Genomic DNA, 144,179 nt, shown 5'->3' on the forward strand with positions numbered 1-144,179 from the left:
AGTGTTTTGCACACAGTAAGCGCTCAATAAATAAGATTGAATGAATGAATGAATGAATGAAAGAGCCTGGAAAAAGTCATGAAATGTACTGATGCAACAACTGCCCCCAAAATACAAATTGTCAATTCTATGGTGTTTCCAGTAACAATGTATGGATCTGAAAGCTGGACAGTGAAAAAACAGGATAGAAAGAACATCAATCCTTCTGAAATCTGTGAGCCCGTTGTTGGGTAGGGACCATCTCTATATGTTGCCAACTTGTACTTCCCAAGCTCTTAGTACAGTGCTCTGCACACAGTAAGCACTCAATAAATACGATTGAATGAATGAATGCAATATGGTGATGGAGAAGGTTTTTGCGAATATCGTGAACTTCCCAAAAAACAAACAAATGGATTTTGGAGCAAATTAAGCCAAAGTGGTCTTTGGAAGGCCAAATGACTCAACTTAGATTAGTATATTTTGGATACATAATCAGAAGGACTAATTCTCTGGAGAAGTATAGTTTCCTAGACCCAATCTGAACACTCCGTCCCGCTTCCTCCAGATCTCCTACTACTGTAGTTTGCTTATCTCAGCCTCCACACATTAAGGTAAAGAAGTTTATTGATGTAGGGAACAAAAATAATAATAATCAGTGTAATTCCAAATTGACAGCTTGTAAAAGAAATGTTCAAACATTTACTTTAGTCGCTACACATCAAAAACAAGTAAAACATAGGAGTACACTGCATATCAACATAGCGTAACTGGAAAGACCATGTAAAAATGATATTTTTCCAAATGTTATTTCATTTTATTAGTAACAATTAATATCCATGGCACATAATTGACACTGAGCGTGGTCACTTCTGGTATAAGGTTGTCTTGCTGTAAAGGCCATGGTATGTTTACAAGCTAATGAATATGGAGATATTTTTTCACAGGAAAGAGAAAAACAGCATGCAAAGATGAATGCACAAGGAGGTGGGATCTCTGGAGAGCCTTGTATAGCTGTTAAGAGTAAAGAAGATGCAAACCTAGAAATCAAACTGTACCTAAGGCAAATCATGAATGATAATTCTGGCACTCATTCAGCATTTACTGTTTGCCAAGGACAGTACTAAGCCCTGGGATAAATACAAGATCATCAGGTCAGACCCAATAACCCTATACCACACACGACTCACAGCTTAAGGTAATGCCGGGAACACATATTCAATTCCCATTTTACAGCTGAGGAAACGGTGACACTGAATAATGAAGAGATTTGACCAAGATTACAGTACAGCAAGCAAATGGCTGGGATTAGAACTCAGATCTTCTGATTCCTAGATCCGGGCTCTTTAGAGGTGTGAGTCTCCCCTGCTTCTCCAATGATAATAATACTAATAATAGTGCTTGTTAAGCATTTATTATGTACCACATACTGTTCTGAGCACTGGGAGAGATACAAGTTAAGCAGGTTGGGCATAATTGCTGTCCCACATGGGGATCACATTCTTAATCCCCATTTTCCAGATGAGGTACCTGAAGCCAAGATAAGTTAACTGACTTGCCCACGGTCACACAGCAGACAAGTGGCAGAGCCGGGACTAGAACCCAGGTCCCTCCGACTTCTGGGCCCGTGCTCTTTCCACTAAACTCAGCTGCTTCTCTAAGAAGTGAATCTTTGGTTTTATGATAAGAGAAAGAGATACAAGAGATAGAGATAGTAATGATGGTATTTTTTATTTTGTGCCAAGCACTGTTCTAAGTGCTGGGGGAGATACAAGGTAATCAGGTTGTCCTACGTGAGGTTCACAGTCTTAATCCCCACTTTTACAGATGAGGAAACTGAGGGACAGTAAAGTTAAGTGACTTGCCCAAAGTCACACATCTGATAAGTGGCAGAGCCGGGATTAGAACCCACAACCTCTGACTCCCGAGCCCAGGCTCTTTCCACTGAGCCATGCCGCTTCTTGGCACTAACCTCTAGGAACCATTTGACAGAAGAAGCTGGGATGACTGCATAGTTTTAGACAAACACATACACGCAAACACATAGGAGGACTTGTTGATTCTTTAGAAGCCTAATCAGGAAAGTTGATTTATGGCTCACATCAGACTGTAAAGTGTCATTTGGTGGGCTCCCCCCTACCCAGTCTCAGGTGACTCAGGAAGATGTAGATTGTAGAGGTCGATTTGATAACACCCAAGATTAGATTAATTCCATATCAAGACAGGAACAGCTTGGAACACAGGCTATTCATTAAAGAGAGGGCTGATAAATCACATATTTCTAAGACTTTGGCCTGGTGGATCAGAAAAATAATTTGAGCTAAATTCAGTAAATGAAAGCACTGGCATCTATCTCTCTGTCTCAGACGGAATGGATATTGACAGAAACATAAGCAGAAACAAAATTGTAGAACAATTCATAATTCATGCCATAAACCATTCACAGATGAGAAAATTTCATAATATTAATTAATTACGGGCCCCCAAATCTCTCTGGTTAAATTTATGGAGAAATGATATTTTGCTAATGAACATGGCGAGTACTTCCAAACGATCAAATATGCTACTTTCCTCCTTGGTATGCTTCCAACTCATTCCATTTTCAAGTAAACAACTGTTTCTTTTGGGACAAGAGGTCTAAAATAGGGTTAAATCGATATAAGTACTTCAGATCCAACTCTGGATACCAATACCTTTTTTAAAGATAAATCATTAATCATTTCTCATATTCACTTGATTCCTCTTCTGTGCAGGAGACATCAGATCGATCAATACCAAAACATCTTGGTGAAAAATTTAATGGAGCTTAGAAAAACGAGAGGCTTTGAAAAATATTTTTAATCCACCATTTTTTCTCTTTAAGGCTTTGTGCCTAATTTTGTAACCGTCACTTGACAAGGTAGTCATAATATTTTTTGATAATAATGATTGTGGTGGTTTTTAAGTGCTTACTATGTGTCAAGCACTGTACTAAATGCTAGAGTACAATACGAGAGAACAAGGGCTCATGGTCTAAGTAGGGGGAAGGACAGAAATTGAATCCCCATTTTACAGACAAGGGAACTGAGGCTCAGAGAAGTTAGGTGACTTGCCCAAGGTCATACAGAAGACAAGTGGTGGAGATAGGATTAGAACCCAGGTCCTCTTACTCCCAGGTTCATGCTCTTTCTAATAGGCCACACTGCTTCTTGTTATCCTGAAGTGGTAATGATTCTCCTCTTCAAGTACCATTAAAATGGTACTTGAGTGAAACATTCTCTCATTCATTCAATCATATTTATGGAGCGCTTACTGTGTGCAGAACACTGTACTAAGTGCTTGGGAAGTACAAGTACAGTGCTTAGAAAGTACAATTTGGCAACAGGTAGAGACAATCCCTACCCAATATGTCAAGTAGTTCATTTCTGGACTTCTCCCTCTATAACGGAAAATTTACAAATATTAGTCCCACAGATTGAGTTCTTCTAAAATAGAAGCAACACTTCTGTGGGTATTCTCAGAACTAGAATATCACATTTTCTCCCTCTTAGACAGCAAGCTCTGTGTTGGACAAGGTCTATATCAATCTGATTATCTTTCACTAACCCCAGTGCTTAGCACATCTGCTTTTATTTTAGACAGACGAAAAATGATGATGGTGGAGGAGCAATAAATACCATCATCATTTTCAGCCTGTCCAAAATAAAAATGTATTTCATGGTGTCACGCCTTCCTTGTTCTTAGCCTAACATTCTATTCCCAGTCCAATCCGCTGTAACTCACTTTTATCAAATTGCATTGTGAATTTTTACTGTAACCTCTGTTTTTTCCGTTAGCCTTCCCTGTCGGCCCTCGACTGTATTATTGCATTTTACAAGCACAGGTTCAATGAGTAGACTGTTCAATCAAACTTGATAAAAAAAAGATTGAATTCTAATGAGGTGGTGGAAAACCAGGAGAAAGATGTTGATTCGGAAGAGTAACAGATGTCTTTTGCCTCCAAGAGAACCAGGCATGGATGGCGTATTTATTCTCAGGGATAATGGCATCGTGGTGATATTAGCAAATTAAAGACATACCTAAAGTGACACTTTTATATTGCTGACCTGTCCGATGCAGAAAATAGAAGTTTGACGCAGCCGCAAGAGAAAAGCTGGTTGAATGGACCCTATTGAAAATTCAGAAACTGTCAATTCCTATTTATTAATTTGGGGTGGCTTAGAAGAATCGCCCTATTCAGGGAACTCACGTGGTGTAATAGAGGAGCAGCATGGTGTATTGGATAGAGCATGTGCCTGAGAGTCAGAAGGTCATGGGTTCTAATTCTGCCACTCATCTAGTGTGGAGAAGCAGCGTGGCTCAGTGGAAAGAGCATGGGCTTTGGAGTCAGAGGTCATGGGTTCAAATCCTGGCTCTGCCAATTGTCAGCTATGTGACTTTGGGCAAATCACTTAACTTCTCTGTGCCTCAGTTCCCTCATCTGTAAAATGGGGATGAAGACTGTGAGCCCCCCGTGGGACAACCTGATCACCTTGTAACCTCCCCAGTGCTTAGAACAGTGCTTTTAGACTGTAAGCCCACTGTTGGGTAGGGACTGTCTCTATATGTTGCCAACTTGTACTTCCCAAGCGCTTAGTACAGTGCTCTGCACACAGTAAGTGCTCAATAAATACGATTAATGATGATGATGATGCTTTGCACATAGTAAGAGCTTAATAAATGTCATTATTATTATTATTATTGTGACCTTGGGTAAATCATTTCATTTCTCTGGGCCTCAGTTACCTCATCTGTAAAATGGGGATTGAGACTTTGAGCGCCACGTGGGACAGGGACTGTGTCCAACCCAATTTACTTGTGCCCACACCAGAGCTTAGTACAGTGTCTGGCACACGGTAAGCATTTAACCAAACCTGTTTTTGGGTTGGGATTGTCTCTACATGTTGCCGATTTGTACTTCCCAAGCGCTTTGTACAGTGTGCAGCACACAGTAAGCACTCAATAAATACGATTGAATGAATGAATATCCAAATTATCATCATCATCTTCATTATTATTATTATTATTATGGAACAAAGGGGTGGAGGAGTCAGAGATTTCCCCTAGAGTATGTATCTGTAATTATGTATTAATGAGAAGCAGCATGGCTCAGTGGAAAGAGCCCCAGCTTTGGAGTCAGAGTTCATGGGTTCAAATCCCGGCTCTGCCAGTTGTCAGCTGTGTGACTTTGGGCAAGTCACTTAACTTCTCTGGGCCTCAGTTCCCTCATCTGTAAAAGGGGGATTTAGACTGTGAGCCCCCTGTGGGACAATCTGATCACTTTGTAACCTCCCCAGTGCTTAGAACAGTGCTTTGCACATAGTAAGTGCTTAATAAATGCCATTATTATTATTATCATGTACATATCCCTCATTTTATTTATTTGCATTAATATCTCCCTCCCTCTCTAGGCTGTAAACTCATTGTGGGCAGGGAAATGTGTATACCAACCCTGTTACATTTCACTCTCCCAAGTGCTTAGAACAATGCTCTTCACCCTGTAAGCACTCAGTAGATATAATTGATTGAATAATGGCACCATTGATTGACTGATTAATTGAGTAATGGCATAGGTTCTGGTGACCTTAGGAAGACTTCCACCAAAAGGACACATAATATAGTTGTGTTCCATTGCATTCACAAGGTAGCATAGGGGATTTCACGTGCATGTGTCTTGTAGCATAATAATAATAATAATAATTATTATTATGGTATTTGTTAAGCCTTACTATGTGCCAAGCACTGTTCTAAGGGCTGAGCACTGTTCTAAGCACTGAGCCTAGAAGCATGAGATCATCAGGTGGCTCCCTAGACAGGGTCATAGTGAATAGTTGATGATCATAATCCCATAGGAAGCAGTGAGTCTTAGTGGAAAGAGCAAAGGTTTGGGAATCAGAAGGACCTGGGTTCTAATCCTGGCTCTACCGGTTGCCTGCTGGGTGACCTTGGTCAAGTCACTTAATTTATCTCTGCCTCCATTACCTCATCTGTAAAATGGGGACTCAGTACCTGTTATCCTTCCTATTAAGATTGTGAGCCCCAGGTAGGACAGAAATGTACCTGGCCTGATTATCTTGTATCTTCCCCAGGGCTTAGAACAGTGTTTGACACATAAAAAGAAGTGCTTAACAAATATCATAAAAAGTAGTACATTTAGTGACTAACTTTTTAATAGTATTTATTAAGTACTTCTTATGTGCCAAACATTATTCTAAGCACTGGGAAGATACAAGTTAATCAGATCAGACACAGTCTCTATCCCACGTGGCTCTCACAGTCTAATATGTGACTCTTTGTTGAAAAAATACCAAAAATCTACTTTTCCATGAAATATCCAGGTGAAAGAAAATCCACACTACCATATTTTTGTAGTATTTGTTAAGGATTTACTATGGGTCAAGCACTGTTCTAAACCCTGGGGTAGATACAAGTAAATCAGGTCAGATACAGACCCTGTTCCACATGGGACTCAAAGTCTAAGTTTCACAGTTATTGAATCCCCATTTTGCCACAGAGGAAACTGAAGCACAACGAAGTTGTGATTTGCCCAAGGTCACACAGCAGACAAGTGGTGGATCTGGGATTAGATTATTTTAGATTAGGATTAGATTTCTGAACATCCTCAATAAAGGATCTTTTGTGCGTGATGTGGACCCAAAGATTTAATGGTACTGACTTGAGAAGCTCTTTCAAAAAAAAGTATTTCCATCTACCTTTTTCAGACAGCTAGGCTATTAGCTGAAATGTTCTGTTCATCATGGATTTCTACTCATCAGTGTACTGAACGCAGAAATAGAGGGTAAAGAAGCTGCGTGGCTCAGTGGAAAAAACTCGGGCTTGGGAGTCAGAGGTCATGGGATCTAATCCTGGCTCTGCCACTTGTCAGCTGTGTGACTTTGGGCAAGTCACTTAACTTCTCCATGCCTCAGTTGCCTCATCTGTAAAATGGGAATTAAGACTGTGAGCCCCATGTGGGACAACCTGATTATCTTGTATCCCCCCAGTGCTTAGAACAGTGCTTGGCACATAGTAAGCACTTAACAAATGCTATTATTATTATTATTATTATTATTATTATTATTATTATTATTAAAGAATGAAATAAATAAGCAAGGTAGAAGAAATGTCTTAGTGATTTGTACGGTGAAGTTAAACAAGTTGCAATTAGGGTTAAAATGGTCCCATCAGCATGCCAGGTCTTAGTTTATTCAACTCATCATGAATTTCTCATTTTTAACTCAGCTTGCTACTCCATCAAGAAAAGCCTGGCAGATTTCCCTGTTCTATAGAATATCCATTTGTTATTTCAGAAAAAAACCCTCTGCTTTCATATCTCAGCTTTGCCTTTGTCCTACATACACCCTCCATCGCACCATGACCAACAGTATTTATTGACTTCTCTGTGCAGATAGCATCACACAATTATCAGTGTGCATCTAAAAAATGGCAAGGAAATGGAAGTATTCAAAAACCTCTTGCTTCCTCAGAGGTCCGGTGTCTCCCGAGCTGGTACCCCAAATTAAAACTTTCAGGGCTGCTGAACCTACAGGAAAGGTACTCTAGGAACCCTCCAAAATACCGGTCAATCAATCAGTCATACTTATTCATTCATTCAGTCAGTCAATTGCATTTATTGAGCACTTACTGTGTGCAGAGCACTGTACTAAGCGCTTGGGAAGTACAAGTTGGCAACATATAGAGATGGTACCTACCCAACAGTGGGCTCACAGTCTAGAAGGGGGGACAATGGCCACCTTATCTGCTTCACAGTTGGCCACCCTAAAATATTCCATTCCCTCATAAATCCCCCAACTTCTGCACCCCTGTGCAAACATCTACCTATTAGTTATGAGTCTATTCATCCCTTCGGACTTAATAGAGCTGCTTGTGTTCTTCAGCAGAGACACACACTGCTTTACAGTTCTCCATCCTCATCATTAGACAAGATGGGGAAAAAAAAAATCACCTTTGAAAAAAAACAATGAGTTCAGTCAATCAATCAATCATTTATTCAGCGCTTACTGGGTGCAGAGCACTGTACTAAGTGCTTGGGAAATACAAGTTGGCAACATATAGAGACGGTCCCTACCCAACAGTGGGCTCACAGTCTAGAAGGGGGAGACAGAGAACAAAACCAAACATATTATCAAAATAAAATAAATAGAATAGATATGTACAAGTAAAATAGAGTAATAAATATGTACAAACATACATACATATATACAGGTGCGGTGGGGAAGGGAAGGAGGTAAGGTGCGGGGGATGGAGAAGGGGAGGAGGGGGAGAGGAAGGAGGGGGCTCAGTCTGCGAAGGCCTCCTGGAGGAGGTGAGCTCTCATTAGGGCCTTGAAATCAAAATACTTGTCTCGTTTAGGATTCCATACTACTAGTCAATCAGTCAGCATTTTTGAATCGGTCATTTGCTGTGCACAGAGCACTGTAGTAAGCATTCATTCATCATTCTTTCAATCGTATTTATCGAGCACTCACTGTGTGCAGAGCACTGCACTAAGCACTTGGGAGAGTACAATATACCAATGAATAGACATGTTCCCTGCCCACAACAAGCTTACAGTCTAGAGGGGGAGACAGACACTAATATAAATCAAAATATTACAGATATGTACATAAGTCCTATGGGTCTAATGCAGGGGAATGAATAAATGAGCAAGTCAGGGTAACCGAAGAGGAAGGGAGGACTTATTATCATTATTAATCATATTTATTGAGCACTTACTGTGTGCAAAGCACTGTGCTAAGCACTTGGGAGAGGCTTAGTTAGGGAAGGCCTCTTGGAGAAGTAATAGCAACAATCATTATGGTGTTGGTTCATTCACGCAATCGTATTTATTGAGTGCTTACCGTGTGCAGAGCACTGTACTAAGCGTTTGAAAAATACAATTCGGCAACAAATAGAGACAATCCCTATCCAACACCTGGCTTAAGACCTTACCATGTGCAGAGCACTGTACTAAGCGCTTGGAAAGTACAATTTGGCAACAAATAGAGACAATCTCTATCCAACAACTGGCTTAAGACCTTACTATGCTAAGCAGCATTCTAAGTGCTGAGGTACGTACAAGGTAATCAGGTTGTGCCACATTGGGCTCACAGTCTCAATCCCCATTTTGCAGATGAGGTAACTGAGGCCCAGAAAAGTGAAGTGACTTGCCCAAAGTCATACAGCTGATAAGAGACAGAGCTGGGATTAGAACCCACAACCTCTGACTCCCAAGCCTGGGCTTAAGGGGTACAAGACCCAAGAGCAGGGGTGGTCTAGAGGATTAGGGAGATAGGTGTAGCAGGGAAACAGCTCTAACCACTCTTTCATAGTGTAGTCTCCCAAATGCTTAGTACAGTGTTCTGCATGCAGTAAGCACTCCAGAAATACAATTGATTGAGAATAGAGTGGGGAAATGAGATTGATTAGGGAAGGCCTCTTGGAGGAGAGTTGATATCAGGAGGGTTTGGATGATGGAAAGTGTGGAGGTCTGTCAGATATCAGGGAGGAAGGATTGAGGATGAGAAAGAGGAGACCAAGGTGTTGTGATACATTGGTGATCAAAGAGTGATGTATGTCAGCTGATCCAAGGCTGGTTTATAATTCACACAGAAACACAAAGACAGGAGAAAGCACACAGCTGCAGATAAAGTAGACAGTGTTCCGGGAATCACATCTAAACATCACTTCTTCGTAATCGTCTAGAATAAATGCAAAGGTGAAATTCCTGATAATTCCAAATGCTGAGCTTAAAGTGAAAAGAGGACTGCCTCTGCATCCCTGACTATCTGAAAGCGAATCAGGTTTCTTCTTTAGAACTCGAAGACTTGCTGCGGAAATGATTTTTTTCAGTTTTCATATTCTAGGCAATCATTTCCCCACAGTATACTATTTGCCTGAATTTCCAACATTAACCCTGGTGTGGATAAAGCTGCATTGGGGAAATCAGAATAATAATAATAATAGTAATAATAATAATAGCATTTATTAAGCACTTACTATGTGCAAAACAGTGTTCTAAGCACTGGGGAGGTTACAAGGTGATCAGGTTGTCCCATGGGGGGCTCACACTCTTAATCCCCATTTTACAGATGAGGGAACTGAGGCACAAATAAATGAAGTGACTTGCCCATAGTCACACAGCTGACAATTGGCAGAGCTGGGATTTGAACCCATGACCTCTGACTCCCAAACCCAGGCTCTTTCCACTGAGCCACGCTGCTTCTCTAAAATACCACAAACACCTTACAAGGTGTCTCATTTAGACTCATTTTAAATCATTTTCATAGCCTCTCAGATTGCCTTTCTTGAAGCTTGTTTAGTGAGTGTGACGAAGTCTCAGTCATTTAAGACTTCACTCCACCACGACTTCCATTATCAGATTTATGGATTAGTGAAGTGAAAATTAACAGGTATCTACTATATTCGCCTTGCCCAGTGTCTTTTTTTAACCCAGGTTCCCTTGGCAACGGTTGATGTCCTCTTCGAAATCATAATTTGAGGATTATTTAAAGCTCAGCAGAGCATTGTCCTAAGCACTGGGGGGGAGCATTATACAATCTAATAGAGTTGTCAGACATGATTCCTACCTTCAAGGAGCTTATACTCTAGAAGAGAAAATGGATAGAAAAATAAATCACAGGTAAAGGAAATGGCAGAGTGGAAAGATATGTACATAAATGTGTAAAACTGAGACTGGGGTATGTATCAAGTGCTGAAAGGGGGGTAGAGATCCAAGTGTATAAATAATAATAATGATGGCATTTGCTAAGTGCTTACTATGTGCAAAGCACTGTTCTAAGCACTGGGGGACACAAGGTGATCAGGTTGTCCCACATAGGGCTCACAATCTTAATCCTCATTTTACAGATGAGGTAACTGAGGCACAGAGAAGTTAAGTGACTTGCCCAAAGTCACACAGCCAGTAAGTGGCAGAGCAGGGATTACAACCCATGACCTCTGACTCCCAAGCCTGTGCTCTTTCCACTGAACCACGCTGCTTCTGACACAGATGCACAGACACGCTGCTGCTGACACAGAAGGGAGGGAGGAGGTGGGGAAATGAGGGGATTGTGAGAAAAGGTCTTTTGGAAGAGAAGCCATTTTAATAGGGCTTTGAAGGTGGGGAGAGTTGTGGTCTGTCAGATAGGAAAGGGGAGGAAATTCCAGACCAGAGGGAGGACGTGGGCAAAGGATCTGCCATGGGACAGATGAGATTGAAGTACAGTAAGTAGATAGGTGTTAGAGGAAGAAAGCGTGAAGGCTGGCTTGGAGTAGGAGATAATCGAGATAAGTTAGGAGCCAGAGAGATGGTTGAGTGCATTAAGCCGGTGGTAAGAAGCTTGTCTGATACACAAGGGTTGTTCCCATGTGGCACTCTTTTGCTCTCTGAGGAATAAGAAAAATGTGAATGGTGTAAAGAGAACCTGATTTTCAGTAGTTCTTAGACTATGAGCCCCTAGTGTGACGTGCTTATCTTGTGGTCACCCATTCTTTGTATGCATTCATTCAATCAGATTTATTGAGCACATACTGTGTGCACAGCACTGTGCTAAGCGCTTGGAAAGTACGAATCGGCAACAGAGACATTCCCTATCAACCAACAGGTTTGTACATAGTAAGCACTTCAAAAAATACCGCAAGTACTGCTACTGTTAGTATTTTCCCCTCTCAAGTAATAATATGAAACCGTATCTATTTCATGCATTACATAACACACACACACACACACACACACAAAACAAAAAACTTTCTTCCTTTGTATTAGCCCATCATGGGCAGAGAAGCTGAACTGCCTTCACAGTAGGGGTGAGGAATCCTCCTAGAAGAAGCTGAGAAGATGCAGCCAACCTGAAAATGCTACCACTAGATTGAATGCGTGTAGAGTTTTGTTTTCTCAGTCGGCTCTGCAATCCCTTTCTCTTTCATATCACCAGTCCATCAGTGGTACGTACTGAGTGCTTACTGTGTACAGAGCACTGTACTAAGTGCTTGGGAGGGGTGTGGCTCAGTGGAAAGAGCTCGGGCTTGGGAGCCCTTTTAGACTGTGAGCCCACTGTTGGGTAGGGACTGTCTCTATGTGTTGCAAATTTGTACTTCCCAAGCGCTTAGTACAGTGCTCTGCATATAGTAAGCGCTCAATAAATACGATTGATGATGATGATGATGAGTTGGAGGTAATAGGTTCAAATCCCAGCTCTACCACTTGTCAACTGGGTGACTTTGGCCAAGTCACTTAACTTCTCTGTACCTCAGTTCCCTCATCTGTAAAATAGGGATGAAGACTGTGAGCCCTATGTGGGACAACTTGATCACCTTGTATCCTCCCCAGCGCTTAGAACAGTGCTTTGCCCATAGTAAGCACTTAACAAATGTCATTATTATTATTATTATTATTATTACAATACAACATAATTAGCTGGCAGATTCCCTGCCCACAACAATCATAAAGTTGTGAATCAGTGGTATTCATTGAACAGTGAATTATAATAATAATGGTATTTGTTAAGTGCTTACTATGTGCCAGGCATTGTATTAAGTGCTGGGGTGGATACAAGCATATCAGATTGGACCCAGTCCCTTGTGGGGCTCACAATCTCACTTGCCACTTTACAGAAGAGGTAACAGGCACAGAGAAGAGAAGTGTCTTGCCCAAGGTCACACAGCAAACAATTGGCAGAGATGGGATTAGAATCCATGACCTTCAGAGTCCCAGGCCCAGGCTCTTTCCACTAAAGTGCTCAATAAATACCACAGATTGATTAATTCCTATATTTATTTTTCCCTAACATTACATAGTATATATGTGTTCTCCCTCCTCTATTCTTTCATTCAATTGTATTTATTGAGCACTTACTGTGTCCAGAGCACTGTACTAAGCGCTTGGGAAGTACAAGTTGGCAACATATAGAGACGGTCCCTACCCAACAGTGGGCTTCTCTACTAACTAAATAGCAACTACCTAATTGGAGTAGCACCGTGGCTCAGTGGAAAGAGCCCGGGCTTGGGAATCAGAGGTCGTGGGTTCTAATCCCGACTCCGCCACTTGTCTGCTGTGTGACCTTGGGCGAGCTACTTCACTTCTCTGTACCTCAGTTCCCTCATCTGTAAAATGGGGATGAAGACTGTGAGCCCCATGTGGGACAACCGCTTTACCTTTGTATCTACACCAGGCCTTAGTATAGTGCTTGGCACATAGTAAGCTCTTAATAAACACCATCATTGTCATCATAGCTCTTTTTTGCCTTTCTCTCCTGTCACGGCTCAACTGCACCTCCCATGCATTCCGTCCAAAACAATACGCACAATAGTTGCTCAATAAATACTATCAATTGACAAGACTCAAAGGAGAGCCAAGATATCTGTAATCTCCCACTTGCTTAGTACAGTTCCTCGAGCACAAGAAGGGCTCAATATCAGTCAGTCATTGGTATTTATTGAATGCTTACTACGCGTGGTCCCTCTCAGGGTGTCACCTGAAGAGTTTCCAATATTCTACCAGTCTTCATTATGAGAGGGAGAATCAAGCTGAGGCCTGTCCATTCCATTCTTAGCTTGGCCAGTGGCTAGCGAGTGGAAGACCATCTGCTGCAAGTCAAAACTCACCCATGCTGGGCAGCACAGCATGGGAGAGAGTAGAGGGAGGAGATTCAAATTGGCTGTGCGAAAGGCGGCAATGATAAACCACTTCTGGATTTTTAATCAAGAAAACTCTCTGAATCCACTACCAGAATAATTGCAGGGGGAGAGTGGGGCGTTCTGGGAAAGATGTGTCCATGGCATCGCTATGGGTTGGCGATGACTCAATGGCATAAGATAAGACTATGTGCGGAGCACTGGAATAAGCACTTGGGATTTTACAGCACAACAGAGTTAGCAGATACCTTCCCTGCTCATAACCAGATTACAGTGCTTTGCACATAGTAAGGGCTTAATAAATGCCATCATTATTATTACAGTCTAGTGGGGGAGACAGACATTAATAATAATAATGATAACATATGATATATAATTAATATATATGCAATTTTGCATTTACAATTCAAACATATGTACATTAGTGGCCTTCCCAGACTTCCCATAAGTCATCAGGAGGCCTTCCCAGACTGAGCCCCCTTTTTCCTCTCATCCTCCCCATCCCCCCTGCCCTACCTCCTTCCCCTCCCCACAGCACCTGTATATATGTTTGTACAGATTTATTACTCTATTTATTTTATTCATTCATTTATTCAATCGTCTTTATTGAGCACTTACTGTGTGCAGAGCACTGTGCTAAGTACTTGGGAAGTACAAGTTGGCAACATATAGAGACAGTCCCTACCCAACAGCGGGCTCACTGTCTAGAAGGGGAATGAATAAGTGCTGTGGAAATTGAGGGTGGAACTAATAGCAAATGCCCAAAGTTCACAATCCAAGTGAACAGATGATGCAGAAGGGAGATTGAAATAGCATCAGTTGATTGGGACCCCAATTTCACCACCACGTATTGCATTGCAGTTCATTCATTCAATCAATCGTATTTATTGAGCGCTTACTGTGTGCAGAAAACTGTGCTAAGCGCTTGGGAAGTACAAGTTGGCAACATATAGAGACAGTCCCTACCCAACAGTGGGGTCACAGTTTAGATTTAACATTCTTAGCTCACAAAATGTGGAGTTTGTATCTCATTCATTCAATCGTATTTATTGAGCACTTACTGTGTGCAGAGCACTGTATTAAGTGCTTGGGAAGTACAAGTTGGCAACATATAGAGATGGTCCCTACCCAACAACGGGCTCACAGTCTAGAAGGGGGAGATAGACCACAAAAAAAAAACAAAAACCATGTACACAGGTGTCCTCAGATTCAGGGTGACAGGGGAATGGAGTAAGGGAAAACAAGGTGAGAATGAGGCCAGTCTCAGAGTACCAAACTTTGGGAATGTTGATCTGACAGATACTACTCCTATTTATTTTTCAATCTAACCTCTCTAACCAAACAATGCCTCCATCCAAAAACCGTGGTCATTCTAGTCAGGCATGAGCGGTGACAAGAACAAAATGTCCTACCGGCTTTAGCATCTTAAACAAATCGAGTCTTTGGAAATTGAAGATTGTCCTGGTCTTTAATGGGTTTTTCAGCTCCTAAATCTAACCCTCTGAAAGACCATGGGCTTGGGAGTCAGAGGTAGTGGATTCTAATCCCAACTCCACCACTTATCAGCTGTGTGACTTCAGGCAGATCACTGAACATCTCTGTGCCTCGGTTACTTCCTCTGGAAAATGGAGATTAAGACTGTGAGCCCCTCGTGGGATAAATTGATTTCCTTGTATCTACCCCCAGCACTTAGAGCAGTGCTTGGAACATAGTAAATGCTTAATACCATAATTATCATTATTATTAATCTATAAAATGCTTACTATGCATCCAACAGTCCACTGCTTGTCCGCTCTGTGACCTTGGAAAGTCACGTCACTTCTCTGTCCCTCTGTTACCTCATCTGTAAAATGGGGATTAAGATTGTGACCTCATATGGGATGGGGATTGTGTTCAACTGATTACCTTATATCTACCCCAGTGCTTAGAACAGTGCCTGGCACAGAGTAAGTGCTTAACAAATACCTTAAACAAAAAACGAAAAGACAGAAGCCACCGTACTAAGTCCTGGGGTATAGACAGGATCATCAGGGCAAACACATTCCCTGCTCCACACAGGACTCATAGTCTAAGTGGGAGGGAGAACAGGCACTGAAAACCCTTGCAGATACTTGACTAGACGTACAGCAATAAACTATAAATTGCTGGAAGACTGGTAGTCATTTACTCATGATTATTCCGGTAATTTGAACCACTGGGGTCAGGGGACTTGGCATTGGTAGCTGAAACAATAGTCATGACAGGAAAATTCCATTATCTTGTTAAAATAATAATAATAATTTTAAAAAATTCCTTTTTGGGATGAAAGTTTAAAGTCTTGTTGGTACTATGTAACGTTTCAATAAGAATAACCCGATTTCCTGAGTTTTATATTCTAGGCATCACTATTGGTTGTAGGGAGAACAGAGTAATACTGAAATTTTTAGCATGTTCAGATAAGACCAAACAGATGGTAGAAATGAAAAATTGCAGTGTCCTCATTTGGAAAGCACATAGAACAGCAAAAGTGCATATATCATGTCAGTATGGCCACGATAATTGAAAGATTTGAAAAAGGTGTACATTCACAATGGAAAGTCTCTGAGAAGAGCCAATAATATCAGATTCAGAACCACGATTAGACTCTTTCCAAACCAGACTGCAGATGGTAAGAAACAGTGCGGTTTAGTGGAAAGAGCCCGGGCTTGGTAGTTAGAGGATGTGGATTCTAATCTCAGCTCCACCATTTGTCTGCTGTGTGACCTTAACCAAGCCACTTAACTTCTCTGGGCCTCAGTTCCCTCATCTGTAAAATGGGGATGAAGTCTGTGAGCCCTTTGTGGGACACCCTGATTACCTTCTATCTATCCCAGTACTTAGAACAGTGCTTTGCACATAGTCAGTGCTTAACTTACTAGACTGTGAGCCTGCTGTTGGGTAGGAACCATCTCTATATGTTGCTAACTTGTACTTCCCAAGCGCTTAGTCCAGTGCTCTGCACTCAGTAAGTGCTCAATAAATACGATTGAATGAATTGAATGAATGAACAAATGCCATCATTATTATTAAAAAAAACAAGGATCCAGTTTGTTGCACATTCCCAAAGCACTTATTAATTGCTTTAAATACTACTTTTCCATTCATTGGAGAAAATGGAAAAAAGTCACAAACACACTGTAGATCTGAGGTGTCAGTTATCTGCTCTTCCTTCAACAATCTAAGCTCCTCTCCCTAAATGGGCAGGGAACATTTCTACCAACTCTGTTGAACTCTCTTAAGTGCTTAGTACAATGTTCTGCACATAATAAGCACTCAATCAACCACTGATTGAGTCTCAATCTGTGTTTTGTTTTTTCTTTTTTTCATTTGGGAGATGGTGGGGAGGGTCACTAAGACAAAAGCAAGCTCCCCAAAATAGTTCATTTTTCAATTTCTCGGCATCAAGGTCTACTGGCACGATTGTGCATTGTATTATTAAAAAGAAATGTCACTAATAAGGTATTACCTTAATGCCAACCAAGCACAGTGAGTGTGTGTGCGTATGTGTATGTATTTTCGGTATTTGGGAGGAAGAAATGATCAGACTTGAAAACACGACCTGTTCTTAGCAGTTTATAGTCATTCAAGTTGTTGGAAACGTTTGATTTTCAAGAATCTTGACCTTGTTGATAATGGATACTGAGAAGATTTGGGGATCGTGTAGTTAGTTTTGCATCTATTAAACACCCATCTGTTTCACCATCTGGAAGAAGACATAGAAGTGCTTTATAAACTCTTCTTACCAACACACCGGTTGTTAGCTTCCTGCTGATAGCCCTAGTGTAGGCTTCACTGAGTAATTATTTCGGGCAGGAAACAACCAACCCACATGTTCAAGAGTAATTACTAGTTCAATTAACTAACCAAAAGCAGGTGATATTTTAGGATCCACAAGCAGAAAGTATTTCAATTTCTGCACATCTTCAATAGAAGTGGCTAGATAGCAGATGTGCTATTTTATACCTTGACGGATTTGAGAAATGAAACAAGAAGCACGCAATAGTTAACAGAAACGAAGAGTGAGAGGGTAAAGCTTATATATCTGCCAAAAAAGCTACCTCTTGAATACCTCTAGTCACCCTTGAGATATTATTTGACCAACCACCATTCAGATTCCTGAAGTATTTACTATTCTTCCATTTTTGTCTTTTCCTCAAGTCTCATTCCCCCAATTCCAGGCAAAACTGAAAATGCCCTAGGCTGCTAACTTGGATTTCCAGATGTAATAATGATAGTAATATATATTTTTTTTGGTATTTGTGAAGCACTTCCTATGTGCCAAACGCTGTCCAATACGATGGGATATCAAGTCAGACAGTCAGATAATCAAGTCAGACACAGGAAGAACAAATAATAATAATAATAATAATAGTATTTATTAAGCATATGTTTCAAACACTGAGAAGCAGAATGGCTCAGTGGAAAGAGCCCGGGCTTTGGAGTCAGAGGTCATGGGTTCAAATCCCAGCTCAGTCAATTGTCAGCTATATGACATTGGGCAACTTTCTGGGCCTCAGTGACCTCATCTGTAAAATGAGGATTAGGACTGTGAGCCCCCCGTGGGACAACCTGATCACCTTGTAACCTCCCCAGCACTTAGAACAGTGCTTTGCACATAGTAAGCACTTAATAAATGCCATTATTATTATTAAACACTGATCTCAGCAGTGGAGAAGCTCCCAGTTAATTAGGGTGGACACAGTCCCTGTCCCACTTGGGGCTCACGGTCTAAGTAGGAGGGAGAACAGGTACTGAATCCCCATTTTACAGATGAAGTAATAGCAGCACAGTGAAGGTAAATGACTTGCCCAGGGTCACGCAGCAGGAGCATGGCAGAGGCGGGATTAGGATGCAAGTCCTCTGACTCCTAGGCCAGGGCTCTTTCAACCAAGGACACTCTCTTCAACAGAAGAAGTATGAAATCCCTATTTCACAGATAAGGAAACTGAGGCCAAGATAAATGACTTGCCCAAGGTCACACAGCAAAGAAGAGTTGGAATTGGGATTAGAAACCAGGTCCTGACTTCAAGCTCTGTGTCTTCCATTAAGCAATAATAATAATGATAATAATAATGGCATTTGTTTAGCGCTTACTATGTGCAAAGCCCTGTTCTAAGCGCTGGGGAGGTTACAAGGTGATCAGGTTGTCCCACGGGGGGCTTACAGTTTGAATCCCCATTTTACAGATGAGGTAACTGAGGCACAGAGAAGTTAAGTGACTTTGGGCAAGTTGGCAGAGGCAGGATTTGAACCCATGACCTCTGACTCCAGAGCGCATGCTCTTTCCACTGAGCCACGCTGCTTCTCCGTAATGTTTTTCATTATCTACCCTGGTGTTTCAGGTGTATATAGTTTACCTACCTCAGTGATTTTCACATTTAGGTATTCAACCTGTGTGCACACATCCTTTAAGATGTGTGAGATTCAAATGGACTTGAGTGATGCCTAATCTTTAAGGGATATTGAGAAAACCATCTGAGAAATTTGTAAACACTTCCCAACTTTTCCAAACTGAGGCCCAGAAATGTAATTCAGTGTTTAAGAAGAGAAAGAGGGGAAGCCAGATTCAAATATGGTCACACTCCTAGTTTATCCGTTCTCTAAAAATACACAAACTGGGCAGTACGTGGATGAACTAAAGGTCCTCAGATGTCAAACATCAAGTTCTGAATGTGAGTCATAGGTAGAGCACAGGCCTGGGAATCAAAACGACTTGGGTCCACTGCAGGACCTTGGGAAATCATTCAGTTTTTCTGTGCCTCATCTCCCTCATCTGTAAAATGGGGATTAAGACTGTGAGCCTCATGTGGAACATGGCTTGTGTCCAGCCTATTTACTGGGTGTCTACCCCAGTGTTTAGAATAGTGCCTCACACATAGTAAGTGCTTAACAAATACCATGAAAAACAAAATACCACAAACAGACAACAAAAACTCATGGATCGGTCCTGTTGACAGGTTACTACTACTAATAATAGTGATGATGGCATTTGTTAAGTGCTTACTATATGCAAGGCACTGTTCATTCATTCAATTCTATTTATTGAGCGCTTACTGTATGCAGAGCACTGTACTAAGCGATTGGGAAGTACAAGTTGGCAACATATAGAGACGGTCCCTACCCAACAGCGGGCTCACACTATTCTAAGCGTTGGGGAGGAGACAAGGTGATCAGGTTGTCCCATGTGACACTCACAGTCTTAATCCCCATTTTACAGATGAGGTCACTGAGGCACAGAGAAGTTAAGTGACTTGCCCAAAGTCACACAGCTGACAAGTGGCAGAGCCGGGATAAGAACCCATGATCTCTGACTCCCAAGCCCGGGCTCTTTCCACTGAGCCACACTGGCAGTCAGTGAGATGGGAATGATACGCCTCTTCAGTCCATCTCCTGAATTTAAATGGTTCCATCCAGCTTGATTAGCTCTTTTTCCCAGATGACTCTGGGAAATGTAAGCCTTTGCCTTCTGGGAAATATAGTTTCCAAGTATCAAGTTCTGGCGGGGGCTGGGGGGGGACAACAAAATAAAAACTTCAATCTCACTTCTCCTCAAACCCTTAATAATAATAATAATAATAATAATAATAATAATAATAATAATAATAATAGAAGGGGGAGACAGACAACAAAACAAAACATGTGGACAGGTGTCACGTCATCAGAATAAATAGAATAAATAGAAGTAAAGCTAGATGCACATCATTGACAAAATAGAAAAGTAAATATGTACAGTAAAATAGAGTAATAGAGTAATAAATCTGTCCAAACATATATACAACCAAGCTAGCTCTCTTCCTCCCTTCAAGGCCCTACTGAGAGCTCACCTCCTCCAGGAGGCCTTCCCAGACTGAGCCCCCTTCCTTCCTCTCCCCCTCGGCCCCCTCTCTATCCCCCCATCTTACCTCCTTCCCTTCCCCACAGCACCTGTATATATGTATATATGTTTGTACATATTTATTACTCTATTTATTTTACTTGTACATATCTATTCTATTTATTTTATTTTGTTAGTATGTTTGGTTTTGTTCTCTGTCTCCCCCTTTTAGACTGTGAGCCCACTGTTGGGTAGGGACTGTCTCTATGTGTTGCCAACTTGTACTTCCCAAGCGCTTAGTACAGTGCTCTGCACACAGTAAGCACTCAATAAATACGATTGATACAGATGAGGTAACGGAGGCCCAGAGAAGTGAAGTGACTTGCCCAAAGTCACACAGCTGCCAATTGACAGAGCTGGGATTTGAACACATGACCTCTGACTCCAAAGCCGGGGCTCTTTCCACTGAGCCACGCTGCTTCTCAACATCAGAAAGTAACATCAGATTGTGAAAGAGGCCTATAGAAAGATTTAAATCTGATAGAGAGGATTGGATTTACCTCCTCTGGATAACAGACCAATGCTACAATCCTAAAGGGTCATAAAACATCACACATTTTCCAGAAAATGTGCTTCCGTCGAGTCTTTTGAAAGATTGGCCAAATGAACACTCTCCCTATTGTTTTCTAGCAGCGGGCAGTCCAAACCGGACTCAGTATTCTGTCCATAGCCTAGCCACGGTTGTCTATCATCTAGGTTGTTCTCAGAGGCTCTATTTGGTTGCCTAACAAGACAAATTGAGGTGTAATGGTTTATCTTCAAAAAAACATGTGTTTCAAATGGCCCTAAACAAATACATTTCCACTAGAACAATTGACCAGAGTGATGGAGAAGAGAAATGTGTACTATTACTATCACTAACAGATGTTTAGTTTAGTACCCTGGCCCTGTCTCTCTCCTTTCTTCCAGACAGTTTTAATTACTGCAGTCTTTAATCCTCCCGCCCCGACACATAGAAATGAAAATCCTGCAGAATTGTTGTCAATACTCTAGAGTCTTTTTGCACTTAGTTACTAGCCATTTTTCTCCCCACAGCTCTTAAATTTATATCCTTACACTTGATCGCTTTCTCCAACCTGTGATCGTTTCAGGATGTCTCCCTTGCTATTACTGCACTTTCTGAAGATTTTAGCACAATGCTCTGAATTCAGTTCCTCAATCGTATTTGAGTGCTTACTGTGTTCAGTTAAGTGCTGTTTTAAGTGCTTGAAGAGTACAATATAACAGGATAGCAGAGACATTCCCTGCCCACGATGAGCTTACAGTCTGCGCAAAGCAAAACTGAATAAACAGCATTGATTGGTTTGATTGACTGGCTGACCTAAACAGATCGGCACAAAGGGTACTTTGAAATATTTAGGTCTAGATATCATAAGCCATTTAATCGGTGGTATTTACTGAGTGCTTACTCTCAAAGCGACTCACGGACACATCTCTCCCAGAATGCCCTATCTCCGTTTACAATCGTCTGGTAGTGGATCCAGAGAGTTTCCTTGTAAAAATATGGAAGCGGTTTACCATTGCCTCCTTCCGCTCAGTAAACTTGAATACCCACCACTGACTCTCTCCCATGTGCTGCTACCCAGTACAGGTGAGTTTTGACTTGTAGAAGATTACCTACAAAGCACTATATTAGGACCTTGGAACAGTACCATATCATGAGTAGACACAACCCCTACTCTCAAAATCTATGATATCCTGATTCCACCCTCTTCCCACTGCTGAAATCCATCAGACAGGCAATTAAGTAATCAATGGCTTTATTAAGCATGTACAGTTTTCCAAACACTGTATCTGGGCGAGTACAGTGGAGTTGGCATGCACATTTGTAATCTTTCTCAGTTTGTAGCCCCATACATTTCTAAATTCCTTGAGGGCAGGCAATCCGTGTTTGACTCTTACTGGACTGTCCAAAGCACTTAGTACAGTGTCTTTCACAAAGTAGGCTCCCAATTGCATTAATGGTTAGGGTTGTAATAGGGTGTGGTTTTGTAGAAAGAGGAAGAGGCTGGAATTCCAGAGATTTGGGTTCTTGTCCTCTGCCACTGAGTTGCTGTGTGACTTTGAGCAAATCACTTAATGTCTCTGGACCTCAGTTTCCTGATCATCATCATCACCTCTTCATTCCACTACCCAGGCTGGAAGGAGAATGACACTCACAGAACGATAATAATGATGACATTTAAGCGCTTACTACGTGCCAAGCGCTGTTCTAAGCACTGGGGTAGATCCAAGGTAATCAGGTTTTTCCCCACGTGTGGCTCACAGGCTCAATCCCCATTTTAAGGATGAGGTAGCTGAGGCACAGAGAAGTCAAGTGGCTTGCCCAAGGTTCCACAGCAGACAAGTGGCGGAGATGGGATTAGAACTCACGTCCTCTGAGTCCAAAGTCCGTGCTCTTGCCATCAAGCCACGCTGCTTCTCTAGGTATCTGTCTCCAGTTCCTGCTCCCCAAATTATGTTCTTCGACAGTGAGCCCTCCACGGGACAGAGACCACATCTAATTTCCATCTGTAGAGTCTTCCCCAGTGCTTACTATTGTGTTCTGCACACAGTAGGGGATTAATAAATACTATTACTACTATTACCACTACTACTAATCATCTGTAAAATTTGGATTATATCTGCCTCTCCGTACCTCAAAGGGATGATGTTCTAAGCACTGGGATAGATACAAATCAAACCGATCAGACACAATCCCTGCCCTGTGTGAAACTCACAGTCTAAGTAAAAGGGAAAACAGGTATTCAATCCTCACTTTAGAATAGAGGAAACTCAGGCACAGAGAAGTCAAGTGACTTGCCCTAGGTAACAGAGCAGGCAGGTGGCTGATATGAGTTCAGAAACCAGGTCCTTTAGCTCCCAGGCATTTCCTCTATCCACCCCCAATCCTTCCAAATGTGTTTCTACTATCACCGGGATCAGGTCTAATGTCGGATTTTTTGGCAACATTTTGACCGTAGAGTTAGCCAAATCCAAATTCTAGTTATGAAACAAATACCTTGGCATCCGAAATGGGCATGGATGAGGTGCTTGAATAAAATGATCTATTTGGCGCAGACCTCAAGAAAGAACTAATCTGACAGGAATATTTGGCCTAAGCAAACAGTATTAGAAATTCATCAGTCAATCCATAAACAGAATTTATTTAATGATATCTCACATAAAAATATATCCTCTGCCACATGTTCTCCCTGCCAGGCAGTCTGGGGCATTTGAAATGTTGATGGTTCTGGCTCCTCTAGTCTTAAACTCCTTGTGAGCAGGGAAATGTCTACCAATTCCTCTATATTGCACTTTCCCAATCGCTTAGTACAGTGTTTGACACATAGTAAGCGCTCAATGAACATGATTGATATTGTTTGGATCATCTAAATTTAAACAATCCCAAATATTTACAAGATGGAAAAAAAGAAAACACCTCCATTTTATTGGAAAGTCAGTATTCAGTTTAAAAAATAGAGGTGCCACCCTCATTTTAAGTTCATAAATTTCTCAGAAATGGCTAATTGCTATTGTGGGTAACGCTTTCATTGAATATCCTGTTGGATCAACCTCCTCCATAATTCATTCAATCGTATTTATTGAGCACTTACTGTGTGCAGAGCACTGTACTAAGTGCTTGGGAAGTACAATGCCCAATGTGAGTTATACTGAGTAACTGCGAGGAGTTTCAGTTTCATCTTTTGATCAAATTCACCACTTTTCACACATGCTCTAATCATAAGCACTTAGTACAATGCTCTGCACACAGTAAGCGCTCAATAAATACGATTGAATGAATAATCAATACATTGTTAATACTTCATTGCTCATGGGTGGCCTTTTTTCTTTTAGTTTGGTTTGGTTTGTTGTTGCTTTTTTTTATTGAGTTTTAGGAAATTTGGCTACTGACCAGAATAAAGGGCGTAAATTACAATCACTAATTTACTTGTACGGCAGTCCAAGAGTCATGGAAGCAAACAGGTATGATTAAAAAATAATAGTCATAATGATGGTATTTGTTAAATGCTTAACTATGTGCCAGGCACTGTACTAAGCGCTGGGGTATATACAAGGTCATCAGCTTGTCCCACATGGGACTCACAGTCTTAATCCCCATTTTACAGATGAGGTAACTGAGGCACAGAGAAGTTAAGTGACTTGCCCAAAGTCACACAGCTGACAAGTGGCAGAGCCAGGATTAGAACCCATGACCTCTGACTCCCAAACCCAGGTTCTTTCCGCTAAGCCCCGCTGGCTGATTACAAAGTCAAATGGTACTTGGTTTCTGCTAGTGATAAAATGGTTGTTGGTTGTAGTAGTAATAATGATAACTGTAGCATTTGTTAAGTGCTTACTATGTTCCAAGCAGTGAACTATGCAATGGGGTAGATATGCAGAGAAGCAGCGTGGCTTAGTGGAAAGAGCACGGGCTCGGGAGTCAGAGGTCATGGGTTCTAATCCCGACTCCGCCACCGACCAGCTGTGTGACTCTGGGCAAGTCACTTGACTTCTCTATGCCTCAGTTACCTCATCTGTAAAATGGGGATTAAAACAGTGAGCCCCACGTGAGCCAACCTGATTACCTTGTATCTACCCCAGTGCTTAGAACAGTGCTTGGCACATAGTAAGCGCTTAACTATTATTATTATTATTATTATACACGGTAATCAGGTAGGACGCTGTCTGTGTCCCACACAGGGCTCACGGTCTAATAAAGAAGGAGAACAGTTATTAAATCCCCATTTTACAAATGAGGAAAGTGAAGCACAAAGAAGTTGACCCCCTCTCATCTTTATTCTTCCTCCTTTATTTTTAATGACTGAGCCCTCTTTTTCCTCTCCTCCTCCCCCTCCCCTACCTCCTTCCCCTCCCCACTGCACCCATATATATGTTTGTACAGATTTATTAGTCTACTTATTTCACTTGTACTTATTTACCATTCGATTTATTTTGTTAATGATGTGCATCTAGCTTCACTAATATTTATTCTGATGACTTGACACCTGTCCACATGTTTTGCTTTGTCGTCTGTCTCCCCCTTCTAGACTGTGAGTCAGCTGTTGGGTTGGGACCCTCTCTATATGTTGCCGACTTGTACTCCTCAAGCGCTTAGTCCAGTGCTCTGCACACAGTAAGCGCTCAATAAATATGATTGAATGAATGCATGAATGCATTTCTGTTTCTCCCATTAGACTGTGAACGCCTCATGAATGAGATGTGTTTTGCTTCTGTTGTCTATTCTATACACTCAGCCATATGTTCTCACTCGAGATTTTTTGAGCGCTTTCTGTGCCCCGAGCACCGTTTTGCATTCAGTAGGTGCTCAATAAATACCGTAACTACTGCCATTCCTACCACCACCACCGCATGACCACTAACACCACCGGCAATAGCAGAATAGTAATAATAATAATGATGGCATTTATTAAGCACTTACTATGTGCAAAGCACCGTTCTAAGTGCTGGGAAGGTTACAAGGTGATCGGGTTGTCCCATGTGGGGCTCACAGTCTTAATCCCCATTTTACAGATGAGGTAACTGAGGCACAGAGAAGCTAAGTGACTTGCCTAAAGTCACATAGCTGACAATTGGCGGAGCCAGGATTTGAACCCATGACCTTTGACTCCAGAGCCCGGGCTCTTTCCACTGAACCACGCTGCTTCTCCTAAGTGTTTGCAGCGGGGCCTAATAGACAGAGCCTGGAAATCAGAAGGACCAGGGTTCTAATCCCATCTCTGGCTCTCATCTGCTGTGTGACCTTGGGCATGTCACATGAGAAGCAGCATGGCTCAGTGGAAAGAGCATGGGCTTTGGAGTCAGTGGTTATGGGTTCAAATCCCGGCTGTGCCAATTGTCAGCTGTGTGACTTTGGACAAGTCACTTCACTTCTCTGTGCCTCAGTTACCTCATCTGTAAATTGGGGATTGACTGTGAGCCCTCCGTGGGACAACCTGATCACTCTGTAGCCTCCCCAGCGCTTAGAATAGTGTTTTGCACATAGTAAGCACTTAATAAATGTCATTATTATTGTTATTATTATGTCACCATGTCACCTTGGGCATGAACTCAGGGAAGCAGCATGGCGTAGTAATAATAATAATGATGATAGCATTTGTTAAGCGCTTCCTATGTGCAAAGCACATAGGAGGATACAAGGTGATCAGGTTTCCCCACGTGGGGCTCACTGTCTTAATCCCCATTTTCCGGATGAGGTAACTGAGGCACAGAGCAATTAATGACTTGCCCAAAGCCACACAGCTGACAAGCAGCAGAGTCGGGATTTGAACCCATGACCTCAGACTCCCAAGCCTTGGCTCTTTCCACTGAGCCATGCTGCTTAGTAGAGCACAGGCCTGGGAGTCAGAAGGTCATGGGTTCTAATCCCAGCTCTGCCACTTGTCTGCTGTGTGACCTTGAGCAAGTCACTTCACCTCTCTGGGCCTCAGTTCCCTCATCTGGAAAATGGGGATTGAGACAGGGAGCCCCACGTGGGACAGGGACTGTGTCCAATCCGATTTGCTTGTATCCACCCCAGTGCTTAGTACAGTGTCTGGCACATAGTAGCTCTTAACAAATACCATAATTATGATAATTATTACTTAAAACCTCTCTGTGCCTCAGTTCCCTCATCTGTAAAATGGGGATTAAGACTGTGAGCCCTATGTGGGACAGGGATTGTGTCCAACCCGATTTGCCTGTATCCACCCCAGTGCTTAGTACAGTGCCTGGCACATAGTAGCTCTTAACAAATACCATAATTACGATAATTACTACTTAACCTCTCTGTGCCTCAGTTCCCTCATCTGTAAAATGAGGATTAAGACTGTGAGCCCTTTGTGGGACAGGGATTGTGTCCAACCCGATTTGCTTGTATCCACCCCAGTGCTTAGTACAGTGCCTGGCATATAGTAGCTCTTAACAAATACCATAATTATGATAATTATTACTTAACCTCTCTGTGCCTCAGTTCCCTCATCTGTAAAATGGGGATTAAGACTGTGAGCCCTATGTGGGACAGGGACTGTGTCCAATCCGATTATCTTGTATCTACCCCAGTGCCTGGCACGCAGTAAGCGCTTGACAAATATCGTTATTATGATTGCTAGTACTACTACCAGGAGGAAGATTCTGTCCAGCAGAGGATATATATCTGGGAATATATACTACTATATATATATACTATTCTACTATATATCTATCTACTATTCAGCTCCTCCAATCCTCGCTCTGGACATCCATTCATTAGGTGGAAATCCTGCCCCTGACAACCTGCCTTTCTTCCAAAATGATGGTCCGGCTGATAAACGGCCTGAGCAATTTCAGCTTGTTATCTCAATACAACCCCTCCGCATCCAAAGCAAACAGAGAGAGTACAGTGCGTGTCACTAACCCTCAGAGACCAGTCTAAAATAGAGCCCTGGTCACTTCTGAGAGTTAATAGAAGCATCTCTCTCGCCTCAGAGAAGATCCAGGGGTTGATGAATGGGTTATTTTGGAGAGTAAAGTACATGATTACATCTCCAAGGCCACATATATGTATTTATGGAGCATCAGGACGCTGAAGTTTTAGTATGCAGGGCACAGATTTGTGAGCACAGCTGCTGCAAATCTCACTAGAAATTCATCATAGTCATTTCCATCACAAAGGTTCTTGTTGCAAACTACTGGGTAGATAAATGCTTGTGTAAACATAGCACGCTACACATTCAGGACCGCTTCGCCTTAGCCAGCCCGGGCACGAGCGATACAGGAGGTGTCTGTGTTATCTAGCATGGCGTTACCGTGTCAGACTTGACAAGAGGAAATCTCGGGCCTGTAAAACAAAGTCATACCCGAGGGGGAGGAGAAAACATTGAAGTAAAATCAATGAAGTACTGATTTTTGCCATAGAAACATAACCAAGATTTTCTGTTCTAATTTGTATTTGGCTCAAGGAAATGGTTCCTTCTCTGAAGAATTATCCAGTCTCGCTCCCTGGGTGAAGGATGCTGTTATCTCGACTTTGGTCAACCCAAGGAGAATTCTCCATGGAGAAGAGAATTCTGGTGCCTGGGTTTTGGTGGTGTGCGGTGTGAAGATATGATGGCTGGATTTTCTAATCCAGAGACTATATGTGGAGGCTAAGTGAAGGAGTGGGAAGTTCCATGGCCTGGAGAAAAGGCCACAGACCTAGAAGTGAAGGAGTGGGAAGGTCCATGGCCTGGGGAACAGGCCACAGACCTAGAAATCAGCGGACCTGGGTTGTAATCCTTGCTCCGCTCCTTACCCATTGCGTGACATCGAGCAATCACTTAACTTCTCTGTGCCTCGGTTTTCCCATCTATCAAATGGGAATTAAGAACTGTCATTATCATTATGATATCTGTTCAGCGCTCATCATGTGTCAAGCACCGTTCTAAGCACCGGAGTCAGGTCGGACAGAGTCGGAGTAGGAAGGAAAACAGGCATCGAATCCCCAATTTCCACAGATGAGGAAACTGAGGCACAGAGAAGTTAAGTGACTTGCCCAGGGTGACACAGCAGGGAAGTGGTGATTTTGGGATTAGATCTCCGGTCCTCTGACTCCCAAACCTGGGCATTGTCTATTAGATCATGTTGTTTAGGCTCATCAGAGTGGTGCTGAAGGATTAAACAATTAAAAGCTGTGCACTGTCTGTTGGAGGTGGGACTTCATTGATGAAGATTTCCGAATGAAGATACACCCAGGACTTTTCACAGAGACCTCCTCTCTGATCCTCATTCTTCCCCACCCGCCCCCCACATCATTTTTAATAATCTCACACGTCTGCTTCTCCCATTAAACTGTGAACTCCTCACGAACGAGCCACATGGTTTTAAAATAGGGGTCGCAAGACTCTGGTTTACTTGGATTCTTGGATTCTGAAGCAGTATAAACAAGCCTTTGACAATTCATTCATTCAGTTGTATTTATTACAATCCAACTTGTACTTCCCAAGAGCTTAGTACAGTGCTCTGCACACAGTAAGCGCTCAAATACGATTGAATGAATGAATTTATTGAGCGCTTACTGTGTGCAGAGTACTGTATTATAATATTACTGCTATAGGGTTCCAAGAGGAATTTGTTGGGATAATTTCAGTTAATCCATCTACACATAGGAGAATAGGTCTCAAAGAGTTAATGGAAAGAGCACAGGCTTTGGAGCAGAGGACGTGGGTTCTAATCTCGGCTCTGCCAGTTGTCTGCTGTGTGACCTTGGGTAAGCCACTTTACTTCTCTGTGCCTCAGTTCCTTCATCTGTAAAAGGGGACATAAGACTGTGAGCCCAAAGTGGGACAACCTGGTTACCTTGTATCTACCACAGCACTTAGAACAGTGCTTGGCACATAGTAAGTGCTTAATAAAAATCATTATTATTATTATTATTATTATTATTAATACCATAGCAGTGTCTTCTGACTTGAGGGGAACTTCTGCTCTTACACTGTTTTAGATTTCCTCTAGACTGTGAGCCCGTTGTGGGCAGGGATTGTTTCTCTTTATTGCTGTACTGTACTTTCCAAGCACTTAGAACAGTGCTCTGCGTGCAGAAAGCGCTCAATAAATATGATCCAACGAATGAATATCCTGGTTTCAGCTGCAGCATTGCTAGTCCAAGGCTGAGACTCAAATTCATGGATCGTCCCAAGGTCTTATATACCATTTGGATGTCAAGAGTCCGTGTGCATCTGAGCCTCAGAGAGTTATCAACCTGTTACCTCCCTCTGCCTCTTATCAGTTGATAAACATTTCTTCCTGTCCCGTGTCCATTTATAACTGTCTGGAGAATGGTTGCTTGCCTTTGTGTAAATCCACAAATCAAAGTGTTAGGTAGAGAGAGAGAGAGAATGTGTGTGTATGTGTGTGTGTGTATGTGTGTGTGTGTTAGATAAACTGTGCAGTACACAACACTCCTCATTCCTCTGATTAACCCTATATTTTCCTCCTCAAGTACAATGCTCTCTCATGAGACCGACGCCTACGTGTGCGTTGCTTCTGCTGTATATTCCATGTACTGAGCATGGAAATACCTGGATAATAACAATAAGGATAGTAATAATAATGATGTTATGCATTAAGTCAGTCATCGATCCCAATAAGCTCTCGGAGAAGTAAAACACAAGAGAGTTGGTTGACACAATTTCTGTCATTCAATCATTCATTCAATTGTATTTATTGAGCACTTGCTGTGTGCAGAGTGCTGTACTAAGCACTTGGGAGATTACAATGTAACAATAACCAACACATTCCCTGCTCACAAAGTGCTTACAGTCCCTTCCATCCATTCATTCATTCGATCATATTTACTGAACACTTACTGTGTTCAGAGCACTGTACTAAGCACCTGGGAGGGTCCACTGCAACAATAAACAGATACTTTCCCTGCTAAATTAGAGCTTGAGCAATGGGGTCGCTCAAGATAATCAGATCATACGCTGTCTCCGTCTCACATGGGGATGACCCTTTAAGAAGGAAGATGAGACAGTTCTTATCTCCATTTTATAGATGAATGAATTGAGGTCCAGAGAGGCAGAATCACTTGCCCAAGATCACACAGCAAATCCACAGCAGAGGTGGGGTGAGAACTTGGTTCTCAACTCCTGTCACCTCCAGGCTGCTCCATGGTGCTAGATTCCCCTCTAGACTGTAAACACACAATGGGAAGGGAACATGTCCAATAATAATAATAACGATGATGGCATTTATTAAGCACTTACTATGTGCAAAGCACTGTTCTTCATGTTGGGGAGGTTACAATCAATCATATTTATTGAGCTCTTACTGTGTGCAGAGCACTGTACCAAGCGCTTGGGAAGTACAAGTTGGCAACATGTAGAGACAGTCCCTACCCAACAGTGGGTTACAAGGTGATCAGGTTGTCCCACGGGGGGCTCACAGTCTTAATCCCCAATTTACAGATGAGGTAACCGAGGCACAGAGAAGCGAAGTGACTTGCCCAAAGTCACACAGACCCATGAACTCTGACTCCAAAGCCCGTGTTCTTTCCACTGAGCCACACTGCTTCTCCAGTGTCTGTTAATTTGGCTGTATTGTACTCTCCCAAGCTCTTAGTATAGTGCTCTGCGCATGGCAAATAATAATATTAATAGTAATAATGGCACTTATTCAGCACTTACTATGTGCAAAGCACTGTTCTAAGTGCTGGGGGTGTACAAGGTAGTCAGGTTGTCCCATGGAGGGCTCACAGGCTTCATCCCCATTTAAAAATAATAATAATAATAATAATGGCATTTGTTAAGCACTTACTATGTGCAAAGCACTGTTCTAATCACTGGGGGGGATACAATGGGATCAAGTTGTCCCACGTGGGGCTCACAGTCTTAATCCCCATTTTACAGATAAGGTAACTGAGGCTCAGAGAAGTTAAGTGACTTGCCCAAGGTCACACAGCAGACGTGTGTTGGAGCCAGGATTCGAACCCATGACCTCTGACTCCAAAGTCCATGCTCTTTCCACTGAGCCACACTGGTAAATGCTCAGTAGATACCATTGATGGATTGATAGGTTGGTTCTAAATCACAGCATTTACCCTGTTATAAATCACTTTTGCCTGCATTTCTCAACCAGTGGCATCCCTCTCCGCTTACCTAATGGCCGAGAAAGTCCAGGCAGATTTTCCAAAACCACTAGCACCTAGATTCTAATCCTGCCTCCGCCACTTGTCGGCTGTGTGACCTCGGGCAAGTCACTTCACTTCTCTGAGCCTCAGTTACCTCATTTATAAAATAGGAATTGAGAAGGGGAGCCCTACGTGGGACAGGGACTGTGTCCAACCTGATTATCTTGTATCTACCCCAGCGCTCAGTAAAGTGCCTAGTGCATAATTAGTGCTGAACAAATGCCACAATTATTTCCAGCAAGATCAATTCCTTGGTGCCTATTCTCCCAATGCCAAAGCTACTTTCCCACTCAGTCTATTCATATCACCCAAACGTTTTTGTCTTTCCACCAATAGTCTTGATGACAAATGGAAGGTCAAGGGTGGCAGTTTTATTCCTAAAGGAGGAATTTTGACACTTTTGTATCCAAATTGTTCAGGCGACCTGCTCGTCATCCAGCAGTGAAGTGTGAGGACCTCAGTTGTGAGTCCGAGGAACAATTTGACCTGCTGACGAGAAACTCTTTTAATAACGTGGCCTCAGAGCAGACCTTTCCCATTGTGTCCTTAATTGAAACGTTCGTTAGCGTCTGTCTCAACCGTTCCTGCCTTTGACTTTTTGAACTCATTCCCTAACAAATCGTAAGCGTTTTGTTCCATTTTGGCAGGCAGGCTTTCCAAGAAGGAAGCCAAACTCTATTCTTTCTTATGGGTGGGAAGTCACTTCTTCACAAGGACGCATTTTGGAGACATTAGACGAGTCTGGGTAGACAGGTTATTCTGTTCTCTTTCATGGATGGTGTCAGAAGCTTCTTTGAATTGCAAAAAAAAAAAGTCTCCTTCCCTTCACATCTTTATTTGTGCTTCCCTTTCAGAAAAGATCTTGTATTCCATTTGTGTCTTATTAGTTCCATAAGAGATAATTCATATTCTACAGGTGCAACACTATTAGCTGATGATAATACCAACTCTAGATCTATTAAGACTCTTTTCTGTGGCCTTTACCTCTTCCCATTTTTTTTCCCTGCTATTTGCAATGCAGCTGGATACTTAATTGTCTCCACAGAAGCATAGACATTTTGTATTGTATCTGTCCTTTCCTTAATTTCTTTTCCATTTCTGTGAACATCCAGGATCTATCCAGAGGAATCATGTCAGTTTCAGCCAAATGGAAAGAAGATTAATTTACATCTGAAGAAGTACATTGCTTGTAACAATGGTCCCCGAAGTGTGAATCAATTACTCGCTTATTTGTGGTATTTAAGTGTTTACTGTGTGTCAAGCACTGTTCGAAGTGCAGGGAAAGATGCAAGTTAATCAGTTGTATACAGTCCCTGTCCCACATAGGGCTTACAGAGAACAAGGGAGAATAGGTTTTGACTGCCCATTTACAGTTGAGGAAACTGAGGCACGGAAAAGTTAAATGACTCACCCTACTTCACATAGTAGGCAACTGGCAGAACCGGAATTAGAACCCAGGTCCTCTGACTCCGAGAACCAGGATCTTTCCACTAGGGATCTTATTTTTAGAAACAGCGTGGCTCAGTGGAAAGAGCCCGGGCTTTGGAGTCAGAGGTCATGGGTTCAAATCCCGGCTCTGCCACTTGTCAGCTGTGTGACTTTGGGCAAGTCACTTCACTTCTCTGGGCCTCAGTTACCTCATCTGTAAAATGGGGATTAAGACTGTGAGCCCCCCGTGGAACAACCTGATCACCTTGTAACCTCCCCAGCGCTTAGAACAGTGCTTTGTACATAGTAAGTGCTTAATAACTGCCATTATTATTATTATTATTATTGTTATCTCATTTTGAGTATATCAGTCAATTATATCAGTTAATTGTTCATGGGTAATAATGATTAGAATCATTATTATTTTTGTGATTTTCCTAAGTGTTCAGTATGTGCCAAGCACTGTATTAAGCGCTGGGGTGGATACAAGCTAATTGGGGTGGGCACAGTCCCTGTCCCATGTGGGGCTCACAGTCTTAATCTCCATTTTCCAGACAAGGGAACTGAGGCTCAGAGAAGTGAATTGACTTGCTCAAGGTCACACAGCAGACAAGTGGCAGAGCTGGGATTAGAACCCATGACCTTCTGACTCCCACATCTGTGATCTAGCCTCTTGGCAAGGCTGCTTCCCTATATTCCAAATGGACTTCTCCCGCACTGAGGTTTGGGGAGAAGATAACAATGATAACAATAATGGTATTTATTAATAATAATAATAATAATAATAATAATAATAATAGCACTCACTATGTGCAAAACACTGTTCTAAGCGCTGGGGAGGTTACAAGGTAATCAAGTTGTCTCACATAGGACTCACAGTCTTAATCCCCATTTTACAGATGAGGTACCTGAGGCCCAGAGAAGTGAAGTGACTTGCCCAAAGTCACACAGCTGGCAATTGGCAGAGGAGGGATTTGAACCCATGGCCTCTGACTCCAAAGCCCAGGCTCTTTCCACTGAGCCACGCTACTTCCACGCTATAATGGCCTCACTATATGCCAAGCATTGTGTTAAGTGAAGAGATAGACATAATATCATCAGATCCACACCGACCCACTTGGACATTTCATTCCCATTTTACTGGGTCCAGAGGCAATTAATCCTAAATTCACACAACAGGGAAGAGACAGAGTAAGAAACTAATAAACCAGTCTCTTAACTCCAAGACTTGAACTCTTTCCACTTGCCCACACTTCCCTGCCCTTAAGGATTGTATGATGTATGGAGGACACAAGCAAGAAAGGTCTTATGTAGAATTTGAGCAGGAAAAAGAAAAATAAGGTTGTTACACATGGAAACATAGATTAGAACGTCTAAATAAGACAATATACAAATAGATGTGCACGTAGATGAGGGACAGCCATGAAGTGGTAGAGGTGGTTGCTATGTGTCTGTATCCTAAGCTCCTTGAGGTCAGAAATTGTGTCTACTAACTCCATTATAGCGCACTTTCTCAGATGCTTAGTAGAGTGCTCTGCTCACAGTAAGTGCCCAATGGATACCGATGATTGACTGATTGTTTGATTGCTAATTAATATCAGTTAGGGACTGCCTCATTAAGTTATCCATAAATGGTATGAATTGCCGTGAGTCGTGGCACTCAGCAAGATACTTCCACCAGTCAGTCAATCAGATTTATCGAGCACTTACTGTGTGCAGAGCACCGTACTTAACGCTTGAAAGAGTACAATATAACAATGAAGAGACACATAGTTTACAGACTACCATTTCCACCCCAATAACCATCTGGATAAAGGATTGTTTTAACCTGTTCAGCCTTATTCAAGATCTACACTTGACTGTAAGTTCACTGTGGGCAGGGATCACCTTCTAGATTGTTGAGCCCATTGTTGGGTAGGTGCCACCTCCATATGTTGCCTACTTGTACTTCCCAAGCGCTTAGTACAGTGCTCTGCACACAGTAAATACTATTGAATGAATAAATGAATGAACTCGGTGATATTGTACTCTAGCAAGTGCTTAGTATAATGCTCTGTATACAGTAAATGTTCAGTAAATATGATTGATTGATGGATCGTTTGATTGAGTTGAATGTCCTTGAGACTTTCTGTAGCTAATCTATCCTAATAACTGAGATCTGTAGATCCAAGCAGCATGGAGAAGGTCAGTTTGAATTGCCTTTCGGAGTTATCCATAGACAGATGATAAATCTCAAAAAAGGTAACATTATGTAGCAGCTGTTTGGAAAAAAAAATCTAGCTGTATAGGCAACACTCCCTCTTAATTAAGCCTGTCACTGCATGTTTTATTATTATTATAAATATAAATAAATATAATAATAATAAATCATAAAGGAATTTTTAAGCACTTACTACATACGTGCCAATCTCTATCCTAAGCACTAGAGGAGATATAAAATGACCAGGTGGAATACAACCCCTGTCCCATATGGGGCTCACCGCCTCACTAGAAGGGAAAACAATATTGCCAATATTGAATTGTCATTTTACAAGTGAGGAAACTGAGGCATAGAGAAGTTGTGACTTGCCCAAGGTCAAACAGTGAGCAAGTAGCAGAGATGGGATGAGAAGTCAGGTCCTCTGGCTTCCAGGCTTATGCTTAACCCTAGAAGCCACCGTGCATAACACATACAGACGCAGTCTGCTGTGTGACCTTGGGGAAGTCACTTAACTTCTCTGAGCCTCAGTTCCCTCATCTGTATAAATGGGAATTAAGACTTGAGCCCCATGTGGGACAACCTGATCACACTGTATCCCCCCAGCGCTTAGAACAGTGCTTTGCACACAGTAAGTGCTCAACAAATGCCATTATTATTATTATTATTATTATACAGTGCTCTGCACACAGTAAATGTTCAAATACTATTGAATGAATATATTCATGTGTTCAACTTAGTTGAGTAGCAAAGCAAGGCCTCTATGATTGCCACATGTTTAATTTCCTGTCCCTCTCCTGAATAATAATAATAATAATAATATTGGCATTTATTAAGCACTTACTATGTACAAAGCTCTGTTCTAAGTGCTGGGGAGGTTACAAGGTGATCAGATTGTCTCATGGGGAGCGCTCACAGTCTTAATCCCTATTTTACAGATGAGGTAACTGAGGCACAGAGAAGTTAAGTGACTTGACCAAAGTCGCGCAGCTGACAAGTGGCGGAGCCGGGATTTGAACCCATGACCTCTGACTCCAAAGCCTATGCTCTTTCCACTGAGCCATGCTGCTTCTCATATTATCCCTTACTATTAATAGTAACAATGATAATATTACTTGTTAAGTGCTTACTATGTGCTGAGCACTGGGGTAGATACAGGTAATCAGGTTGGACACAGTCCCTGTCCCACATTGGGCTCCCCTTCTTATCCCCATTTTACAAATGAGGTAACCGAGACACAGAGAAGTTAAGTGACTTACCCGAGGTCACACAGCAGGCGTGTAGCGGAGCTGGGATTAGAACCCAGTTCTTTCTGGTTCCCAGGCCTGGGCTCCATCCACTAAGCCACGCTGCTTCTTGTTGGTAAACTATCACAAAAGGCCACTCATTGCTGAGGGCGGGCACTCAATTCTCCATTGCCAAAGCACACTGACTTCCAGATAAACTATTTGACCAAAAAAAAAAAAGAAAAAGAAAAAAGAAAAACCCATGCAGATAGTCACTAAGTTATCTAAAGGGCTGTCAGAGAATAGTGACAATACAGTATCAATCTTCAGTCTGAAGTTTAATGGATCCAGACCTGTAGAAATGTTCATCTTTTTATTTGATTTGAGATCTGGATTTACTACACACATTACATCCTGCTTCTTTGGCAGTTCCCCCCTATCGCACCTACAAGCCATCAGATGACACGGGCAGATCTTGTAAAAGATCCATCACCACCGGTGAGATCATTCTCTAACGCATCACAGCTTCATTGAGTGGGTTCTGTGAACAAGAATGGATGGGTTTCATTTAATCAAGTTAACGTCCAGACTGTAAGCTCATCGTGGGCAGGGAACGTGTCTGTGATATTGGTTTATTGTACTCTCTCAATCACTTAAATCAGTGCTCTACACAGAGAAGGAGCTCAATAAATCGGACTAAGTGGATGGCAGGAGAGCACCTAAGCGGTTGCTGAAAGGCGAAAGACGGTTGTCCCCAGGCAAACAGATCGTAGGGACCGTCTCTATCTGTTGCCAACTTGTACTTCCCAAGCGCTTAGTACAGTGCTCTGCACACAGTAAGCGCTCAATAAATATGATTGAATGAATGAATCGAGGTAAACTATGTGAAAACAACATGTTTTTTTTCCACCGTTTGTTCACTGGGTCTTTATACACTTCTCTCCCTATAGTGATGATGGTGACGGAGTCCTCGGGCAAACTTGTGCTATTTGTATAATGCTTTGTGTAATGTGTGAGGCATGGGATGGGTATAATTGGAACAAAACTGTTCCCTGTCCTACATTCATTCATTCAATCATATTTATGAGGCTCACGATCTACCAGAGAGGGAAAATGGGCATTTACTGCATCCTTAATTTATTGATGAGGAATCTGAGGCACAGAAAAGCAGTGACTTGCCCAGAATCACCCAGCAGGCAAGTGGCAGAGCCAAAACTAGAACCCAAGTCTCCCATCTCCCAGCCACATGCTGTCTTTCCATTAGGCCAAGCTGCTTTCTCCTGGATGGATAGCTCTCCTTCAATTCAATTCCCATTAATCAGTCAATCAATCAATCAATCAGTGGCACAGCAGTATGGCTCAGTGGAAAGAGCCCGAGCTTTGGAGTCAGGGGTCATAGGTTCAAATCCTGGCTCTGCCACTTGTCGGCTGTGTGACTTTGGGGAAGTCACTTCACTTCTCTGGGCCTCAGTTACAGTATCTGTAAAATAGGGGTGAACACTGTGAGCCCCCCACAGGGCAACCTGATCACCTTGTAACCTCCCCAGCGCTTAGAACAGTGCTTTGCACATAGTAAGCGCTTAATAAATATCATCATTATTATTTATTCATTATTCACTCATTCAACCACATTTATTGAGCGCTTACTGTATGTACAGCACTGTACTAAGCACTGGGAAAGTACTGTGTGTGAAAAGCACTGTAATTAAGCACTGGGGAAAATGCAATGCAGTGCTCGGGAAAGTACAAGGAGCTTACAATCTTATGGTAAATTCACAGTTGACACAGGGAGGCCAACCTCACAATATACAGTATCGTAAACAAAAGTTGTGAGATTGTGTTATTGTGGGTGTGTGGCTTGCTGTCCCTTCCACATCCTTTGTCATTCGTGACCAACGTTTTTACTACCTGCTGTGTCTGGCATTGTTTTCGGTTCTGCCTTTGGAGTTGAGATCTTGCAGCTGCTACTCTAAGGGAAACAATGCGCTGCAGTGGAAACGGCGCAGGACCGAACATCAGGAGACCTGGGTTCGAATTCTGGTTCTAAAACACGTGAGACCTTGGGCAAGTCATTCCTCTTCTCTCAGGTTCCTCATTTGTAAAATAATAATAATAATAATAATAATGATGGCATTTATTAAGCGCTTACTATGTGCAAAGCACTGTTCTAAGTGCTGGGGAGGTTACAAGGTGATCAGGTTGTCCCACGGAGGGTTCACACTCTTAATCCCCATTTTACAGATGAGGTAACTGAGGCCCAGAGAAGTTAAGTGACTTCCCCAAAGTTACACAGCTGACAGTTGGCAGATAAAATGAGAATAAGATACCTGTTTGCCATCTCCTTTACACTGTGAGTCCCATGAGCAACCAGGATTCTGACCAATACCCTTGGGTTGGATCTATCACAGTGTTTGGCCTTTATGACTATTTATTTTACTTGTACATATTTACTATTCCATTTATTTTGTTAAGGAGTGTATCTAGCTTTATTTTTATTTATTCTGGTACCTTGACACCTGTCCATGCGTTTTGTTTTGTGGTCTGTCTCCCCCTTCTAGACTGTGAGCCCGGTGTTGGGTAGGGACCATCTCTATATGTTGCAAACTTGTACTTCCCAAGTGCTTAGTACAGTGCTCTGCACACAGTAAGCACTCAACACGATTGAATGAATGTGTTTAACAAATACTATATTATTATTATTATTAAATTAACCTATTTCTAACTGCTGCATACCAGGGTGATCTCCCTGTACATTCATTCATTCATTCAATCATATTTATTGAGCGCTTACTGTGTGCAGAGCACTTTAGTAAGCCCTTGGGAAGTATATGTTAGCAGTATATAGAGATGGTCCCTACCCAACAACGGGCTCACAGTCTAGAAGGGGGAGACAGACAACAAAACAAAACATGTAGAAGCAGCATGGCTCAGTGGAAAGAGCCCGGGCTTGGGAGTCAGAGGTCATGGGTTCAAATCCCAGCTCTGCAACTTGTCATCTGTGTGACTTGGGTACAGAGAAGTGACTTGCCCACAGTTCCCTTATCTGTAAAATGGAGAAGAAGACTGTGAGCCCCACGTGGGACAACCTGATCACCTTATATCCTCCAGTGCTTAGAACAGTGCTTTGCACATAATAAGAGCTTAACAAATGCCATTATTATTATCATTATTATTAGGTTGACAGGTGTCAAAATGGTCAGAATAAATATGTACAAGTAAAATAGAGTAATAGATCTGTACAAATATATATAAGTGCTGTGGGGAGGGGAAGGACGTAGGGCGAGGGGGATGGGGAGGAGGAGAGGAAAAAGGGGGCTCCATCTGGGAAGGCCTCCTAGAAGAGGTGAGCTCTCAGTAGCTGCTTCTGTCACGTTCCAAGGAATGTTGTAGACATTATCTAGACTCCAACATTACCAAGGCTGAGAGACCACCTGTGTCTTGATCCTGATAGCACTGATGGGGGGCATCTATGGGACACGTGGCTCAGTGGAAAGAGCCTGGGCTTAGGAGTCAGAGGTCGTGGGTTCTAATTCCGGCTCTGCCACTTGTCAGTTGTGTGACTTTGGGCAAGTTACCTAACTTTTCTGTGCCTCAGTTACCACATCTGTATAATGGGGATTAAGAGTGTGAGCCCCACGTGGGACAACCTGTTAACCTTGAATCTTCCCCAGCACTTAGAACAGTGCTTGGAACGTAGTAATCACTTAACAAATACCATATTATTGTTATTATTATTATTATTATTATTATTATGTAAGATCCCCTATAACACTAGGACATTGCTTCTGGATTTTTTCTATTACAGGACTCCAGGGTCCCAAGGACCTGCAATTCCAAGCTGACCATATCTCATTTTGGGGGATGACAAAGTTCTCTCCACAAAAATATAATATTTTGCAATTAATCAATCATATTATTTACTGAGAGCTTACTATTTGCATATAACAGAGTTCATAGACTTGTTCCCTGCCACGAGTGAGGTTAGAGTAGATGGCATTCGACTGTGACTCTATGATGAGAACCTGACTAAATTTCTGTTCATCCTACAATAGCGTTCACAGAGATTTTTTTTCCTAGTGGTATTTTTTAAGTTCTTATTATGTGCCAGACACTGTACTAAGCGCTGGGATAGATACAAGCTAATCAGGTTGGACACAGCCCATGTACCACATAGAGCTTAAAGTCTTAATTCCCATTTTACAGATGAGGTAAGTGAGGCACACAGAAGTGAAGTGACTTGTCCGGGGTCATACAGCAGACAAGTGGTGGATCTGGGATTAGAACTCAGATCCTCTGACTCTCAGGACTGAACTTTTTCCACTGAGTTTCTCCAAAGTGTCCTTGGATTGTCTCTTTGGATGTAGAGACAGATGGCAAGTAAAGTAAGATTAAACCACACATATTTCAGTTATTCTGTTCTGATCCTGAAGTTAGTCAAGTTGAAGTTTGATAATAATGATAATATTAATAATAATAATAATAATAATAATGACATTTGTTAAGCGCTATGTGCAAAGCACTGTTCTAAGTACTGGAGAGGATACAAGGTGATCAGATTGTCCTGCATGAGGCTCAAAGTCTTCATTCCCGTTTTACAGATGAGGTAACTTAGGCACAGAGAAGTTAAGTGACTTGCCTAAAGTCATACAGCTGACAGTTGGCGGAGCCGGGATTTGAACCCATGACCTCTGACTCCAAAGCCCGTGCCCTTTCCACTGAGCCACGCTGCTTCTCAATTGATCACGTCTCAACCCAAGGAGAGGTGTCAATTTGAATTTAGCATTCCAAGTGGAAAGTAACTTTCCTTTCATGTGAATCATTACCCTGTTCTTCTTTGTCATCAATTCTATTTCATTTATACATTCATAATTAACAAGCTTTTTTTTGTAAATGGAAATTACTTCAAAGTGATTAAAATTTTTAAATGAGTCAAACAATTGAAAGTTTCATCTACACCTATGGATCTGCCAGCCACTTGCAGAGCTGGCTATTTAAGTATGAGGTTGATTTAATTTATAGGAATGCAAAACCCATCTGGAAAATGTGATTTGCAAAGCTTTCTATAACTCAAACGTAGTTAATATGCTTTCTTTTTTCTCGAAGGGAAGGAAAATTCATCCCTAAGCAAAGATTGGTCATGCCAAAATATATTTTCCATGTATAAGAGCCTAAATGTCTTTGAGAAAGGAAGCGATAGCATTCAGGTGGACTAAATTTGGTTTTTGGGGACTTCACCCTGTCTCTCCTAATATTATTCCCGAGTGATATAAGTTTATGTTGTTTCCTGGAGGCAAACCCCATGCAATGAGAACCCAGATGTCTCTGTGAGCTGCTCCTCTCAGTTAACCTACTTTGAATTAACGTTTAAGCTATTCTCAGACACACTGAAAGCACTGATTTATCAAGCTTTGTAGATGCATTTTTGTCCCAGGTTAACTTGGGATGTCTAGGAAATATGAAAAAAAAAATAGCAAACGTGTTCTAAACGGCGGGCACAAGTGACCTATTCAGATTTTTTTTTAATTTTATACTGTCAAATCTAGGGCACATGGAACTAAGAAAATGCTGTTATTAAATACTGATTATTCATTCATTCAACCATATTTATTGAGGGCTTACTGTGTGTGGAGCAGTATACTAAGCACTTGGGAGAATTCAGTACTGCAGTCTTATCTGCTCTGTGACCTTGGGCAAGTCACTTAACCTCTCTGGGCCTCAGTTCCCTCATCTGTAAAATGTAAAAGTCTCAGAGCCAGAATTAGAACTCAGGTTTCCAGGTCCTCAGTCCTCTGCTCTTTTTGCCGGACAAAGTTGCCCACATAGAGGATTCTGAGCATCATGCTTTGTGGTTGAAACACATACAGGTATACTTATGAAAGATGGCTTTAATTGTCCTACTTTTATGGGATGCCTAAAAATATCAGCTGAAAAAGATAAAATTTCACAGATATTGATGAAATCTTCCATCATAAACAATGGACAAGATTCAATCCAGTAATGAAGGCTATAGGATCAAGAACCACCATGAAGGAATTGATTCTGGTGGTTGTAGTTTATTTAAATTAATTAATTCATTCAATCGTATTTTTTGAGCGCTTACTGTGTGCAGAGCACTGGACTAAGCGTCTGTATCCTGCTCTAGACTGTAAGCTCCTTGCGAGCAGGCGGCTTGTCTAACGCTCTAGGGTATTGTACTCTATCAAGTGCTTAGTACAGTGTTCTGCATAAAGTACATGCTCAATAAATGACACTGATTGATGGATTGACTGATTGAGACCCTACAGAGATGAAGGCGAAGAGATCAGTGAGTTTCTTTTCCATCAGTTTCTACCTGCTGTGTGACCCCGGGCAAGTCACTTAACTTCTCTGTGCCTTTGTTCCCTCATCTGCGAAATGGGGATTCAATATCTGTTCTCCCTCCTATTTAGACTGTGTAAGACCTGTTTATCTTTTATCTACCCTAGAGTTTAGTAGAGTGCTTGGTGCCCAGAAAATGCTTAACAAATGTTATTTCTATTATTATTTTCCTTGTTATTATTGCCATGATCATGGTTAGTGACAGTTGCCTCATTAATATGAACATAATACTGGGATGGATAAAAAATAACTAGGTCTCACAGAGTCTAAATATGAGGGATAACAAGTATCGAATACTCATAACATTGATGATTACTAGTATTATATTCATGCAGGCTTACTGGATCGGAAATCTAAATGTTTGATTTGTCCTGACATGAGACTCCAACGTCATTTTCAGACAGTCTCTCTGTCCCAAATGCAATCCTTCAAAGGGTTAACCCCTTAGCAGGAGCTTATGTAATAACTGTTGATCATATCATTAATTTTCATGTAATGTAAAAAAGATAATTATATTTCATTTTCTTCCACAGATTTAAGTTGGCCTTGGAAGAGATTTCCCTGCTGAAATACCCAGATTAAAATAATTAAAACAACCCCTAAAACCTAAAGATTTTTGAAAAAGTCTATTTTTATTAAGTACATGACTTGAGCTAAAACATTCCTTTAAAAGACATTGGCTTCCTGGCTGATTTTGATTGTCTGAAAGTATCAAACACTCGGCAAAGCATGTATTAAATAAATGTAAGTGGAAATACAATAAGTCATTAGTTTACAGAAAGCCAGTACTGCTCCTAGATGCTGGAATAGTTTTGTCCAGTTGCACAGCTCTTCTATGGAGGTGGGGAGTGGAAGCATAATGATACTAATAATGACAATGGTGTTAACGATAGGCATGAAAATAATTGTACTGGATAAGTGCTTACTATGTGCCAAGTGCTATACGAAGCGCTGGGGGAAATACGAGATACTCAGGACGGAGTCAGTCCCTGTCTAATTTGAGACTCACAGTCTAAGGGAGAAGAGAGTATGGGGGGCGGTTAGAGAGAAACACAGAATTCAAAACATATTCTGCCATCTGCTTTGCTCGGGAGCTGGGTAGACAGAGGCTACTGGATTATAAACACCTGGAGGGAGTGTCTTCCTTATCTTTGTATGCCCCCAAGCACCCTATTATAAGTACAAATAAAACCAATAATTATGACGATGATGACACTGATTCCTTATGACCACATCCACCACCGATTCGATCGGTTAATATTTATCGAGCACTCAATTCGTACAGAACATTGAACTTGGTCCTCGGGAGCGTAAAATGAAATAAGACATAACACCTGTCTTGGACGAGCTTATGTTTGAGTGAAGAGCTGTGGGTTGTTCCCAGAGCTGAGCTCCCAAAAGAAATGCAGATTTCTTCCCTTCGACAACAGCTTTAACAAGTTCAATATTCTGCACCTCACCTCTTTCTTGCAACTTTATAGTTCAGTCTCTCTGCTCCCAAACACACTTCCTTATTATTTCCCGACCCCACAGCTCCACCTCCGTTCCTTTTAGTATAATAATAATAATGATAATAATAGCATTTATTAAGTGTTTGCTATGTGCAAAGCTCTGTTCTAAGCTCTGGAGTGGTTACAAGGTGATCAGGTTGTCCCACGGGGGGCTCACAGTCTTAATCCCAATTTTACAGATGAGGGAACTGAGGCAAGGGGAAGTTAAGTGACTTGCTCAAAGTCACACAGCTGACAATTGGCTGAGTCGGGATTCGATCCCATGACCTCCGACTCCCAAGCCCGGGATTTTTCCATTGAGCCACGCTGTTTCTCTATGCCACCTCTTTGCCTGAAATTCAATAATAATAATAATAATCACTTACTATGTGCCAGGCACTGCTCTAAGCATCGGGGTACATACAACTTATTCAGGTTGGACACAGTCCCTGTTCTAATTGGAAATCACAGGCCAAGTAAGAGGGAGTAGGATTTAATCCCCATTTTGAAGCTGAGGAAACTGAGGCACAGAGAAGTTAAGTGAATCAACCAAGGTCACATAGCAGGCAAATGGCAGAGGTGGGATAAGAATTCAGGTCCTGTGATTCCCTGTTCAATGTTTCTTCCAATAGGTTATGCTCCCTCTTTCTCCCTCTCTCTCTCTCTCTCTCTCTCTCTCTCTCACACACACACACACACACACACACACAAAAATCAAATCATCCTCCATGCATACTCCTTACTCTTCATCATCAATCGTATTTGAGCGCTTACTATGTGCAGAGCACTGTACAAAGCGCTTGGGAAGTACAAATTGGCAATATATAGAGACAGTCCCTACCCAACAGTGGGCTCACAGTCTATAAGGGGGAGACAGAGAACAAAACCAAACATACTAACAAAATAAAATAAATAGAATAGATATGTACGAGTAAAATAAATTAATAGAGTAAAAAGTATGTACAAACATATACACAGGGGTTGTGGGGAAGGGAAGGAGGTAACATGGGGGGGATGGAGAGGGGGACGAGGGGGAGAGGAAGGAAGGGGCTCAGTCTGGGAAGGCCTCCTGGAGGAGGTGAGCTCTCAGCAGGGCCTTGAAGGGAGGAAGAGAGCCAGCTTGGCGGATGGGCAGAGGGAGGGCATTCCAGGCCCGGGGGATGACGTGGGCCGGGGGTCGATGGCGGGACAGGCGAGAACGAGGTACGGTGAGGAGATTACTCTTCTTCATGGAAACAAGTCAGCACTGAAGTCCTCTGTTCATTGACTTCCTCTCCGCTCAGAATCAACCAGATTCAGGCACCCAACCAAAGAAGTCCCAGAAATATCCTCTGGTTCCGATTCCCATGCTAGGTTTTTGGCAGGAATTGGCCTGTGACTCTCCCCTTTCCCTTCCACCTCTAGATCTGTACCTATCTGTAGATTTCCTCTCCATCCCCCCCCACATTTAACCTCCTTCCCTTCCCCACAGCACCTGTATATATGTATATATGTTTGTACATATTTATTACTCTATTTATTTATTTTACTTGTACATATCTATTCTATTTATTTTGTTAGTATGTTTGGTTTTGTTCTCTGTCTCCCCCTTTTAGACTGTGAGCCCACTGTTGGGTAGGGACTGTCTCTACATGTTGCCAACTTGTACTTCCCAAGCACTTAGTACAGTGCTCTGCACACAGTAAGTGCTCAATAAATACGATTGATTGATTGTTTGATTTACTACTATTTTCCATTTCAGCATCACCGGTTCTCTCTATTGGCATGGTTAAAGGAGGCCTTCCCAGACTGAGCCCCCTTTTTCCTCTCCTCCTCCCTATCCCCCCCGCCCTACCTCCTTCCCCTCCCCACAGCACTTGAATATATATTTGTACAGATTTATTACTGTATTTATTTTACTTGTACATATTTACTACTCTATTTTGTTAATGATGTGCATATAGCTATAATTCTATTTGTTCTGACGATTCTTACACCTGTCTATATGTTTTGTTTTCTGTCTCCCCCTTCTAGACTGTGAGCACCTTGTTGGGTAGGGACCATCTCTATATGTTGCCGACTTGTACGTCCCAAGCGCTTAGTACAGTGCTCCGCACACAGTAAGCATTCAATAAATATGACTGACTGACTCAATGTATGAATAAAGGACAATGAACGAGCACCAAACTCTCTCTAATTCAACATCCCTTGCTGTCTTTGAAGAAGGCAGCGTGGCATTTTCTACTGCAAATTGGAAGACTAAAATGTTCATCACTCCTCAAGAATAATCACTAAATTTGCATATTCCAGTGCATGACCTGCTGTACTAAACACCTGGGTAAAGATAAGGTAATCAGTTTGGACATATTCCTTATCTCACATCGGGCTCACAGCCTTAATCCCCATTTTACAGATGAGGTAACTGAAGCACAAAGTAATAATAATAATTGTGGTATTTGTTAAGTGCTTAATCCATCAATCATATTTATTGAGTGCTTACTGTGTGCAGAGCACTGTACTAAGCGCTTGGGAAGTACAAGTTGGCTACATATAGAGACAGTCCCTACCCTGGGCTCACATACTATGTGCCTAACACTGTTCTAAGCACTGGGGTAAATGCAAAGTAATCAGATTGTCCCATGGGGGGCTCACTGTCTCAATCCCCATTTTATAAATGAGGGGAGGCACAGAGAAGTGAAATGACTTGCACAAGGTCACATAGCAGACAAGTGGCGGAGCCGGGATTAGAACCCAGGTCCATCTGAATCCCAGGCCCGTGTTCTATCCCCTAGGCTACACTGCTTCTGCTCTTCTTGAGAGCCTTGTTTGTTTTTACTAACCCTATTAGACTTTCCCAAGAGCTTAATACAGTGCTTTGTGTCTGAATTTAAAGAGATTCTAGCAGGCCCTTATGTGCTGATCTTCACTGGACAACTGGAAAAGTAGATAGAAAATTCCTTTTCCAAGAAAAGTATCCAGATAAATAATCTGACAGAACAGCTGACTGTGAAATAGAATGTCACTGTCCACTCCTCCACAAGAAGCAGCTTGGCTCAGTGGATTGAGCATGAGTTTAGGAGTCAGAGGTCATGGGTTCTAATCCCGGCTCCGCCACTTGTCTGCTATGTGACTTTGGGCAAGTCACTGAACTTTTCTGTGCCTCAGTTACCTCATCTGTAAAATGGGGATTAAGTCTGTGAGCCTCAAGTGGGACACCCTAATAACCTTGTTAGTGCTTTGCATGTAGTAAGCGCTTAATAAATGCCATAAAAAAAGAAAAAATTAAAAAAATTAAAAAGTCTTGGCATTCATTCAATCATATTTATTGAGCGCTTACTGTGTGCAGAGCACTGTACTAAGTGCTTGGGAAGTACAAGTAGGCAACATATAGAGATGGGCCCTACCCAACACTTGGCATCAATATGAGCTCCTGAATAGGACATTTTTATTTATAGTAATGATACTCATCTTCTAAGCTGGAGCTGGAACCCTAGGGAGAAGTTCAGTTATTCCACCAGGGAATGCTTAAAAAGTAACCATGGGCATCAATCCTGATAGTTTAGCAAGTTTAGAGACACAAAACAAATTTCATGAGTCATGAAGCAATAACTAGAAGCGGGTACATAAAGGAAAAAAACAAAATAAAATAAACATTATGACCAATGTGATGGAGAGTCATAAAATAATAAAGCTTGAAACATCCCAAAGTGCACTCTGTACGTCAGGAACACTTGGGAATTCTCTCCGACCTCTCAGTATTCCACACCTCAAGCTGACATTCACGTTGGACTCGAGGCAATTTGAGAAAGAAAAGCTGCCACCTAATTACACACATGGCAAGGTTTCCTCCAAAATAGGGGCTGAGGACGGTTGCCTAACTCTTGGCCATAATGTCATTTGTAAATGCAGGTGTATGGTTATGCACACATTTCTGGGAGTGCAACCCTTCCCATTTTATTCCAAATAGTAGTTCATAATATGCAACCATCCATCATTCGTGATGGAAATGCGCTGAAAGATAAATTGTATGGCAGTCTGACAAATCTGGTTACCACAACATACATAAGAGGGAAAATGAACAGCTAATCTATTATACGTGTCAAATGTGGGCTTGTTTCTTTATAACGATTAGATTTCCATTCTTTTCCATTAATTCTTCACTCTTGCAAAACAATCTTCCTAGTTGGGTCAGTCATGTATACTAATGCCCTTCTAATCAAAAATGTCATCAATGCCTTAATTCAAAACCTCAATTTTGAAAAATGAGCCCGTGCAAATTTTTTTTTGAGAAAAAGTGTACCGATGCTTACAGGACTGAAATATCCCACTTCGTTCTTTAGGGGTTACAACAGACTAGAGCTCGAGAAGCAGCGTGGCTCAGTGGAAAGAGCTTGGGCTTTGAACTCAGCGGTCAGGGTTCAAATCCCGCCTCTGCCCATTGTCAGTTGTGTGACTTTGGGCAAGTCATTTAACTTCTCTGTGCCTCAGTTACCTCATCTGTAAAATGGGGATTAAGACTGTAAGCACCCCGTGGGACAACCTGGTCACCTACTAACCTCCCCAGCACTAAGAACAGTGCTTTGCACATAGTAAGCATTTAATAAATGTCATTGTTATTATTTTGTTGTGGGCTTTGCATTTTTAAGTACTGTTTATCAATCCACTATAGAAAGTAGAATTGGAAAATAAAGTCACAGTACAAGAAAGATATGACTGTAGCTCAACATATTTTTGATTGATTGATTAAACTCCAGGGAGATTCAGGGCAAGTCATTTAATTTCTCTATGCCTCAGGTTCCTCATCTGTAAAATGGGGATAAAAATATCTGCTCTCTCTCCCTCTCACATTACGGGTCTTTTCTCCCACAATCAGACCGGGCTGGACATGATCTGGTTATTAAGTCAGCATTCAACACGGTTCTTGGCACATTATCAATCTATCAGTGGTATTCACCGAACGCTTACTGTGTGCAGAGTACAGTACTGAACAACTTGGAGAGAACAACAGAATTAAGGGACCTGTTACCTGCCCATAAAAAGCTTATAGTTTAGAGGATTATAAGCACAATAACAATATAATAATAACCATGATGATGATGATGGTGATTACCTTGGTATTATTTAAGTGCTTAACCTGTGTCAAGACCTGTTCTAAGAGCTGGGGAAGATACAAATTATTCAGGGCAGACACAGTCCCTGCCCCACACGGGGCTCATAGTTTAGTAGGAGGAAGGACGAATATTCTAAGCCCATTGTGGGCAGGGGTTTATCTCTCTGTTGCTGAATTCTACTTTCCACCAATGCTCTGCACACAGTAAACACTCAATAAATCAACTAAATGGATGACTATTGAATCACCATTTTACAGATCAGATAAGGATCTCAAAGCAATGATAATCTCTTCCTCTCCCACTTCATAAGATTTCATTGTCGGATCTTCTTTCCTCTCCCTCTCAGTCACTTCAGATATTTCATATATTCATTCAATTGAATTTATACTGTGTGCAGAGCACTGTACTAAGCGCTTGGGAAGTACAAGTTGGCAACATATAGAGATGGTCCCTACCCAACAACGGGTTTCACATCCCAGTAGAATCTTCCCAATGTTCTTTGAGGTGAAGCAGTGTGGCCTAATGGATAGAGCACATGCCCGGGAGTCAGAAGGACCTGGGTTCTAGTCCCGGCTCTGTCACTTGTCTGCTGGGTGACCTTGGCCAAGGCACTTCACTTCTCTGTGCCTCAACGAGCTCATCTGTAAAATGGCGATTAAGATTGTGAGTCTTATGTGGGAAAGGAACAATGTCCAAGCCAATTATCTTGTATCCACCCCAGTGTTTAGTACAGTGCCTGACACATAAAAAAACTTAACAAATATACAATTATTATTATTATCATTACCTCCTAATAATAATAATGGTATTTGTTAAGTGCTTACAATGTGCAAAATACTGTCCTAAGCATTTGGTTGCTCACTCTACCCTGTAGCACTTACTAAGCACTAGGGAAGGGAATGTGTCTGTTCTAGTGTTATATTGTATAACCATCTCCCCACTTCTAGACTGTCATCATCATCATCATCATCAATCGTATTTATTGAGCGCTTACTATGTGCAGAGCACTGTACTAAGCACTTGGGAAGTTCAAATTGGCAACATATAGGGACAGTCCCTACCCAACAGTGGGCTCACAGTCCAGAAGGGGAAGACAGAGAACAAAACCAAACATACTAACAAAATAAAATAAATAGAATAGATATGTACAAGTAAAATAAATAAATAAATAGAATAATAAATATGTACAAACATATATACATATATGCAGGTGCTGTGGGGAAGGGAAGGAGGTAAGAAGGGGGGAATGGAGCGGGGACGAGGGGGAGAGGAAGGAAGGGGCTCAGTCTGGGAAGGCCTCCTGTTGGAGGTGAGCTCTCAGTAGGGACCGTCTCTATATGTTGCCAACTTGTACTTTCCAAGCGCTTAGTAGGAGTGCTCTGCACACAGTAAGTGCTCAATAAATATGATTGAATGAGTGAATGAATTGTACTCTCCCAAGCACTTAGTACAGTGCTCAGCAAGCAGTAATGCTCAATAAATATGATTGATTGACAGCTATCTTTATAGTCTATCATCTCCACATAGCTGTTACATCATCACATGTTTATCTCTCCACCTGGATTGTAAACTCCTGGAGGGAAGGGATCAATTTTGCCAACTACTGTACTTTTCCTCATTTCAATGTTCTGCACGGAATAAACACTCTACAAATACAATTGTATTTGTACAATTGTACAATTTCTACAAAGCAACTGATTGATTTTGGTATCTCAAAAGGCCTATAGCACACAAAAACTTCCCCTCTCACTCAAAAAGTAGCAGACCAACTCTGTGCCTGCTTCATTCTGTCAAACACAGTGAGATTAGATTAGCTAAGCACTTGTCATGAATCCCTTTAAGAAGTTTTATAATGTTCTATTAAGAAAGAATTGTTGGTTTCAATGTGCCCAACCTCAAATAGAATGCAGGAAGATAAACATTAAATTATAACTGAAGTTTTTTCTCTGCCAGAGAATCTTTCTTTTTTTTTTTCAATTTATATGTAAATTCATTCCTAAAAAATAATATATTTTTTTAAAAAGAAAGATTTAACGTAAATTGCAAACCAGCACAAGTTCACTGCAGGAAGACATCCAAATTCCACAAAAGATATGAACTGAAAAGAAAGGGAAATGGAATCTCAGATGCCTAGTTAGAGAACATATTAATTCTTTAAGGCTAATTATAGATCATATAGTAGTGATGTGATAACACAGTAATTGAACTCTTTATCAATTTATCATTCACGTTGAGCTTACGAGGTAGAAATATAATGAATTGGAGACTTGGTTTCCTTACCAACCCATAGTAAGAATAATTCTAAAGACTTGAAAAATAGCAAACTGAAATATAAGATTTATGATAGGCTTGACAATGAGCAAAAATCTGTTTAAATTTAGAGATTCCCTAAACTTAGAGATTCCCTAAATCATCTAGCTACAAATTGCCATTTATGGTTTCACTCTGCTAAGTGCTGGAGTAGATATTTTTTTATATTCTTTGATTCTTAGCCCTATGTGTTATAGGGACAGTGTCCAATCTGATTGTTTTGTATTTACCCTAGTTCTAGTGTAGTGCTTGGCACATAGTAAACACTTAAATACTCTAATTAATTTATACATGCACTGCAATCGATCAGACATAATCTCTGCTCCACAGAGGATTCAGAGTCTATCGGGGAGGAAGAACAGCAGCTCTATCCCCATTTTACCACACTGTTTCTATCTTCCCTTGATCATTTCTGTGCTTTGACACATCTTCACAATGTGTACTTGAGATAGAAAGGGATTTAACCCAAACCAGGACCTGTTTTATACTTTTTTTCAGCACTAATAAAGGTTTTCTAAGAGAAAGGAAGATGAGGGGGGTGAACGCAGGTAGCGTATGACACTTGGCTGGATTTTAATTGCGCTTTTAATGTATCCTTTTCCCTGGACTTGCCTCATAAAAATGTAAAAAGAATCAGTCTACCTGTGGATTCAGGTATTACACTATGCCAAAGGCAAAACAAATATATTTTTGGCTGTTCCTGGATGTAATAGACCTAGATGCAAAAAATGCATCCCTATATAATAAGATCTCTATAATGACCATCTACTGTGTGCAGAGCATAAAATTTAAGCTCATCGAAGGCAGGGGCTGTGTTTATGACTGTTATTCCCACTGTCCTAAACAGCACTTACTGTTTGCAGAGCACTGTACTAAGCACTTGGGTAGTACACGTTGGCAACACATGGAGACAGTCCCTACCCAACAGTGGGCTCACAGTCTAGAAAAACATAGGACATGACACCCAGGAGGTGCTGAGTGACTTTTGATGATGATGACAATCTGTTCAGATATGGCCTGAAGAGTTTGGGAATGATGGATAGAACCTGATCCCGCAAGTCAAAAGGACCAGGGTTCTACTCCAGGCTCTACCACTCGTCCATTATGGGATCTTGAGCAAGTCGCTTCACTCCTCTGAGCCTCAGTTCTCTCATCTGTAAAATGGGGATTATGACTGTGAGCCCCATCTGAGATAGGGACTGTGACCAACCTGATTATCTCAGATCTACCCTAGCTCATAGAAAGGTGCCTGGCACATAATAAGCTCTTCATAAATACCATTAAAAAAAAAAAAAAAGATGTTCTCATTTCCATCTAGAAAAGGAAAGGCGACACTCTGAGTGGGATAGTTTTGATAGACCAAAACACTATCCAAGCACAGGGATTAGGCCCATCTGCAGGAAACCCAGTGAAGGGTCACTTTCTGAAAACAAACTCTTTGGGACCGCAAAAGATTGTTACAATTACAATTATTATTCATTCATAATAATGATGTGTATATATCTATAATTCTATTTATTTATATGGATGCTACTGATGTCTATTAAATTTTTTTGATTGCTGTCTCCCCCCTTCAAGACTGTACCATTGCGGGCAGGGGTTTTCTCTACTTGTTGCTGAATTGTACTTTCTGAAAAAAAAAAAACTCTTTGGGACCGCAAAAGATTGATACAATTAAAATTATTATTCATTTACAATGATGATGTGTATATATCTATAATTCTAATTATTTATATGGATGCTACTGATGTTTATTTAATTGTTTTGGTGCCTGTCTGCCCCCTTGAAGACTGTGCCACTGTGGGCAGGGGTTTTCTCTACTTGTTGCTGAATTGTACTTTCTGAAAAAAAAACTCTTTGGGACTGCAAAAGATTGATACAATCACAATTATTATCCATTTATAATAATGGTGTATATATCTATAATTCTATTTATTTATATGGACACTACTGATATCTATTTAATTGTTTTGATGCCTGTCTCCCCCCTTGAAGACTGTGCCACTGTGGGCAGGGGTTTCCTCTACTTGTTGCTGAATTGTACTTTCTGAAAACAAACTCTTTGGGACCGCAAAAGATTGCTACAATTACGATTATTATTCATTTATAATAATGATGTGTATATATCTATAATTCTATTTATTTATATGGATGCTACTGATGTCTATTTAATTGTTTTGATGCCTGTCTCCCCGCTTCTAGACTGTGCCATTGTGGGCAGGGGTTTTCTCTACTTGTTGCTGAATTGTACTTTCCAAGTGCTTAGTACAGTGCTCTGCACACAGTATGTGCTCAAAAAAAGTGATTGAATGAACAAATAAATGGACTACGCTATCAGTATACAGTGGCTGTTCAAAGGGCAAGAGGTATTATACAGTGTGAATCAAACACACACACATAAATGCACACACACACATGGGTGTAAACCATCATCATTACTAATCCACATAAACCGTGACTGTGAATTTTCAAAGCCATCAAATTATTGAATTGTATGTTCTTGTGCTCGTCTCCAGAAATGATGCAGTCGCTTGCTTCAACACCTGCCAAGCTGTTGGTAAACCACTTAGCCTCTACTATCCATGCTTCATGTTACTACTGGGTGGTCTCAATGGATGCCAGGGTGATTGGCTGACAAATAGGATGGATCAATGTCTTGGGGCACTGATCGGTAATTAAGCTAACATCGGACCGTGAGGTAAAATTAGCATTTTCCCATAACCCAAACTGTTGTCTTGTTTTCCCTCAAGGAAGAAAGGACGCTATGAGTATGGATTTTAATGTGAAATAATCTGAAAACACATAGTTTTTCTTGTTATGAAAATTGGGCTATTTGTTTAAGTGATTATGCTATGTACCAAGCTCTGAAATAGTTGCAACGTAATCAGATTAAACACAGTCCCTGTTCCACATGGGGCTTCTGGTCTAAGAGGGAGAGAGAACAGGCATGGCATAATGGACACAGCATGGACAGGGGAGTCTAATCCTGGTCATGGTCATGGGTTCTAATCCTGGCTGTGCCACTTGTCTGCTGTGTGACCTTGGGCAAGTTACTTCATTTCTCTGGGCCTCAGTTACCTAATCTTTAAAATGAGGATTGAGACTGTGAGCCCCACGTGGGATAGGAACTGTGTTCCACCTGAGTGGCTTTGGGCAAGCCACTTAACTTCTCTATGCCTCGGTTATCTCATCTGTAAAGTGGGGATGAAGACTGTGAGCCCCACATGGAACAACCTGATTACCTTATATCTACCCCAGAGCTTAGAACAGTGCTTGGCACATAGTAAGCGCTTAATAAATACCATCTTTATAATTATTATTTGTATTGTTTGCTTGTGTCCACCCCAGCCTTAGTTCAGTGCCTGGCACAGAGTAAGCACTTAACAAATACCACAATTATTATTATTACCATTGATAATTCCCGTTTGACAAAGGAGGAAACTGAGGCACAGAGTGAATTAACAATGTTCACGCAGCAATTAAATGTCAGGACGAGGACTAGACTCTGGATATCCTGATTCCCATCCTATGTCCTAACCACTAGGGAACATTGTCCCTAGATTCCTATATTAAGGGAAATACACAGAGAAGTCTTAGTCCCTCTAAACTGTAAGCGTGTTTTGGAAAGAGAACGGGTCTACCAACTCTGTTGGATTGTACTCTCCCAAGTACTTAATATAATGCTTTAGACACAGTGAGTGCTCATTTCGTTCAATCGTATTTATTGAGTGCTTACTGTGTGCAGAGCATTCATTCATTCAATCGTATTTATTGAGCGCTTACTGTGTGCAGAGCACTGTACTAAGCGCTTGGGAAGTGCAAGTTTGGACGGTCCCTACCCAACAGCGGGGCTCACAGTCTAGAAGGGGGAGGCAGACAACAAAAACATTTAAACCAAATAAATAAAAAAATAAATAGAATATGTACAAGTAAAATAGAGCAATAAATATGTACAAACACATATACATATACACAAGTAAAATAAATAGAGTAATAAATATGTGCAAACATATATACAGGGATTACTCATTCATTCATTCAATCGTATTTATTGAGCACTGTTATAAGCGCTTAGCACTGTACTAAGCACTTGAATATCATTGCCAATTAGTCAGTAGTTAGGAGCAGCATGGCCACACTTCCAAACGTTTTGCCTAACAGTGCTTAGCACTGTACTAAGCGCTTGAATATCATTGCCAATTAGTCAAGTTAGGAGCAGCATGCCCACACTCCCAAATGTTTCGCCTAACAGCACGTCCCACGGTTCCTAGAAAGGATTGCCTTTTTGAGACAAAGTTTCCCAGTTCAGTCAAGCGATCATCAATCGTATTTAATAAGCGCTGTGTACAGTACACTCTCCTAAACACTTGAGAGAGTGTAATACAATAGTGTTGGCAGGCACAATCCCAGCCCACGAGGAGTTTACAGTCTACAGGGTGATAATTACTGACCCAAATGCAAAGATGATGCAGAGAGAGGGGCAACTGGGGGCAGCGGAAAGAAGAATGGCCCCAATGGAAAGAGTCTGGGCCTGGGAACCAGAGGTCCTGGGTTCTAATCCTTTCTCTGCCACTTGCCTGATGTGTGACCTTAGGCCAGTCAACTTCCCTGTGCCGCCAATTTTCTCATCTGTAAAGTGAGGATTAAATTCTCCTCCCTCCAAAGGAATGGGGAGACCCACGTGGGACATAGACTATGTCCAATCAGCAAGCGCTTAGTACAGTGCTAAGTGCTTAGTACAGTGCTCTGCACAAGTAAGCACTCAATAAATATGACTGAATGAATAAATTGGCTTAATAAAAATAATAATAATACTTGAGATACTTGTTGAGCACTTACTGTGTGCCAGGCACTGTACTAAGCACTGGAGTGGATACAAGAAAATCAGGTTTGATGCAGTCCCTGTCCCATGAGGGGCTCAGTCTCAATCCCCATTTTACAGGTGAGTTAACTGAGGCCCAGGGAAGTGAAGTGGCTTGCCCAAGTTCACACAGGAGTCAGGATTAGAACCCATGACTTGGTGACTATCCACTATGCCATGCTGCTTCTCTATCTTGTATCTACCCCAGCATTTAGTACAGTGCCTAGCTCGCATTAAGTGCTTAACAAGGAGTCAGAGGTCATGGGTTCAAATCCCAGCTCCGCCAATTGTCAGCTGTGTGACTTTGGGTAAGTCACTTCACTTCTCTGGGCCTCAGTTCCCTCATCTGTAAAATGGGGATGAAGACTGTGAGCCCCCCGTGGGACAACCTGATCACCTTGTAACCTCTCCAGTGCTTACAACAGTGATTTGCACATAGTAAGTGCTTAATAAATGCTATTACTATTATTATTATTATTATTACCATAAAAAAGTGGCAAATTAATCAGGGAATCCAGCATGCTAACCCCAACAAGGAGTTGAAAACGCAGATAGCAAGAAGGCAGTATATTCTATTTTAGAAAGGTAATCATTTCCAAACTGAACCCATAATTAAAGCAGAGTAAGACTCTGAAAAGAATGCTGTCAAAAGTGAGGTGAAGAAAAAAAAATAACGTAAAATAGTTGAGATTGTGAAAATGAGATGATAAAACTTGATGGTAATGGTCTTTTTGCAGCTGGTAATTAGTGTTCTTTAGCTACATTTTTTCTCTCTTTCCCTCTCTCCCTCTCATATTTGAGGAACTGAGATTCATTTGTGCTTTATCACCTGGGCTGTTAAGTTGTCCACTAAAATAGCAGTGGATGATAGGGCCTATTGCTTTCGAGATTCCAGATTTTTATTGAGTCCTAATTAATTCACATTTACCAGCCCATGCACAATTGGTATGTGCAGTTATTCTATTACTTGCTTGATAAAACTGTTCAAAGTACACAGACCCTGAAGCTCTCCTGATCCAGGCTGAGAGAAGTATGCAGAATCAGGCCTCTTATTTTGAATCCTGAAGTTTCAAGTCTTATTTGGAGTCCTGAAGTTTCCATTCTCAATCCTCTTCGCTTCCCCTGTAGACTGTAAGCTCATTGTGGGTAGCAAATGTATCTGATCGTTGTCATATTGTACTATCCCAAGCGCTTAGTACAGTGCTCTGCACTAGACTGACTGATTGGCTTAAGTTAATATTTTCCCAGCTAGCAACTCCAGCTGCAGATAAGAGCAGGCTACGTAACTAATGCCATTCTTTTTCCTCTCTTCCTCATTGGAGGAATTGGACGGGGAAAAGTTAAACTACAAATCCATATGGGATATCTCAACTACTTGTACTTGACCTGTACTTCCCAAGAGCTTAGTACAGTGCTCTGCACACAGTAAGCGCTTAATACGACTCAATTGAACTACTTGATTAACCAGTCGTATGGTGTATTAAACCAACAACTAAGAGTTGGTTTGTCATTCTTGCTCCAGTTCAGTCATATTGATGATTTGGTCCAATATAATGTACTGTCCCAATGCTTAATACAGCGCTCTGCACACAGTAAGTGCTCCATAAATACCTTAGATGATAATGTCTTTCAGCCCCTCTAGACTGTAAACTCCTTGAGGGCAGGGAACTCATCTATCAACTCTTATATTATACTTTCCCAAGCGCTTAGCACAGTGTTCTGCCCCCAGCCAGTTCTCAATAAACACCAAGGATTGATTGATTCATTCATTTAATCGTATTTATTGAGCACTTACTGTGTGCGGAGCACTGTACTAAACGCTTGGGAAGTACAAGTCGGAACATCTAGAGACGGTCCCTACACAACAACGGGCTCACAGTCTAGAAGGGGGAGACCGACAACAAAACGAAACACATAGACAGGTGTCAAAATTGTCAGAACAAATACAATTATAGCTGTATGCACATCATTAACAAAACAAATAGAATAGTTAATATGTTCAAGTAAAATAGAGCATAATACATCTGTACAAATATAATCATAATGATAGCATTTATTAAGCACTTATTATATGCAAAGCACTATTCTAAGCGCTGCGGGGGGTTACAAGGTGATGAGGTTGTCCCACTGGAGGCTCACAGTCTTAATCCCCATTTTACAAATGAGGGAACCGAGGCCCAGAGAAGTTAAGTGACTTGCCCAAAGTCACACAGCTGACAAGTGGTGGAGCCAGGATTTATACAAGTGCTGTGGGGAGGGGAAGCAGGTAGGGCTGGGGGGGGGGGGGATGGGGAGGAGGAGTGGAAAAAGGGGGTTCAGTCTGGGAAGGCCTCGTGGAGGAGGTGAGCTCTCAGAAGGGCTTTGAAGGGAGGAAGAGAGCTGGCTTGACTGAGTTTGGTTCTTCAGCAGAGGTGGGTTCACTGGCCCTTGGAATGTTTGTGGTGAAAAATAAAAGATGAGGAAAGGAGAGGGATGGTCCGTGTTGGGAAGAGTGCCTCTCGTTAGTACAGTGGGTGATTCCACCTGCCACATGTGACTTAGGAAGCAGCATGGCGTAGCGGATAGAGCTGGGAGTCTGAAGTTCACGGGTTCTAATCCCTCCTCCAGGAGACCTTCCCAAACTGAGCCTTTTCCTTCCTCTCCCCCTCGTCCCCCCCATCTTACCTCCTTCCCTTCCCCACAGCACCTGTATATATGTATATATGTTTGTACATATTCATTACTCTATTTATTTATTTTACTTGTACATATCTATTCTATTTATTTTATTTTGTTAGTATGTTTGGTTTTGTTCTCTGTCTCCCCCTTTTAGACTGTGAGCCCACTGTTGGGTAGGGACTGTCTCTATATGTTGCCAACTTGTAGTTCCTAAGCGCTTAGTACAGTGCTCTGCACACAGTAAGTGCTCAATAAATACGATTGATTGATTGATTAATCCCGGCTCCCCCGCTTGTCTGCTTCATGACCTCAGGCAAGTCATTTTGCTTCTCTGGGCCTGTTACCTCTTCTGTAAAATGGGGATGAAAACAGTGAGCCCCATGAAGGACAGGGACTGTTTCGAACCCTATTGGCCTGTATCCACCCCTTCACTTAGTACGGTGTCTAGCACATAGTAAGTGCTTAAAAAGACCATAATTATTATTATTATTATTACTGTTATTCATAAGGTGAAAAATGTGATTCAGCAAGAGTGCCTCCAGCAGTTATCTAGGGGGCTGATAGAGTTGCCAGGGATGACAAGCAAAATGATAGAGGATAGCCAGGAACCCTACCATCAGAATGTCATCTCAGTCTCCCAAGGTACCTAGCCTTTGAGAATTCCAGGTGTTCCATGCCAACACGCAAGTAACAGAAACTACTTGACATGCATTACATGTTACATACAGTTACCTCCTAAGCATTCCATATTTTTCTGAGCCTCCCCTTTTCTTCTCCTCACCTCCCCATCGCCCCCACTCCCTCCCTCTTTGGGCAAGTCACTTAACTTCTCTGGGTCTCAGTTACCTCATCTGTAAAATGGGGATGAAGACTGTGAGCCCCCCGTGGGACAACCTGATCAACTTGTAACCTCCCCAGCGCTTAGAACAGTGTTTTGCATATAGTAAGCACTTAATAAATGTCCTCATCATTATTGTGCGAAGCAGTGTGGCTCAGTGGAAAGAGCCTGGGCTTTGGAGTCTGAGGTTATGGGTTCAAATCCCTGCTCTGCCAATTGTCAGCTGTGTGACAACTTCTCTGGGCCTCAGTTCCCTCATCTATGAAATGGGGATTAAGACTGTGAGCCCCCCGTGGGACAACCTGATCACCTTGTAACGTCCCCAGAATTTAGAACAGTGCTTTGCACATAGAAAGTGCTTAATAAATGACATCATTATTATTATTCCCTTCCCCTCCCCACAGCACTTGTGTATATTTGTACATATTTATTACTCTATTTTATTAGTGATGTGTATATAGCTATAATTCTATTCATCTATTCTGTTGGTATTGGCACCTCTCTACTTGTTTTGTTTTGTTGTCTGTTTCCCACCTTTTAGACTGTGAGTCCATTGTTGGGTAGGGACCGTCTCTATCTGTTGTCGATTTGTACTTTCCAAGTGCATAGTACAGTACTCTGCACATGGTATGCACTCAATAAATGAATGACTGAATGAAAAGACTCTTCAGAAATTGGTATATTCTTAAACAGGTCAACTATCCCTGCTACCCTAAACTCACTGCAGAATCATTTCTTTCTTTTGTAATGATATTTGTTAAGCACTTATTTTGTCCAGGCACTGAACCAAGTGTGGGGACCTTGTCTTGTCTTATTCTGTCGAGTCATTTCCGATCAATAACGACTCCACAGACACATCTCTCCCAGAACTTCCCACCTCCATCGGCAATCGTTCTGGTATTGGATCCATAGTATTTTCTTGAAAGAAGTATGAAAGTCGTTTACCATTGGCTTCTTCCACACTGTCGGCTTGAATCTCCATTCTCAAAACTCTCCCGTGCCGCTGCTGTCCAGCACAGGTGAGTTTGGACCTGTAGCAGATTGCCTTCCAATCTCTAGCCACTGGCAAAACTGGGAATGGAATGGGTCCAAGTCACGGACTCTTTATCTTCCCTCCCAAACCCTGTCCTCTCCCTGAATTTCCCATCACTGTGGACGGCACTACCATCCTTCGTGTCTCATGACCCGCAAACTTGGTGTCATCCTTGACTCTGCTCTCTCATTCACCCCACATATCCAATCCATCACCAAATCCTGCCAGTGTCACCTTCACAACATAGAAAAGATCTCCCCTTTCGTCCCCTTCCAAACTGCTACCAAGCTAGTAAAATCACTCATCCTATCCCAATTGGATTACTGCATCAGCATCCTTCCTGATCTCCCAAACTCCTGTCTCTCCCCACTTCAGTCTATACTTCACACTGCTACCCAGATTATCTTTCTACGGAAACATCACCCCCCTCATGAAAAATCTCCAGTAATCTCCTTATCAAGCAAAGACTCCTCACTATTGGCTTCAAAGCTCTCTATCTCCTTGCCCCCTCCTACCTCACCTCCCTTCTCTCCTTCTACAGCCCAGCCTGCGCATTCCAATCTTCTGATACTAAAATTCTCGCTGTGCCTCATTCTCACCTCTCCCACCAGCAACCCCTGACCCACGTCCTACCTCTGGCCTAGAAACCCTCCCTCCTCAAATCTGCCAAACATTCACAATTCCCCCTTCAGAGCCCTCCTGAAGGCTCACCTCCTCCAACAGGCCTTCCCAAACTAAGCCCCCCTTTCCTCAGCTCCCCCTTCCCTCCTCATTGCCCCAACTCGCTTAATTTGCTCTACCCCCATCCCTGCCCAAGAGCACTTGTGTATATATATATATATACATATATAGATATATATATATATATATATCTATATATGTATATATATATACACATATATACATATATACACACACACATACACACACACATACACACAATATACAGATATATACACACACACACAATATACAGAGATATATATACACACAATATACAGAGATATGTATACGCACAATATACAGAGATATGTATACACACGATATACAGATATATATATATATATACATATATATATATACACACACACATCTATATCTGTAATTCTATTCATTTATATTAATGCCTGTTTACTTATTTTGATGTGTGAATATCTACAATTCTATTTATTGATGTTGATGCTATTTATGCCTGTTTACTTGTTTTGATGTCTGTCTCCCCCCTACTAGCCTGTAAACTCATTGTGGGCAGGGATTGTCTCTATTGCTGAATAGTACTTTCCAAGTGCTTAGTACAGTGATCTGTGCACACTAAGCACTAAATAAATACAACTGAATGAATGAATGAGTATACTTCTGTTGACTCTCCCTCCCATAGTCGAGACTGGTAGAAGACTGGAAACTCTCCAGGTGCCGTCCTGAGAGGGGAAGTGCTGGAGTAGATACAGGTAATCAGTTTGGATACAGTCCCTGTCCCACATGGGGCTCACAGGCTTAAGCCTCATTTTATCGATGAAGTCACTGAGGCACAGAGAAGTGAAGGGACTTACCCGAGGTCAGACAGCAGAAAGGTGGAGGAGCCGGGATTAGAACCCAGGCTCACGGACAAGGTAATGGTTTGAACTCAGGCACCGCTTCCGAGCCACAGAACTCAGAGTCGCAAGGAGGGAGGCTGTGCATTCAAAATGAAAACATCACATATAAGGACAGCCAGTACCAAATCTACATCAGTCAGGGCATGGACCAGGTGGAAACCACAGGAGAAATCTGGGTGATTGGCCCTGCTATCAAACAATGGTCTTAAAGTGGGGAGGGGATGCGTCTCTTCATTGCTATTTTGTCCTCATCCAAGCGTTCGATAAATAGAGTAGAATGAACAAATAACAAGGCATCTTTAGTGCTGTTTCACTGGGCGATTCACAGTCTCTATTGTCTTGACTATGCCCGATTTTGGGAGTCATCTTTCTGCCCCACTGAGTGTTTAGACTCTCAACTGCCCGGGCAGGACACATACAATTAGTGCCAGATCAGAGCGCAAGCCCTCTCCTGGGAGCTAGAGATGCTAAATGGAGCCTCCCTTCAGCCAGACAGGACCTGGTCTGATGAATAATGGCCAGGAGAAAAGGGGTGCAGACCTGGAGTCAGAGAGATTTATTGTATTAGCTGTATTTTCCTCACCTTTTCCCATTTCTTCCATTATGCAAATCTCAGACTTGGTCCTAATCCCCCAACCACCTCTCCCTGTCCCAGGTTTGCCCAAGTCATCAAAATCCTGGCTGTCGAGAAAGATTTCCAGATCCTAGAGGCAGCAGCATGGCATAGTGGATAGACCACGGGCCTTGGAGTCAGAAGGCCATGGGTTCTAATCTTGCTTCTGCCACTTGCCTGCTATGTTCATTCATTCATTCAATCATATTTATTGAGCACTTACTGTGTGCAGAGCACTGTACTAAGCACTTGGGAAGTACAAGTCAGAAACAGATAGAGACGGACCCTACCCAACAACGGGCTCACAGTCTAGAAGGGGGAGACAGACAACAAAACAAAACATGTAGACAGGTGTCAAAACCATTAGAATAAATAGAATTATAGTGTGTTTGACCTTGGGCAAATTACTGCACTTCTCCGTGCCTCAGTTACTTTATCTGTAAAATGGGGATGGAGACCGTGAGCCTCACATGGGACACGGACTGTGTCCAACCCAATTTGCTTGTATCCACCCAGAGCTTAGTACTGCATCTGACACATAGTAAGTGCTCAACAAATAGCATGATTATCATTGTTATCATTATTATTATTTTTATTATCTTGTAAATAGCTCCTCAGTTGCTTTGTTTCACCTATCCTCTCTCCTACTTAGTCCGGGGGCTCCATGTGGGACAGGGACTGACTCTGACTTGATTGATTTGTATCAACCCCAGGACTCAGAACAGTAGCAATAATAATGATAATTATAATAATGACATTTGTTAAGTGTTTACTATGTGCAAAGCACTGTTCTAAGCATAGTAAGTGCTCAACAAGTATATTACCATTATTAACAATAATAATGAATACATTAAATAACATTATTTCATTGTGCAGCTACTGTGTGGTGAGCACTGTACTACTACTAATAATGATGATGGCATTTATTAAGCACTTACTATGTGCAAAGCACTGTTCTAAACGCTGGGGAGGTTACAAGGTGATCAGGTTGTCCCCCGGGGGGGGCTCACAGTCTTAATCCCCATTTTACAGATGAGGGAACTGAGGTCCAGAGAAGATAAGTGACTTGCCCAAAGTCACACAGCTGACAATTGTCAGAGCCGGGATTTGAACCCATGACTTCAGACTCCAAAGCCCGTGCTCTTTCCACTGAGCCACTTGCAGGGGACACAGACACTAAAATAAATTACAGATGTTTCCCGGATAGCCACTAGCTTAGCAATGGACACAGCTTTAGCAAGATTAGGAGGGAAATCATACTGTACAAGTGATTCCTGGTTCCCTTGAAGGGAGAGAGCTGATAGAAAAAGAAAATTGGGCTGAAGATTTTCTGGAGCATTTTTGTTTTAGGGGATATTCATTAGGATTTATCCAGAAAGGGGGTAGACTTGGTTTGTGAAACCAGCTAATTAGAGCTGTTCAAGAGCATCTTCCCAGGTTGTCGCTTGTAATTATGCATTGAAACAGTTAAGCACGATAAATGTGTTTCCAGTTGACTCCACCTTTGCCAAATTTCTCTCCCCCTGTCTACCAAAACCTTGTTCTCTAATCTAAGGAGAAAAATACCAATTTTCTCCGAGAACTATTTTCGGACATTCCACACATTTTCCTTTCAAGTAAAAACCTAGTCTGAAGATCCCATAACTTCCCTTCCTCAATAAGGAAAAGACAGAATAAGAAAACCACCCACGCACAAAACCACAAATGAGCGCTGAGTGGTAACTTTTAGCTTACATGCTATGCTGTTTCCTAAAAAAATCAAACCCAAACAAAAAAAAAGCGTACATTGCTGCTTTTTGATGGAAAATGGAGGGCTTTCTGCTAACATCCTGTATATCAGGGTCTTAATGCATCCATTAGAGTCCACCTTAAAGGAGGTGGACACAGCAATCAGCATCCTACATCTTATGGGAATTTAAAGACAGGTTCACTTACCTCCAGACTGCTAAAACTCCTTGATTACCCCTTTGGCAGAGTTAACATTTGCACCATTTCTTTAGACTGCATGGCCCACTAGAATGTTACATTAAACTTGCCAGATTTAAGATTCAATTTGAACATATGTGCCTGTGTAGCATTTAGGGACCTAAACGAACGCATATATGTAGATTAGCGATTTTAATTGAGAATGCTGTCAAAATCGTCACGATAACTGGCCACTTCCTTTTCCATTATTCAACAGTTATGTGACGAGGAAACTTCCTTTCCTTATCATTCTAATGAGGTGGTATTTTAAAACCGTGTATTATTTAAATGTATAAACTGAAAACTGGCAAAATCTGCTACTTACTGTTGGATGATAGGCCACCGATTGTAAGATCAAGTTTATAGGATATGATGAGTTCTTGATGCGATACGAAATTTGCAGTTACATCCAAGGATGCATCTGAGTAGATTCTGATGCCCTTTCAACTTTGAAATGAGAAGATTTCCCCAAGAGTTTTAACTGGGGCACAGCGGAGAATGTGAAATGAATAATTCCAAAATAATCTGCTAGAAAACATGAATAATGCCCCATGGTTAATACCTTTTCGGTATATGCAAATTAAAGACAAATACATTTTAAGTGGTCAAGTGGAGGTTTTATCTTTTATATTTCTCCTCTCATTATAATTCAAAAATATTCTCCTATTGAGCTTAATTTATTATGAGCTAATTATATTAGCACTTGACATATATTAATGTGCTTTATAAATATCTCAGTTGGACTCAGAAGAGAGATCTGTAATTTGTTCTTATATCCAAAAGGATTTTTCTTGCAACACAAAAATTTTTGGGAAAGACAGCTTTCTGATAGTTTAAATTTCCATTTCATGGACATCTAGCATTAGCAGGTCAGGAGAAAAAAAAACAAATCAATTCACTCCTACCTATAAAATGGCTTAAAAAAATCCTACCTGTAAATCTCTCCCTTAACCTTAAAGTTAATTTACAAGAAAACAGCAATTAATACAAATGTATTTTACTCACCATAATAATTAGGATTCTGTCATTTGGTAAGAAAAATGTCCAAAGACTACCCTTTTTAAAATTAGAACATTATAAACATGATTAAATTTCATTAGCACGAGATAAAAAATCCACTTAACCTTTTTTAATCTACTTCAAGTCTGTGTAAAAATTGTACCCGAAGCTGAAGACGGCCACAAAAATTAGAAAATCATAAAGCTGAGATAGCGAAGGAAAATAAATCCTAACCAGGATGTCAACGCTCACAAGAAGGAGGGGAAAGTAAAATTATTTACAAGTTTTAATGAAAACCTCTAAAATAGGAAACACTATCAGTTACAAATGTTGATCAGCTCATTTTATGCAGGGAATGTGTCTATCAGCTCTACTGTATTGTATTCTCTTGAGCACTTAGTATTGGACAGGGACTGTGTTCAATTCAATATACTTGTATCCACCCCAGCGCTTAGTATATTGTCTAGAATTTAGTAAACACGCAACAAATGCCACAGTTGCCATTACTCTTAAAGGATCTTGAGAGCCTTTGGGTAAAGAAGTGGCCAGCCAGGATGACTGATTTTTTTTTTTTTTATCCTGAACTGAGACCATGAAAGATATTTTTTAAAAATAATAATGATAATAATGGTGATATCTGTTCATTCAATCATATTACTGAGTGCTTACTGTGTTTCAGAGCACTGTACTTAGCGCTTGAAAAGCACAATTCAGCAATAGAGACGAGTCCTACGTACCCTGAGCTTAAGCTTCTAGACTGTGAGCCCACTGTTGGGTAGGGACTGTCTCTATATGTTGCCAACTTGTACTTCCCAAGCGCTTAGTACAGTGCTCTACACACAGTAAGTGCTCAATAAATACGATTGATTGATTGATTAAGCACTTACTATGTGCCAAGCACTAAACACGGGTGGATACAAGAAAATTGGTTTAGACACAGTCCCTGTCTTATGTGGGGCTCACAGCCTTAATCCCTGTTTTATAGATGAGGGAACTGAGGCACAGAGAACTAAAGTGACTTGGCCAAGGTCACACAGCAGACATGTGGAAGAGCCGTGATTAGGACCCAAGACCTTCTCATTCCAGGTCTGTGCTCTAACCATTCTGCTTCTTGTTTTATTGGATTCAACCACTGAGCGCTTAGTACAGTGCTCTGCCCACATTAAGCACTTATTAAATACGATTGAATGAATGAACCACTAAATCCTTCCAATGGCACGACCGTATGTCACGTTACACAGAATGAAGTAGTCGTACCATCCAATTCCATTAAAATCTAACGGTTGTTTTTCCCACTAGATAGACTGTGAGTCCGTTATTGGATAGGGACTGTTTGTATCCGTTGCCAAATTGTACTTTCCAAGTGCTTAGTACAGTGCTTTGCACACAGTAAGTGCTCAATAAATTAAAATAAATATGATTGAATAGAATGAATGAATTGTAGGCTTCTCAAGGGCAAGGAGCTTGGTTACTCATTCTGTTCTATTTTCCCCATTGTTCTGTGCATTCTAGGCACTCAGTGGATCCTACTGATTGATGAATTTCTTCCTACATCACAACCCAGAAGAGTCCTAGGACAGCATTAGCTTATTGTACTATTGTACTCTCCCCTGTGCTTACTACAGAGCTCTGAACATGGCAAGCACTCAATGAATATCATTGAATGAATCAACCAATCACAAATTCAGTGTGACATTGCAGAGTTTGTAATCTCTGATATTATTGCACTCTCTCAATTAAGAACAATATAAATACTAAAACCTGAAGCTAGCTGTAAAAATAGGTGATCAGAAGGAGAAACAAAATTAATTGCTTCATTTTTTGGAGATGATGTGCCCAAAAATGGTCAGAAAAAAAGCTTCCATGCGGGATGGGAACTGCGTTTGATCTGATTATCTCATCTCTTACCCCCAAAGCAGTGAGAAGCCCTGCGACCTAGTTGACAGAGTTCGGGCCTGGGAATCAGAAGGTCATGGGTTCATTCATTCAATCACATTTATTGAGCACTTACTGTGTGCAGAGCACTGTACTGAGCGCTTGGGAAGTGCAAGTTGGCAACATATAGTGATGGTCCCTACCCAGCAGCGGGCTCACAGTCTAGAAAGGGGAGACAGACAACAAAACAAGACATATTAACAAAATAAAATGAATAGAATAAATATGTATAAATAAATAGAGTAATAAATATGTACAAACATATATACAGGTGCTGTGGGGAGGGGAAGGAGGTAAGGCGGGGGGTGGGGAAGGGAGAGGAAGGAGGGGGCTCAGTCTGGGAAGGCCTCCTGGAGGAGGTGAGTTCTCAGTAGGGCTTTGAAGGGAGGAGAGCCCAATACTGCAGCCGTGGCAGGGGCATCTGCCCTCGGGCATCGGGCACCATTTTGAGTTCTGGGTTCTTTGTTTACAGTACCTGTTCAATGTTTCCTGTGTGTCAGGCTCTCCACTAAGCACAAGGATAGATACAAGCTTCTCGGACTTTGTCCAACCTGATTATCTTGTAGCTCCCGCTGAGCTTGGAACGGTGCTTGACACATACTATTATTATTAGATCATGTCCCACATGGGACTCCCAATCTTAACCCCCCTTTTACAGATGAGGTAACTGAAGCACAGAGAAGTGAAGTGATTCGCCCATGGTCACACAGCAGACAAGTGGCTGGTTTGGGATTAGAAAACTGGCCTTTCTAACTCCCAAGTCCATGCTCCACCCACTAAGCCATGCTGCTCGTCATGGATGGAGAGGATAGTGTCCCAACCCTCTTATTAGAGAAACAGCGTGGCTTAGTAGTAACAGCCCAGGCTTGGGAATCAGAGGTTGTGGGTTCCAACCCCAGCTCTACCACCTATCAGCTGTGTGACTTTGGGCAAGTCACTTCTCTGTGCCTCAGTGACCTCACCTGCAAAATGGGGGTGAAGACTGTGAGCTCCACGTGGGACCACTTGATTACCTTGTCTCTCCCCTAGCGCTTAGAACGGTGCTTGACCCATTAGTAAGCGCTTCACAAATACCATTATTATTATTATTATTATTATTATTACAGACAGTGGGGCAGACAGACCAACGTTCAGACACACAGAGGTGTAGACAAACCAACAGACAGACAGTGAGCATGCATCACCTGACACTCAGACCACATGCTCAATTCGTCCATCAGCAAGGCGTCCTCTGTCCCAGCCCTTCAGGCCTTTAGACCCGAGGTCCAGCAGTCACCCCCAAACCAGGCCAGACTTTCCCCAAGACGTAGGCTATGTATCTGTACCCAAAACCTTCCCCCAACCAACCTGCATGTGCCCCCCAAACCCCAACCAGCAAGGGCAGTTCTAAGCCCCTCGCTCCTCAGCCCCTCCCTCCAGTCCCAAACCAACAAAACTCATCAGAACCCCCAGGACAATCATCCCCCCACACTCCCTCCCCAGTTTCCCAAATCCTCCCCCGTCCAGGGCAATGTACAACATATACACATCATTGGCAATGTCACAGTCCATTCCCTTGCCCCCCGACATGTGCTTTTAAATCATTTCACAAACCCTGAATCAACCCCAACCCACCCACCTGCCCCTAATAGCCCTCCCCAACCTTCATTGTCATCATCAATGCAATAATCACCAGCAATCCCAACAATTTCAATCCCACACCCACCCTAAAAAAAAGGGCCGGGGGAATGTAGCTGAAACAGCCAAAGCCCCCCTCCTTACCTGAACCCACGGCGGGCCACGCTCTGTCTCCTATCCTCCTGTAAACTGAGGCAGGCCCGAATCAGGAGCCTATATAGGGCAGGGAAAAGCCCAGCAGCTGCTGGGGCCATAAAGGGCCAGTGCCTCCACACCTCATTTAGAAGCACCTGGGTTGATTAGGACTGGGGGCGGGGCTGCCCTTCATTCATTCATTCATTCATTCATTCATTCATTCGTATTTATTGAGCTACCACTGTGTGCAGAGCATTTGTCTGTTATTTGACCATGAGCAAGTCACTCTGCTTCTCTGTGCCTCAGTTACCTCATCTGTAAAATGGGGATTAAGATTGAGAGCCCCATGTGGGACATGGACTGTGTCCAATCAGATTACATTGCATCTACCCTAGTGCTTAGTACAGTGCCTGACACATAGTAAGTGCTTATCAAATACCATAAAAAAACAAACAAAAAAACCCTACCAAGCGCTTAGTACAGTGCTCTGCACACAATAAGCGCTCAATAAATACAATTGAATGAATGAATGAATATTTGGTATTGCCCGAAATAAATAAATGCTATAATTGGAGGCAACTAGTTCTACACTCATTATGGAATCTAGCCTACCTGGCATGCAGAGAGCTGGGATGGAGAGAGGCAGGATACTCTGACTCAGTTGTATTTGGGAGTTAGTTTTGCCTTTAATCAATTCTACCTGTAGCTGAACCAAACACACCTGGCATAATTGAAAGGGTAAACTAGAGAGGAAGCATTAGTCTTCCAGAGATGGCAGAGTTACTGGCTTCTCCCACTTCTGTTTGTTTTTCAGAAAATGCAGGGAAAACCCAATTTAAGTTGTGCTAGGTCGAGTTTCCCTTCAGGTTTTCTCACAGAAAATCTGTGCTTTGGCGTGTTAAAGAAAAAGACAGCAAGGAAGGAAAGGGTCCATTTTAGAATCAATATTTGCCACTGAATTCACGTTTCCAGAGCCTAACTAACTCCAGCTTTCCTAACACTGTCGGCCCTCTGGCCATAACAAGGCTGAACAGAATGTCACAGCCTAACATGCCACAAACAAATCTTGCCCGTTTCTTGACTCAGCCGGTGATGGTTGCAATTAATCTTTGTTTCCCAACACCGTCAGGCCCCCGAACTTTATTTGCAAGAATGAGAGAGAAGCAAAAGGGCTTACCATTGAAGCAGAAGGAAATTATGTTATTCCTATTTCCTGTAATATTACCCATTTGTCAACATTCAGATTACGGATTCACTAATGACTCTCTAGTCAGGAATTGGGAAAGTCATTGTCAACTGTTCTTTCAAATCATTGGCTAAATTTGTAGGGACAGTCAAAAGACTGAACATCATCAGAAAAGGGAAAGGACATAAGACAGAATACATTGTTTTGCATCTGTACAAATCCACAGTCTGTCCATGCTGGACTATTCCTGGCAGTTCTGCCAGTAGAGAAGCAGCATGGCTCAGTGGAAAGAGCATGGGCTTGGGAGTCAGAGGTCATTGGTTCAAATCTCCGCTCCGCCACTTATCAGCTGTGTGACTTTGGGCAAGTCACTTAACTTCTCTGAGCCTCAGTTACCTCATCTGTAAAATGGGGATTAAAACTGTGAGCCCCATGTGGGACAACCTGATTACCTTGTATCCCCCCCAGAGCTTAGAACAGTGCTTGGCACATAGTAAGTGCTTAACAAATGCCATTATCATCATCATTATTATTATTATTATTATTATTATTATTATTATGGTTCTCATATCATTGGGAGGAAATGGAGGCGTACTAAATTAGAACCTAAAAATGATTAGGGGAAATGGAGGTTCTAAGATTATAAACTCCATGAGAATATAAACTCCTGAATTATAGGGATGTGGCTTCTACCATATTCGTATTCACCCAATTGCTTAATAGGCTGCACTTCTCTACAGTAGGTGTTCGATAATATTATTGACATTGCTCAGCGGAGCAGCCTCTGTACAGAAGTGGATGAAAAAGACTTGGACTATTCAGTCTGGAGAGACAAAGTAGATCCATTCATCCATTCATTCAATCGAATTTATTGCCCACTTATTGTGTGCAAAGCACTGTACTAAGTGCTTGGAAAAGTGCACAACAACAAACAGACATATTCCTGCCCATGACAAGCTCACAGTCTAGAGGGAGAGACAGATGTTAATATAAATAAAGAAATAGAAGAATAAATAAATTACAGATCTATACATATTTGCTGGGGGAATGGGAGGGAGGATGAATGAATTAGCAAGTAGGAGAGGAGGGCACCTCCTTGGAGGAGATGTGCCTTCTATAAAGGCTCTGAAGTGGGGAAGAGTGAGTATCTGTCTCCTATGAGGAGGGAGAGTTTTCCAGGCCAGAGGCAGGACATGGCCGAGAGGTTGGCGGCGAGATGGACAAGAATGAGGTAAAGTGAGAAGGTTAGAAGGTTAGCTATAGTGAGAAGGCTGAAAGCGGACATCACCGAAGTTGATGAAATCATGTATGAAACAGAAATATTGAAAAAGAATTGGGTGTTCATCAAATCACACCCCAGGGTGACGTTTACCCGCTGAAATCTGAAGGTAATGGGTAGAACAAACCCTTATTTGGTGGTGTGCCACAGTAAATCAATCCATCACTGATGTCTATTGAGCCCTTACTGTCTGCAGAGTACCGTACTAAGAATCTGGAAGACCGTAATAAAACAGAGTTGGTAGACACGTTCCCTGCCCTCAATAAGCTCACAGTCTAGAAGGGAAGACAGACATTAACATAAATAAATAATTTATAGTAGAAAGTTTGTAGATATGTTCATAACAGCTGTGGGGTTGATCGGGGGGGACAACAAATGCCCAAGGTCACAGGTCCAAGTGCAGAGACAACACAGAAGGGAGAGGGAAACAGGCAGGGAAAAGGGGGCTTTATCAGAAAGAGGTAGTCACTCTGTAATACAAAGATCTACTGATCACCCCCTCAGACACGTTTTAGTTCGTGATTCCTGCTCTGCAGAAAGATGATAAGTGGTTAATCTGACCTACCCTTTTCCTATCAGATTGCAATGAACCTTTCTTCTTCCACCAGCTGGTTAACTCTGTCATAATCTATCACAGGTGAAGCAACATAGAAACATCACTGACTGCAAGTATAAGATTTGATAAAAATAAGACATCTCAAACGTTTACCCTAGGGGTCTGAGTGTCCACTGTAACATTCACTGAATCAAAGAGAAAGCACCATTACGCAAATGCTGGCTTTGTCGATGCAAATGAATTCACAGTGACTTCTTATTAGATTGAAGTTTAATAGGAACTAGCTATCATGAAACATTCCCTTCACACTAACATAAATGGTGCTCGGACATAAGCTTACACAGACACCTATTATTTCTAACAATCGAATTACTGAAGAGAAGACCAGCCATGTTTAAATATAGAAATGTTAAATGTCATCCACGTGAAACACAGCCTCAGAGTATTGATTTATTTCCACAAGTTAAAACATACAAACACTTCGGGCGCCTCTGACATTTCTGAACATGAGCAATGCATATTAAATAAACCTTTTATTCAAGTGAAAGTGGATAAACCAAGTATCGTAGACAAAATAAATTTAATGAGCCCCTGTAAATATTCAGAGAGAAAGCACAAAAGAACTTTCACTTAGAGTTCGGAGCTCATCTTTTTAGCAGCCTTCTGATTTTTGAATATGTGTTTCCTATTTATTAGGTATGCGGGTGAAAAAATAAACTTATTACCCCTTCAAAGATCAAATGATGAACGAGTTTATTCTTCGTCATTTAAACTAAGGACCCTTATGTCTAGTTAATCGTTACAGGTGTAAGGTAACACAGATTCTTTTTGATTCACATCTAAGTAGACTTCCTAAGGTTAAAAAAAATCCACAATTGCTATTCTTATGTTATAATGCACTTGATTGACAAAAGTGAGAAAGCAGGGAAGAATTGTGAGCTACATGCTGGTACAGAGGAAGCCCACGGGACAGATTCTGTGTTGAAGACTTCACACACACAGTGCTTCCATTTAGTTTTGCTATTCTTTGGTTCTGCATTTCCATTGTCTGTTTATTACCGGCATCAGATGCCTCCCCACTGACAATTTTCATCTATTTTCATCCTACAAGTCATTATCAAAGACTGTCAAGGAATGCACACTCTAGTTCTTTCTAACTTTCTCAACACCTCTCTGCCTCATCTTCCTTCTCTCTCTCCACTTTGTGCATTCAAGCTTTGAATAAAAGCTTGAGCTGCAATAAAAATCTTGGAGATGAACATCTGGGTGAAAGAAACACCATGGTCTAGTGGACAGAGCATACACCCAGAAGTCAAAAGGACCTGGGTTCTAATTCCAGCCCCGCCACTTGTCTGCTGTGTGACCTCGGGCAAGTCACTTCACTTCTCTGTGCCTCGGTTAACTCATCTGTAAAATGGGGATTAAGACTGTGAGCCTTATGTGGGACAGGGACTGTGTCCAATCTGATTAACGTGTGTCTATCCCAGCTCCCAATACAGTACCTGACACATAGTATGTGCTTAACAAATACGAGTTTTTTAAAAAAGGGGTATTGTCATTATACCACAAATTACTTGCCTAGAAAGAAAGTGATTGGGCCACACAAAGTTGTCCGGCTGGTGCTACTGCTCAGAAACCCTCTTCTAAGGGAGCACTAAAAAATGCAGCCTTGTATTCGAGCCATGCCTCCCCCAGTAGTTAGTCAGTTAGTCAATCCTATCCATTGAATGCTTACTCTGTGCAGAGCACTGTACTAAGTGCCTGGGAGCATAAATTATAAGACTATAAGAGACACACTTCCAGCCCACAATGAACTTACAGTCTAAAGGGGGAGACAAGTGTTGCGAATCACTGATAACCCATTAGGCGTAGAAGTCACGTGTACTTAAATATTAATTAAAGCTATTTATTGAGCTCTAACTGTGTGCAGGACATTGTTTTAAGTCCTTGGGAGAATACAGTGCAATAGAATTGGTAGACAAGATCCCTGTCCTCAAGCAGCAATGTTCAGCTCATTTCCTCTTTACATTGTGGTTACCAAAGGAATGAGTCCCTGGTTGATGAAGGATAATGATGATGATTGATCAGGGTTATTTATTGAGAATTTACTGTATATAGAGCACTGTACTAACTGCTTGAGAGGGTATGGCATGATCCAGTTGATAGACATGCTCCCTGCCCACCATGTGATGATGATGTTGATGATGATGATGACAATAATAATTGTGGTGTTTGTTAAGTCCTTATCAGGTGTCAGGATTAGAACCCAGGTCCCTTAGACTCCCAGCCAAGACAATAGTACTGGAATCAATCCTTTCACAGAGGTTCCCAGTCCCCTTGATGTGTGATCTGTAGGGAAATGGAGGACTCCGAAATAGCTACTCTACTACTAATACTAATAATAATGATGATATTTGTTAAGCGTTTACTATGTGCCAAGCACTGTTCGAAACGCTTAGGTAGATACAAGGTAATCAGGTTGTCCCACATGAGGCTTACAGTCTTAATCCCCATTTTACAGGTGAGGGAACTGAGGCACAGAGAACTTAAATGACTTGCCCAAAGTCACACAGCTGACAAGCGGTGGACCCAGGATTAGAACCCATAACCTCTGACTCCCAAGCCCGTGGTCTTTCCACTGATCCATGCTGCTTCTCACATTCTCCTTCTACTACTCTATGATGAGTTCAGATGGTGAGATTGTAAAGAAATTAGAAAAAAGGAACATGCTAAATTTATAATATAGCTAAACCCCAAACAGCTAGGAGGCAGCAGCATAAAGCAGACTTTCCTCGTGTGTGACTGTTATAAATGGGGGTGACCCTTTCAGATCAATGGCTTTGAGAAAATCATGGCACTCTCGATAACAAATTATTCAAGCCAATAAGCGGCAATCTTTGCACTTACACGATGATATAGGAAACATCATTTATCTGCTTCATTTGCATTAGTGGCTAAACTCTCTCCATAACACTGTCACCTCTGAAAGCTAGCAGATGGATAAAGACCCAGTTCTCTGATAATAGCGGGTCACATTTTCCTGGACCCCACGTTCAAAGCAGTCACAGTGCAGTTTCACACAAGGTCCAATGCCACGCAAATGTGCACAAACATATTTTACAATACTGCAACACATCCACACAGATGCCCTTTTTCAGAAGGATTTTCCCTCATTCTGACATCACCACTTGCCAGCCAAAATACAGAACAAACACCAGAATTCTGTCAGAACTCGATACACGTACATGTTTCATCCATTCATTCGTTCAATCCTATTTATTGAGAGCTTACTGTGTGCAGAGCACTGTACTAAGTGCTTTGGAAAGTACATTGTAACAATAAACAGTGACGTTCCCCTCCCATGACCTGCTCACAGTCTAGACGGGGAGATAGACACTAATATAGAATGTGAGGTCATCGGGCCCAGGAAGTACTAATTTCATTTATATGTCCTTACAATACTATTACTATAATTCCCTTTCATCTATCTATCATCTATCCATCTATCTATTGATCGACTGATAGACATAGATAATATTATATTAATTATTATAATATATAATGATATAGTAATGATAATGATGATGGTATTTATTAAGCACTTAGTATGTGCCAAGGACTATACTAAGCATTGGGGGGATACAAGGTAATCAGGTTGTCCCACGTGGAGCTCACATTTTCAATCCCCATTTCACAGATGAGGTAACTGAGGCACAGAGAAGTTAAGTGACTTGCCCAAAGTCACATACCTCATAAGTGACAGATTCAAGAGTAGAAGCCATGACCTCTGACTCCCAAGCCCGTGCTCTTTCCACTAAGCCACCCTGCTTCTCTTACTATAATACAATGTAATTGTGTTTATATATATATATATATATAAAGTATATATATATATACATATACACATATATATGTACATATACATACATATATATAAACTATATACATATACATATATATGTGTGTGTATATATATATATATATATGTATATATATATATATATACATATATATATATATATAGTTTATAGTTATTGGACCTTATGTGTATCTGCATCATGACTGCTTTGAATATGGGGTTCAGCATAATGTGACCTTATATTAACAGAGAACTAGGTCTTTATTAAGCACTTAGTACAGTGCTCTGCACACAGTAAGCACTCAATAAATATGATTGAATGAATCCATCTGCTCACATTCAGATGTGAAAATGCTATAGAGAGAATTTATACACAGTATAAATTCAGTATAATAAAGTATATACAGGAAATATACAGTATATAAATATATATATATATATATATATATATATATAGTCGGTATAATATAGTATTCAGTCATGATGCAGATTCACACAAGGTCCAATATCTATATGTGTGTGTGTGTGTGTGTTTATGTGTGTGTGTATGTATGTATATATATATATATAACTTTTTACTTTCTTTCTAATTGCTTGCTTTTACTTCCTAATCACTTGGTATACACCACTGCTACCCCTAGCAGTTCAATAAGCACTAAATTTAGTACTTGGAAACTATAAATATCTATATATCTATATATAGATATAGATATAAGTACATATATGAGAATATATATATATATGTATGTATGTGTTTATGTATGTGCGTATAAATGAGGGGTATATATGTGTGTGTGTGTGTATACAAACATATATATATATATTCACACACATACACATATATAGTATATCTACATATACATACTCAAATCATGAAGACAAACTGCCAATCAATCAAGGGACTAATCTAAGGAACTGAATTCACAGTTGAATAGCGGTTATATGAAAGAGCTCAAGATAGTTTATGGGGAAGTATATATGTGCTGTTAATTACGTGTTCTGGTGGTCATGGGTTCAAATTCCAGCTCCTCCACATGTCTGCTGAGAGACACTGGGCTAGTCACTTAGCTTCTCTGAGCCTCAGTTCCCTCATCAGTAAAATGGGGATTAAGACTGTGAGCCCCACGTTGGACGACCTGATCACCTTGTATCCCCCCAGTGCTTAGAACAGTGCTTGGCACATAGTAAGCACTTAACAAATGCCATTATTATTATTATCATTATTATTCAAAGAAAAGGAGAAACAGTGTGGTCTAATGGGAAGAATGTGTCCCTGGAAATCAGAGGAGCTGGGTTCAAATCCCGTTCTGCCATCTGTCTGCTGTGAGAACTTGAGCAACTCAGTTAACTTTTCTGTGCCTCAGTTACCTCACCTGGAAAATGTGGTTTAAGTCTGGGAGCCCCATGTGGAGCACAGGCTGTGGCCAACCTGATGATCGTGTATGCTACCCTGTTCTTAGAACAGAGCCTGGCTCATGTCAAGCGCTTAACAAATACCCCCAAAATTAAAAAAAAAAAAATGAAAAAGGACAAATAAAGTGAGGGAGAAATAGCTACTGGCAAAGATGTAGATGCTGACAGACTTTAATATGCAGATGTTAATGATGCTCTCAATGGTATTCAGTAAGGACTTACTAAGAGAAGCAGCGTGGCTCAGAGGAAAGAGCCCGGACGTGTGTGTCAGAGGTCATGGGTTCTAATCCCGGCTCCGCCACTTGTCAGCTGGGTGACTTTGGGCAAGTCACTTCACTTCTCTGGGCCTCAGTTCCCTCATCTGTAAAATGGTGATTAAGACTGTGAGCCCCACGTGGGGCAACCTGATGACCTTGCATCTAACCCAGTGCTTAGAACAGTGCTTGGCACATAGTAAGTGCTTAACAGATGCTATTAAATATATATATATTTATTATATATATATATATAATATATATATGTATATATATCATATACATATATACATATATATATAATATATATATATTCCAAGTACTATACTGAGCACTGTGGTAGATTCAAACTGTACATAACCCCTCAGTCCCTGTTCCACAGAGAGCTCACAGTCTAAGTCAGAGGAAGAGGGATTCAATCCCCATTTTACAAATGAGATAACTGAGGCATGGAGAAATGAAATGATTTGCCCAAGGTAAAACAGCAGACAAGTGGCAGAGGTAGGATTAGAATTCAGGTCCTTCTGACCCCGAGGCCTGTGCTCTATCCACTAGGCCACATTGCTTCCCCACAATAGAAGGCTATCTATACCCATATCGATCTCTTTTTTCTTTCAATTGTATCACTCTCACAAGCTCTTGCAAGATTAGTGCCTTTCCCATCAATCATTTCCAATTAATATTTATTAGGCACTCGCTCTATGTGTGTGGCATTGTAGACAGGTTGGAAAAGAAGAAATGTCACTGTCCAGACCAAACCCTGAGCACAGCGAAGGGCGATCTTTCCGTGCACACAATGCAAAATGATCTTCACGATGTGCATTGGTCTCCACAGTTGACATCTGGATAGATGAGCCCCAAGTCTTCGATTATTTCATTTGTCCTCAGTGCAGAGGTGACGGGCAGTGCTAACTATAGGAATTTCCAGAGTTTCAGGGGAAAACAGATGGGTAGAGGGAACAGGATATGCTTCTAGGACCAATTTATCCTGGGACAACTTGAAAGAAGTGTAGAAGAAATTGAGAAGCAGGAGAGTCGGGCCCTTTGAGGGACGTGAACTGTGTCCAATCTGGTTGACTTGTGACGACCCCAGTGCTTAGTACAGAGCCTGACACCTAGGAAGCACTTAACAAATACAATGATGAAAATAGCAAAAATAAAAATTGTAGTAGTAGTAGTAGTAGCTAACTCATTCATTCATTCATTCATTCATTCCTTCATTCATTCAATCGTATTTATTGAGCGCTTACTTTGTGCAGAGCACTGTACTAAGCGCTTGGGAAGTACAAGTCGGCAACATATAGAGGAAGGGGGAGATGGACAACGAGAGAGACATCAAAATAAAACATGTAGACAGGTGTCAAAATTGTCAGAACAAATAGAATTAGAGCTGCATGCACATCATTAACAAAATAAATAATAAATATGTACAAATAAAAGAAATAGATTAATAAATCTGTACAAACATATAAACAGGTGCTGTGGGGAGGGGAAGGAGGTAAGGTGGTGGGGATGGGGAGGGGGAGAAAGGGGAGAGGAAAGAAGGGGGTCAGTGTGGGAAGGCCTCCCGGAGGAGGTGAACGCTCAATAGGGTTTTGAAGGAAGGAAGAGAGCTAGCTTGGCCGATGGGCAGAGGGAGGGCATTCCAGGCCCCGGGGGATGACGTGCCGGGGGTCGATGGCGGGACAGGCAAGAACGAGGCCTAACAGTGAGGAGATTAGCGGCAGAGGAGCGGAGGGTGCGGGCTGGGCTGGAGAAGAACAGAAGGGAGGTGAGGTAGGAGGGTGCGAGGTGATGGACAGCCTTGAAGCCGAGGGTGAGGGTGAGGGTGACCTAGAAGAAAGAACACAGGCCTGGGGGTAAGAGGACAAGTGTTCTAATCCCAGCTCTGCCACGTTTACATGCTATGATATTGGGCAAATCACTTAACTTCTCTATAAAATGAGGATCAAATCCTATTCCCTCCTATGTAGATTGTAAGCTCCATAAGGGACAGGAACTGTGTCCAATCTGATCGACTTGAATCTACTTCAATTCTTTGAACAGTTCTTGACACAGTTAGGATATAAAAAGTAGCATTATTATTATTATTATTATTATTATTATTATTATTACATGGAGGACATTGTTCTCCCTGGTACGTGTGAACTTAAATCCCCATCCCATCATTTTTTACTCCCATTTTCATATCCATAAGACATAAACAGCTAACACAGACCTCATCGTTCTTTCAGAGCACGTGAATACTGGTGACTGTGTTCCATGATAATGGGAAGATAACTTGAAGATCATTTTCTCTCTGAAGATAGAGGGGATGAACCAGTTATACTACAGGTGTCCTCCTGGGTCTCTGTTCAGCTTTGGAAGGAGGGTTGTTATTCCCTCCACAAGGGATTGTGACATTTCTTCGCCCTCAACTCCATCTCCCTCTGCACCCTTCAAGCCATTGCTCCCCCCAACTCTTCTAGACCAGAAACTCATTGTGAGCAGGGATTGTGACTACTAACTTTGTTATACTGTACTCTTCCAAGTGCTTAGTACAGTGCTGTTTTCAGTAAATACCACCTATGAGGTTTGTGACAATCTCCAAAGCCCTTCTTAAATCACACCTCCTCTAGGAAGCCTTCTCTTAATAATCTCTAATCTCTCATTCATTCAATCACTCAATCATATTTATTGAGTGCTTACTGTGTGCAGAGCATTATACTAAGCGCTTGGTAGAGTACAATATAATAATAATGATGGCATTTATTAAGCGCTTACAATGTGCCAAGCACAGTACTAAGCGCTGGGGAGGTTACAAGGTGATCAGGTTGTCCCACGGGGGGGCTCACAGTCTTAATCCCCATTTTACAGATGCGGTAACTGAGGTCCAGAGAAGTGAAGTGACTTGCCCAAAGTCACACAGCTGAAAATTGGTGGAGCCAGTATTTGAACCCATGACCTCTGACTCCAAAGCCTGAGCTCTTTCCACTGCGCCACGCTGCTTCTCTTAATATAATAGTTGGTCGAGATGTTTGCTGGCAATTTCCATCTTACCTTACCCTCAGGCCAACCGTTACACCAGTGAAGCAGCATGACCTAATGGGATAGAGCCTGGGCCTCAGAGCCCGAAGGTCATGGGTTCTAATAACCACTCCACCACTTTTCTGCTGGGTGACCTTGGGCAAATCACTTCACTTTTCCGGGCCTCTTCTCTCATCTGTAAAATGGGGATTAAGACTGTGAGCCTTATGTGGGACAGGGACTGTGTCCAGCCTATTTTCTATCTACCCCAGCACTTAGAAAAGAGCCTGGCACATAGTAAGTGCTTAACAAATGCCATTATTATTATTATTATTATTATTATTATTATTATTATTATTATTCATTCTAAACTCTTTGCTCCCCCCAAATTAAGTTTCTTACCATGTCTCGCTCTCAGCTCTCCCACCTCTAATCACATGGTCATGACTTTCCTCTTTCCTGAAATCTCACTCAAAATCTGTCCAATCACAACTCTTCCCATCACCCAACCCACCTCCCCCAAGAAGCCCTCCCAATTAGTCATCATCCTCTTCTTGCCATGATGCCTTTGAGCCCCAGCACGTATGGGAAGCGTACATTCTCTGCTACAATCTGCCCATGTTTTCCTTCCTGTTTCCACTGTTTTATTTAGGCTGTGAGTCCCATGTGCAACAGGGATTGTGTCCAGATTGATTATCTTCTATCCTAGTGCTGAGTACAGCGCAGCATGGCTCAGTGGAAAGAGCACGGGCTTTGGAGTCAGAGGTCATGGGTTCAAATCCCAGCTCCGCCAATTAGCTGTGTGGCTTTGGGCAAGTCACTTTATTTCTCTGTGCCTCAGTTACCTCATCTGTAAAATGGGGATTAAGACTGTGAGCCCCCTATGGGACAACCTGATCACCTTGTAACCTCTGCAATGCTTAGAACAGTGCTTTGCACATAGTAAGCACTTCCCAAGCGCTTAGTACAGTGCTCTGCACACAGTAAGTGCTCAATAGATACGATTGAATGAATGAAGGAATGAATGAAGGGTAAACTACAAAACCCCGAAAGTTCATTTGTAAAGAACATTTACATTGCGTGTCCTCTTGCGTTCAAGAGAGATCAGGTCAAACGTATGGGGTCTTGTCAGTGGATTCAAGATTAATTTCTGTTCATGCAGAGGCCCCCTTCTAGACTGTGAGCCCGTTGGTGGGTAGGGACCGTCTCTATATGTTGCCAACTTGTACTTCCCAAGCGCTTAGTACAGTGCTCTGCACACAGTAATTGCCCAATAAATACCATTGAATGAATGAATGAATGAATAAATGCCATTATTATTATTATCAGTCAGCACCTTTGTTCTAAGCACTGCACTAAACACTGGGATTAATATTAGAATCATTATCATTAATATAATTTCCATCACCCTATTGGATTTAATCATCTTCTTTTGTAAATCCATTAAGGACTCTTGTGCCCTGTATCCCCCCAGTCCATATCTACATACTTATAAACTCTGATTCTTCACCTACCTGTTATTTATTTTAATATCTATCACCTCAGCTAGATTGTAAGCTCTTTGAGATCAGGGACTGTGTCTACTTACTCTATTGTACCCTCCCAAGTGCTTACTACAGGGCTCTGCACTTGGTAGGTGCTTATTAAATGCTAGTGAATTAGTGAATGAATCGATTATTGTAGATGGTTCAGGTTTGAAAAGAAATGGCTAGTTAAATATATGGTGTCACCCAGAGCTATTTACAGATGCCAATAAGTGTTGGAAAAGAAGAACAAGGTTTTTTTGTTGTTGTTCTTTGTTTGTTTGTCTTTTAGAATTGGGGCCAGTGAAGGAAAAACGAGTGTGGAAAGCATCCCCTTACTTACTGTCATTCATTCATTCAATCGTATTTATTGAGTGCTTATTGTGTGCAGAGCACTGTACTAAGCGCTTGGGAAGTACAAGTTGGCAACATATAGAGATGGTCCCTACCCAACAGCGGGCTCACAATCTGGAAGACTGTCATGAGAAGCAGCATGGCCTAGGAGATAGAGCCCGGGCCTGGGAATCCGAAGGACCTGGGTTCTAATCCCCACTCTGCCACTCATCTTCTCTGTGACCTTAGGCAAGTCACTTCACTTCTCTGGGCCTCAGTTACCTCATCTATAAAATAAGGATTAAGACTGTGACTCTTAAGTAGGAAAGGGACTGTGTCCAACTGGATTAACTTGCATCCACCCCAGCACTTGGATCAGTGCCTGGCATATAGTAAGTGCTTAACAAATACCACAAAAAGAACCATCAGGTTCAATAATTAGAATGATAATTATGACTGTGGGATTAAGCATTTACCATGTTCCCAGCACTATGATAAGAGCTGGGTAGGAACAAGCTAATCAGGTCAGATATAGTTCCTAAACCATATGGAGCTCATAGTCTTAGGAAGAGGAAGAAAAGACATATAATCCCCATTTACAGATGAGAAAATTGAGAACCAGAGATTCATTCATTCAATCATATTTACTGAGCCCTTACTAAGTGTGGAGCACCATACTAAGCTCTTGGGAGAGTATAATACAAAAATAAACAGACATATTCCCAGCCCACAATGAGTTTACAATTAGAGATGCCAAATGGCTTGCCCAGAGTCATAGAGCAGATGAGGGGGAGCTGGAATTAGGATCCAGGTGTTCAGATTCCCAGTCCTGTGCTTTTACCACTAGGCATGCTGCTTCAGTTTCTTAAGCAATCAGAAAATCCTGATTCCTGATCATTTTGTAAAAGGACTCTCTCTATTAGTAATCTGAGATTGAATACCCTCTGAAACCTTCTAGCTAAAGCAATGCCCAGAATGATTTATGTCAATAAAACTGAGAGAGATGAAAAGGCAAAGACAGGAGAAAAGCTGTCTTTTCAGCTGAGAACTCTATTTACGGGCACTCTGGGCAGAACTCTTGGTATTTTCTGAAACTGTTATCGCTTCCTCTTTAGCTTATTTCCTCAATGGTGAATATGCCATTTACATTAATGGCAAAAATTACAATAACAATAATCAATTAATGCTGTTCTTTAAAGGCAGACTGACATCTGATCTGCTAATGCTGCACAATTTCCAAGGTGCTGTTAATTTCACCCTTGAGATGCAATGCCTTCTGTCCACATACATAACTTGATTTGAAAGCCTAGCATAATGTTTGATCTGGTCAGGATACGACTTCAGTAGATTTACAGTGAACTTGGCTTGTGAACAAAGATAGAATGTGATAAATATGATGATCTTAAACAGATTAAAATTAGAATGATATTGAGTTTTCCCTTTTTGATTTTACCAACTTCCTGGTTTCTGGCTTGACTTTCTTGAATTTCTCAAGACTGTAATGTAGGGGTAATTCAACTGGTTACCCTCACGGGTACAGATGCAAGGAATTGCAGGTCTCTCTAATCATTCCAGTTCTTGGGTAGCAGCCACAATATTATGAACTGTGACACTCACTATGTTGAAAACACAATATTTAGTGCTGGGGTCAATCCAAAATAATCAGATTGAGTGCAGTGCCCGTCATGTGTTACCTCATCTGTCAAGTGTGGACGAAGACTGTGAGCCCCATGGGGGACAGGGACTGTGTCCAATCCGATCAGCTTGTATCTGATCCAGCACTTAGAACAGTGCTTGACACATATTAAGTCCTTAACAGATCCCATCATTGTTATCATTATTCTTATGTAGGGCTCACAGATTAAGTAGAAGAGAAAACAAGCATTTCATGTCCAAATAATAGATGAGGAAACTGAGGCAGAGAAAAGTGAAGTTTCTTGTCCAAGGTTACATAGCAGATAAGTGACAGAGCTGGGATTAGAACCCAGGTCCAGTGACTCTCCCAATCCCACGCTCTTTCCATTGGGCCACGCTGCTTCCCATATGACACAAAGTAAGCACTTTACAAGTACTTAGTACAGGGCTCTGCACACAGTGAGTGCTTAATAAATACCGATGATTGATTAGCAAATAACACTATTATTATTATTAGCTTCATTATTATCACTTGAAGGAGACAAATGGCTCCTAACTGTATACGGATTTTGCTACTAAGATTGGCATTTACTGGCTGCACACATGTTACCTCCTTCATCAAACACTTCTCCTATCTTGCCTTGATTAGTTTATCAGCCTCATTGCTGACCTTTCTGCCTCCTGTGTCTCTCCACTTCAGCCCGCTCTTCACTCTGCTGCCGAGATCATTTTCTACAGAACTGTTCAGTCCACGTTTCCCACTCCTTAAGAATCTCCAGTGGTTGTCCATCCATCTCTGCATCAAACAGAAACTCCTTAGAAGAAATCAATTACCTTGCCTCCCTGATTTCCCACTACAATCCAGCCAGCACTCTTTACTACTCTATTGCCAATCTACTCACTTAGAAGCAGAGTGGCTCAGAGGACAGAGCCCAGGCTTGAGAGTCAGAGGTCATGGGTTCTAATGCCGGCTCTGCCAGCTGTCAGCTGTGTGACTTTGGGCAAGTCACTTAACTTCTCTGTGCCTCAGTTCCCTCATCTGGAAAATGGGGATGAAGACTGTGAGCCTCATGTGGGACAACCTGATTACCTTGTATCCCCCCAGCACATAGAACAGTGCTTGGCACATAGTAAGCACCTAACAAATGTTATTATTATTATTATTTATTATTATTATTATTACTATTATTATTATTATTATCTCAATCTCATCTGTCTCGCCAACGTCCTGCCTCTGGCCTGGAATGCCCTCCCTCTTCAGATCCAACAGACAATTTATCTGCCTGCCTTCAAAGCCTTATTAAAATCACATTTCCTCCAAGAGGCCTTCCCCAAATGAGCCCACATTTCATCTTCTTCTTATATGTCCCTTTGGCACTTGGATTTGCATCCTTTATTCACCCTTCCCTCAGCTGTGAGCCCATTGTTGGGTAGGGACCGTCTCTATATGTTGCCAACTTGTACTTCCCAAGCGCTTAGTACAGTGCTCTGCATACAGTAAGTGCTCAGTAAATACGATTGAATAAATGAATGAATGAATATCCACAATTTATTCATTTGTATTAACGTCTCTCTCCCCTTCTCAACCATCAGCTCACTGTGGGCCGGGAACACGTCTAACTACTCTGTCGTATTTACTCTCCCAAGCTGTTAGCATACTGCTCTGCACAAAGTAAGCACTCAATAAGTGCCCCAGATTGATTGATTGACTGGGAGAGTAGTGGATAGATCAAGGGCCTGGGAGTTGGAAGGTCATGGGTTCCAATCCTGGCTCCGCCCCTTGACTGCTGTGTGACCTTGGACAAGTCACCTCACTTCTCTGTGCCACAGTTACCTCATCTGTGAAATGGGGAATAAGATGGTGAGCACCACGTGGGACAAGGACTGCATCCAATCCGATTTGTTTGTATCCACCCCAGCGCTTAGTACAGTGCCTGGCCCATAGAAAGCACTTAACAAATATCGCAACTATTATTACTCCGCCTATTTCCCTGGAGAAGCAGCATGGCCTAGTGGCTATATCTTGGGCCCAGGAGTCAGAAGGACCTGGGTTCTAATCCCGGCTCTGCCACATGTCTGCTATGTAAACTTGGGCAAGCCAATCAACTTCTCTTGGCCTCAGTTACCTCATCTGTAAAATGGTGGTTAAGACCGTGAGCCCCATGAGAGACAGGGACTGTGGCCAACTTGATTAGATTGTGTCTACCCCCATGCTTCGTACAGTGTCTGGCACATAGTCAGCGCTTGGCGAATATAAAAAAAAAAATAGCCAAGTGATGAACAAAAGCATGGAGGTGAGACAATCGGTGCAAAGTATAAAATCCTATGTTTAAATCATCCAGTGGTATTTATTGAGCATTAATTTTGTGTAGATCATTAAACAACATACTGTTTAAATGTACAATAATATAACTCCATAGAGATATTCCAGAAAACATTAAATGTCAAAAAAAAGACCTCCTGGAGAGAATGCCACAAACACCCTAGTAATTCTTGCTGGCATTGAGGAAGTCAGGCAGGTGAGCTTGTCAAAGAGATTTCTTTCTCAAAGATTATTGATGGTTATAATGATCTGTTTGCTATCGATCGCTGTTATAACATCCCCAGGAGTAACTCTGCCGGGAAGCAAAACAATACACACACCATAATTGTGATAATGGCCAATATAAATGAAAAAGACAGGCTTTTAAAAGTTGCTGGGGAAAAAAAAAGAATAGACATCACACGTGGTGATTATGGGTTTTTATTTTCCCTTGACCTCAACTCTCTCACCCACAGCAAGAGGAAGGAAATGAACCAACTTAAATCAGCACTTCACAGGAGAAGGGATCGATGAGGCTGTCTCACATCCGGTTGAGTTGTAGGAAAACTGTGAGCCAGACCAATTTATTTTGAAATGCTAATTCCACAACCCAGATGCTGGACGAGATACCTGAAAAAGAATGGCGGAATCACTGAAGGTCCAGGATGAACGATCCGATCGTTTACCCCAAATGGTCCGCGCTGAGTTGGTGTTTAATTCTATTTTGGCCAAACGCGCTATAAAATCCTCCCACGAGCAAATGATTTTTCCATCTATCTTAAATTGCATTACTCCTCACACTTAACAGAAAGAGCAGCACAACCTAATAGAAGGAGCACGGAACTGGGAGTTCGAGGACCGGAGTTCTAATCCCACCTCTGCCCCGTGTTTGCTGTGTGACCTTGGAAAAGTCAATTAACTTCTCTGTGCCCCGGTTTCCTCACTTATAAAACGGGGGTTCCATACCTGTTCTCCCATATATTTAGAATATGAAAGCTGGTTGAAGTAAGAACTGATCTGACCTGAATACCTTGTATCTACCTCAGTGCTCAGTATCGTAAGCACTCAATGAACACCACGATCATTAAAATTATTTATGATAAACAAAAATGCTGACAAGCTGCCTGAAATCTTCTAGACTGTGAGCCCGTTGTTCAGTAGAGACTATCTCTATATGTTGCTGACTTGTACTTCTAAAGCATTTAGTACAGTGTCCTGCACACAGTAAGCCCTCAATAAATAAGAATGAATGAATGAATGAATAAATGAATGAAATGTTAGTCCATATTATGGAAAGTAGCAATATCACAGTCATTGGTGGATATTTTCCTTACCATTGATTCTTACCTTGCATTTAGCATACTTCTCTAGCATATAATAATAATAATAATAATAATAATAATGGCATTTATTAAGCACTTACTATGTGCAAAGCACTGTTCTAAGTGCTGGGGAGGTTTCAAGGTGATCAGGTTGTTGCACGGGGGGCTCACAGTCTTAATCCCCATTTTACAGATGAGGGAACTGAGGCACAGAGCACTTAAGTTACTTGCCTGAAGTCACACAGCTGACAAATGGTGGAGCTGGGATTTGAACCCATGACTTCTGACTCCAAAGCCCGGGCTCTTTTCACTGAGCCATACTGTTTCTCTACATCCAGTCACACACACACACACACACACACACACACACACACACACACATATATATATATGTATATTCATGTATACATATATGTATATATATGTATATATATGTATATTTATCTATCTATCTATCTATCTATCTATCTCTATATATAGATAGATATCTATCTATATCTACATCTATCTATCTATCTATCTATCTATCTATCTATCTATCTATCTACCTATCTATCTATCTATCTATCTCTATATATAGATAGATATCTATCTATATCTACATCTATCTATCTATCTATCATCTATCTATCTATCTATCTACCTATCTATCTATCTATCTATTTATCTATACATCCCAAGTGCTTGTATATGACAGGGCCATGTATATATATATATAAAGAGAGAGAGACAGAGAGAGAGAGAGAGGAAGCCAGACAGAAAGACTGACAAGAAAAACTAGGAGGAGAGAGATGCTATTGTCAGAGAAGTATTAATTTCAAGGTGTCTACATCCATTGACAATGCTTAATTACAGACCAAACCTCTGCAGAACAGTAACATGAATCTTTTTTCTTTCAAGTAAGCGCATTTATCATAAAACTCATCCATACAAAATAACTTCAAAGGGAACAATCATTCCTCTTTGCGTTGATAGAATGACTGAATTAGGCAATCGGCATCTAAAGATGACAAATGTAACATTGATTTCCTTACAAATTGCCTCAAAATGTCACTGTACTTTGCCACTGCTTGGTTAGAGGCCTGACCCATGAAAGTCAGGGCCTAAAACGGCATTTCACAGTGTGTCTCATAAAACAGGGCCATATACTTCCAGGAGATTTGACCTTAAATCTTTCAGAAGATACAAAAACAGCCTGCTGCAGATGCTTTTCCTGTATCAAGGAGAAGTCTTAATCTAGCTATAATTACCAAAGCTAGGGTGGGGCGTGATCTGTCATATTGTTTCTGGGGTCTCAATATTGGAGATATTATATCTCATTCGACAAAGGATTTTCTCTTATTATAGCTTGGTAAAGTGAAAAATGCATTTGCTGCTTAAAGCGAGACTGAAAAGTCAGGCTCTACTCCTCTACGGGGTCAAAAGTTTTGAACTCTTCCATTCTGAATCGCGTTCCCTGACTAAGCCCTCGTTTCTTCTTCTGACTCTCATTCATTCATGCATTCAATTAAATCATATTTATTGAGCACCTACTGTGTGCACAGCGTTGTGCTAAGTGCTTGGAAAGTACAATTTGGCATCATATAGAGACGGTCCCTACCCAACAACAGGCTCACAGTCAAGAAGGGTCCAACTTGTACTTCCCAAGTGCTTAGTACAGTGTTCTGCACACAGTAAGCGCTCAATAAATACGATTGAATGAATGAAGAAGGGAGGGACAGACAACAAAACAAAGCAAGTAGACAGGTTGCACTTAGAATTTGCACCTTTATTCACCTCTACCTCAGCCTCGTAGCACTTACGTACATAGCTGTAATTTATTCATATTAATGTCTGTCTCACACTTTAAACTGTAAGCTTGTTGAAGGCAGAGAATGTCTACTAACTCTGTTGTATTATATTCACCCCAGTGCTTAGTACAGTGCTCTGCACAAGTAAGCACTCCATAAATAGAATTAATTGTTTATTGATGAAGTTGAGATATGCTAGTGGAAAGAGCATGATAATGGGAATGAGAAGGTCTGGATTCTAGTCCTGACTCTACTACTTAGTGTCTGAGCAACCTTGGGCAATCACATTTTATTATTGTTCTTGCTATTATTATTATTATCATGGTATTTGTTAAGCTCAAACACTGTTCTAAACACTAGGGTAGATACAAGTTTATCAGTCCTTGTCCCACATGGGGCTCATAGTGTAAGTAGGAGAGAGAACAGGCATTAAATCCCCATTTTACAGATGATGATGCGGGGGCACAGAGAAATGAAGTGACACAGCAGGGAAATGGTAGAAGCAAAATTTGAACCCAGGTACTGCTTCTCCTCAAAATCTCCGGGCTTTAGTTTCATCACCCGTAAAATGGGAATAAGATACCTCCTCTCTCTTCCTCTTAGACTTTGAGTCCTGTTTGGGATAGGAACTGTGGTTATTGAATCTCGTTATTGAATATCTACCCCTGTGCCTAGCACATTGCTTCTCACATAGTAAATGCTTAAGATTTACCGTAGCTATCTACAGATAGAGCCCAACTATAACACACGTGCTTAGTATAGTACTCTGTACAGAGTGACCACTCAATAAATACCACTGATGGAATGTTTAGACCCTAAAAAAGATACCTTGAATAAATCCAAAGGGAGTATGGCACTTACAACTATAGAACAAAATTTGACTCTGGTAAAATAGCCTCAGTTCTAGTTTAAATTCACTTGTTTTATGATAGATGCCAATGTAAGTCAATCTCCTCATTGATTCTTTATGCTTAATTTTAGGTTGCACTTTAAGAGCAAATCCATTTAGTTGCCCCCACCCCCCCAAAAAAAAAATATATATATATATATATATATCATCAATCATATTTATTGAGCGCTTACTATGTGCAGAGCACTGTACTAAGCACTTGGGAAGTACAAATTGGCAACATATAGAGACAGTCCCTACCCAACAGTGGGGTCACAGTCTAAAAGGGGGAGACAGAGAACAAAACCAAAGATACTAACAAAATAAAATAAATATATATCATTTCTCTGGGCCTCAGTGCCCTCATGTGCAAAATGAGGATTTTCAAAATCTGTTCTTCCCCCTGCTTAGACATTAATCCCCATGTGGGACCTGTTATCTTGTGTCTACCCCAGAGCTTAGTGCAGTGCTGGGCACATAGTAAGTGCTTAACAAATACCATTGTCATTATTATTATTATTATTACCATTATTAATAATAAAAATAATAGTAGCACAAAGGGACGAAGGTCTTTCACTTCATATATGTTCAAGCAGCAGAGGATGAAAAGGTGTTTTCTCCATCAAGAATCCTTAGACAAGTTACCTTATTTTTATGGCTATTGGTGGTACATACTGGGAGAGCACAATAGAGTCTGTAAACGTGAGCATACAAGGCTACAAGGTTTTTACAATCTAGTCGGGGAGATAGACAATAAAATTAATTATCCTCTAGACAGTAAGCTCATTTTTGGTAGTTAACAGGTCTACCAACTTGTTCTATTTTACTCTTCCAAGCTCTAAGTTTGGTGCTCTCTGTACATAGTAAGCCTTCAATAAATACAATTGATGGATTGATTGATAAACATGGGAAACCACAGAGTACAACTGCTCTTCATTTTACTCCCATTCAGTGTTCTCCTCTTTGACTTCCTTCTCTACTCACTCTTGTCCTTATCACCTTTATCCTCTGCTTCCTTTCCTATCACTGGAGACTTGGTCTATGTCCTGGGTTTAATTCTTGCCTAGGAGATGGTACTGGGGGATTGAAAAAAATAAATTGACAAGTTAAGCAACATTCTTTGTCCCTTTTTCTCCTCCTCCATTACCCTTAAATAACCATACAGCTTCTCCTAGTGGATGCCATCACCTTTAAACCATGCTAAATGGTCTCCATTGGGACTGAAATTATTGGAACGGACATACCCAAGACTACTGGTTTATCCAGTATCATGTTACGCCTCCAGCTTCTTCTTTACAAATAAGGATTCAACGACCTACAATATTCTCATTCAAATAAAATGTGGGGTTAAGAGTAAGTGTATAGAAGGTAAATCTTGATTTTTCTGTCAATGTTCAATCAGTCAATTGATCATATTTACTGAGTCCCTACTGAGCCCTTACAGAGCACTGTACTGCACTCGGAGAGTGCAATTTAATAGATTTGGTAAACACATTCTGCACCCGAAACAAACTTACTGTATAAAGGGGGAGACAGGCATTAATACAAATTAAATATATTATGGATGTCTACACAAATGCTGTGAGGATGCACATACAACCACAGGTGTGCTTGAGATTTCTGGGTGAGCATTTGCAATAATCCTATTCTCAAACGTGCTGCTACTTGAAATACTCCCATGGGTTAATTTTTGCTAGTAGGGGCCCTGACCTATTTGACGTCTGTACAATGATTTCCCTGGGAAAAGAATTCCTGTTAAGAAGCACCTGAAAGTGTAGTTAGTTTGGGACCAAAACTCCATAACTATACAAATACGTGACTTATTTTTCTTCCAACACAGACATTTTTATATAATGAAAAATATATACTTTGAAATCTACTCTTGTGGATTTGTTTTGAGGTGGCTTTTTCATTTGTTTTTTACTTTTTTTTACTCCACCTAATCGAGAGATGGATTAACATTAAGGATGGGTATCACATTTTTAAAAGGAGAAAAGGTACTTCATGAATTACAGTGTAAGATTAGAGCAGGTTCTCATTAAATTCAGAGTGCCTGCTATTGGGCATGTCAAATGTGATTTTTGACGGCAATAACTATAATTAATCTTGCATGAAATGTTGTATAATCTTGTGAGTGAGAATCTTTAATTTCCATGATAATAGTTGCTTCTGAAAGGAGGTGCCTGTCCTAGAGGAAAACATTCATTCAATCAATCATATTTATTGAGCGCTTACTGTGTGCAGAGCACTGTACTAAGCACTTGGGAAGTACAAGTCGGCAACATGTAGAGATGGTCCCTACACAAAAATGGGCTCACACAGGTGCCCTTAGATCAAGACCCAAATGAGTGACTTGGGGTAAATTACATAACCTGGGACTCATTTTCTTAATGTGTAAAATGGGAGTAAAATAATAATAATAATAATAACACTGGTATTTGTTAAGCACTTACTATGTGCAAAGCACTGTTCTAAGCACTGGGGAGATACAAGGTGATCAGGTTGTCCCACGTGGGCTCACAGTCTTAATCCCCATTTTACAGATGAGGGAACTGAGGCACTTAGAAGTTGTGACTTGCCCAAAGTCACACAGCTGACAACTGGCAGAGTTGGGATCTGAACCCACAACCTCTGACTCCAAAGCCTGGGCTCTTTTCACTGAGCCATGCTGCTTCTCTATTTCTTCAAAATAGATAATGTGTTGTGTGAGACAAGGATTGTGTCCAATTATACAACCTTAGATCTACCCCTCCACTTAGTGCATAGTAAGCTTGTGATGATCAATCACTTAGTGATCTATATTAGGTGCTTTGTTTGTGCAGAACATTCATTCATTCATTCATTCAATTGTATTTATTGAGCGCTTACTGTATGCAGAGCACTGTACTAAGCGCTTGGGAAGTACAAGTTGGCAACATAGCAATATATGCTATGTGCACTATAGCACTATGTGCACAGAGCACTATACTAAGTCAGTCAGTTGTGTTTATTGAGCACTTACAAGAGAAGCAGCGTGGCTTAGTGGTAAGAACCTGGGCTTGGGAGTCAGCGGTCATGGGTTCTAATCCCGGCTCCCTCACATGACAGCTGTGTGACTTTGGGCAAGTCACTTAACTTCTCTGTGCCTCAGTTCCTTCATCTGTAAAATGGGTATTAATACTGTGAGCCCAAGGGGGACAATCTGATTACCTTGTACCTGATTACCCTAGCACTTAGAATAGTACTTGACATATAGCAAGCGCTTAACAAATACCAACATTATTATTATTACTTACTGTGTGCAGAGCACGGTAATAATAATGATGGCATTTATTAAGCGTTTACTTTGTGCAAGGCACTGTTCTAAGTGCTGGGGAGGTTACAAGGTGATCAGGTAGTCCCACTGGGGGCTCACAGTCTTAATCCCCATTTTACGGATGAGGGAACTGAGGCACGGAGAGGTTAAGTGACTTGCCCAAAGTCACACAGCTGACAATTGGCGGAGCCGGGATTTGAACCTATGACCTCTGACTCCAAAGCCCATGCTCTTTCCACTGAGCCACGGCATTTCTTAAGCACTTACTATGTGCCAGACACTGTACAAAGCACTAGGGTGGATACAAGCAAACTGATTTTGACACAGTCCCTGCCCCACATGGGGCTCACACTCTCAATCCCCATTTTCCAGAAGAGGTAAATGAGGCACAGAGAAGTGAAGTTTCTTGCCCAAGATCACACAGCAGACAAGCGGTAGAGCAGGGATTAGAACTCAAATCCTTCTGAGTCCCAGGCCCGTGCCCTACTCACTACTCCATACTCTCAGGTTGGTACTAAGAGCTTGGAAGAGTACAATATAACAGACACATTCCCTGACCACACAATCTTACTATGTAGCACTTTTTTTTTTGATGGCATTTGTTAAGCGCTTACTATGTGCAGAGCACTGTTGTAAGTGCTGGGGGGGATACATGGTGATCAAATCGTCCCACGTGGGGCTCACAGTCTTAATCCCCATTTTACAGATGAGGTAACTGAGGCTCGGGGAAGTTAAGTGACTTGCCCAAGGTCACCCAGCAGACACGTGGCAGAGGCGGGATTCGAACCCATGACCCCTGACTCCAAAGCCCGTGCTCTTTCCACTGAGCCACGCTGCTTCTGGGAAGTGTACAGTACGGTTAATGGAAAAAACCTCTGCCCCCAAGAAGCTGACAGTCCAAGAGGAATGATGGACATTAAGGTAAGTCATGTATATGGATATGTACAAAAACTCTGTGGGAGTGATTTAGTAATAATAATAATAATAATAATAATAATAATAATAAGAATAAGAATAATAATGTCATTTATTAAGCACAATGCACTGTTCTAAGCACTGGGGAGGTTACAAGGTGATCAGGTTGTCCCACTGGGGGTTCACAGCCTTAATCCCCATTTTACAGATGAGGTAACTGAGGCATGGAGAAGTGAAGTGACTTGCCCAAAGTCACATAGCTGACAAGTGGCAGAGCCGGGATTTGAACCCGTGACCTCTGACTCCAAAGCCCAGGCTTTTTCCACTGAGGCACGCTGCTTACAGTGTTGAGGTGAGGCAGTAAGGAGATCGGGTAGGGTAGGGAGTTGAGAGGATAGTCAGGGAAAGATTCCAGGAGGAGATTCATTCATTCATTCAATCGTATTCATTGAGCGCTTACTGTGTGTAGAGCACTGTACCAAGCGCTTGGGGAGTACAAGTTCGCAACATATAGAGACGGTCCCTACCCAACAGTGGGCTCACAGTCTAGAAGGGGGTCATAGAGATAGATATGCTTTTAATAGGGTTCTGACGATGCTAGGAGGGGTGTTTTTGGTCTGTTGGTAGGAGGAAGGATGTGAGCAAGAGATTGAGGGGGAAAGAGATGAGATCGAGGGAATAACTGCTGCCATCATCATCATCATTATTGTGACATTTGTTAAGCGCTTTCTAGGTGCCAGGGACTGTACTAAGGGGTGGGGTGGATAAAAGAAGCAGGGTGGCTCAGTGGAAAGAGCCCAGGCTTGGGAGTCAGAGGTCATGGGTGTGAATCCCAATTCTGCCACTTATCAGCTATGCGACTTTGGGCAAGTCACTTAATAATAATAATAATAATGATGGTATTTGTTAAGTGCTTACTATGTGCAAAGCACTGTTCTAAGCGCTGGGGAAGATACAAGGTTATCAGGTTGTTCCACATGGGGCTCACAGTCTTAGTCCCCATTTTACAGATGAGGGAACTGAGGCCCAGAGAAGTTAAGTGACTTGCCCAAAGTCACACAGTTGACAAGTGGCAGAGCTGGGATTCGAACCCATGACCTCTGACTCCAAAGCCCATGATCTTTCCACTAAGCCACAGCTGCTTCTCTGGGCCTCAGTTCCCTCATCTGTAAAATGGGGTTTGAGATTGTGAGCCCCAGGTGGGACAATCTGATTACCCTGTATCCCCCCCAGCACTTAGAACAGTGCTTGGCACATAGTAAGCGCTTAACACATACCAAAGTTATTATTATTAGTAGTAGTAAACGCTTAACAAATACCATTATTAATATTATTATACAAGCAAAGCAGACTGGACAAAGTCCCTGTCCCATATGGGGTTCACCGTATCAATCCCCATTTTCCAGATGAAATGACTGAGGCCCAGAGAAAAGTGACTCATCCAAGGTCACACAGCAGACAAGTGGGAGAGCAGGGATTAGATTTTGATTCCAGGGCCCCGGCTGCATCTACTACACCATGCTGTTTCTCCTATGATGATGACAATGGTCATTGTTATCATCATTCAAACTAGCTCAAGTCATTCCTAGTCTGAAAAATCACCTCACTTCTCTGTGCCTCAGTTTCCTCATCTGGAAAATGGGGATTGATACTATGAACACCATGTGAGACATGGGCTGTGTCCAACCTGATTAGCTTGTATCTACCCCAGCATTTAGCATGGTGCCTGGCACACAGTAAGAACTTAACAAAAGCCATAAAAAAAGAAGAGGAATACTGGGAGTCAATCTAAGGTTTTTGAAAAGCTAATGCATTTTCAGGAATAAGTCCCTTGAATATCCCAGTCAGAGTGTGAATCACACACATTTTGGGGATTTCAAAGGATTCCCATTTTTATCAGAATGATTTTGCCCAATTTATTAATATTAATATCACAGAGTTTAAAATTATCAAAAAAATATGGAGTTATTTTATGTCCCACACTGCCCATTTAGATCCTGTTATTTTCTAGACAATTGTGTACTGGAATGGCCTTGAATAATTTCCCCCTAAAGTCAGAATGATTTGAGTTTATAGTTACATATGTTGGAAACTGAAAATTAATAGTCATTTTATTTCCTCTCCAAATAATAAGAGCAAGGCTAATGTGGCTTGTTCAGTATGATTTGCATTATTGAAAAAATGTTCAGTAGGTGCCATAATTTGTCATGGAAATAAAAACAGACTTATGTTAGATTAATAATGATAATAAAAATAATGGTGGTATTTGTTAACTGCTTATTCTGTGCCAAGCACTGTACTAAGCGCTGGAATGGATACAAGTAAATCGGGTTGGACATAGTCCCTGTCCCAGATGGGGCTCAAAGTCTCATTCTTCATTTTACAGGTGAGGTAACTGAAACCCAGAGAAGTAAAGTGACTTGACCAAGGTCACACAGAAGACAAGTGGTGGAGTTAGGATTAGATCCCACAGCTTTTTGAGTTCCAGGCCCATGCTCCATCCAATACATCATGCTCCTTCTTGAAACACTTTTCCTTTCTGTTTTCCCTTCCCTTCCCTTCCCTTCCCTTCCCTTCCCTTCCCTTCCCTTCCCTTCCCTTCCCTTCCCTTCCCTTCCCTTTGATTTTAATCAAATAGGGAGACTGACTCAAAGTGAAGAAGAGAAAGGAAAAGAAAGTATGAAAATGGTTAAGAACTGGGAGGCTGTAGACTCTCTATGGGCCAGGATCACGTCTGCCAAAGGTATAATTTAATTTATTTGTACTGATGCTGTCTCCCCCTATCTAGACTGTTAGCTTGTTGTGGGCAGGGATTTATTGTTGTATTGCACTTTCCCAAGCACTTAGTACAGTGCTCTGCACACAGTAAGCGCTTAACGAATACGATTGAATGAATGAATGAAAGTATATAATTGTTTTCTCCTAAGCACTGGATACACTGCTCTGCCTGCAGTAAGCACTCAATAAATAGCATTGATTGAATAGACCAAAGAAAGTTTATTGCAATAAGTATGGTAGTGCTCAGTGTAATAATAATGATAATAATAATGGCATTTGTTAAGCGCTTACTATGTGCAAAGCACTGTTCTAAGCGCTGGGGAGGATACAAAGTGATCAGGTTGTTCCACGTGTGTCCCAGTATAGGTTTGAGTGCACAATTGTGTAGATAACACAGTGATGCTGGTAGATTTTAAGCTCCTAGGAGGCAGGGATCATGTCTACCATCTCTAGTGTATTGTCGAGTAAAGGCCTGAGAGTCAGAAGGATCTGGGTTCTAATCCCAGCCCAGTCACTTGCCTTCTCTGTGCCTCAGTTACCTCCTCTGTAAAATGGGGATTAAGATTGTGAGCCCCATGTGAGGCAGGAACTGCATATAATCTGATTATCTTGTATCTACCCCAGAGCTTAGAACAATGTTTGATATATAGTAAGCGCTTAACAAATACCATCGTTCGCCTTTATTTTATTTATTATACTGTTCCAAATGCTTAGTACAGGATGAGCCCCACATGGGACAAGAACTGTGTCCAACTTGATTTGCTTGTATCCACCCCAGAATTTAGTACAGTGCCTGGCACATAGTAAATGCTTAGCATATATATACCATCATCGTCATTATTATTATTACAGAGCTCTGCACACAAGTGCTCAATAAATACCACTGATTGATTCATTTATCATCCTAGAAATGAATCCATTATATTCATTGAACATTTACTACATGCAGAGCAATCATTAATTGATCAACTGATCAACCGATCATATTTATTGAGCACGTACTGTAGGCAGAGAACTATACTAAGCGATTGGGAGAGTAGAATCCAGCAGACTGTAATCTGCTTCTTTGTCTAGTCTGAATAGTTAGGCGTTGTAAACACTCGGATAAAGATTTCACTTGGTCACACAGGTGGATAAAAGAGGTTTATTGGAGCCCCTGTGACTGATAATCACCCAAGACTGTTTGTTGTTATATTGTACTCTCCCAAACGCTTAGTACGTGCTTTGCACAAAGTAAGCGATCAATAAATATGTGGCCCAATTCTAACTAAGATGTTCATCGAAACCAAATCTTCTGATACTGAAATTCAACACATGTGGATCTCCATGAGAATCTGTGCCCTTGCCATGCTTAAAGAACACATCAGGGGAATAGTTCCGGAATGTAACCAACTAATCTGTATAAAAATTAGAAAGGGTAGGAGGAAAGAGGGCAGGGGTTCTTCCTGGAATTATATAAGAGGTAGAATAGAGCCATCCTGGATCTGTTTTTCTTTGGCATGTGGTGACGTTGAGAAGGCAGGACTGTGATGTTCTGAGCTTTTTTTTATTCTTTGAAAAGTGCCCGCAAATTAAACATCAAGGAGAAAAACAACATACCTTCAGAAATGGAAAAGGAAGCTGTGAAGCTCATTAATGCTTTCGGATTTTCCGAAAGCAGCAGGTTAATTAACATCAAATGGAATTTCAAAAGCAGTTAAAAGAGATTTTACCAACATTTTTCAGTATTGTTATTTTTCTCCAAGAAATGGTTGATTCAAAACATGAATTTTACCTTTTGCAACATTGGATACGGTGTCCTGAACATAAACATGTCTGTGTATACACAGCTCAGATGCAGTTGCGAATTGAATTCTTCTTGGAGAACAATACAAGGCACTAGGCTTTATCCAAATTTGCACATGGCAAAATTAATGCATCCACATGCCTGATGGTACCGACTTGGAATAGGTTTTATAAAATGTCTGTCTCTTTTTTATGAGACACCTGAAAAAAAAAATGACCAAAACTGACAAAAATTCACTATTTTTTTTCTCAGATGACAATTTATAAAGACCTATACCTTCAACCCCAGAGGTACGGATGGGGTTGAAAGGAAATTAAAACCAAAAAAAGATAAATAATAATGATAATAATGGTATTTGTTAAACACTTACTATGTGCCAGACACTGTACTAAGCGCTGGAGCAGATACAAGCAAATCAGGTTAGACACAGTCACTGTCCCTCGTGGGGCTCATGGTCTTCATCCCATTTTAATAATGATAATAATAATAATTACGAGGTATTTGTTAAGCACTTACTATGTGCCAGACACTCTACTAAGTGCTGGAGTGGATACAGATACAAGCAATTGGGGTGGACATAGTCCCTTTCCCTCATGGGGCTCACGGTCTTCATCCCGTTATAATGATAATAATAATAATAATAATAATAGTAATAATAATAATAATAATAATAATGTATTTGTTAAGTGCTTACTCTGTGTCAGGCACTGTACTAAGTGCTGGGGTGAATACAAGCAAATCAGGTTGGACACAGTCCCTGACCCACACTTGGCTCATGGTCTCAATCCCCATTTTGCAGATGATGTAACTGAGGCACAGAGAAGTGAAGTGATTTGCCCAAGGTCACATAGCACATTTATTGGAGAAGCAGCATGGCTCAGTGGAAAGAGCCCGGGCTTTGGAGTCAGAGGTCATGGGTTCAAATCCCAGCTCCGCCAATTGTCAGCTGTGTGACTTTGGGCAAGTCACTTAACTTCTCTGGGCCTCAGTTACCTCATCTGTAAAATGAGGGATTAAGACTGTGAGCCCCCCGTGGGACAACTTGATCACCTTGTAACCTCCACAGCACTTAGAACAGTGCTTCGCACATAGTAAGTTCCTAATAAATGCCATTATTATCATTATATATTCATATATCCATAAAGGTAGAGAGAGTAAGAAAGACAGAGTGAAAAAGATGATTGTATATACAGATGTACACACACACACCCACTTCATAGATAGAAAACACATCTTATATCATTACTTACTTTTTGCTCTATTTTTCCTAGGTTTTTGAATCAATATCTCAGTCTGTGAATATCACTTAGAAATGTACATCATTTAGCTCAATTCTTTCTAAGACTGTGATGAGTAGTTACCCAGTGAAAGCCACACTGTCATTATCATCATCATCATCATCATCAACATATTTATTCAGTATTTATTATGTGCTACTAAGCTGATTGTCACATAGCAGCAGAAAATACTTGAATTCTTGTACCGAATCTATGTTGATCTTCAGGGATTTTGCCCTGGTGCCAGTTTATTCTACTTTCCCCAAGAGGTGATGGTTCTGAGAGGAAATTCTCAGAAGCAACATAAAATTTAGAGGCAAACCAAGGAATAGCAAGGTCACACAATAGGCAAGTGGTGGAGCTGGGATTTAATAATAATGGTAAAAAAAAAAAATAATAATAGTAATAATAAAAAACAATAATACTTACAGTATTTTTTAAGCACTTACTTTATGCCAGGCACTGTATTAAGCATTGGAGTGGATACAAGCAAATCAAGTTGGACACAGTCCCTGTCCCACGTGGGGCTCACAGTCTCAATCCCCGTTTTGTGGATGAGATAACTGAGGCACAGAGAAGTGAAGTGACTTGCTCAGGTCACACAGCAGATGAATGACAGAACTGGGATTAGAACCCATGACTTTCTGACTTCCTCTATGCCACACTGCTTCTTTGATTTGAATGAATCCCTGTTAGAGAATAGACTTCAGCATGGCTTCCTTCAGATTTTTGGCCCACGTGAGCAAGGGGAAAAAGCCTGCTTCTTCACTCCAGTGCTGAATGATTTCCTGAAGACATGGGCCATATTTGGGCAGAGTTTAAAGAGCCTTCCTCTAAGGAATATCTTGGGATTTTCAGAGTCCGGGGTTGCCCTCCCAGATTCTCATCAACCCATGTCCCACTTCCAATTCAAGTCAGTCAGTCAGTCAACTACATTAATGAAGCATTTACTGTGTGCAGAGCACTGTACAAAGTGCTGGGCAGAGTACAATATGACAATAAACAGATACATTCCTTCCCTGTAATGCGATTACAGTCTAGAGGGGGAAGCAGATATTAATACAATATTATATTGAGAAGCAGCATGGCTCAGTGGAAGGAGCATGGGCTTTGGAGTCAGAGGTCATGGGTTCAAATCCCAGCTCCGCCAATTGTCAGCTGTTTGACTTTGGGCAAGTCACTTAACTTCTCCGTGCCTCGGTGACCTCAGTTGTAAAATGGGGATTAATACTGTGAGCCCCACGTGGGACAACCTGATCACCTTGTAACCTCCCCAGCACATAGAACATTGCTTTGCACTAGAAAGAGCTTAATAAATGTCATTATTACTATTATTATTAATATAAGTAAATAAATAACAGATTCACTCATTCAAGCATACTTATTGAGAACTTACTGTGTACAAAACTCTGTACTAGGCGATTGGGAAAGTACAATACAGCAATAATGAGAGACCATCCCTGCCTCCAATATGGACGTAAGTAAAGTGGGGCTGGGGGGCAGGGTGAATAAAGGGAGCAAGTCAGGATGATGCAGAAGGGAGAGGGAGAAAAGGAAATCAATCAATCAATCATATTTATTGAGTGCTTACTGTGTGCAGAGCACTGTACTAAGCGCTTGGGAAGTACAAGTTGGCAACATATAGAGACAGTCCCTACCCAACAGTGGGCTCACAGTCTAAAAGGGGGAGACAGAGAACAAAACCAAACATACTAACAAAATAAAATAAATAGAATAGATATGTACAAGCAAAATAAATAAATAAATAAATAAATAAATAAATAAATGAATAGAGTAATAAATATGTACAAACATATATACATATATGCAGGAAAGGAGAGCTTAATCAGGGAAGGCTGCTTGGAGGAGATGGGCCTTCAATAAGGCTTTGAAGCACGGGAGAGTCATTGCCTGTCAGATATGAGGAGGGAGGGGGCTCCAGGCCATAGTCAGGGCTTGGAAAAGAGGTCACTGGCAAGATAGATTAGGTTGAGATCCGGTGAGAAGATTAGCTTTAGAGGAGCAAAGTGTCTGGGCCGGGTTGGAGTAGAAAACAGGAGACAAGGTGCTTCAATTAATTAATAGTATTTATTGAGGACTTACTGTGTGCAGAACACTGTTCCTGGCCATTGGGAAAGTAGAGTAGAGTTTGTAGACACGATCCCTGCCCACAAAGCTTTTAATCTACAGGGGGAGTCAGACATTAAAATAGATTTGTTTATTCCATGAGACGTTCACCTCCCCTACTTATTGCAAAGCCTTTGTCTCTGCATCTATGCAGTATCTTTCAAGTCATTATGGAACTGCAGTAGACTCCCCCCAAAAATCTGAAAATATCTACACACCTCCCACAAGGCCAAGTTTACAACCGGGGAAGGACTTAACCTTGGAAGAAATAGGGTCAATATCTTTCTCTAGTAGTGAGTCTTGAAGACCCCTGACTAATAAGTGGCTGTTTTTCCCTTATTAAATGGGAAGAGTGTGTAGTCATTCATTCATTCAATCGTACTTATAGAGCACTTACTGTGTGCAAAGCACTGTCGGAGAAGCAGCATGGCTCAGTGGAAAGAGCACGGGCTTTGGAGTCAGAGGTCATGGATTCAAATCCCGGCTCCACCACATGTCTGCTGTGTGACCTTGGGCAAGTCACTTAACTTCTCGGAGCCTCAGTTCCCTCATCTGTAAAATGGGGATGATGACTGTGAGCCCCACGTGGGACAATCTGATCACCTTGTATCCCCCGAGCGCTTAGAACAGTGCTTTGCACATAGTAAGCGCTTAACAAATGTCATTATTATTATTATTATTACAAGTCAGCAACATATAGAGACGGTTCCTACCTAACAACGGGCTCACAGTCTACAAGCTGCTAAGCCACATAGACTGAGATGAGACTCAATCAATATGTACTTCATATTTCAAGTTCAATACAGGAAAGACCTTTAGCCTTTTACTGATGTATTCCGAATTCTCCCAAGTAGATTAGGTATTTGGCTTTCCTGATTTCTAATTTTAGGGAACAGGACTGTTGCTTAAAAGGAAAACTACCGGCCCCTTTACCCGTATCTCACAAGCCTGTAAGACTATCAAGGTTGTGTTAGCATGGCTCATAGGAAAGAGCCCGGGCTTTGGAGTTGATGGGTTCAAACCCCAGCTCTACCCATTGTCAGCGTGTGACTTTGGGCAAGTCACTTAACTTATCTGTGCCTCAGTTACCTCATCTGTAAAATGGGGATTAAGACTGTGAGCCCCTCGTGGGACAACCTGATCACCTCGTAACCTCCCCAGCACTTAGAACAGTGCTTTGCACATAGTAAGCGCTTATTAAATTGCCATCATTATCATTATTATTGTGTTGATGGAGAAGAGGACATTATAGAATCAGGTGCTAGGTTTTCTATTTTCTCCTTCACTGGCTTCGAAACTCTTAGGCAACTGTTTCTTTTGACTCGGTTGTGTTCTCTCTAGTGTATAGAACTCTGTGCTCAGAGTTAGGTGGCCCATAAATGTTACTCACTGACGGTCCTATGTTTTCATAATTGATTCCTTCCACATTTTTAGAGGGTTTGTTAAGAGATGACCACATGCCCAGCGCTGTCCTAAAGGCTGGACTATGTATAAGTTAATCTGGCCAGATACGGTCTCTGTCCCACATGGGACTCACAGTCTAAGTAGAAGGGCGAATGAGTATTGAATCCCCATCTTGAAGTTGAGGAACAGAGAAGTGAAGTTATTTCCCTGAGGTCACACAGCAGGCAGGTGGCAAAGCCAGAATTAGAACCCAGGTCCTCTGGCTTCCAGGCTGGTGCTTTATCCGCTAATCCACGCTGCTTCCCGTAATGCTACCATACGATGATCCCTTTTGGCAAAACCTGCTAGCATTTTCATATTGGAATATATTCACTTGGCAAAGTATCCAGTGATCTCGCCCTGCCCCTGCCCTCAGCCCAATTCTTACTCCTCTTGTCTCTGATTTTTTCTCAGCCAGCATTCCCGATCCTGCTCCTCATCCCATCACAGCCCCTGGCTCCATCCACTCCCCGGGCTGATTCTCTCCATCAGCCTGTGCTCTATCATCGAACTAGTTGGATGCGATGTGAGATGAAAGCACTCTACCCCGAATGCTTCCCGGAATGGGGAATTACCCCCCTCCTGATGGCCTGTTCCATAAACACATCATCCTGACATCAAAATATTCTTTTCTGTCCAGGCCAAATTCTCCCTGCTAGACTATAAACCTGCTGTCTTTTGTTCTGTTCTCCGAGGATCTACGCACTAAATGATTCAAACCCTCTGCTGCTTCCAAGGAAGAGAATCAGGAGAGGAAGGGGTAGGCTGGACTTTTTATAACTTTCAAGGGAAAACCAAGAAGAACATTCATTGTCCTTGTTCCTGAGAGATCCAGATCAGATTTCACCTTCAGTTCGGGGAAATAACATTTCCGCTGAATCCCTGCTGTGACTCTAGCTGCCCTAATCACCAACAGGTCCGGTGGATTGTTCTCAGTTTTAGATCACAGGGATCAATCCATAAGAGAGGCAGGGGATATCTTCCTCACCTGCTCTCCAGATTTACATTAGGAAAATATCATCATCATCATTATTATTGTTATCACTAATAGTAATATGACTATTTGTTAAACACTTACTATATGCCTAGCCCTATACTAAGCACTAGAGTAGATGTAGACTGTGAGCCCATTGTTGGGTAGGGACCGTCTCTATATGTTGCCAACTTGTACTTCCCAAGCACTTAGTACAGTGCTATACATACAGTAAGTGCTCAATAAATATGTTTGAATGAATGAAATGTGACTGTTGTTCTATTGTACTGTCCCACGTGCTTACTACAGTGCTCTGCAAACAGTAAGCACTTAATAAATACGATTGAATGAATGAATACAAGATCATCAGATTCCACGCGGAGCTCAAGGTCAGTGTAGGAGGGACAGAGGGTATCAAATCCCCTTTTTACAGATGAGGGAACTGAGGCACAGAGACATTAAGTGACTTGTCCAATGTTACACGGCAGGCACGTGGCAGAGGCAGGATTGGAACCCAGGTCTTTTGACACTCAGGCCCAGGCTCTTTTCACTAGACAGCACTGCTTCCCGCAGAGCAATTTAGTCCCCCAACCCCCATCCCAAAAAGCACCCTGGGAATTGTGGCACACCATTTTGTAAGCAGGAGAAAATACAGTGTCCAGACCAATTCACCCAAATATTAATTCATTAAACTGACTGAAGCAGAGCTGTTTTTCTGTTTGTATTTTAGGCAGAGTAAAGACTGATGCTCTGAGCTCAAAGAAGGCACAGAAAACGGAGATTTCAAAAATAGTTTTCTATAATGTTGCCAAGTAACAGTGGAGAGCTTTTACCAAGCTAACGCTCCATACAAAATGACCTACAAAAATCTTTTCAAAAAGAAAGATGTCTGACTTAACCACCTCACATCCATTTTCACCTTGAATCTTGATATGCGAACACAACCGGCGTTAGACCTTTTCCCGCATGCCAGCGAACTGGACTTTCCACATTTTCCCGAATATCCTGAATTTATACCTGGCCTAGATACATAATCTTTGTCTGGTTTCACGGTGTCAAGTCACTCTTTCCTGTGTCAGTCACGTCTGGGGATAAACATCGTGTCCCTGAGTCAGGCATTCTGTTCGGCTCTCGTTTGACAGAAAAGTGGAAACCTTGTTCACTTTGATAGTTCGTTTTCCTTTGCATTAATGACAAATGAGAGAAATAGCAAAAAAAAAAAAAGCATTCACCACAACAACTGGTCGGAAATGACTTCTAGAAATCTAAACAAATAACACTTTATTATATTCATAGCGGCTTCTCTTTCATTAATGTCAAAAAATATAAAGAGGTCTGATTTTAATGATGTTTCTGGGGCTCGGTTAAAGTATTCAATCCTTATCAGTCTTTCTTCTTTTCCTTTTTGACAAAAAAATAGAGAGAGGGATAGAATCGCTTGATGCTGATAGATAGGAAGGTATGTATGGGGATATAAAGGTCCTTTCAGTCATTCTGAAAGATTCAAGGGCTTTCATTATAAAATGCTCACAAATATTTCCAAAGCTGACAGAATTTTCAAAAAACGTCTGACACGAGACTCGAAAAATATAGGTCTGCAGGGAGATTCTTGGTAATGATACCTCGCTCTTAGAGTTTTCACTTCAGCCAGGATTTTACAATCACTCTAATGACAAAGGGAACTCAATTGCAGTTGATATACACCGCCAGAGCCAAGTCAATTACTGAGGGTTTGCATTTCGGTCTGACTTGAACTGGGCCAGAATTGCTCATCTCTGGGGTAAATGCTTGATTAAACTACAGGGACAAGAGAACGGGGAGATTAGAAGAGGGTCAGTGGCTCTTTTATAGGGAGAAGCCTGTTTCTACAGGTGTATGTGTGAAAGTCGATTGGCTTTATTGCATTGCTATGCTTTTTAATAAACCCACAAGACTATGATTCATGCCATTGGCTAAATCAGACCCACGGAACCTTCATCTGCAATTTTTTTTTTGCTCTAACAGCAACCAATATTCTTCTTGAAAGAGCAGGGAGCTGACAAGTCTCTTTAAAACAATAATACCAATAGTAATGACGATAATAATGATGTGGCTTTTGCTAAGCATTTACTAGGTGCCAAATATTGTACTTAACACTGGGGTAGATACGAGCTAATCACGCTCCACATAGGGCTCAAGGTCTAAGTAGGAGGGAAAACAGGTATTGAATCCCCATTTTGCGGATCAGAGAACAGAGGCACAGAGAAGTTAAGTGACTTATCCAAGGTCACACAGCAGGTAAGTGGCAGAGCCGGAGTTGGAACCCAGGTCCTCTGATTTCCAGGTCTGGCTTCTTTCCACTAGGCCTTCCTGCTTTTCTGCATAGTGAAGTATAAATCTTCTAAAACCCCTACCTCTTCCCTCCAGTAATCATATAGGTTCTAAGATTCATAAGGGGATCAGATCGTCTTCTAAATACTCTATTTCCCAAGCCTCGCATTGAGTAGGCACTCTAAATAGTATTGATTGATGAATGCATAAAGAACCATCCCTGGTTTCTTTCCTCATAAATCTAGCGTTATAATAAGAATGACATTTAAGCACTTACTATGTGCCAAGCACTGTTCTAAGTGCTGGGGAGGATACAAGGCTATCAGGTTGTCCCTCATGGGGCTCACAGTCCTAATCCCCATTTTAGAGATGAGGTAATTGAGGTACAGAGAAGTGAAGTGACTTGCCCAAAGTCACACAGCTGACAAGTGGCACAGCCAGGATTTGAACACATGACCTCTGACTCCCAAGCCCGTACTCTTTCTACTGAGCCACGCTGCTTCTCATTTGTTCTACCACATAACATCTGTGTTATGAGAAGCAGCATGGCTCAGTGGAAAGAGTGCAGGCTTGGGACTCAGAGGTCATGGGTTCTAATCCCAGCTCTGCCACTTATCACCAGTGTGACTTTGGGCAAGCCACTTCACTTCTCTGTGCCTCAGTTACCTCATCTGGAAAATGGGGATTAAGACTGTGAGCCCCATGTGGGACAACCTCATTGCCTTGTATCTGACCTTGGCTTCACAGACTCCGTCCTCTCCTGGTTCTCCTCTTATCTCTCCGGTCGTTCTTTCTCAGTCTCTTTTGCAGGCTCCTCCTCCCCCTCCCATCCTCTTACTGTGGGGGTTCCCCAAGGTTCAGTGCTTGGTCCCCTTCTGTTCTCAATCTACACTCACTCCCTTGGTGACCTCATTCGCTCCCACGGCTTCAACTATCATCTCTACGCTGATGACACCCAGATCTACATGTCTGCCCCTGCTCTCTCCCCCTCCCTCCAGGCTCGCATCTCCTCCTGCCTTCAGGACATCTCCATCTGGATGTCCGCCCGCCACCTAAAGCTCAACATGTCGAAGACTGAGCTCCTTGTCTTCCCTCCCAAACCTTGTCCTCTCCCTGACTTTCCCATCTCTGTCGATGGCACTACCATCCTTCCCGTCTCACAAGCCCGCAACCTTGGTGTCATCCTCGACTCCGCTCTCTCATTCACCCCTCACATCCATGCCGTGACCAAAACCTGCCGGTCTCAGCTCCGCAACATTGCCAAGATCCGCCCTTTCTTCTCCATCCAAACTGCTACCCTGCTCATTCAAGCTCTCATCCTATCCCGTCTGGACTACTGCACCAGCCTTCTCTCTGATCTCCCATCCTCGTGTCTCTCTCCACTTCAATCCATACTTCATACTGCTGCCCGGATTATCTTTGTCCAGAAACGCTCTGGGCATATTACTCCCCTCCTCAAAAATCTCCAGTGGCTACCAATCAATCTGCGCATCAGGCAGAAACTCCTCACCCTGGGCTTCAAGGCTGTCCATCACCTCGCCCCCTCCTACCTCACCTCCCTTCTCTCCTTCTACTGCCCAGCCCGCACCCTCCGCTCCTCCACCGCTAATCTCCTCACTGTACCTCGCTCTCGCCTGTCCCGCCATCGACCCCCGGCCCACGTCATCCCCCGGGCCTGGAATGCACTCCCTCTGCCCCTCCGCCAAGCTAGCTCTCTTCCTCCCTTCAAGGCCCTGCTGAGAGCTCACCTCCTCCAGGAGGCCTTCCCAGACTGAGCCCCTTCTTTCCTCTCCCCCTCGTCCCCCTCTCCATCCCCCCGTCTTACCTCCTTCCCTTCCCCACAGCACCTGTATATATGTATATATGGTTGTACATATTTATTACTCTATTTATTTATTTATTTATTTATTTATTTTACTTCTACATTTCTATCCTATTTATTTTATTTTGTTGGTATGTTTGGTTCTGTTCTCTGTCTCCCCCTTTTAGACTGTGAGCCCACTGTTGGGTAGGTACTGTCTCTATGTGTTGCCAATTTGTACTTCCCAAGCGCTTAGTACAGTGCTCTGCACATAGTAAGCGCTCAATAAATACGATTGATTGATTGTATCTCCCCCAGTGCTTAGAGCAGTGCTTGTCACATAGTAAGCGCTTAACAAATACCAAAATTATTATTATTATTTACCACACAACAACATAACTTTATCACAAGCTGGGAAAAGAAAAAATAAATGTTTCCAAGAGTTTGTTTCAAACCTGCATCCTCAGGTTTCATTGGCTGCTCCCATGTTCTAGGATTTTGGTGTTTAGAAAAAGAATATTTCTCTATTCAGATAAGTGTTCCATCTCAATTCTCCATCTTTCCAGACAGAAAAGTCCTAATGCAGAAACTCGTCGATCTTTTGGCTGTTCTTGGTTGTCATTTTCAATCATTCAGTCAATCAATCAGTGGCGTCTATTGAGCATCCGTTGTGTACAACACTACATTCAACACTGGGGAGAGAACAGTATGGTCAGTGGGAATCCCTCCTATTTGCGCGTTACCCTTCTTTTCATTCATTCATTCAGTGGTATCTACTGAGCGCTTACTGTGGACAAAACACAGTGCTAAGCTCTTGGAAGATTAGAAAATAACAATATAACAGATTCATTTCCTGCCCGTCACAAGCTTAAAGTCTGGAGGCTAAACTCCGAGCTCTAGGTGAGACAGGGACTGTTTCCATCCTCTTTGCTGTGTATCTAGCCTAGTGCTTAGTTCAGTGCTCTGCACATAGTAAGCACTTAAAAACCTATCTGGGAGAGAGGTGTGTGGGAGACAGGTGTGGAAAAGCAACAAGGGAGAAAGGGAGAGAGAGGGAGCTGATGAAACAAAGTATTCTCCAAATTCTCTCTTCCTACTCCAATGATATAATTGCTCCAATCGTCCTCTTTCTTCATTGACTCTGGGATCCCTGTCTTTCCTGAGGCATGTGTTGAACACCAACCAAATTTTCTTATTAAGGATTTGATTTCCTATAAAAATACTAACATGAAAGTTGAATCGTGGTCTCAAAGTGTTTATTTCCACTCCCACTGTCCTTTGGAACGTTTCCCCGTTAGTTTAATCAAGTGATCCTTGAATACTGGTTGGAAACAAATCATTCCTAAAGGAAATATATTCACCAGTCAAGTGATTTAACCTGGTGGTCCTGTGGTCTTTGATCTGGGTGGTCTTTTAAGCGGATCTAATTTACCTGGTAAATATACCTTCCTACTTCCTTTAGAAAGTACAGTCTACATTCTATTTCAATTTCCTCAAATGAATTCCCTTCCGCAGCAGAAATACAGTAAGCCATAGACTGAAGTTCAGAACAATTATTATACCACTCAAGCAAAACCACTTAGCATTCATCCTTGTGATTGACTCCTAACTCCTTTCACATGAAAAGAAAATATAGCTGCTGATAGATATTATGTATAGAGAACGCTAACAGTTTTAGATTTTTTTAAAGTGTATTTAATTCACTCAGATGACTCAAATGTTAAAACTTCTGTTTCTATGTATGTCAAATCAGGAATAAATGCCACGGTACATTGAAGAGCCTGAAGCTTTAAGGCTTACCCAAGCATTTATACATTACTGAAACAGAATTTCTGATATCGGAGGCTATCAAGTGAATGGATGAATTACATTTTTTATTACTGCATCTCAAAAACTGCTCTCCCCCAATCCAAGTCGTATGTGCAGCTGGGAAATTTCTCTTGTGCAATGTTTTGTGAAGTCTTTATTTTTAGACTGTCGAGAGTCATCTATCTGAACATGGTTCTATCTGCACTCCACTGGTTCCTTCCCCTCTGTCTTCAAACATGCCCATGTCTCCCCCATCCTAAAAAAACCCTCTCCTGACCCCACTTCCCCTTCTAGTTATCACCCTATCTCCCTCCTACACTTCCTTTCCAAACTCCTAGAATGAGTCCTCTACACTCGCTGCCTCAAATTTCTCAAACTGCCTCAAACTCTCTCCTAGACCCCTTCCAATTTGGCTTCCGTCCCCTACACTCCACTGAAACTGTCATCTCAGAGGTGACCAATGACCTCCTTCTTGCCAAATCCAATGTCTCCTACTCTATCCTAATCCTCCCTGACCTCTCAGCTGACTCTGACACTGTGGATCACCCCCTTCTCCTCAACATGCTATCCAACCTTGGCTTCACAGACTCTGTCCTCTCCTGGTTCTCCTCTTATCACTCCAGCCTTTCGTTCTCAGTCTCCTTTGCGGGCTCCTCCTCCCTCTCCTATCCCCTTACAGTAGGGGTTCATCAAGGGTCAGTTCTTGGTCCCCTTCTGTTCTCTATCTACACTCACTCCCTTGGTGACCTCATTCACTCCCACGGCTTCAACTATCATCTCTACGCTGATGACACCCAAATCTACATCTCCACCCCTGTTCTCTCCCCCTCCCTCCAAGTTCGTATCTCCTCCTGCCTTCAGGACATCTCCATCTGGATGTCTGCCAACCATCTAAAACTCAGCATGTCCAAGACTGAGCTTCTTATCTTCCCTCCCAAACCCTGCACTCTCCATGACATTCCCGTCTGTAGACGTCACTAGCATCCTTCCCATCTCCCAAGCCCGCAACCTTGGTGTCATCCTTGACTCCACTCTGTCATTGACCCCACACAGCCGATCTGTCACCAAAACCTTCTGATCTCACCTCCACAACATCACCAAGATCCTCCCTTTCATCTCCATCCAAACCGCTACCTTGCTGGTTCAATCTCTCGTCCTATCCTGACTGGATTCCTGCCTCAGCCTCCTCTCTGATCTCCCATCCTCCTGTCTCTCCCCACTTCAGTCTATACTTCACTCTGCTGCCTGGATTATCTTTCTACAGAAATGCTCTGGACATGTTACTCCCCTCCTCAAAAATCTCCAGTGGCTGCCTGTCAACCTTCGAATCAAGCAAAAATTCCTCACTCTGGGCTTCAAGGCTCTCCGTCATCTCGCCCCCTCGTACCTCACCTCCCTTCTCTCCTTCTCCAGCACAGCCTGCCTACTCCGCTCCTCTACCACTGCTAACCTCCTCACTGGGCCTCGTTCTTCCCTGTCCCATCATCGAACCCTGGCCCACATCCTATCCCTGGCCTGGAATGCCCTTCCTCCACACATCCGCCAAACCTGCTCTCTTCCTCCCTTCAAAGTCTACTGAGAGCTCACCTCCTCCAGGAGGCCTTCCCAGACTGAGCCCCCCTTTTATCCTCTCCAACTCCACCTCCCATCCCCATCACCCCCCCGCCCCATGCCCTAGCCCCTTCCCCCCAGCACTTGTATAAATGTGTAAATATTTATTATTCTATTTTATTTATACATATTTATTACTCTTCATTTCATGAACAGTGTGTATATAGCTATAATTCTACTTATACTGATGGTATTGACAACTGTCTACTTGTTTTGTTTTGTTGTCTATCTCCCCCTTCTAGACTGTGAGCCCATTGTTGAATAGAGAACATCTCTAAATGTTGCTGATTTGTACTTCCCAAGCACTCAGTACAGTGATCTGCACACAGTAAGCACTCAATAAATATGATTCAATGAATGAATGAATGCACTAAAATAAACAGTGGACATTAATAGTGGGATAATGAAAAAAGCAAATCGTATCACAGAATGTAAAGGCAAACATCTATAACTAAAAGTGTTAAGTCCCTAAAATTAGAGCATGATAGGATTCTAGGACTAAGAAGCCATCTCAAACAGAATACTTAATCCGAGGTATAGGATTGTACATGATTGTATAAGTTAATAACTTTATTTATCATTGCATTCCCAAAATATTGTATCTCCTCTTTCTTTTCAAGATCACAGTGACAATATAGAAATGCTGTATGCTGTTTTGAAATACATGGCCAGGAACAGCTATCTGTCTCCAAATGCAGCAAAATGCTATTTTCATTAATTCATTCAATCAATCATATTTACTGAGCACTTACTGTGTGCAGAGCATTGTATTAAGTTCTCGAGACAGAAAAATATTAATAATAATAATGATGGTATTTGTTAAGCATTTTCTATATGCCAAGCACTGTTCTAAGTGCTGGGGTAGATACAAGATAATCAGGTTGTCCCATGTGGGACACAAGTCCCACAGCACCTGTATACCCGCAGCACCTGTATATATGTATATATGTTTGTACATATTTATTACTCTATTTATTTATTTATTTATTTTACTTGTACATATCTATTCTATTCATTTTATTTTGTTAGTATGTTTGGTTTTGTTCTCTGTCTCCCCCTTTTAGACTATGAGCCCACTGTTGGGTAGGGACTGTCTCTATATGTTGCCAATTTGTACTTCCCAAGCACTTAGTACAGTGCTCTGCACATAGTAAGCGCTCAATAAATACGATTGATGATGATGATGATGATGTGGGGCTCACAGTCTTAAACCCCATTTTACACATGAGGTAACTGAAGAACAGAATTCCCTCTCTCCTCAAATCCACCAAACTAACACACTTCCCCCCTTCAAAGCCCTACTGAAAGCTCACCTCCTCCAGGAGGTCTTCCCAGACTAAGCCCCCCTTTTTCTTTGCTCCCCCTCCATTCCCCATCTCCCCAAATGGCTCCCTATGCTCTACCCCCACTCCCTACCCCACAGCACTTATGTATATATGCACATATTTATAATTATAATTCTATTTATTTTTATTAATCACTACTGATGCCTGTTTAGTTGTTTCAATGTCTGTCTCCCCCCTTCTAGCCTGTGAGCCCACTGTGGGCAGGGATTATTTCTATTTGTTGCTGAATTGTACTTCCCAAGTGCGTAATACAGTGCTCTGCACACAGTAAGCGCTCGATAAATACGATTGAATGAATGAATAAATGAATGAAAGTTAATTGACTTACCCAAGGTCATACAGCAGACAAGTGGCAGAGCAGGCATTAGATCCCATGTCCTCTGACTCCCAAGCCTGGGCTTTTTCAGCTAAGCCATGCTATAACAATAAACAGACACATTTCTGATCCACTCGACTGGCATAAAATTGTTGGACTCTACTGCTCTTTATATATTAATGAATCGGTGTCCTCCCCAAACGTCCACACTGGCCTTCAATTTCAAGAGTAGATCACCGTCTAAAATTACTTCCCTAACAAGCAAGAAAACATTCTTAAAGATTTCTATGTCTTTTCTTTGTTGTCTTACTCAATCTGTAACTAATTCAAATATTTACCACATGTATTTTTTTCTACAGTGGAAAACAGCCCGATGTTTTAACAAGAAAAATTAAAATAATATAACCTTTATAGGATTTCATTTTAAATGAATTCACAGCACGGAGTGATTTTTACATTGGGAAGGTTACAATATATATGAAGCAAACATAATCATCTATTTTGTTCAGGTAGATTTATTAAAATTTTGCAACAATACCTGGGGAATGCATGAATCTATATGATCCAAATCAGTAAGGAAATATAGAGATTGTGTTTGATCATTGATAATCAGTATCAACCAGATCCTAGAGGACTTATCCTGGATGCATTTTCCACTGAGGATAATGTCAGATTTTAAGAGCACTTTGAAGGTGGAGATCAAATTTACAAATATTTTTCTTTTATTTCTTTTATTATTTAAATAAAATATATATTGCCCTTTACTATGGATGAATAATTATCTGCCCCTGCAAACTGTTGACAATAATTCTAATTTCACCATCATTCTGAAGGCTTCCAAATTTGAGTACATTTGGCTGGACTGGGAAAAACAAAATCCCCAGCTGGACTTAATACTCATTTATATGTGTTTCCTGCCTTAGGAATTCATAGCTGAATGAACACAACTTTCAAAATATGAGAAAAATGAAGATTGATGACTTATTTGAAATAAATCTGCTGTGTAATTTTGGAGCATTAATTTAACTTCACTGGGTCTGTTTCCCCATCTGCAAAGTAGGACACAATACCTGTTCTCCTTCCACTTAGTCTGCGAGTCCCCGGTGAAACGGGGACTTGTATCTAAACCGGTGTTCAGCAAGTCATTATAAAACAAAGGAAAAGGAAGAGGATGGGTAAGAGAATTATGCAGTTTTCAACTTGGGCGGCAGAACATTCACCACTGTTAATTTGGAGGTAAGGTACGCAGACTTCCCAAATTAAATATTTACATAGAAAATTCTCCAGATCACTGAATCCATACTCCGTGAGGAAGACTGGAAGCAATAATCATGGCTAGGCATTGAGAATCATTCTTGAATTTCACTGAAAAACTCAGCAACCCTGCCAAGGGTTAGAGAAGCAGCGTGGCTCAGTGAAAAGAGCCTGGGTTTGGGAGTCAGAGGTCATGGGTTCTAATCCCGGTTCCACCACGTCTGCTTTGTGACCTTGGGTGTGTCACTTAACTTCTCTGAGCCTCAGTTATCTCATCTGTAAAATGGGGATTAAAGACTGTGAGCCCCACGTGGGACAACCTGATAACCTTGTATGTCCCCCAGAGCTTAGAACAGTGCTTTGCACAGAGTAAGCACTTAACAATGTCATTATTATTATAATTATTATAATCAGGTGCATTGGATGTATTTGGCAACCATTGTAGAGGCCAGGTAAGTGGGATTATAGGGTCCAGCATGAAAATTTAAATCGCTCCAGTTGGTGGGTTTTCCTGTATCCTATCATGGAATCAACATATGTCTTCGGATCATGATCAGGGGTCAATTCATTGAATCTATCATGAGAATCGATTCCAATAGCTAGCACTGTAATGTTAATGGATGAAAAGTGGATAGGCTTTCGAGTTTAGAAGACTCTGGAAGTGAAAAAAAAAAAAGAATGATTCTTCATGGAAATAAATCAGCATAACCACTCTGGCCTCTGTAATTCCAGGCCATATTTCATGGAGTCAAGGTACCTTATGAAAGGGTAACACCACGCCTTTCAAGTTTTCAATATCAAACACATGAGACAGAAAATCATTCCTTCTACCATGAAATTTTAGCTGAGTTATTCACAGTACAGTACCTTCAAAGGCCAACCTGGCGAATAATTTTTGGTGAATAATTTATAAGTCCAAAGCAAAGCCACGGGGTCAATTTATATAGGGAAGAGTAGAAGGAGGTTAGGTTGTGACAAAGAGAGAGAATGGAAGAGAGTCAGAGAGAGAAGGAGAGAGTGGCAGTCGGTTCAGGAAAGAGAACTCAGATGATATGTCACAATTTGGACAGAAAAATTAGTTTTACATCATGTAACGAAAGAAAAATTTTCATTAAAAAATGGGCTCAATTCTTGGAAATAGAAAGAAAGTATTTGTTAAGCGCATGTTATGTGCCAAGCACTGTTTTAAACATTTTAATGTTATAGGAAACCAATAAATCTTTCTCCCTAATATCTTATAATTTGGCTACATTTTGATTGGGTACATTTCCTATGATTTCTTAGAGTTCCTTTTGGGGGGCAGTTTAAATACGGCGGCAGAACCTGGAAGTAGAGGTAGACAGGACCTCTGTCCCTTGGCTGCTGTGTGACCTTGGACAAATCACTTAACATCTCTGTGCCTCAGTTTCCTCATCTGCAAAATGTGGAATAAGTATGTTCTCCCTCCCGCTTAGATTGCGAGCCTCATGTGGGACAGGGACGGCATCAGGCCTAATTACCTAATCACCTACTCGAGAACGTGAAACAGCGTTCGACACATAGTAACTGCTTAACAAATACCTTAAAAAGGGTACATACGGGAATTCCTTGAGTGGGCCAGAGGGATGGTAAATGAAGCAGGTGAATCACTCAGAACAGTGCTTTCCATATAGTAAGCACTTCATAAATGCCATCATCATCATCTATATATTCATATCAAATGCTGTGTGCTTTTCACAGACAAAGAATCCAAATTGTATTAGGGGAAGGAAGTCCCATTTGGAATGGCAATTCAATGCTTAGAACAACGTTTGACACAGTAAATGCTTAATGATAATAACAGTTATTACAGATGATTTTATGCCATTATGGATACTCTTAAGCTAGTTATAAACATCATCATTTCTGTAATGATAATAATAATCATCACCCTATTTCTTCAGTGTTCACTCTGTGCCTTGCACTGTGGTAAGTACTGTGCTATAAGCAAATTGGATAGTCCTTGTATTACGTGGGGTTCACAGTCTTAGTGGGAGGGAGAATAGATATCTGGCATCCCTTTAATAGGTGAGGAAATTGAGGAGCAGAGAAATGAAGTAACTCGCCTAAAATCGGACATAAGGTAAGCAGCAGAAATAAGATGTGAATGGAGGTCTTAGAATCCACAACCCAGGACTCCCAGTTGACTTCAACCATAAAGTGGAAATTAATACCCACTTTCAGAGACTGTAAGATCATCTTTAGACTGCAAGCTCATTATATGGAGGGATTGTGCCTACCAATGCCGTTATATTGTCCTCCCCCAAGTCCTTAGCACAATGCACAGTAAGCACTCAATAAATATGATTGATTGCGTGTTTTAAAAAAAGCAGGATAAGTAAACATTCTAATTTCTAAACTAGATCCTGGTATTTCTCATAATATATCATAATACAGGATGACTACTAGTAGTAAAGATATTTAGTGAACATCTACTAAGTAGAATAATAACTATGATATTCATCAAAAGCTTACTCTATGCCAATTACTATATCGATTACTTGAGTAGATTGTTTGGATAAATATTTGGATAAATAAAAAAATATTTTATTTTATTTTATTTTATTTGTGTGTTTGGTTTTGTTCTCTGTCTCCCCCTTTTAGACTGTGAGCCCACTGTTGGGTAGGGACTGTCTATATGTTGCCAACTCGTACTTCCCAAGCGCTTAGTACAGTGCTCGGCATACAGTAAGAGCTCAATAAATACAATTGATTGATTGATTGGTTTGGACAATAGAATCAATCACTAGTCTTCACTGAACACCCACTTTATGGAGAGCATGGTGCTAAGCAGTTGGGGGAATATAGCCGCCTTATCCCACATGATACCTGCCCACATGAGCTTACAATCAATCCAGGGAGTCAGACCCATGAATAAACTCAAAGACAGTGATAACTAAAACAGATACAAAAGAAAGTTTTCCTGTCAACACAGAGCTTACAGTATAATGGAAGAGACATGTAAAAATGTTCACAAGGAATGTTTCACCCTATAATAATCTATGATGTGGTTTCCATTTATGCAAATGATTCACGAGAAGAATAATAAGAGTGCGAAACTAAAAACAACACCATCATCTGTTCCTAACTGCAACATCAAAATATTGAAATAGTTGTTGCTGATTTGGGGGATTTATAAAGTACAGTGCTAAAACGCTTCATATACACTTCCAGGATAGCATAGGAAAAGGGAAACAAACAGTTTGTGTCATTGGAGACGATCCCTTCTAACAGATGCTGAGACCATGGTGGATTAGAACCCTGAAGCGAAAGTAAAGTAAATTTAACAATCTGCACATTAAAATGCCATTAAACTGAAATCCTTCCCGGGAACTTCCTTTTGCAGCACAGATCAGGTCTGGGGAAGTAATTCTTGGAAAATAAATGTCTGGAGTCAGTTATTCACAGAGTCAAAACCTATTTTTGTACTGGTAAAAGATCTCTCTGTCGGTTAATAATATGATGCCCACCTTCCCTGAGAAGGCAATATTAAGGATGAAGTCTAAGGTGTTCTGAATTTCTGAAAATGGATCCTTCTTTGTGGTATTCAAAGGTTATAACATTTTTACATAAAGGATAGGATTAGAATCCTAGCCATTCCAAAGAACACACATCTGTGATGTGAAATTAATAAAAATGTATTGACATAGGTAAACAAGGCTCTAATGCATGAGGAGAAACCACTGATTAGAATGATAATAATAACAATAATAATAATAATAATAATAATACTGTAATTTGTTAGGCGCTTACTATGTTACAAGCACTGTTCTAAGCACTGGGGTAGGCACAAGGTAATAAGGTTGTCCCACGTGGGGCCAGTCTTAATCCCCATTTTACAGATGAGGCAACTGAGGCACTGAGAAGTTAAGTAGCTTGCCCAAAGTCACACGGCAGACAAGCGGTGGAGCCGGGATTAGAATCCGTAACCTCTGACTCCCAAGCCCAGGCTCTTTCCACAAAGCCACGCTGCTTCTCTAATTATCATCTAATTATCATTTGTTAATGATGTGCATCTAGTTTTATTTCTATTTATTCTGATGACTTGACACCTGTCCACGTGTTTTGTTTTGTTGTGTTGTCTGCCTCCCCCTTTTAGACTGTGAGCCCGTTGTTGGGTAGGGACCGTCTCTATGTTGCCAACTTGTACTTCTCAAGCGCTTAGTACAGTGCTCTGCACACGGTAAGCACTCAATAAATACGATGGAATGAACGAATGAATGAATTATCAACACCATGGGTCAGCCTTCAGATTCATCTCTCACTTATGCAGTTTTCTTATGCCCATCTCCAAACCTGTGTACATATGCATGTTCCATTTTATATTTAACCTTACTTTAATACTGATACCAATGATTTTGAATATTTCTGTTAGATAATAGCCACCTTGCTAAATAGAATGAGAAGCCATTGAAGCTCTTCACAAGTCCTTGCACTCAGAAGGAATAAAGGAGTGGTGTTTCCCATTTCCTTCTCTGCAACTCCAGTCCCTACCTTCACCAGGAACTTTGGATATTTTGAACACTTTTAGCTGTCACTAAAAACCGATGGTAAACCAGAACAGTCTAACAATTTCTATATTGTCAGCTGTGTGACTTTGGGCAAGCCACTTAACTTCTCTGTGCCTCAGTTACCTCATCTGTAAAATGGAGATTAAGACTGTGAGGCCCCGTGGGACAACCTGATCACCTTGTAACCTCCCCAGTGCTTAGAACAGTGCTTTGTACATAGTAAGCACTTAATAAATGCTATCATTATTATTATTATTATTATTCCTTGTACCTCAGTTTCCTCATCCATAAATTGAGGCTTAAATAATGGTTCTCCCTCTTACTTAGACTGTGAACAATATGGGACAAGGACTGTGAATTAGCTAATTCATTTGTATCTAACCTCAGGGCTTAAAAGAGTGCTTGAAACATAGTAAGCTCTTAAATACCACAGTTACTACTATTACTACTATTTCTCTACTTCAAATAATTAGGAAGAGAAGGAGGAGGTTTACTACTATTACTACTAATAGTAATGTGTCTGTTTGTAATTGTACCATACTCTCCCAGGAGCTTACAATGGCATGGTTTAGTGGAAAGAGCCCGGGCTTGGGAGTCAGAGGTTGTGGGTTCTAATCCACATCTGCCACTCGTCAGCTGTGTGACTTTGGGAGAGTCGCTTCACTTCTCTGTGCCTCGGTAACCTCATCTGTAAAATGAGGATGAAGACTGTGAACCCCATGTGGGATAATCTGATTTCCTTGTATCTACCTCAGCGTTTAGAACAGTGCTTGGCACATAGTAAGCGCTTAACAAATACCATTATTGTTGTTATTGCATGGTGCTTTGCGCACAAAATGTGCTCAATAAATACAACTGAATAACTGGATGAATGACTAGTAATATTGTTACTACTGTCCATCCATCTGCAGCATTTATAGAGTGCTCCTTGGATACGGAACACTGTATTGAGAACTGGAGAAATCACAATAGATTTAATAGATATGGTCCTTTCCCCGCATGATGAACAAAGCAGCCAGAAGACTGGGGAAAATCTATCCAAATTGCCGGGAAAAGATAGAATGAGCAAGGCAGTAAGGAAGCCAGCAAGGAAGGCGAGGGTTGAGGAGAGGAAACGGCATATGTTATATTCATCAATGTGTATTCCAAAATGATTACTGGAAAATTGAATCAGAGATCTCCCTAACTTATACTTTATTGCTTATTTATGTTTTAAAAGCCCCAGAGGAACAATGCTGCATTTTTCAGCTTTAAGATTCTGAAGATAATATGCTTTTCTTTCAGTCTCTGCAGGATATCCCTGCCATCTTCAAAAACCTGAACCGATTTCATTCTCATGTACATAAAAGTGGGTATCTGGAGATGAATCAATGGAAATATTCAGGAAATGGCAAATTTCATCTTGTTTTATGACTGAATTCCTGTGTTTTCTATCATTGTGTATTATTTAAACTGATGTAGCATTTTTCTTATGTTGCCCGATGCTTCCAGGAATAGATAAAATCTTCCGAGGTGCATTTTGCAGGAAATAATGGTAACACTCTCTAGTTCATAATGTTTTCCATTGGAGTTCACTTGACCAACTTAATTGTGACATGTAAGTCAGAGTCTGATGGAAGTAGGTGTGAAAGAGGAGCGTATTCACTAACAGTATTTATTGAGTACCTACTGTGTAAAGAGCATTATTACTAGGTGCTGGAGAAATGTGAGGAAATTAAGGGACTAACCCTTGCCCTTGAAGAATTTACAATAATAATAATAATAATAATAATGATGGCATTTATTATGTGCTTACTATGTGCAGAGCACTGTTCTAAGCACTGGGGGGGATACAAGGTGATCAAGTTGTCCCACGTGGGGCTCACAGTCATAATCCCCATTTTACAGATGAGGTAACTGAGGCTCAAAGGAGACGGAGGGAGACACAAGAAGTATGTTTAGTGTGAGTTTTAATGGTACTTGCTAAGCGCTTCCAATGTTCTAAGTGCTGGGAGGGATACAAGGTGATCAGATTGTCCCCTGTGTGACTCCCAGTCTTAATCCCCATTTTACAGATGAGTTCACTGAGGCACAGAGAAGTTAAGTGGCTTGTCCAAAGTCACATAGCTGACAAGTGGCAGAGCTGGGATAATTATTAATATCAAGAGAATGAAAAACGATAATGAATCAATCAATCGATCATATTTATTGGGCACTAGAGCACTGTATTAAGTGCCTGGGAGTGTACTATAGTGCAGTTTAAAAGACATCTTCCCCGTTCACATGTGCTTTCAGTCTAGAAGGGAAGACAGACATCAATATAAATAAATGATTTATGGATATCTAATACTAATAATGGCATTTGTTAAGCACTTACTATGTGCAAATCACTGTTCTAAGCACTGGGGTGGATACAAGGTGATCAGGTTTCCCACGTGGGGCTCGCAGTCTTAATGCCCATTTTCCAGGTGAGGTAATGAGGCACAGAAAAGTTAGTGACTTGCCCAAAATCACACAGCTGACAAGCAGTAGAGCCGGGATTAGAACCCATGACCGCTGACTTCCAAGCCTGGGCTCTTTCCACTGAGCCACGCTGCTTTTTAATAAGTGCTCTTAGGGCTGGGAGGGGGGGATGAATAAAAGGGGCAGATCAGGGAAACACATAAGGAGTGATGACTAAAGAGAATACATAAATAGAAATTTCAAAAGACACATAAATTGATATATGCATACATTCTTAGAGTGACTGCTGCAATGATGAAGGCCTCCTCCAGTAGGCCTTCCCAGACTGAACCCCCTTTCCCCCTCCTCCCCATCCCCTCACACCTTACCTCCTTCCCCTCCCCACAGCACCTGTATATATGTTTGTACGTATTTATTACTCTATTTATTTTATTTGTACATATTTATTCTATTTATTTCATTTTGTTAATATGTTTTATTTTGTTGTCTGTCTCCCCCTTCTAGACTGTGAGCCCGCTGTTGGGTAGGGACCGTCTCTATCTGTTGCCGACTTGTACTCCCCAAGCGCTTAGTACAGTGTTCTGCACACAGTAAGCGCTCAATAAATACGATTGAATGAATGAATGAATGTTGGGCAGAGAAAGTCGAAATTAGTTGGGAAATGCTTTCTGGAGGAGGTGAGATGCTGGAGGGTTTAGAGAGCAAGGTGACCAGCTGCTGCTGCTATGGCTTTAAGTTAAAGCAACTTTATGAGGGGAAGCCTGGCTGAAGCACAGGAGCAGATCTCTTCTCCAGCTCTCTTCCTCTCCGCAAAGCCCTACTGAGAGCTCACCTCCTCCAGGGAGCCTTCCCACACTCAGCCCCCTTTTTCCTCTCCCCCTCCCCATCCCTCCCATCCTACCTCCTTCCCCTCCCCACAGCACTTGGATATATTTGTACAGATTTATTACTCTATTTATTTTACTCAGTGGAAAGAGCCCGGGCTTTGGAGTCAGAGGTCATGGGTTCAAATCCGGACTCCCCCAAATGTCAGCTGTGTGACTTTGGGCAAGTCACTTCACTTCTCTGGGCCTCAGTTCCCTCATCTGTAAAATGGGGATTAAGACTGTGAGCCCCCTGTGGGACAACCTGATCACCTTGTAACCTTCCCAGCACTTAGAACAGTGCTTTGCACATAGTAAGCACTTAATGAATGCCATTAATAATAATAATAATAATAATAATAATAATAATAATAAAGAGGAGCAGGAAGAGGGAGAATTTACCTTCCTTCCAGGAAAACACTTTGAGAGGTGTGCTTTCCCTCAAGGGAGAAGAAAAAGGCCCTTAATCATCATCATCGTCGAGCACTTGGGAGACTGCAATACAACCAAGTTGGCAGACACAATCCTTGCCCACAGGAAGCTTACAGTCTAGAGGCCAAGATAACCAAGGAACATGAAGAATATCTTTTTCTCTGCATTTGGGAGTTTAACAAACAAAAACTCCTCACAGTTGGCTTTAAAGAACTTAATCAGCTTGCCCTTGGCTCTTCTAATGCCAAACTTCTCCCTGTACCTCAATCTCGTCTATCTCGCTGCCGACCTCTCGCCCACAACCTGCTCTGGCCTGGATTCCCTTCCTCCTCATAGCCAACAGAAAATTGCTCTCCCCACGCCCTAAATCCTTACTGAAGGCACACCTCCTCCAGAAGGGCTTCCCTGAGTAAGCCTTCCTCTCCTCTTCTCCCACTCCCTTCTGCATCGCCCTAAATTGCTCCCTTCATTCATCCTCCCACCCATCCCCATGGTAAGTACGTGCATATCTGCATATATCATCAATCGTATTTATTGAGCACTTACTGTGTGCAGAGCACTGTACTAAGCGCTTGGGAAGTACAAGTTGGCAACATATAGAGACAGTCCCTACCCAATAGTGGGCTCACAGTCTAAAAGGGGGAGACAGAGAGCAAAACCAAACATACCAAGAAAATAAAATAAATACATATGTCTGTAATCGACTAATTGATTGATTCATATATCTATTTATTTATATTAATGTCCATCTCCGACCTCTAGACTGTGAGCTCACTGTGAGCAGGAATGTGTTTATTTGTTGTTATATTGTACTCGGCCATGGTTCTGGTAGCGTATCCATAGAGTTTTCTTGGTAAAAATCCAGGAGTCGTTTACTATTGCCACCTTCCACGCACTAAACTCAAGTCTCTGCCTTCGTCTCTCTTCCGTGCCTCTGCTGCCCAACATGGATGAGTTTTATCATGTAGCAGATTGCCTGCCACTCGCTTGCCGCTGCCCAAGCTAGGAATGGAATGGACAGGCCTCTGTTTGACTCTCCCTCCTGTAGCCGAGACTGGTAGAGGACTGGAAACTCTCCAGGTGTTGCCCTGAGAGGGGCTATTGCTTAGTACAGTGCTTAAAATATTGTGTGCACTCAACAAATACCGTAAAAATCTGCTTTAATCTCCAGAAAAACACTCTATTGGTGTCTTGAATGCATTGCTATATTTCAGTTGCCTTCCTTGGTAATTGAGTTCTAATTCAAAATAGGAAGCTGCAAATAATTATGATAATAGGTGTGGTACTTGTTAAGTGCTCACTATGTGCTCACTGTACTAAATGCTGGGGTAGATGCAAGTTAATCTGGTTGGATTATGTCCCTCATGGAGCTCACGGTAGTAGTTCCCGTTTTACAGATAACTGAGGCACAGAGAAGTTCATTCATTCATTCAATTCATTCAATTGTATTTATTGAGCACTTAACTGTGTGCAGAGCACTGTACTAAGCACCTGGGAAAGTATAATACAGCAATAGAGACAATCTCTGCCCACAGTGAGCTCACAGTCTAGAGGTGGAGAGAAAGACAGCAGTATAAGTGAATTAGACATCAATACAAATAAATAAAATGACAGATATTCATTCATTCAATTGCATTTGTTGAGCACTTACTGTGTTCAGAGCACTGTACTAAGCGTTTGGGAAGTACACGTTGGCAACATATATAGACGGTCCCTACCCAACAAAGTGCTCACAGTCTAGAATATATGCATAAATGCTGTGGGGCAGGGAGAGGGTTCTAATCCCATCTCTGCTGTGTTACCTTGGGCAATCCACTTAACTTCTCAGTGCCTCAGTTACCTCATCTGTAAAATTAAGACTGTGAGCCCCACGTGGGACAACCTGAATATTTTGTATCTATCCCAATGCTTAGCAAAGTGCTTGGCACATAGTAAGCACTTAACAAATACCATAATTATCATTAAAAACAAAGGGAGAAAGTCAGGGTGAGGTGGAAGGGAGTGGGAGACTTGCCCAAGGTCACTCAGCAGACAAATGAAAGAGCAGGAATTGGAACCCGGGTCCCTCTGACTCCCAAGTCCACGCCTTCTCCATTAGGTCAATCTGCTTCTCTTGTTAAATTATTCAGGATGGACACAGTCCCTATCCCACATGGGGCTCATGGTCTTAATCCCCATTTTACCCATGAGGGAACTGAGGCACAGATAAGTGCAGCAACTTGCCCAGAGTCACACAGCACAGAAGTGGCAAAGTGGGAATTGGAACCCTGCTCCCAGGCCCATGCTCTATCCACGAAGCCACAATGATTGAAACTCTGCTCTTTTCCTCTACCAACCCTAATGTTTTGCTCCAATAAACCACCAGGGATTCCAACCTGGATTTCTCCCCTATCCCGAGACACAGCATCTCCTGAAAATGTTTCTTTGGAAGTGAGCAATCCTCAACACCACTGAAGGAAGTATGCCAGTCACAGGGCTTGTTTTCACTCATTTCGGCAACGGTCTCTTCCCCCTGACTCTCAACCTCCTAGGGGAGTGGAAAAATAATAATAATAATAATAATAATAATAATAATAATAATAGTGGCATTTATTAAGCACTTACTATGTGCAAAGCACTCTTCTAAGCACTTGGGAGGTTACAAGGTGATCAGGTTGTCCCTTGGGGGACTCACAGTCTTAATCCCCATTTTACAGATGAGGGAACTGAGGCACAGAGAAGTTAAGTGACTTGCCCAAAGTGACACAGCTGACAATTGGTGGAGCTGGGGTTTGAACCCATGCCCTGACTCCAAAGCCCGTGCTCTTTCCACTGAGCCACGCTGCTTCTCTAAATCCAATTCAGTAAAAAGGCATCAGACAAAGCTCCTTTATAATGATAACAGGGATTCCTCATTCTGACCTCATTCCACTTTTCTCCAAAAAAATAAAATAAAATAAAACTCTTCGGTTGATATTATGTAGCATCATTATACCGCTTTATACATCCTTCTCGGAAGTTTGCTGGGAAGTCCATCACAACGGGGTGGTTCCCAATTCCATCTCCTTCTTACCTTGCTCCTTTCCCCTTTGGGGGGGTGTCTCCAGAAAATTTATCCTCTCTCTTATAGAAAATAAACACCATCTGTTTTGCCAACTTGTACTTCCCAAGCACTTAGTACAGTGCTCTGCACATAGTAAGCACTCAATAAATACGACTGATTGATTGATTGATTGATTTGAACTGTGCTCCGCACCCGCCAACCCAGCACACACATACATTTCCCAGAAGGAGCAGAATCTAGATGAAAATAGGACTAAAATGATGACATTGAATAGTTTGGTCTCGTTCTTATTTTGAAATTCCAGCATGGCAAGCTTGACAGGCACCAGTTGATGTTAGATACTCCACAGACATGGTTTTAGCCATACTATGATCCAGACAATCCTAAAGTTGAAAAGTGATTTGTTATTAATGCCAGCTCAACTGGTTGGGATTCAAGCAATACAATTTAATTCCCTACAGGTAATTTAGCAATGTTATGTGTTTTAATAATAAACACAAACAATTACCTATGAAAAAAGGGAACAGGTCCCCAAACTCTGTTATATTGTACTCTTCCAAGCACTTAGTACAGTGCTCTGCACACAGTAAGCACTCAATAAACGTGATTAAGAAGGCTGATAAAAAATGCATCAGTGAGAAATCTAGGTGTGCAGGTTAATAGAGCAAGGAGTGATGTGTAATTAAGATATTATAGAAAAATGTCCAAATTTAATTTGATTGAGTCCAAGTTTAGGGAATTTTAATAAATCATCCTGAAACTTAGTTGGCTCAAGTTACACTGAATCACGAAACACTTCGGAGGTGAATCTTGCATGTGTAAACTTCAGGTTCATGTCCTTTTGATCAATATTACAATAGGAGCCTTGAAGATCAAAGAAGTCCTAACTGCTTGTGAGCCAAAAAAAGTCTACATGGGAGAAAAAACACTGCAGTGGAGAAATTCCTGGCTGCGCGTAGCCAAAGAAACAGAACTGAAAATCTGCACGGGATAAAAAGGGATTTAAGAGAACATCAACTTTTTTTCTCTGTAATAAGTATAGGAAGAATTGAAATGGGTCCCTCCTTAGCCTTATCTCAATGGAGTGTGAGTTCTTTTCTCTTATTGGAGGTAAGTGAAATGGGCTGGTAGAGGAAAAGCTGTGAATGCAGGTGTGCATATAATAATAATAATAATAATAATAGGAATAATAATAATAGCATTTATTAAGCGCTTACTATGTGCAAAGCACTGTCCTAAGCATTGGGGAGGTTACAAGGTGATCAGGTTGTCCCTCGGGGGGCTCACAGTCTTCATCCCCATTTTACAGATGAGGTAACTGAGGCCCAGAGAAGATAAGTGACTTGCCCAAAGTCACACAGCTGACAATTGGCAGTGCCAGCATTTGAACCCATGACCTCTGACTCCAAAGCCCGTGCTCTTTCCACTGAGCCACGCTATGCAAGTTTATACATGCATGTGTATAAATAGGTGTGTGATTCTGTCCACACACTGTCCAGGCACTAGTCCTACAGTGGATTTTCCAGTCTCCAGTCTCACTCCCCTCCGGTACAAACCTCTCTCCTCTGCCCAGATCATTTTTCTGAAAGAGTGTTTTGCACACATTTTCCCACTTCTCGGAAACACTGGGGGCTGCCTATTCTTTGGTGTACCGAACAGGAACCACTGAGGTGGGGTGGATATCTGATTCAATAATAGGAAAGGCCTCAGACTCAACATTCTCTCGCCCTCCTATTTATCCATTTTCTTGTCCCACCCCATCCCAGCTTGCAAACTTCCTTCCTTCCTTCCTTCCTTCATTCATTCAGTCGTATTTATTGAGCATTTACTGTGTGCAGAGCACTGTACTAAGCGCTTGGGAAGTACAAGTTGGCAACAGATGCTGTTCCTGTGAAGTTAACTGAATCACAGTGCCTTGTCTTTTCTCTCCTGCTCCCAACATTTTGTCCATGTCCTCTCTCCTGCCTGTAATTCCCTCCCCTTTCCCAATGAATGGATCTCAGTCCTTCCCATCTTCAAATCCCTTCTGAAACCTCATTTTCTTCAAGTGCCTTTCCCTGAGTAATTAATAATCTCCCCACTAGGTATTCATTCATTCATTCATTCATTCATTCATTTATTCATTCAATAGTATTTATTGAGGTATCTCCTCCTAACTCCCACATCAGCACCTTTCTGCCACCTAAGGACTTTTTCTTAATGGCATTTGTTAAGCGTTTACTTGTCAAGTACTGTGCTAAGCACTGGGATGGATGCAAATCGATCAGGTTGAACACAGTCTCTGTCTTACAGGAGAAGCAGCGTGGCTCAATGGAAAGAGCCCGGGCTTTGGAGTCGGAGGTCATGGGTTCAAACCCCGGCTCCGCCAATTGTCAGCTGTGTGACTTTGGGCATGTCACTTAACTTCTCTGGGCCTCAGTACCTCATCTGTAAAATGGGGATTAAGGCTGTGAGCACCCCGTGGGACAACCTGATCACCTTGTAACCTCCCCAGTGCTTAAAACAGTGCTTTCCACATAGTAAGTCCTTAACAAATACCATCATCATTATTATTAGTTATTATTACATGGGGCTCAAGGTCTGAGCTGGAGGAAGAATGGGTATCAAATCCCCATTTCACAGTCAAGAAAACCAAGATTACATGACAATCAATCAATCAATTGTATTTATTGAGCACTTACTGTGTGCAGAGCACTGTACTAAGTGCTTGGGAAGTACAAGTTGGCAACATATAGAGACGGTCCCTAACTAACAGTGGGCTCACAGTCTAGAAGGGGGAGACAGAGAACAAAACAAAACTACAACAGGTATTTGGCAGAGCCGATACTAATTATAATAATAATAATTAATTCATTCATTTATTCAATCATATTTATTGAACACTTACTGTGTGCAGAGCACTGTACTAAGCGCTTGGGAAGTACAAGTCAGCAATATTATAGAGATGGTCCCTTAATAATGATGGCATTTGTTAAGTGCTTACTAAGTGCCAAGTAGTGTTCTATAGGCTGGGGTAGATACAAGCTAATCAGGTTGTCCCCTGTGGGGCTCACAGTCTTAATCCCCATTTTACAGATGAAGTAACTGAGGCACAGAGAAGTGAAATGGCTTGCCCAAGTGACTAGAATCCGGGTTCTCACACTCCTAGGTCCATGCACTTATCACTAGGCCTGTCTCCCCCTTCTAGACTGTGAGCCCGCTGTTGGGTAAGGACTGTCTCTGTGTTGCCGACTTGTACTTCCCAAGCGCTTAGTACAATGCTCTGCACACAGTAAGCACTCAATAAATACGATTGATTGATTGATTGTTATAACTGTATAAACCCAGCAGCAATTATGGACATATTTATTTACAGAGCTCTGCACACAGTAAACATTCAGTAAATACGATTGAATGAACGAATGAATATATTCACTTATGTCCTCCTATCTGTAATCTACCTTAGTGACAGACTTTCCCTCCTGATTATAAACTCACTGAGGGCAGAGATCACTTATAATTTTCGGGTACTCCTCAAGGGTTTCAAAGAATATTCTGTACACATCACGTACTCAGTAAATTATAGATATCATATTGCCACTGAGAGGCTTTCTCCAATTAAGCCCCTTTTTCCCTAGCTCCCTCCCCCTTAAGTACCATCCATGCACGTGGAACTCTAATAATAATAATAATTGTAACATTTGTTAAGTGCTTACTATGTGCCAAGCACTGTTCTAAGCACTGGGGTAGATAGAAGGTAATCAGGTTGTCCCACATTGGGCTCAGTCTTAATCCCCGTTTTATAGATGGGGTAACTTGAGGCACAGAGAAATTAAGTGGCTTGGCCAAGGTCACACAGCAAACAAGTGGCAGAGGCAGGATTAGAACCCACATCCTCTGACTCTCAAGCCTGGGCTCTTGATGATGATGATGATGGCATTTGTTAAGCGCTTACTATGTGACACCTGCATGTCTACATGTTATGTTTTGTTTTCTGTCTCCCCCTTCTATACTGTGAGCCCATTGTTGGGCAGAGACTCTCTATATGTTGTTGACTTGTACTTCTCAAGTGCTTAGTACAGTGCTCTGCACAGTAGGCTCTCAAAAATACGATTGAATGAATAAATGAATGAATGTCAAGCACTGTTCTAAATGCTGGGGTAGATACAGGGTAATCAGTTTGTCCCACATGGGGCTCACAGTTTTAATCCCCATTTTACAGATGAGGTAACTGAGGCACAGAGAAGTGAAGTGACTTGCCCAAGGTCACACAGCCAATAAGTGGCGGAGGCAGGATTAGAACTCACGACCTCTGACTCCCAAGCTCGTGTTCTTTCCACTGAGCTCGCTGCTTCTCTATGTGTCCTTTGGGAATTTGATATCCACCCCACCCTCAACCCCCCAGCACTTACATACATATCTTTAAATTATATATTACAGATTATTTATATTAATGTCTGCCTCTCCCTTCTCCCAAGTGCTCAATGCTCTACACATAGTAAGCTCTCAGTAAATACCATTCCTTAATTGGTTGATGGCTCACAGAGTACTAAACAACCAACAACTTTGATCCACACTAAAAGTCCTGAGAAATTTGTCCCAAATTCCACTAATGTCGTTACTGAGAGAGTTCAGTGGAAAAACCAGGAGCCATAACAACAACAAAAAAGCCTCCTGGCTCCATGTGAACTAAAATCTGTATTAATTGTGCTCAGAAGAGACAGGATCCCAGGCAGCCCGTGGAGTCACCACACCGGGGGTGAACTCCTGAGGCAAACAAGGTGACTGTGTTTTGGCAGCCTTCAGGGACGTCTGCTAAAACAAAGACCACAGTGGGGATCATTGTTCAGACAGAATGGCAAAATGGAAAATAATAATTGTGGAAATTGTGCCTCCATTCAGGATGGGCAACATCCCGTCTGTCTGTCACTGAAGTAGATAAATAAAAATAAATAATGTTGTTTTAGATTGTGAGCCCAATGTTGGGTAGGCACTGTCTCTATATGTTGCCAATTTGTACTTCCCAAGCACTTAGTACAGTGCTCTGCACATAGTAAGCGCTCAATAAATACGATTGATGATGATGATGATGATTTGTTAAGCACTTACTATGTGCAAAACACTGTTCTAAGCGCAGAGGAGGATACAAGGTGATCAGGTTGTCCCACGTGGGGCTCACAGTCTTAATCCCCATTTTACAGATGAGGTAACTGAGGCTCAGAGAAGTTAAGTGAGTTGCCCAAGTTCACACAGCAGACATGTGGCGGAGCCGGGAATCGAACCCATGACCTCTGACTCCAAAGCCCGGGCTCTTTCCACTGAGCGACGCTGCTTCTTGTAGGAGGACATAGGTGAATACATTCATTCGTTCATTCCATCATATTTATTGAGCGCTTACTGTGTGCAGAGCTCTGTAAATAACATATGTCCATAATTGCTGCTGGGTTTATACAGTTATAACAAGGCCCAGTGAAAAGAGCATGGACCTGGGAGTGTAAGGACCTGGGTTCTAGTTACTTGGGCAAGCCACTTCACTTCTCTGTGCCTCAGTTACCTGGGATTAAGACTGTGAGCACCGTGGGGGACAACCCAATTAGCTTGTATCTGGAGAAGCAGCATGGGTCAGTGGAAAGAGCACGGGCTTGGGAGTCAGAGGTCATGGGTTCAAATCCAGGCTCCGTCAGCTGTGTGACTTTGGGCAAGTCACTTCACTTCTCTGGGCCTCAGTTCCCTCATCTGTGAAATGGGGATTAAGAATGAGCCCCCTCCTTCCTCTCCCTCTCCTCCCCCTCCCCATCCCCTCCGCCTTACCTCCTTCCCCTCCCCACAGCACCTGTATATATGTTTGTATGTATTTATTACTCTATTTATGTATTTTATTTGTACATAGTTATTCTATTTATTTTATTTTGTTAATTTGTTTTGTTTTGTTGTCTGTCTCCCCCTTCTAGACTGTGAGCCCGCTGTTGGGTAGGGACCATCTCTATATGTTGCCAACTTGTACTTCCCAAGTGCTTAGTACAGTGCTCTGCACACAGTAAGCGCTCAATAAATATGATTGAATGAATGAATGAATGAATGAATGAGTTTGGGCAAGTCACTTCACTTCTCTGGGCCTCAGTTCCCTCAGCTGTAAAATGAGGATTAAGACTGTGAGCCCCCCATGGGACAACCTGATCACCTTGTAACCTCCCTAATGCTTAGAACAGTGCTTTGCACATAGTAAGCGCTTAATAAATGCCATTATTATTATTATCTATCCACACTAAATAAGTTGTTCCACTGCAAAATGTGGTGTTTTTATTGAGGTAACAACAACACAGCTGTTCCTCTTGTTGCTGTGAAAAAAAAAAAATTTCATGAGTTTACCACTACTGCTCCTGAAAACTGGGAGATAGAAAAGTGAATCAGTAAAATCCAATGAAATGGGGGTAATGCTACTTGAAGAAACAAGTTAAGAAAAAAAAAAATGATAGGTTAGCAGTCTCCTGATTTGGGAAACGCTTGTCCCTTTGGCTGTTTCAAATTTGGCAGGATAACACTCAACAGGGTTTTGCTCTAGGAAATAATGCTATCACCCCAGGCACAAAATGGAATATTTTAGGAAAGCAAGTGGGCTGCATTGCTTCCTTTGTGAAAGGCTGTGTGAGTTTTAGAGCAAATGCTAACAGTAAAGTTTTGCTCACCCAAAGGTTTAATCAAGTGTAAACCTAGGTAGGGCCATGTAAAGATGTAATAAAGGACCCAATCCAGTACAAATCTTGTTTTGTGGGTTTCTTCAGCTGCTAGTCACTTACTTGAGAAGAGTGGGCAGAAAATGTTTCGCTTCTCTGTGTAATACTCATTTGGTTCATTCAATCATATTTGTTAAGCACTTACTGTGTGCTGAGCACTGTACTAAGCACTTGGGAAAGTACAATGCAACAATAAACAGTGACATCCCCTGCTCACAACAAGCTCACAGTCTGGAGGTGGGGATGGGGACAAGGTGAGGGGACAGACATCAGTACAAATGCATATATAATTACAGATATATACATATATATATATATAAAATTACAGATAGCTATATATATACATGCACACACATATACATACACACACATATATATACACATACATACATGTGTATGTATATGTATGTATATATACAAACACACACATATATACACATACATATGTATGTATGTGTATGTATATGTATATATGCATATACATACACATGTATGTGTGTATATATGTGTGTGTGTGTGTGTATATATATATATATATATCTGTAATTATATATATACATATATATAGATATATAGAGAGAGATATATATAGATATACATAGATATATATAGATATAGAGATATATATATATCTATATATAGATATAGATATAGATATATATACATATGTAGATATACATAGATATCTACATCTATATCTATATATATATGTATATATATCTATATCTATATCTATATATCTATAGATATAGATATAGATATATACACATACATAAGTGCTATAGGGTTGGAATAGCACTTATGTATGTGTATATATATATATATAGATAGATAGATAGATAGATAGATAGATACATATGTAGATATACATAGATAGATATATCTATCTATCTATCTATGTATATCTACATATGTATATATCTATATATACATATGCTATCTGTATACATCTATATATATATATATCTAAGTATATCTATATATGTATATATCTATCTATCTATCTATCTATCTATCTATATATATATACACATACATAAGTGCTATAGGGTTGGAATGGTGAGGGGAACAACAAAGTGAGCAAGTCAGCATGATGCAGAAGGGAGTAGGAGATGAGGAAAAGTGGCATACTTCCTAAGAGCTTAGTACAGTGCTATAATAATAATAATAATAACGATTATTATGGCATTTAAGAACTTTCCATCTGCCAGACACTGTATTAAGCACTGGATGGACACAAGCAAATCAGGTTGGACACAGTCCCTGTCCCCCCTGGGGCTCACAGTCTCAATCCCCAATTTACAGAGGAGGTAACTGAGGCACTGAGAAGTGAGGCGACTTGCCCGAGGGATAAGAACCCATGACCTTCTGGCTCCGAGGCCCATGCTGTATACCATGCTGCTTCTCTGCACACAGTAGTTGCTCAATATATATTATATGGTATTTACTGAGTGCTTATTTACTGAGTGCTTACTACATAGAGAGCACTGTACTTATATATAATATAATATAATATGATATGATATAATATAATATAATATAATATAATATAATATAATATAATATAATATAATAATATAATATAATATAATATAATATAACATAACATAACACAATATAGCATAATATGATAATATAATAATATAATATAATATAATATAATATAATAATATAATATAATATAATGCAACATAATATAACGTAATATAAAATATAATATAATATAATATATAATATAATATAATATAATATAATATAATATAAAATATAATATAATATAATATAATATAATATAATATAATATAATATAATATAATATATATTATAATATATAATATAATATAGTATTTACTGAGTGCTTATTTACTGAGTGCTTATTTACTGAGTGCTTACTACATGGAGAACACTGTACTTATATATTATATATAATATATATTGAGCAACTACCATTTGCAGAGAAGCAGTATGGTATAGTGGCTAGAGCATGGGCCTCGGAGCCAGAAGATTATGGGTTCTAATCCCTCGGGCAAGTCGCCTCACTTCTCAGTGCCTCAGTTACCTCCTCTGTAAATTGGGGATTTTCCATCCTTAGTGCTGTGGTAGATACAGTTCAGTCAGATCACATAGATCCTGTCTTATACGGAGAACAGAGAAGCGGGGAGGAAAAAAGCCTACTTAATCCTCAATTTACGATAAGCAAATGGAAGCACAGACAGTTAAATTAAATTGTACTCTCCCACGAGTTTAGCACAGTGCTCTACACAAAGTAAGCGCTCATTAAATATGACTGAATAAGTCACAGGTTCAAAGTCCTACTGCAGTCAAATGGTAGAGTTGGGATTAGAATCCCGGTGTCCTGTCTCCCAGTCCATACTCTTTTCATGAAGTTATTACTACTACTCCTTTTCCTGTAATCTTGATTTAGCAGGGGACTACTAAATTCTTTGGATTATGTCACAGAGTTGAAGTGAGTTTACTCTGGAATGACATTTAATCAAGTAATAGGATTTTACTGAGCACTTACTGCATGCGGATTACTGTTCATTCATTCAATCATTCGACCATATTTGAGTGCTTACTGCATGCAGAGCGCTGTACTAAGCACAAGAACAGTAAACAGACACATTCCCTGCCCAACATGAGTTTACGTTCTAGATGGGGGAGCTGATAGTCTAGAGGTGGACTGAACTTAGTTTTGGGGAGAGTACAATAAAATAGACAAGATTCCTGTTTTCAGGGAGGTCACGGTAGGTGGAAGGAAAGAGTGATTCATTAAATGCATTGGTGCAAAGAGAAAGGCAGTTAGCAATGCTGACAATATGGTGGGAGTGAGCTGACCTCTAGACTGTAAGATCTTTAAGGATAGGGAATATGTCTGCTAATTCTGTTGTATTATACTCTCCCAAACACTAAGTATAGTGCTCTCTGTGTAGTAAGCACTCAGTAAATACCACTGATTGGTTGATAATTTAGGGAATGAAATGCTGCAAGGAGCAAGGCAGCTAGCAACCTGTTTTTTTGTTTTATTTTGTTTTGTTTAAAGGGAAGATATATGACATACTCCAGGACAGGTTGAAACAAAATTAGCACTTCGGATGTCAGGTGAGCTATTTAAGAAGTGTTCTAGGTATCCCCAGGGGCCTAGAAAATTTCTCTAGGAATTTTTTTTGTTTGTTCGTTTGTTTTGTTTTTTACTCGCACATCTTCCCTTTTTCCAAGACAATTTGAACATTTACAACATACTGCTTTTTGTTTGTTTCGTTGAATTCACTGCTTTTTTAATATGAAAAATGACTATTTGTGGGGGTGTATCAGAAGAGTAAGAGAAAGAACAAGGGATAGAAGACTGCTGTCACTTCAGTGAGAGAAGCTATCTGATCTAGCCTTGGTCACCTATATAATGATGTGGTTTCTGTTAAGTGTTTCTCATCTTGTCTTAAGCCATTGAGTTATTTTCAACCCATAACAAACCCACAGACACATCTCCCCCAGAACGCCCCGCTCTCCATCTGTAATCATTCTGTTAGTGGACCCATAGAGTTTTCCTGGTAAAAATCCAGAAGTGGTTTGCCATTGCCTCCTTCCACCCAGTAAACTTGAGTTTCCGCCCTCGACTCTCTCCTATGCTGCTGCTGCCCAGCCCAGGAGAATTTTGGCTTGTAGCAGATTTCCTGCCACTCATTATTCACTGGCCAAAGTAGGAATGGAATGGATGTGCCTCTGCTTGACTCTCCTTTCCACAGTCGAGAACGGTAGTGTACTGGAAACTCTCCAGGTGTGACCCTGAGAGGGGATGTTAAGCATTTACTCTGCGCCAAACACTGTAACGAGCACTGGGGTAGATACAAAATCATCAGGTCCCACATGGAGATCACAGTCTAAGTAGGAAGGAGAACAGGGATTGAATCCTCATTTTGCGGATGAGGGAGCCAAAGTACAGGAAAGGGAAGTGAGTTGCTCCGAGTGGCACAGTGAGTAAGTGGCAGAGCTAGGATTAGTAACCCAGGCCTCTGACTCCCAAGCCTGTGCTCTTTCCATGAGGTCGTATTGCTTTCACACACTGCCTTAAGGCCATGAGCTCTTTTTGGTTTTCAATTGGGAAAATGATTGGATTAATATTTCCAAATTTACAGGTTTCTAGACTAGATAATGAGGGATGGGAGCATGCTGGAAAAACAGACACCAAGAAGGAATGCTGGAAAACCAGCCAACTCCAGCCCCAAGGGACAGATTAAGCCACGGTAGTCATGGACCTGTACCCTGAGATTCCCTCCAGAGACCAATATGAAGGAAAAATCCCTCCACAAGGTAAATCATTCATTCTTTCAATTGTATTTATTGAGCACTTACCATGTGCAGAGCACTGTACTAAGCGCTAGGGAAGTGCAAGTCGGCAACATATAGAGACGGTCCCTACCCAACAGCGGGCTCACAGTCTAGAAGGGGGAGATCAACAAATCACTTATTATGTCCATAACACTGTACTAAGCACTTGGGAGAGTACAATATAAAAAATGGTATTTCTTAAGAGCTTACTATGTACAATGCACTGTACTAAGGTCTGGGATGGAATCGAGCAAATCAGATTGGACAATCTCTGTCTCACAAGTGTTTCAGAGTCGCAATCCCCATTTTGACAGATGAGGTAACTGAGGCCCAGAGAAGTGAAGTGAATTGCCCAAGGTCATACAACAGACACGTGGCAGAGCCAGGATTAGAACACATGTCCTCTGACTCTGAGGCCTGTGCTCTTTCCACAAGGCCACACTATTGCGGAGTAGTCAGAGAATATTTCCCTGGGAAGGTCATCTTTAAGGAGCCTGTGAAGGTGAGGAGATTAGCAGATCCGGGACACCTCATTGAAGGGAGGCTTTGGAAACAGAAAAGTCAAGATTGAGATTCAGTAACAGGTTACCTTGGGAGGAATGAAGAGTAGGAGCTGGAATGTAGTGGGAAAGGAGAGCAGAATTGGAAAGAGAAAAGTGGACAAAAACCTCAAAAGTTATGATTGGAATTTAAATTCGATATAAACAGATGGGTAGCAATTGGAGGTTTGTGAGAGAAAAACAATGAGCGTGGTTCTTATTGAGCTAAGTTTTCTTCCAGCTTGAGCTAACAATAATAACTGTGGGATTTTCTAAGTGTTTGCTGTGTGCTGGGCACTGTACTAAGTGCTGGAGTAAATACAAGATAATCAGGTCTCACGTGGGCTCACAGTCTAAGTAGGAGGGAGAACGGAGATTTGCAGATGAGGGAACTGAGGCACAGAGAAGTGAAGTGGTTTGCCCAGGGTCACAGAGCAGATGTGTCAGTGCCGCGATTAGAACCCAGGTCCTCTGACTCCGAGGCCTGTAATATTCCCATTAGGCCATGCTACTTCAGCTATCCGGTCAGGAATTAAGAGGACAATCTTATGAAGGAAGGAACTTGTTCAAAAGCACCATAGTAAATTATCACCCAGCACCAGCAAAGAGGAAATTTCCCTCTTCTAATGCATTCCCCCGATTAACCATGGAATTATTTATAATGCATTAGGGCTACTTTTAGGATGAACTCATTCAAGAAAAAGGGGACTGGTTACCTTTGAAGTCTATTACTTAATCGTTCAATCAAGTGTATTTATTGAGCACTTATCAAGTGCAGAAAACTGCACTAAAGCCCTTGGGAGAGTACAATGCAACAGAATTAGAAGGCATATTCCTTGCCCATAATAAATCAAAGAGGTAAACAGTTTCACTCTTTGACATCTCATCTTACAACCCAACAGCGGAATGAAACCAAAGTTGAATTTGAGAGGCAGATGGGTCAAGAGGCAGAGAATGGATAAAGAGAGAGAAAGAGAGAGAGAAGATGGACTGAAATCAGGTGCCCTGTTCATTCATTCATTCATTCAATCATATTTATTGAGCACTTACTCTGTGCAGAGCACTGTACTAAGCGCTTGGGAAGTACAAGTAGGCAACATATAGAGATGGTCCCTACCCAACAATGGGCTCACAGTCTAGAAGGGGAGACAGACAACGAAAAAAAACATGTAGACAAGTGTCAAAATCATCAGAACAAATAGAATTATAGCTATATGCACATCATTAACAAAATAAATAGAATAGTAAATATGTACAAGTAAAATAAATAGAGGAATAAATCTGTACAAATATATACAGCTGCTGTGGGGAGGGGAAGGAGGAAGGGTTGGGGGGATGGGGAGGAGGAGAGGAAAAAAGGGGCTCAGTCTGGGAAAACCCTGTGGAAACTGAATCCGTGAAGAACTAGAGAGGGAGAGAGGAAATATCTACAACAGTGACTGGATTTTTTTCCTTGGTCAAGTCAATAGCAAATTTCTCTAGTGGACTCAATCATTGATATTTTTTGAGCTCTTAGTGTGCACTGAGTATTATACTAAGTACTTGAAAGAATACACAGATTCCTGCCCTCAGGATCTTACAATCTGGCATGGGAGGCAGACATTGAATCAATCAAATCAACTTGGAGGGAAACTATTTCTTAAATTCTTATGAAACCAAAAAGAAACCCTTCTTCACAGAGCAGATGGTATATATATATGGAATGTTTTGGTCTGGGAGTTCGTGGAGGTAGAAACTATCATAGCCCGTTGTTGGGTAGTGACTGTCTCTATATGTTGCCAACTTGTACTTCCCAAGCGCTTAGTACAGTGCTCTGCACACGGTAAGCACTCAATAAATATGATTGAATGAATGAATGAATAGGATTGAGGCAGGATGAGGTATATTAATAGGTGATGGTCCAAAAACGGTCACAGAGGGAAGGTTAGAAAATGGAAAGAGCAGGACCTAGAGAATGGGCTCCATTAAATAGTAATAATAATAATAATAATAATGGTACTTCTTAACTGCTTACCATGTGTCAGGCACTATACTAAGTGTTGTGGTGGATACAAACAAATCGGGTTGGATGCAATCCCTGTCCCGCATGGGGCTCACAGTCTCAATCCCCATTTGACTGATAGGGTAACTGAGCCCCAGAGAAGTAATGACTTACCCAAGGTCACAAGGTCACACTGAAGATGGCAGAGCCAGGTTTCGAACCCAGGTCCTTCTGACTCTCAGCCCTAGGTTCTTTCCCTTAGGACATGTTACATCTTGCAGTGTGACCCAGACTGAACCCCCTTTTTCCTCTCCTCCTCCCCATCCCCCCATCCCTACCTCCTTCCCCTCCCCACAGCACTTGTATAATTTGTACAGATTTATTCCTCTATTTATTTTACTTGGACATATTTACTATTCTATTTATTTTGTTAATGATGTGCATACAGCTATAATTCTATTTGTTCTGACGATTTTGACACCTGTCTATATGTTTTGTTTTGTTGTCTGTCTCTCCCTTCTAGAGTCTGAGCCCGTTGTTGAGTAGGGACCGTTTCTATATGTTGCCGACTTGTACTTCCCAAGTGCTTAGTACAGTGCTTTGCACACAGTCAGCACTCAATAAATACAATGGAATGAATGAATGAATGACCTGGGGCAAGTCATTTAACTATTCTCTGCTTCAGTTTGCTCAGCTGTAAAACAGGGCTAATAGACTTGTTCTCTCTCCCTCTTAGACTATGCTTTTCATGTGGGACAGGGAATGCATTCAATCGGATTAACTTAAATCTGACCCAGGATTTAGCACCGAACTTGGTACAGAGTTACATCCTTAACGTCCTCGGTACATCCTTAACAGATACCATCATTGTTACATTATCAATTGTTTAATTAATCAATCAATCAATCAGTGATATTTATCGAGAGTCTACATTGTTCAGAGCACTGTATTAAGTATTTGAGAGACTATACTGCAAAAAAGTTGGTAGATAGATACACTACCCAAAACAAGATTACACTCTAGAGGGGGAAGTAAACATTAATATAAATAAATATTTTGCAATATACAATTTACGATAGCTACGTTTGATTGTGGGTTTTTAAGAGGGCACCTATAAACCTGTATCCTGAAGTACTTTCTTGCCTCTTTAAAGTACTAGACTTTTTCTTTTTATGGTATTCGTTAAGCAGGTTGGACAAAGTCCCTGCCCAGTATGGGGCTCCTAGACTTGCCCAAGGTCACACAGCAGACGAGAGGCAGAGCCAGGTTTAGAACCCAGGTCCTTCCATCTCCCAGGCCCAGGCTCTAGCCACTAGGCCACTCAACCAATCTTGGGTTGGATGGAATATTGGTTTTATCCAACTGTGGGTTTTCTTTTGCCTAGTTTGCGGTAAACCAGAAGGGAAGTAGTTGAGATCAAATGGGAATACCATGGTCTCCTGGGATAGGGTTGTATGCATGAGAAAGGAAAAAGAAAAAAGAAACCTACTATCTTTAAATTTTGGACAGGAAACCAAAATACAAAAAGGTTTGCCAGTGCAACATCGTCACCAATGTGGAATTGCTACTTTATGGAGAAGCAGCATGGTGTAGTGGACAGAACTTGGGCCTGGGAATCAGAAGGTGATGGGTTCTAATCCCAGTTCTGCCACTTGTCTTCTGTGTGACCTTGGGCAAGTCACTTCACTTCTCTGGGCCTCAATTACCTCATCTGTAAAGTGGAGATTAAGACCGTGAGCAACCTGATCACCTTGTATTTCCCCCAGCACTTAGAACAGTGCTTGACACATAGTAAGCAGTTAACAAATACCATAATTATTATTATTATTATTACCATCATCATCAGTACTACTGAGCATCTGCTCTGCACACACCACTCATTCATTCATTCATTCAATCGTATTTATTGAGTGCTAACTGTGTGCAGAGCACTGTACTAAGCGGTTGGGATGTACAAGTTGGCAACATATAGAGATGGTCCCTACCCAACAATGGGCTCACAGTCCAGAACCATGGTCTTAACCTCTCAGAAGCTTACAAAAAAGACTTAGAAAAACTGAGGGGTGAAGAAGGCGTGCTTTGGAAATCTTGGAGAAATGGCAAGGGCTCTTTCTTACTTTCCTGTATTGTCTAATTATTTAAAGAGTATCAACTCCGCTGAACAGTATGTTGAAAGGATGGTTTTGGGACTCAGCATTTTCAAATCTGAACACAGATCGAAAGCAAAGACACCAAGAGAGAAAATGGAAGTGTCCGGGGCGCATAAGAAAAAGTGGAGGTGGGTTTTATTCTCTCACAGAAAGTTATGGTGTCAGTTTCTTAAATTCTTCATAAGGTTTTGCTTCAGGCAACTCAATCTATACTCCACTTTTGTCTTTTGAAATGTACAAGCCAAGGGAAAAGGTCTTTAGACATTCATATTTTGT

Source organism: Tachyglossus aculeatus, chromosome 12 (genome assembly GCF_015852505.1).
Source record: "Tachyglossus aculeatus isolate mTacAcu1 chromosome 12, mTacAcu1.pri, whole genome shotgun sequence".
NCBI lineage: Eukaryota > Metazoa > Chordata > Mammalia > Monotremata > Tachyglossidae > Tachyglossus > Tachyglossus aculeatus.